Source organism: Petromyzon marinus, chromosome 2, assembly GCF_048934315.1.
Source record: "Petromyzon marinus isolate PM22_M1 ecotype Great Lakes invasive population chromosome 2, UKy_Petmar_22M1.pri1.0, whole genome shotgun sequence".
In the NCBI taxonomy this organism is placed as follows: domain Eukaryota; kingdom Metazoa; phylum Chordata; class Hyperoartia; order Petromyzontiformes; family Petromyzontidae; genus Petromyzon; species Petromyzon marinus.
In genome coordinates, this window is record NC_133668.1 from 3,775,169 (window position 1) to 3,918,163 (window position 142,995).

A 142,995-nucleotide genomic window follows, 5' to 3' on the forward strand; every position below is an offset into this window, starting at 1 on the left:
AAGATCACATTGATTATATTGGTAAAAGACAAAAATAAAATTTGGTTTTCTGTATCGACAAAAGCACTGCTTCCCCCCAATGTTCCGTTTGGAATTGATAAAAGCTACCATACTGCTTCTACTTGACTACTGTGACATCGTGTATAAATCAGCCCCAAGTACTGTACTGAAGAAGCTTGATTCCATCTATCACTCGGCCTTAAGATTTGCATTGAAGTGCCCATATAGGACTCACTACTGTGATCTCTACATTGGGTCAAACTTAACATCTCTTAATGTTCGACGGCTTGTGCACCAGATCTTATTTATTCACGATGTACTTACAAAAAAATCCGCAGACTACCTACTGGATCTCCTCTCTGTTTCAAAGAACAAATTTGACCTCAGGTCTTTGCTCATTTACCAGCTTCACATTCCCTATTGCCATACAAAAACCGGAGGAAGGGCCTTTGCTATTGATGCCCCCAAGGTCTGGAATGCTATTGTCAATAAACTGCAACTTGAATCACTACCTATGAGATCTTCACTCAAAACTGCTCTAGAGGAGTTGTACACCCCTAGCTGCCACTGCTATTCAGTGGCCTAAAATATGGCTCTAGGGTTTGGTATTAAATTTCGATTTAAAGCTTTCGTGACTGCAGGGATTCATCTTCTTGGTTCTTTCGGTAAAATCACGTAGTGGTTGTTGTTGTTATTTTACTTGCATCCCACTGGGATTTTTGCACACAGCGTTGGTGTACGGTGCTATTTCAGGAATATTTTGATGTTTTTTTTCCTGGATTTTCTGTTTGCATAGTCACATAGTCACTTTTAGATGCTTTCTTGTTCATGTTTTTGTTTTTTGTTTGTTGCGGTTGCACCCGATTCAAGAGCCGAATGGCTCACAGGGCTATACCAAATAAATGGAACTATGAACTATGAACTAATTGTGGAGCTTGGTGCAGGTGGAGCGAGGTGTTGGTAGCCACAAGGGACACATGCCAATGACTGTTGCACAGCTTTCTTCTTCTCTTTATCGAGTTGCTTTCAGCATTACACTGTGCTCCCTGCTTGCACCATCCTCACTAAAAATGTCCATGCTTTGTTGGAGATGCGGCAGCTTTGAAAGCTGCAATGACAGCTTGATTCACCGCCCGCGGTCAAACTTCGTGCCTTTGCGCCTGGATCACCAGAAAACTGAGAGGAACGTGGCGCTGATTTTGATCCTCAATCCACACTGATAACAGGCTCTCCCCATATCACCCACTACAAAGCTGCGTACCAATTCCAATTTGGTTTTTCATGTGATCACCTTCCAAACATCGTTGGCGCTCAAAGCACTAGGATCACTTCTTGGTATTTTAGCACTCGTGTTGAAAACAGGGTGGGTAAAGCTAGTGGCCAACACCAAAGACAAAAATTCGCCGATAGCCTTTAACATACTAAGGGGCAAGTGCTGTGAGTAGCACCTATGAAAGCCGGCAGGGCACAATGGCCAGCACCACATATGCCCGGACGCCTGTGTCCCAAGTGGCGACGTTTATACACACCGCACCAGGTATTCATTTGGGGCGGAGTCGACCTAGGGGAGGCCCACGACCTGATTTAGATCATCGCTGCCACTGGTGCTGGAAGTGGTGATTGTGAGCAGGAATCAAACTCGGCTCTTCGCTTGGTTCGTAGCACAGTGCCACCGCTCCCCACTCACTCTTAACTCACAACAATAGCAACCAATAAAGAATTAAAGCTTTCGTGACTGCATAAATTACTCATTGGTTTTTTCGGTAAAGTCACGTATGTAGAAATACCATAAAATTATATTAAAATAAATCAATCACGACGTTTCGACCGCAACACAAGCGATCTTCATCAGGCGATGAAGATCGCTTATTAACACACTTCTACGGGGAAGTTACCTTTACAATTCTGTCCTAAACGTATTGCACCCCTTGCTTGCTCCTACCCCTCCCCCCGCCTCTGCTGCCGTGCCCCCTTGCTCTCTTCGGCCCCCCCCCCCCCCACCTCTACTTCTTATTTAAGGCCTCTGTCTGTTCATCCCTCCGGCCCTTTTTCTTTTTCCTTGCTTCTCTGTCCGTCTTTCCCTCTCCTTGCCTCTTGGTGTCCCTGTATATGTATTTCTGCTGACTTGTACCTCGTATTTGTTCACTCTGTCTATGCTGGTATGTTCAATCCAGAGGATGAACACGAAATTTAGCACTCTTCTGAAATTCGTGGTCCGCCAGGCAAGTGTCTAACTGTGTGTTGTTGCCCTGACTGGTTTTGCATCACTTAATTTTTTTCTTAGGTTTGTTGAATTCTCGTCTCTCATCTTCTTGTTGTATTTACCTCCGTGCAAGTTTAACGCTCTCTATGTGTTGCGTTGGTGTCGCCCTATGTGCTCCCTCGCTATTTGTTTTTTTTACACCTGATGAAGATCGCTTGTGTTGCGGTCGAAACGTCGCGATTGATTTATTTCAATATAATTTTATGGTATTTTAACATACGTGACTTTACCGAAAAAAAAACAATGAGTAATAACAACAACCAATGTTTGCTATTACGTTGGCAGCGACTTCTCCACAATGACCTGAGATGAGAGCGGGTCGCCGCATACTCTATCACACCACTCACCTGGCACAGCCCAAGGAAGTTGACGATTTGCCGTACAACAGGATGGCCGCATAGAGATACACTGGGCCAGTAGGGGGCATTGCCTAGCAGCGAACGCGTGGGGCAGCCGCTGCACTATCCGCCGTGGAAAGTCGTTTCCCAGCCGCCAGCGACGTTCAAGCGGCGATACCACGTGACGTGGGATGCAGCGATGGGTAGTGATTCATCGGCGACGTTGCAGCGAAACGACGTTAACCAGACCGACGTTAAGCGAGTGACTTTGATTATGTTGGCCGATGGAAACCTATCCTTTTTAATGAATTACCTTAAGTAAAAACATAACCAAGCTATTAAATACGTACAAATTCACATAACTTTCTCTCCTCACTGTATCTTTCGTGACTTTCACTCTCGGCACTATATCACATCGCTTTCTTTCTCTCTGTCTCGATGCAGTCGTGTTAATAGTTCCAGATGCGATTCGCAGATAGTCAAAATCGCGGATAGGAAGTTCGTGAATAACGAAGGAATACTGCACTAGACCCCGTATCTAACATAAAGCGTCCTTGACTATAACATTTGGCAGGTCCACCAGTATTGGTTCAAGCCAGCCTGACTCAAACATAAAAGTGAATAATTCAAAGGCAGTAGCCAGTCAATAGCCCGAACCAATGATCCTTTTGAGAGCATGGACACACACCTAGGTATCTTACTTGTCACTATCACCTGAAGTGTCAAAACCTTTGTAAACGTCTACAAAACATTTGTGGTATTTGGATATGGGGCCGTCCATAAATGACGTCACGCGATTTTTGACGATTTTGCCCCCCCCCCCCGTCGTCACACGGCATCACAAAAAGTCAGACCCCCCCACTCAAATATGACGTCACAAAGCTCTGCCCCCCCCCCCAAAAAAAAACACAAGCTTCAAATCGCTTTCAACTATTGTCATTTTAGTGCGTATTTAATCTGGCGCTGCATTCTGATGTTGTAGGAGATAACATTTATTAAAAAGTATATTTAATTAAGTAGAACGTGTTGTCTATATTTATTTAAAGTTGCGTATTTTGATGTGACGTCACATTTCTCAAACCCCCCCCCCCTCGTCACACATCGTTACAAATGTCTGACCCCCCCCACTCCTAGGTGCGTGACGTCATTTATGGACGGCCCCTATGATACCATCAAAATGACTTGAATTTACTTTTGTTTGTCATTTAATAAAAATCACTCAAATCGTACCACTACAGGTGGTATAATTTATCCTATGTTCCTTGGAATACCGTGTGTAACTCCGCCTACTCAGATGTCACTCAATGCGCCAGTCTCCAGGGAATGCGTGTTGCACGACCCCGGTAATTGGTTGCTGCAAACTGAAGATACTAATCGTTATCAATCATTATTGCAGTCAGCACCACATTCACACCGCAACCATCAACACTCATATCATAATTACTATGAGGCCTTCCATTTTCATAACTATCAATATCATCAATTCCATCATGATAACTCATGTAATTGCCACCACTACCCGCAGCGTCATATTCACAACTATACTTTGGACCACCATCATCACCAATAGCATGTGGGTGGTGACATGGCGTTAGCAGTTGCGTGTTCGCCGCTTGTTGAAGAGGGTCAGTTCCAACTCAGCGGTTCCTCAGATTATATTATTACTGCGGGTGTTTTAACCCCAAAAATATACGTGCCGTCTGCTTCACAGTGGACGTCGTAGGCCTGTGGCGTTTTTCACAACAGTAGGCCATTGTATGGCAGTATCATAATCCAAATTAAAAAATACTTGCAATGGACTCAATTGGGATACACATTACAATCATTGCCCCGACTGCAAAATCGGCGAGGCTTGCCTAGTTAAACGAGCGTCAGTGTCCACAATCATCTCTACCATTATCACACCTGCCCGGCCATCGCTGCACGAGTTCTCCAAGGGCTTGCCTGAGCACGCCATTTGCCCTGGACAATTTAGAGACAGCCACGAGTCAATTGAGGGGGCATTTGTTAACGGTGTGTGCGAGGTGTTGTATATATATAGGCCTTTTTCCATTTTTTTTTATATTAAAAATGATTTTGCCAATATTTTTTTTTCACATAATCGCCCGCGGGGTCGCTGGGAGCACAAACAAACGGAACCCCCCCCCCCTTTTCGAGCAGCTGTCTTGTCACTCTCGCAAAGATAATGACACCCTCCCCTCCCACCAACGGAAAGGGTCAGTCATGAAGTCAAATGAAAAAAACACACACACGCCCCCCCCGAACGAAGGATAACAAACAGGCGTTTCGTTTTGATTAACTTTTTCATGCTTTTTCCTAACAAATGGTAAAAATTCCAAAACTTAGCGACCAAAGATGAAGCTGACATCATCGATCCTCACTCCAATTAAAAACCAGGCTGCAATCTACATCAGTGGATCATTACTCCTCATTTATTAATTCAATACTAATGTTATTTTCACCTTTAATAATTTTCTACATGCCCTGACCGAAGCATCAAGACGAATTCTGGCAGTCAGGGTTATTCCTAAGCCAAAACGAATTCTCTAACCTCGGGATATTAGATAATAACAATGACTCGAGAACAAACAGCACAAACCCAGGATACAGGCGGTGGAACGAATATTAATAAACCCTAAGAAATACTTGGTGATGATGTTAAATCACAAATCTGGGGAAACATAAACCAAATAATAATTATGCAGTATTAAACCGGGGGCCCAGCCAGAAGAGATGAGGCGAGGTGGGTCGATCACGTGACCAAGATAAATGTATCCCAGAGAGAAAGAGAGCCTCCCGGCCGCCTTTGTCTTCCAGCAGCACGTGATAAGAATTTGCATACGCAGGCAGAGGGCATCTCCTCTTAAAAATAAAAATCAAACACCACGATGGAAACACTACTACAACATACCTTGAGTCACGTACAGAATCATAACTACAAGTGGTACGGTATCAAACTATGAGGTAAAATAAATGTTTAACTTCAAAAGCCTCAACACACCCTTTGTGCGAGGCAAAAGAATGTCACACCGGGAGGGAAGAGCAGGGGGGAGAGGACTCGACTGGACAGGGGGCACCCCCCTCCTTCCAGATTAATTAGTGCAGAGGGTGAGAAAGAAGGACGCACTTGGGGGCAATCTGGAGCATCGGTTTCCTTTTGATGGCGGGATGGCTTGAGGAAGGCGACAGGGAACCATGCCTTGATGAAACTCATATTACCTCAATACATATGACACACACACACGGACACACGTACAACCCCCCCCCCCCCCACAACACAGAGCGAGATCAAAGGAAGTTCCGGTCGTTTGTGAGAAGGCGAGCCGAGGAAGAAATTTCGGCATGAAAAGAGAGAGAGAACCACCCAATCACAGCTACCAGCGGCAGAAGATGGCGACCATCAGCTCGACAAGAAGACACACAGCAGCTCGGAAGAGGACAGCAAGCCAGCTCCGGGGCATGGCCTCGAGCTCAACAATGTGTGTGGTGCATCGCAGAGAAGAGGGGCCAGGTGATGCTCTGTGCTGAGTTCGGCATGGACCGACAGAGTATCGCTGAAAGTTATTCTCAGCGTCAAAGCAATCAACCTCGAGAAAGGGCGGAGAGGGCCAAGCATCGACCAAGCCAGCATTGCAGAGAACCAGCTGCAACGCAATCGGCACCGCCAGAGAGAGACGGAGCAAGAGAGATCGCGCAGCAGCGTCACCAAGCAAGGGTGTCAGCTGCCAGCGGACAAACGTTGTGCCGACTCGGCTCATCCAGCAGGTGGAAAGAGCCTGACCAGCCGCCCTTGAGCAAGAGCGTCGGCGCCAGCGAGCGCGCCGTGGGTTCGACCCACACGCACGCCGACCGGCACCGGCTGGGAACCAAGACAAGATTGAGGAACTACAGCTAGCGGACGAGCTGCGGGCGCTATCTGACGACGGATCATCGCGCGCCGACGGCGAGCGTCGTTCCGACTCTTCCAGCCAGCTGTGGACAGAAACTGTGGCCGCCCGTGTGAAAGAGGGAGTGCCAAGCTGTCCGTATGATACACACACCCTCACAACCCTCACCGCTCCGCAGGGAACACATTTTTGATACAAGGGATGCCCAACCTCGGCGTCTGCTTTACGCAAAGAATTGAACAAGTGGCAAAGAAGACACACAACACGCATATCAGGACAAATAAGATTGTTCCAAAAAGTTATCTTTGTGTTTCAAGAAGGGTTGCCATTCCAAGGTGGTGCGTTAAATATCAACTGATCGTGAAGAACATTGCTGCCCGTCGAGTTACATGAATACGATTGTACAAGTATTTTAGTCATTCGTTTTTGTTAATTGCATAATCTTGGCAATTAATTAATTGCTAACTACTCTTGCCTTCGGGACATGTTTCTTTATTGCCCCTCATATGAATATCGTTGCATTAATTTTTAAGGACTTTTTGTTCCTATAGCTGTGTATGCTCGCGTACTCTGAGGAATAATCAATTGTTCTGTTACCCAGTTAACAAACGTGATCATTGAAGTTTAAATGTATGGATCAATGAGGGGAACATCTCCAGGAGTACTGTGTTGACAATTGCAAGCATAAGAATTCGCATATTAGAGTACTAAGGTTTTGTTTAGAAATTAAAATTGCTTAACACAGAAGTGTCTGAGTGGTTCCCTCCTAAGTTCATGGATAATAATCTTAATTATAAGAACTGTATCCTGCGGTGAGATTTGAATTTGGAGACCTGACATAAAAACACTAAGACATAATCAGTAAATGTTAAGCGAGAATAATTGTATTATACCAATTGATAATACGAACCTAGACAACAAAGCCGAGCTTAATCTAGCACACTTACAGCACACCTGCATAACTTCATACAATTAATTGTATTATCCCGATTGATAATACTACCCTCGTCAGCGAGGCAGGGCCTAATTATCATAGCTGCCCACATTAGCATAATCGCATGCAATTGCATAACTTAATACAATTACATCTCCCTAGTTAGCATAATTTAATTACGGACAATTACACATTTTTCCAAATTTCATTGAATTTTTATTTTCATTAAATTTTCAATACCTGGCATATACAACAGAGGGCACGTCAAGCTGCCACATTCTCTCCATACACCTCCAAAACATCCCCCAGTCAAGACCAACTGCAGGATGTGCTGCCATCACGAAACATCTCTCAGAATCATGAGTTTATTATCCGAGAAAATTGCCCATTGAGCTATACAGCTCTTTTAAGGGTGACTCGGTCCAGCAGATAGATACGGCTGCAGCAAGAGTTAATAAACAAGATATACAATATAAAAAAAATATTCAATAAATAAAAACGAATTATCTTACAAAATAATGAAGTACATTCGCATTTGTATTGTTTCAATCTCTATAATGTCTCCCTCGGCGAACGGCAATCGTTTTGCCATCACGTTTCTGCAACGATGCGTCATGTTCACTTGGTACTTAGTGTATCCAGGCGGGAGAGTGCCGGAATTCATTCTCTTTTGCAAGGCAAACCTGGGGCAATGCAGATATCTTCTGCAATCTTCATATTTGTTGAACTGTTACTTAAATGCGTTATATTTTATTGACCAATGTATTGTTTTTAACAATACATTCTGGTTAGTTTTCTATATATGTAGTGACTGTGAATGTCACTGTGTGGTGCTGGGCTTGCGAAGCACACGGCGGATAATGTGTTGCCATTGTGTGCCGCCCGGTTACTGGGCGTAATACCAGCCCTAGCGGGACTTGTGTGAGCACTGGTCGGCGCGGAGGCACCACGTACAGTGTGCGGTGCGGGCTCCTGGTGAGGGAGCGAGGGGGAGTGTCGGCCAGCCAGGGTTACGTTGGGGCATGATACGCTGGTTGACCTGCCGAAACGTGACCGGATGAGATTGGAGGGGGGCCACCGGTAAACGGGGCCGCTGGGTGGTCACGTGGTATAGAGGAGCTCTCGGGAGCCTTCAGGAAAGAGCTAGAGAGATCTAGAAGGTGAGCGGGGCGAGGGGCAGAGCCAGCCCCGGCCCAGGCCGATGTAATGGAGGCCCCGTGAGGGACTCGGGGTTCTTCGGGTTGCTGGTGAAGAAGATCCACGTCGGGTTAAAGAAGCCTCGAGCCACGTGGTCCGGGACCCAGCTTGTGGTCCGGGCCATGATAGCGAACTGTATCTAGTTCTGCCGTAGTGTGGCTAGATGGGCATTCAACACCCAAGTGTAGGTTGTGTTATGTTATGTTGAGTTGGTGAAATAGTGTTGCTCCCAAGACGATGTCTGCGACTCAGTTGGACTCACTACATATATAATAGGGTGGTTCTTAAAATGGGGCCAACATTTGAATGAGCAATTTAATTATTTTGGCACCTTGCTGTATTGTTCCCATCGCAAAGGAAATCATTTGGCTAACTTTGCATGAAAGGAGTTGCTACTGACACATGAATTGTTTTACTATCAAACATAGCAGTTGTTGTAACTGCTATGGTACTTAGTGTAACAATGTTTTTCTTTGTTTTGTTCCTGGGTAGTAAGTGTTATTTCCTAATTGCTTATGCCTCAAATGTAGAGAAAATGGCTATTATTCCCCAAAAACTTTGCTTTTGTGACGAGGACAGTGATATTTTGAAATGTAACTATTTTCCAGAACATTCCAGATAGATTCAGTGCTGAGTAAACTTGGAGTAACTTCTAGAACATTCTAGAACTTTCAAGTTATGTAAATAGTAGTATAAATACAGGGGCCTTAAGTCCACCAGTTGTTTAGTTCCAGCTGCCTAAGTGGATACATATCTGCATTTTTCTGAGATGGCATCAAGAGGCTGCAAACATCCGGCAGATGCATTTTGCTATGTCTGCGGCCAATTTATGAAGACAAGAGCGAAAAAGTACTCTGTGGAAGCATCTGCTAAGATGTGTGAGGCCTACAAGGCATACTTCGGCATGCCTGTCAGGGATCAAGACAAACCCTGGGCACCTCATTTCACCTGCGAACAATGCAAAAAACTCTGGAAGGTAAGATGGACAATTGTTGCTTATAATTTTATGTTATAAAACAAATTTTATCTTAAAATGTTTTACAATTTTCAATGTTATTGAAAAAATATATCATATATGAAAAATGTTGCGAGAATCTCTGACACATTAGTCATGGCTGAAATAAATGTATTTTTGTAGGATGGTACAGAGGGAAAAAGAGAGCCATGAAGTTCACTATCCCAATAATTTGGCAGGAACCCACGAACCACTCAAGCAACTGCTACTTCTGCATGGTGGACCCTTCCAAACGTCGGACTGGCAAGAATGCACCTGCTATCACGTATCCGGACCTTCCTTCATTCATCGCCCCGGTGCCACACTGCCATGAGCTCCCCGTACCCACTCCTCCGGAAAGAGAGCAGCCATCTTTAGAAGAGAGCAGCAAGTCAGAGAGCGAGGAAGACGTTGTAGATCCAGATGACAATTTCAGAGGTGGAGCTGAGGAGAGAAACCCATACTACACCAACCGAAAAGACCTCAACGACTTGATCAGAGATCTTGGTCTCAACAAGTCCAATGCAGAGCTTTTGACGTCGAGGCTCAAGCAGTGGAACTTGTTGGATGAAAGTGTGCAAGTCGCAGATCAGAGGAAGCGTCACCAACCTTTTTGCAGCTTCTTCACCCATCAAGATGGGCTCTGCTTCTGCCACAATGTGATTAGTCTGTTTGAGGCAATCAGAATCGCCTGTAACCAGAATGAGTGGCGCCTCTTTATTGACAGCTCATCCAGAAGCCTCAAAAGCCGTGCTGCTCCATAATGGTAACAAGTACCTGTCTCTTCCCCTGGCTCACTCGGTGCACCTCCAAGAGGGTTACAACAGCATCAAGACCTTGCTGGACGCCTTGAAATATGATGAGTATGGCTGGAAGGTCATCGGAGACTTCAAAATGGTGGCATTCCTGATGGGTCTTCAAGGCGGTTTTATCAAGTTTCCCTGCTATCTTTGCCTTTGGAACAGCAGGGACACCAAGGCGCACTACCACAGGCGGGAATGGCCACAGCGGGACCGAGTTCTCTGTGGGGAGGAACAACGTCAAGTGAGAGCCACTGATGGACCTCCAGATGGTGCTGATACCACCACTGCACATCAAATTGGGCCTTATGAAACAATTTGTCAGAGCTGTAGATAAGGAGGCGGCAGCCTTCAAGTACCTTCAAGACTTCTTCCCTAAGCTGTCTGAGGCAAAGTTCAAAGCCGGTGTCTTCGTCGGACCACAGATAAAGAAGATCCTGGAGTGCAATGAATTCCCCAAGAAGCTCACTAGTAAGGAGAAAGCGACTTGGGACAGCTTTGTCGCAGTGGTTCATGGCTTCCTGGGCAATCACAAGGTCGAAAACTTTGTGGAGCTGGTTAAGACTCTGGTGAAGAACTACGGCACAATGGGCTGTAGGATGTCCCTCAAAGTTCATATCCTTGATGCTCATCTTGATAAATTCAAGGAGAACATGGGAGCATACTCGGAGGAGCAAGGTGAGCGTTTCCACCAGGATATACTGGACTTTGAACGCCGCTACCAAGAACATGATTGGAGACTACATTTGGGGGCTAATTCGTGATAAATGATTTACAGTATAATCGTAAATCTCGAAAAACTACTCACTTCTAAATCTTTTGTAGTCATTTTTGTATTACTTTAGCATAAATACATGTGAATTTTGATTCATGTTATTTTTTTCTGACTTTATGTGAACGAAAAGACACAAATTCGCCCGTTTTCTCATTGAAAATAGGTAAATTTCAAAACATCACTGTCCTGGTCACAAAAGTAAAGTTTAAAGGGAATAGTAGCCAATTTATATACTTTTTAGGCATAAGCAATTACGAAATAACAATTACTACCCAGGAACAAAAATTGTGTTACATAGTGGAATCATAGAAAGGCCTCTCAAGCAGTCGGTGTGGATTTCCGAAAGTCTGGAAATCGTTTGCTATAGTCACTAATAACACGATGTAACACGATTTTTGTCCCTGGGTAGTAAGTGTTAATTTCATAATTGCTTATGCCTGAAAGTATAGAAAATGGCTATTATTCCCCACAAACTTTGCTTTTCTGACCAGGACTATATTTGAAGGAATGACACAAATGCACACCACATTTTCTCATTGAAAATAGGTACATTTAAAAACATCACTGTCCTGGTCAGAAAAGCAAAGTTTGTGGGGAATAATAGCCATTTTCTGTACTTCTGAGGCATAAGCAATTAGGAAATAACACTTACTACCCAGAAACAACATTTTTTTGTTACAGTGTAATATGCAGAACGTAAAGTTTATTTTTGATAATTAGACGTGTGCAAGGCACTCTACCCCCCCCCCCCCCCCAATCAGTGTGACTCCTCATTCTGCCGTGTCATTTATGACTTTACCAAGCAAGGTAGTCTACTTCAAGTAGCCATGTTTCATCTGTGTCCACAAAGTTGGAATCGTTGCTCATGACTTGGAAAAATACCTCAAAGTGTTTGCAGAGACGAATCACTACAAATTATTCCCCTTGATGGCATCTTGATTAGCAGTGGCTCGTTTTGGAATGTTCTACCCCACCTTCTTCTTGAAAGACTTCCAAGCATGTTGTGCTTCCTTTCGAGACCGAGTCTCCTGTCGAAGAAAGCAAGAACCACCAGCTCTTCTCCGAGGTTCCAGAGGTCCAGTAAATGTAATGTTGGCATTAACACTTGTGATCTGTCTTGTAATTCTTCTTTGGTTCTTTCGGCAAAGTCACGTAGGTGAAGAAGGCTACTTGTGTTGTGGCCGAAACGTCGTGAGAATTTTATTGTCTTATTTTATTATTTTATTCTCATTCTACATGACTTTGCCGAAAGAACCAAAGAAGATGAATCCTTGCAGTCACGAAAGCTTTAAATCGAAATGTCTTGTAATTGTCAAGCTTCTTCAAGAACTGCGAGTCATTTTCAGGTGCCGTTGTGGGACAGGAGCTTAAAGCCATGCCTTCAGGTAGTAACGTGCCACAAGCACACTATAGTTATCGTTGATTACTGAAGCAGGGCCTTTTACACCCGCGCCCAGCAACACGTTTTTAATAACATGTTCTGGACAACCCTAGAGGAAAGCTCTCGGAGGAATGTTCTGCGGTGAATTTCTCTAGTGTTCATAAACATTCAAGATTACATTCCAAATTATTCCACGGAATTCCCACCTATTCCAGAAACGTACAGGTTATATAAATTCAAGGTATATGCCAGAAGTTCCAGAACTTTGTAAAATTGTCAAGATTGCTTCAGAAATCCACAAAAAATTTACAATTTCAATTAAGCCAGAGTGAAACTTAATTACTTTGGAGCAACTCCTAAGCATCCTTCGATTAAGCAAAAAATTCACGCTTATGCATAATTTAATTAAATAAAAACGATCCACAGGGTGCCCCAATTATAAAATACTAGCAGGAAGTACCCAGCTTTGCCCGGGGCAAATATATATTTCAAAACTTGTCTTCTCTTAAAAACATAACATATACACACAAATACTAAGCTATTGTGAAAGGCCGGCATTCCGGTTGTCTGTCCATTTGTTCATCAAAAAAATTATAAGAGGCTTGCAGAAGTCATGAATCAAAAAGTTATAGCAAGGGGGAGTAAATAGTTGATCTAAAAGGTTTCCAAATATTGTCGACCCCCCCAGCCAATTTTTGTTTTGTAGGCATATATACCTACACACCCTACATACAATAGTCAGTAGTATCTAGTGACTCTATAGTAGTACCTACTGACTCTAAAGTAGCATCTAGTGATTCTTCAGTAGTATCAAGTGACTCTACAGTAGTATCTGGCTCTACAGTATCTACTGAATCTATAGTAGTATCCACTGACTCTACAGTAGTATCTACTTACAGAAGTAGTATCTACTGACTATAGTAGTATCTACTGACCGTAGTAGTATCTACTGACTCTACAGTAGAATCTGGCTCGATAGTATCTACTGACTCTAGTCATATCTACCGACTGTATAGTAGTATCTACTGACTTTAGTATTTGTTGACAGTAGTATCTACTGACTCTATAGTAGTGTAGTGACACAGCGCCGACTGTTGTACAACAGCAGCAACTGTAGTGGACACTTAGCGCACACGCCGTTGAGCAGAAACACGGGTGTGCCGGCAGGGCGGAGGAACTGGGGCAAGGGTCACGGTAGACCTTTTTGGGAGGCCCCTGGAACCCTCCGGTGGGTTCGAGAAGGGAGGCGCGGCTAGGGCGGAGCCAAGCCACGCCAAGGGGAATATAAGCAGTGGAGAGCGAGAGCTCCGGGGTGCCGGTTCTGGGAGTGGACTCGTCTCGTCGTCGCTGTCGTCGTCATCGCCGCCTTCGTCGCTGCCGCCGTCGCCCGATCATTGCGTGGCCGGACAGAAGTTGGCTGTCTCGGTTGACACCGTTGGTGCAACGGGGACAGGGTCGTGTCTGGGCCGGGCTGTACGGCAGCGTGGTCATGAGAGAGGAAGCTGGCTTTGGTGGAGTTGAACGAGATAATAGAGACGGTGCCTCCTGCAACTACCTCGTCTCCGACTGAGTGTGTGCGCACGCCTCGGACACTACAGTAGTATTTACTGACTGTAGTAGTATCTACTGACCGTAGTAGTAACTTCTGACTGTATAGTAGTATCTACTAACTGTACTATCTACTGACTGTAGTAGTATCTACAGCCTCAATAGTATTGACCGACTCTATAGTAGTATCAACCGACTCTCGAGTAGTAGTACACTTGCACTGTTTTTTTATTCTGGTGTTTTGTATACAACTGTTAAATACCTCGTTTGTTATTGTGCCATATTCTTTTAGGATCCTTTAACTCATTCTCTGCAATATTGACGTTTTTGTCTGTGTTTTTGTTAATGTGCTCATGCACCACAGATCTCCCTTGTAAAATAGCTGGGCAAGTGGCTTGGCTATGTACGGTGTAAAAGAAGTTCAACACATATACATATATTCTTTGGGTCTTTTGGTAAAGCCACGTAGATAGGTTTAACCTATCTGCAGTCACGGAAGCTTTAAGTTAAAATATACATATATAAATAAATGTAACACGCAATGTAAGCACCATTATTGATGCAAGTCAGTGCTGTAAAATTTTACGTTAAATAAAAAAAATGCTTTGGCCAGTCACACCATGGCTTTCCTGTGAACGGTGCCATGGAATATTGGTACATTTCCACACTTCTCTTGTGAGCCCACGAGTCCTCGAGCCAAGAATATTAATTTCGTATCGACACAGCCTCCGTGAGGCAGATTAAAACTAGGTGCTTGGGCCAATCCATGTCCACAGATTATACTTGCATCAACAAGTGGTCTTGTGAACATTCAGCCAAGCTCTTGCACGGTAATTAGAAAAGACGTCTACCCAAAATGTTTCTCATAACTTTTCTTGTTTACTATGACGCTTGTTTAAACCAGGACAGCCTGAGTTTCACGACTCTTTTTAGGAAGGTCCTGCCCGGTTGTTGCAGTAGGGGGGCAATGCTGCTACGTGTAATTGAGTAATTTGCAGGTCATTTCCAAATCTGGCAAATTTTGACCGTAAAGTCGGCACGCAATTGCCTCCTCTTATGACCAACACGATGGGATCTTTCACGTCGATTTTAAAGCAGGCGGTGCATATTTTTACGGTTAATACACATGTCGCAGTATTAATCAGAACGGCTGCTAAGACTCAAACAGTGAACCCTCTGCAATAAACGGCAAACATGTTACCGCTATGGCCATGTCATAACCAACTTCATCCCGTGGTAAAAATATACCAAGGAAATTTTAATAATTCAGAACCGGGTGATTTTAAGCAAACATGAGACCTGATGACTAATTCACTTGACATTTTATAACAAAAATATGAATCTGAAAATAAAACCACTTGGGTGGTGATTTCCCAGATGCAATCACAACTAAGCTTATGACAAAGAAGATAATTAGGTGTTATATTTGTTAACTTTATTTAGCAACTGTTCAATCAACATATTCACAAAAGTGGTATGCATAAACGAGAATAGCAAAGATTGAACTGTATTGAAAAATTAAAATAATGAACTGACATCCCTCAGGATAAAACACAAACACTGCTGTGCTTCCACAACTGGTAGTTAAGTGAGCAGTGTGTGCTAGGGCAGAATGTTCAGCTGGAAAGTAAGAGTGGGTGGGCACACTGGCAACAAGAAACAACCTTGGCAATCGAATAAGGTTGACCTTGGCTTGTTGCATTGTGCCTGCGGGTGGAGCGAGGGTTTACGCGATAAGACGTGGCCAGGTTACAGAACGGATGCTTCGTAAATGGGTGTAACAGCTTCACACGTCAACCGAGTGAGATGTGTCCAATGCTAACTCCGAATTGGGACTTCTCCACGTACCACACGAAGTTAATAGGTAAACTAAGATTTCTGCTTTAGAGAAAGAGAGCAGAGATCTAAGCCCTCTCCCCTCCCACGCTGAGATGTGCTGCTGTCGCCTCTCTTGTTCATGTTTCTTCCAAGCAACACATACAAAACTTCAGTGAGCACCAATGGGTTCTTGCCACTTCCCCTTGCCAGGAATGGCTAACACAGAGGCAGCTAGTGCTCCGCGCCGGCTGCTGTTACATTCAGGCTGAAACCCTCAACAAAGGCTTGTGTAGAAAGTGGCAAAGCTCACAGGCAAGCTTCATGGCCCTGTTAAACAACGGACACTACCTTATTCATTCTCACGTGACAAAAACAGGCTGCACCAAACTCTTTGGTTCTTTCGGTAAAATCACGTAGGTAGAAAAATAATAGATCGCGACGTTTCGATTGCAACACAAGCAATCGTCATTAGGTGGGACAACCACAGCAAGAACATCTGCTGAAGTAGGTGAGAGATCTGCCATGGCACGAGGTTATATAGGTTATATAGGTCTCGGCAGTAGGGGGTAGGAGGTGGGGGGAGAAAGGCGTTTCCTCCCCCCCCTTCTCTCTCCCCCCCTGCAGCCGATCTCTCAGATCTCTCCCCCGTTGACTCAAGTGCTGCCGCGGGGTCCACTTTCTGCCCCGCCCCATCTCTCCCCCCACCTTCTACCCCCTACTGCCGAGACCTATGTAACCTCGTGCCACGGCAGATCTCCCGGCTACTATAGCAGTTTTTCTTGCTGTGGTTGTCCCACCTGATGATGATTGCTTGTGTTGCAATCGAAACGTCGTGATAAATTATTTTTCAACCTACGTGACTTTACCGAAAGAACCAAAGAGTATGGATTCCTGCAGTCACGAAAGCTTCAAATCAAGGCTGCACCAAGTAAGACTCAGACACTTTGGCCAACCCAGGTCACGTTTGGGAAGTCATTGTGTGCCAGACGTGGCCACGTTGTAGTTGCATCGCATCAGCACAGCTGCAGAAGTTGAGGATCTTGCTTGATTCTCTCTCCATCGGGCATGGGGAGCGATGCCGTTTGTTTGTGGGTGGCCAAGGCCGGGTTGCAGGGAACAAGGGCGTTTCATAAAGATGGTGCTCATCGCCGCGCCATTGCCTGAGCGACGTGCACCAGTGCGGAGAGAAGTTCACCGTGCGCCTGCAGTAGCAGGGGCAGCGGTGTGACCCTCAGCTCTTCGCTAGGATTATGGTGCGTCAGCGCTGACACCGCCGTCAAGAACCCCGTGCCCCCTGCAGAGACAGGAGCACCTGGGGCTTCAGCTCTGCTAGCCTCCTCGCTCAGCCCATTCACCAGCGCCTTGCAGTCTACTATGTTGGAAGCAACATAGAAAAAGACACAACGCGAACATCCTCAGTCAAGAACTAGCTAAACATCTCAGGTGCAGGCTCCGAAAGTGGTTCACAAAAAACGTAACTTATTTGTCGAAAACAATATTTAACTCAGTGAGGATTATATATATTTAAAAAACACTGACATGGTGCTGGTGGCACGCATGATAATTATAAATACTTTTATGCTTTTGATTTGTGTCAGGGATAATATTTCTGCATTTTCAATCAGCTTAAACTCAGGTTTACTTTGCATCAGAGAAAATCTCAGCAAGTTCTCCTAGGTAGAGAATTCTAAGTGGAATTTGAACTGATTATTCTTATATATTAATAAGGATTCGGAGAATGGAAACAAGAAAACGTTGCATAAGACACGAGCTCTGTATATCACGAAATGATAGCAATGCTTTAACACGAAGGCTTTCGCGACCAATATCATCCATAAGAGTTTTTTTGGGTTAGATCGCGTAAATATATGAGTCATTAAAACCCGCCACCACCCGAGCCAACTCGTAAGGGTTGTCACGTAAACAGAACGTGACAATTCGTCACTAGTACAGCACACTGGTGTGTTGGAGAGCCAAGCCACAACATTTACAAACTGAGTACGATGTTTCGCCAGGAATTACAACTAGCTTCATCAGGCGACAGCCAGATTTGTCGCCGGATGAAGCTAGTTGTAATTACTGGCAAAAACATTTAAATGATTAAGACGATTTACATTAGGTGGCTGCTACCGTTTTTCTCATATGGCCTCAATACAAAAACTTTTTTGACTGTCCCCTCATCAGGGTTGAGAGAGGAGATAAACACTGGCTTCAGGGAGAGGTCACCTTGGTCGTCGGGAGGCAGCACCAGCGCCATCTCCTGCTCCGTGGCCCCTGGCCCCTTCTACAAACCACAATAACATCAACCACCACCATCATCCTGTTTAGAATGCAGATCTCTGGGGTAAGCACTGAAAGCGAGCTCAAGTTAAAGTCACATCATTTGGTGATACAGCCTGTTCTCCTATAATGGCGTTTTAATATTTTAATATATAATATAGGGATGAACAAAGACTAAGGCGTGTGGTGGGTAGCATCTAGAAGCATCCGGCAGCATCCCGCCTTGTGTGATGCTATATCGAGGCAGCCGTACAACCGCTTATTCCTACTCGCGCGACATATTTCCATTCACAGGATTGTGTTCCCGAATATATTCATCGCGTTCTATCCGATTAGTGTGATGAAAACACGTGTTATAGGACAGGGGTGGGAAACATTTTTTCTGCCAAGGGCCATTTGGATATTTATAACATCATTCGCAGGCCCATACAAAATTATCAACTTAAAAATTGGCCTGTTATATTTGGTCAAACATTTAATTAACTCGCCCCTAATGTGATGGCTGGAACTGCTTCTCTTTGGTAAGAGGCGTGTGATGATGTTAGCTGGTAGATGATGTTGCTACTCGCAACGGCTTTTCCAGGTTTGCTCCTAGATTATTGAATTTCGAGTCCCGCCTGCGGTTGCCTTGGCAGGGCCAGATCAAATGATTTCGCGGGCCTCACACGGTCCGCATGCCGGACGTTCCCCACCCGTTATAGGAGAACAGACTGTACTGCGTTTGCAGTGGTGCACGAGCATATATAACAAAACACAAAATATTTATTAGTAACTTTTAAAAGTCCCTTCGGTCCTTATATTTATTGAGAGCTTATCTAATTCGGTTGAAATTATCATTTGGCCCAGCAATACATCACGAAGCAGATGATGTTAATGATGGTTCTGTTGGCCTCACTATAACAGCATACCCAAAACGCAATGTGCCAGGAACACAAACATTTACTTTCAATCCAAATTAGCTTATTGAGTAACACATTTTTGATCATTGCAGAGTTTGTCTGTTCCTCAAAAGCTACTGATAAGTACCTATTCAAGTGCTAACTAAAAAAAGATACTGTTCAATAAGAAACACTATTCTAATTTTATTATCATCATGCCCCACGGTGTAAAGTGCAGTTTCCAACAGTTATCGACTATCTCCCTGGCCTCTCTATGTTCCATGAAGAAATTCCATAGTCTGAAACGTCGCCTGTAATATATTTATTCCTATTAAGGTCAGCACAGTGGGGTGGTGGTAGTGAAAGCAGAAACAACACCAGTCCAACTCCCCCATCCCCAAAGTACTTATTTTACATATAATTAACCTTGAGGAGCTTAAAGCCCGAATAAGACACTGATCATTGCTGCTAACCCTGTGTGTGGAAAATGAAGCCCGGCCACTGGAGTCATGGTAACGTTGTTGCTGACCCACCCACAGGTCTGCCCTTCACGCCCACACGTGCATAGTATTTAAACCATACAAACTATATTTTACCAGGTAAGGCCCACTTTAACTATAGAGATCTTTTTCAGAAGCGACCTGGCCACAAATAATAGCTCAACAAAGTGGCGTATCATGTGGAAATGTATACCAGCCAAATACTCTAAACGCATGTGACTAAATGTGGTAGGTAAAACTGGAGGACCTGGAGAAAAATACACACGACCATGGGGAGAACATGCAAACTCCAAATATACAGGCGTCAGGGTTGGGTTTGAAGCCACAACCTCCTGTATCCCAGGAGAGGTAGTTAACATCTCGCCACCATGGCATACACACACATCACTGTCTGCTTCACCCGTTTTGCTTAATTCCCTGAATCTATATTGCACAGGGGAATAAAGAGCCAATTAGCACTTATGTACACTTTAATTTATTCAAGCAATGAAAACAAAACAAAGGAAGCCAATTATAGCATTTCGAGTAATGTCCCCATTATCAACCCTCGAAGAGATTTTACAAACTAATGTATTGTATGATTGCCATGGCTGATGATGCTGCGAGGACTACTCCTGCAGTGATTGGGCATATCCAATTTAAAGCCAAGAGTGACAAATATGTCGAGAGACAAGGATACGTGAATTAGAAATATAACGTTATTTATATATCAGTACAATAGGCACTACATAGCTGTTTAATGTTGCTGTACCTTAATTGTAATTGTACTATGATTAGCTTAAACATAACCTGCCATAGTCAACTTATGCTTATGCCAATTTGTTATTTAACACCGATGCACATTTGTGCAATATTTCCAATTTCTCATGTGAAAAGGTTGTTTTTGCAGGGTTTTCTTCATTGATGTACTTTGTCTTGCTTTTGTCATTTTGGTGACACAGATCACTCTCGCAAACTGGACTATCCTGGTCTCTTGAGCTCTCAATTGCTTAAACAAACAAAATTAAATGTGTCTGGCGATGGGACACCGACTAGCTCCATGTAGTCTATACACCATCGTTGTAAAGCCGAATCATTATCCCATCACTAGTTAGCTTCTGCAGTGGTTAACATAATGCACTTTGAACCCGGTGACTGAAATGCAATTCCCGGTAAGTAATTTGGAGTGTATTTTTCAAATTTGGCAACGTTTTACCATGGTGCCAGCACTAAAATGGCCTACTTTTTATTCCAATGTCACAGGATCTTTAATATCCATTGTGGAGCAGACCGGGGGGGGGGGGGGGGCTATTATACGGTTAATTGGGCAGAAGGATGGCACAGTGGTAACACTTGTCTCAAAGGACGAATTTTCTACGTTCGATTCCGGACTTGGGGCCTGTGTGGAATTTGTATATTCTCCCTCTATTCTGGATCTTCTGATTTCCTCCAATAGAAAAAATAAGTAAGTGGTATTGGCCAAACAGCCCTCTGCTTAGACATTTCCTGACAATTAATCAATTGGCAACATTGCCTCCTCCTGAGAAAACTTGGTAGGTCTATGCTGAAAAGAGTGTTGATACTCGGTAAGGCTTTCCTGGGAAAGCTTACAGAATGCATCCACAAAATTTATCAGAGTTGCGGCTAGGTTCCAACCACAAACCTGTGCAAATCAGCGGATGTGCAACCGCTGGGCCATGTCACCAAAATACTGGCCATCCCGTCTCCCTCTAAATGCCCACGAGACGATGGGCTGCAGCAAGAGCAGTCTCATCAACATCACCACCACCTATAATAGGAAAAAAACAAGGTTGCACCTGCTCATGGAAAATCTTCAGGACCCTGTGCAGCGTGTGAAACTTGGGTGAGCGGATGGGTAGGGAGTGCAGGTCTGCGGAATTCAGTGCCGCCAGATCACCCACGGTGCTGATGGAGCGCGCTCGCACCAAGTGGCCAAGCCCACGGGCCCTGGACACAACACACACAGGCGCACGTGTCAAGACAAAAAAATATCCTGGGTGTAGCTGTTCACACCATTGGGGGAAACTATAACTATAAAGCCTCATTGAGTTTCACGACTATGTTTCAGGAAGGATCCTGCCATGTCGCAGTAGGGAGCGATGGTTGCCATGTATGAATAAAATTGATTTATTTAATGCAAAATAATATTGGTCTGCCTCAGTCCACTGAGCAGAAGGTTCAACACAGTCAGTTCTGAATCCCCGCTGGTCTGAGATCACATCTCGTGAAGTTTCAAACCAACGCCCACTTATTCATATTCTTGGTTTTTTCGGCTTAGCAATCATTGAAAGGATTTGATAAACCATTTCGGGTCTTAATTGATTGTTCACGCTTACGGTGGCTTTCAGACTGCATCCATTATTTTCGTCTCCCCCCTCCTCTTTTCCGAACATAGATGGACTCGTCCATCTGAATAACTGCCAAATTGCTCTCCGTGGTGCTACCGTTAAAAAAAAGGCAACTTTTTTCAAATTTTCTTGCTGTGGTTTTCACACCTGATGATGATTGCTTGTGTTGCAGTCGAAACGCCGTGAGAATTGTATTGTTTTATATTATTATTTTATTGTTTCCCTTCTACGTGACTTTACCGAAAGAACCAAAAATATGAATCCCTGCAGTCACGAAAGCTTTAAATCAAAATTCAACGCCCACTTGTTGAGAATGCAGAACTAACTGAAATGGAAACTAAACGATAAAATATTTTTCTTTTACCAGGTAAGGCCCACTGTGTTATATATCTCTTTTTCAGAAGTGACCTGGCCACAAATAATAGCTCAACAAAGTGGATTATCACATGGAAATTTATATCAGCCAAATACTCTAATAAAGGCATGTTTATAAATATGGAGGGGAAAACCAGAAAATCTGCAGAAATATCCACGCAACCACGGAGAGAGAAATGCAAATTCCAAACATACAGGCATCAAGGTAGGGATCGAAATCACAGCTTCCTGTATAGCAGGCGTAGTAGTTATCTTGCCACCGCGGCGCTCTGTGATACACATGGTTGTGGCACAGTGTGCGATTGTGTATGTTTAACAGGGCTGTGCTGTGCATGTGGCTGTGCCAATAGTTAACACTGGCCTCACCATATCGCCGGCGTGAGCTGGTGCAGCACGGCCTCCACTGGAGTTTTACAGCCGATGAGCGCGGGGAAAATGGGGCCCACGCTCTGCACGGGAACCACTTCCAGTGGCTGGGGCAACATGGTGCACAGCTGTTCCTGCTGAGGATGCACGGAGCAGTGAAAGCGTGGCAAGTCATACTGCGCAACGCACATAGCAGCAGCACAGCCAGCCTGGCTGTAACTCGAAACCCGACAAGACTTGGCACATCAGAATAAGGTAGGGGGGCAAGTAAGGGAGCAACAAAAATGCTTTCGACACAGCTTGGCACAAGGATGTGGCACTAATCTCTAAGGTCGTCTTCATGAACCATAAATCAAAGCCCCACATGCCTAGCGACTAGCAATGTTACTTGCTGTAATAATTGGACACTTGGTTATCAAGTCAAGTTTAGTCATTTTACTCGGTAAGAACTCAAGAGACCATGATAGTCTCAGTTGCAAGTCACGACAATGACAAAAGCAATGCAAATGAAGTACAGTAGCGAAATAAAAAATAAGTCAGGGGAAAAATAACGGCAACAGGGGAATCGAAAAATATTGCCAACATAAATCAATGTTAAATAAAATATTTCCTGTAATGTAAGTTGGTTCAGGCAGATAATTTTAATCATTATAAGAATTACAATTAAGTTACAGACACATACCTACTAATCACCCAGGAATGTCCTTAATGCATGTGACGTCACTCCAAATCGACCATCCCTCATTAATATTCATGAGCAGGTGACGTCCTCCAAATGGACTACCCCCCTCCATTAATAATAATTAGCGGCTGACGTCACTCCACATGGGGGGCCGAGGCGCCTCCTACCCCCTCCTCAGCGTCAACTTACAACCCTCACTACAAAGGCAGAACCCTCATGTCATGCGATCTCCGTAACGCTATTGAGACATCAAAGTAAAAATGACGTCATGATGAACAAAGGATTATAACCTTAAAATGAAACAGGTCTGTGTCACCGCGACCTTATAAATTGCACACGCATTAATGCAATTAATATCACGTCGCGGTCTGCTTTTCGCTTGCAAGTTTCAGATTTACTGCAATACACCCGTCCTTGGACAGGCAAAAGGCTAGTTAAACAGAAATAGCGTTACTATTGTACACATATGTAAACAATCCGCCACTCCTACTGGGCGACGATTTTTTCGTGTAATTTACAATGCCTCTAGTACTTCGTCGAAATGTGCTTTATAAATGTAATTCATATTTATTACACACGAGCTCTCTCGTCGATCGTTCACTCCGCTGTTAATTTGCGCACTCACTCGCCTGCTGTATTCCCTAACACTCCCTGCCACCACACTACCGCCCCTGGCACTCCCTTGCTCTCTCTATTGCCACTGCCACTCCTCCACTCACCAGCCGCTTCTTGGGTGGGGTGTTTCCGAGAGCACGACGAGAAAGGGGCCGCCGGCTCATCGGGGAGATCCGCGTCGGAGTCAAAAGGTGCTGTGCAACACACACACACAGACGCACAGCTGTCACCATGGATGGGGGCTCACAACCACCTGTGTGCTGGTGTGGAGACTGCCTGGTGTGTGCGCAGGGGTGCGTGTGTGTGTGTGTGTGCGTGTCAATGCGCATTGGTGTGCGTGCGTGAGTGTTTGACCGCACACGTGTAAGATATACAGAGCATGCACATTTAGCGCCCGATCACAAACCACTCTCTAATTCCATCAAAAAAGTAACTTGCAGTGCCACAACTATTAAAATGCATAAGGGAAAGAACAGGTTTGCTAAGCATTTCTGTGAGAACTTGGGGGAGGTGTAACCCCTCAGCTCAGATAACATCATGGGGAAAAGTGGGGTTTGGGGCTGTTGTGCCTTAAATATTTGGAGGAAGTAACATCTCCCTGTGAGTGAACAGGCTCATGTGCCATCTCTTAAGGAAGCATGAAAGGTGATCCAGAGCCTGAGATAAGGTAAAGTGTCAGGCAGAGATGACCTCTCAAGTGAACTGCTGAGAGAGAATGGCATTTGTATTACATCAGGATGGGTTCCACAAGATTGTAATAATTCCTTGGTGGTTCCCATTAACACGAAGAGTAACTACAATGATTCTAACAACTTTAAGGGCATCTCTCTCGTCAGTGTGCCAGGAACGATCCTGGCAAGGACATTTCAACATCGCCTTACCAGGCACACTGAGGAAGATGCTTGCGGAGCCGGAATATGGTTTCAGATCGGGTCTGTCCTGTATGGACGTTATATTCACTGTCCATCTGCTACAGGAGAGGTGTAGAGAATTTCAGCAGGACCTAGATCTCTGCTTTACTGACCTGGTCAAGGCCTATTATACCATCAACAGGCAAGCGCTCTGGGTTATTTTTCGTGCCCATTTTCTGTTTACCTTGGGGTGCAACAGGGATGTCCTCTGGCCCCTAAACTATGTAACATATATTTTTGACCATGTTTTCCATGGATGTACTGGAGGAATTTCCATATGGTTCAGAAACAATGGGAGGATGATCGATAACCAGGTGCGGTCAAGGAATGGCTCCCTATAGGTCAACCATGTTATGTATGTGGATGACCTCGTAAGTGCTGCTCACTCTTAGGAGTTGGAGATGCTGCGACTGAACCGGGAGCATACTACTAAGAAATGGAGCCTTACCATCAGCCCCAAAAAACACAAAGCACATGCCTGGGTACTTTGTCAATGAATGTTCCACTTCCTCTGCTCCCCATAAAGTGATGGAGGATTTGTGGAGAGAGTGGATACATTTCTGTACCTGGCTTATGGCCAACTCTGATTTAGCAGCAGAGGTCTCGCTCTGAATCAGTAGAACAGAAATATAGTTTTATCAGTTGCGTCACACTGTGTTGAAGATACCTTGCCTATAACTTCAAATTAAGCTCCGGGGCTTCTCGGTCACAGTTATACCCTTCCTTCTCAACGCTTGCGAAACGTCAGGCCCTTAAAAAGGAAAATCTACGCCGGTTTGGAACTTTCAGACTGGCCCACTAATGTTCCATCCTGGGTTTAACAAGAATGGATGTGTGCTCACAGAACCCTGAAAGATCTGGACAGTCCCATTAGTGAACTCCCCCAGAAGGTGAGACTGGGTCATGTAGCCCGCATTCCCAGCCAACCTAATGCCCAAGCAGCTTTTGTTTGGCTGGATAGAGGGGGTTAATGGACTAGAAAAGATATTGACTGATGCAGTAGGGAAAAATGAAGAGCGGAAAAGACTTGCAGGGGTGTGAAGATTGGCCTCTGTGGAGGAGACTCGTGAAGGAAGCTACTGGGCAGTTGGAAGAAGTTGCCCTCTAACAACAACGGAGAGCAGAAGAGTGCAGATCACAACAACGAGTGGAGTTGGAGCACTGGGCGGCAAAAATACAACAAAGTTGACACAGTAAGGGGCAAAGGTGGTGCATCTACCAGTCATCTCAGTCAACCCATGGCACCTGGGTCTGTCCCGTGACCTCCTGCCTGCGAGCCTTCCATTCTTCACGTGGTTTCAAAGTGTACCTCGTCTGGCACAAGCGTCATGGTGACATCACCACCACTGAGTGGCGAATAGCGGTTGTTATTATCCGTGTTCGTACGTACCTGTGTGATCGTGCGGGACTGGCTGCGGCTGGGACTGCGGCGGTCGATGTCATCTGCCAGCGTTTCGTGCCGGATGGGGTTAGCAAATGACACGCGTCGTGCCTGTACACATACACACAGAGACATGCTGCCATGTTTCAACTAAAGTAAACAAGTCAAAGTGTCTCCCTGTTGAAACAAGCGTCGTGCAAAGCACATCTCTGTTAGCGATCCTGAGATGCTGGAAATTCCACATAAATGGTGCACCAAATTCTCCTTATAACAACCACTGTTGGGCATTCCACATTTTAATGACCATGGAAAAGTAATGGACTGAGTCGATGCATAAGCAGGATCTGAATATTCAATTCTCTTAACTGCCAGTACTACCTGGCAGGATTTTTTTTGTGACGCAGGTCTCACCTTGTTTGGTGGAGAGTCTGACGGCAGCTGCTCAGCCTCCGACTTCCTGCCCGCTGCCTTCTTGAGGATGCTGGGAGATGGGGATGCAGCTGGAGACCACGTGCCTCTTGGTGCGACCGGTGGAGGGCTGCCTGCTCTCTGGGCGATGTCTCCGTTCAACCGCATAAGAGTGCTGCACCCTGGTGAGGCTGGAGCCTCTGTAGTCTGGGCTGCCATGTCCTTTTTTTTCTCCTCCTCCTCCTCCTGTTGCCCCTCCTCCATCTTGCTGTCACCCATGTTCCTCTTATTCTCCTCCCCTGGCACTTTCTGCTCTCCTCCTGCCACTGCCTCAGTCACAGTAACCATCACCTCCTCGCATACGGCACTGACCAAGGGCTCTGCTGGGGAGGCCCCGCTGGAGTTGATGATCTCCAGCTCGCTGCCGTCCTCTCCAGGACACACCTCCTGGCCCTTGGGATTGCTCTCTTCTGCTGGGTTCTCCTGAGCGGTCAAGATTGGCGATGCTATCTCCTTGCTCATCCCACTTGAAACGACACCAAATTCTTCCTCCTCAAATCCGCCTTTGGTTGGCACGGCATGAGATGCGGTGGTGATTGTATCAATTCTGCCGGGATCCGCTCCACATGAAAGAGAGGTGGAGGCAGCGCAGTCACTCCCTCTGGAGACCAGCAGCGAGGGAGAGGGGGGCAGCATCACATTACCCGGCTGTTCCCTATCTACAACATGAGACGTTTTTACATCGTTATCTCCTGCACTGACAAACTCTGTTTCGGGGTCGTGCTCCTTGGCTTTAAAATCAGTCGTGATGATATCGTTCAAATCTATAACCAATTGTTCCTGAGCAGCGCATTCTATGGTGTTTTTTGTTTCGTTGAGCCGTGGAGATTCTTCAGGCCCCACCGGATCACTCACATTATACTCCTCCTCCCCAACCTCCTCGGCAGTCCCTTCCTCCACCTCATCCTCAACATTCTTTAGCAACTTTCTACCCTTCCCTCTTCCTCTTCCTCCTTTAACTGTTCTTTGCGACAGTTTCTCTAACGGTGTCTTCAATGGCTGCAGTGGCGAATCTGACTCGGTGATGGCATCTCCACAAAGCCTGGGGCAAGGTTTGCCCTCCAATTCACAATCGTCTTTGTCGCTCACAGCGGCTCCGCCAGTTGCTGGGGCGGACGCCTCGGGCATCGAGCGTCTCCTCTTCATGTAGACATTCTCCCAACTGTACCTTCCGCAGCCCCAGCTCTTCCTCTTCCTCTTTGACCGCCTCAGCAAGTTACTCAAGCCGAGCTTGGGCTCCAAATGTGAGCTACCTGATAGGACGAGCTCCAAGCACAAAACACTTGTTTCTGCAGATGCCGATGTCTCCGTGGGTTGCGGGTTGGTGTCGAAAGCTGTGTTTTCTCTGTCCAAGATTCCGGCTGCGCCATTGTCCCTCGTCACACCTGCACTCTGCTCACTCCTCTCGAATGCAGGAAGCGCCAACGCTCTCTCCCCATTCGTTGGCGTGCGCACCACATCGCGTACAGAAATGCGGACACTCCCGTTTGCCCAGCCAGAGTTTGCCTGCCCACCTGGGATGCTCACCAAATTCACCCTCCTCTTCTTCGGCTCTCCACTTGCATGGATCCGACTGTCAGAACTAGTCGGTCTGCTGGGGCTGGCCTGTGGACTGAACACAGTACTCTCACCGCTGGTGCCATTAATCTCCTCTTCCGCTGCCACCGCTGCAGTGTCACGTGTTTCGGTTAAATCATCTCCAACATTTGAGCTGGAGGAGCCGTCCCTTGCTTGACTACTAGACTGTTCATCAGATTTGAAGGCCTTGAGCAGGGTCAGTGCAACTATTTGTGGTGGAGATGAGGACTCTTCAACCGCAGATGAGATCGTGGGGGATTCTGTCATCGTAGGAGTGGATGGCTTTGCCACTGCAGAGAAATATTTGGAGGTTTCTACCATTTTAGAAGAAATCATAGGGAATTGTTCAACTGGAGCAGCAACAGGTAACTGTGCCACGACAGGAGAGGTTGTGGCAGGTTGTGAAACCACGAGGGAAGACACAGGAGATTGTTCTGCTGTAGGGGAGGGTGTGCTGTTGTTGGTGCTTAGCAGGGAGATCTGAGACAGCTTTAGCTGTCGCCCCCGGATTGCTTTGCTGCGAGGAGTGTTGAGGTCGTTGCTGCATCCTGGGATTGCTGCATCTGCTACTGCAACACCAAAATTAGCATTCCCTTTCAGACTGCTGTCGGCCATTAAGCCTTTGTAAGAACCATGCTCTTGAAAAGAAGCGCTATCTGAGAGAGATCCAAGTCTGTGCTTATCAGAACTAGATTCTGCTTTCGTCACTTCCACCTCTGAATCTCCCATGTACATGCCGGGCTCGCAAGAAAGCAGCTTCCTGCGGGACTTGCTTGCGCTCAACATCTGCCCCTTTTGAGATGCTCTCCGTTGGTTAGCTGCCCTACCATCGGTTCCGGGTGTTGGCTGTGGAATGTCGCTCTCCATGACCAACTTACTCCTTGGGGTCACGACAGGAGCTGCATGATCACTGCTCTTTATGCGGCACTGCCTGCGGCCGCGTCGAGGCTGTAAAGCGCCCTCTGGTGGGAGTTCCTCCTGGCTGTCGACCATTACGTTCCGTTCTGCCGCCAACTTCCCATCCGACCCCGAGCTCAGGCCCTCACGCGCAGCGTTTTCCCGACTCTTACTGCGGCGGGTTCTCGGTTGTGCCACCGGCTTGACCGGCAGCTCCCTGGAGGCATCCTCCTGCTCCTGCTGCTGCTCCTCCATTTCAAGATCGACTGCCAACTCCTGAAACATCTTTTTCGATTGGCTGCCAAGAGTAGGGAGGGTTCGCTCTCCCGGAGTGTGCCTTGGCGGGGTACCAGCCACCATCTCTATCGACTCATTGCTGCTGTTGGCAGGGCCCACAGCCACATTCTCTTCACTGGCTCCCTCCGTGTCGCCTGCAAGCCCCATTGCCTTCCCATCCAAATCCAGGTTCGCTCCATCTCTATCTGTGCTGCCATTACAGCCCAGCAGCTCCGGTTCGGCCTCTCTGTTCTGAGCGTCGCATTCTGGAGCATCGTTTCCACTCTGAGGGGCCTGAGCTTTGTCGTCCACGCATGAGGAACTTACTTCAATCTCTTTGCTGCTGGCACTATTGATGATCTCGTCTTTACCACATGTTGTTGTCTGCACCACCTCCTTAGCGTTGTCGGCGCTTCCATTCAAGTGCCCGCTTGACACCAGTGCAGTGCGGTTATTTTCATCCAATGTTGTCCCCGTTGACTCAATTTTTGCAATGGCTTCCGTCTCCACCACCCTCTTCACAGCCATCTCATCCGCATTCATCTGACCGGCGAATATCGGAGTCTTGTGTGTGAGAGGGCTCAATGCGGAGGACCCACTGCTCCTGCAGAACCAGTCATGGAACACGCAAGTCAAGCGAATGTTTATCACACTCAACAACAGCCACCGGTTAAAACACACCTACTACCGTAAGGTCAAAACAACTACAGGCAGGGTATCAATAGCCATTTATCAATTCCAGTCCTCAAGCCCCAACCACAGCACAGGCTTCAGTGTTTATTAATCATCAGCTGGGTACCATGTTTAACTATTTATTTTGGTTCTGAACAATAAATTATTTATTTGGTGATGCTGCGTTTTAGGTGGTACACAAGCACAAAAACTCACATTCATCACTAACACCGTCTATTCTGGGCACTGACGGCGCACACCTGTAATCCAGCAAGATGGCAAATTATTACCTACATCGCCTGGTATGCAGGACATCGTAGTTTCAATCCCAACCCTGACGCCTGTATATGTGGAGTTTACATGTTCTCCCCATGGTCATGTAGATTTTTCTCCGGGTTCTCCGGTTTTTACCTCCACATTTAGAAACATGCGTTTAGAGTATTTGGCTGCGATACATTTCCACATTATGATAAGCCACTTCGTTGAGCTATCAATTGTGGCCAGGTTGCTTCTGAAAATAAGCTATATAGCTCAGTAGACCTTACCTGGTAAAAAATATTATTTTATAGTTTAAATAGTATGCATGGTAACATAAATATAGTTTTAGTTCAAGTGTTGGTGGATCTGATATATTGTGAAACTCCCTTCCAGTGGGCATCGAGGTGCCATACCATGGCTGTCAAGAAGGCAGTAGAGCAAGTGGAATAATCGCCCCCTCTTTCCATGTGTAATAGGATGGTGTTGCACCATCGCATGCGTGGGTTTTCTCCGGGTTGCTCCAGTTTCCTCTCGCATGTATAAACACTCACCATTAATTGGCTGTAAACATCTTAAAATAAAATATAAACCCAAAACAGGACCCTCCTAAAAAAAAAGTCCTATAATTCAGTGTGGCCTTCCTGAAAAAATAAGTAAAGTCAAAAAGGAAAAACATATAAAAGGTGACGTATTATGTTAATATATTTAAAAAAATTTATGCATATATTATCAGAGCATGTTTGTTTGCATGTTTTGCCACAAGTATATGTGGTTAATGCAGACTTGATGCCTTGCAAAGGGTATCTGACATTTGCTGCTATCACTTCTCCCAATGCTAAACGGATCTTGTTCAGGGCCGGCCTAGCCCTGATCTCAGAGAGAATATTATTGCTCTTTTTTGAACGAGACAATTTAGACAAGACTCTCTTGCAATTCCACACTTAACATTGACGGAAAAAATGTCTACACCTGATTGGGACCATGTAGATAACATGACAGCCTCTTCAGCTGCGTCAATGTCAGCTAAATGCAAAGATAACCTGATTTCCAAGTTCAACCTCTTTTCCAAGAAGAAGCCAGATCCACATATTAAAAAGTAAGATGGTGACAAGAATGTTATTAATCAGAGTAAAAGCCCAATTTCCGACAGCCTAAAATCGGTTCTAGCTAAAGGGTTGAATTTCACAGTCACCCCTAAACACAAACCCCTATTAGATGATATCATTGCCCAGGTCGACGTAGCCCTTAAGGGTTTGGGACACATTCCTGCAGACGTGGCAAGATCGGAAATCGCTGCAGTCCTCAAAAACGCTAAGACACCTATTAGCAACATCAGCAAAGATGAGCGCTTTGAGCTTTCTTAACTAAAAAAGAGAGATGACATAGTCATCCTCTCAGCCGATAAGGGCAATGCCACTGTCATCATGAACAAAACCTCATACAATAACAAAATTCAGGACCTACTAAATGATGGCAGCTATGCCAAAATCAAGAGATCCTACCAACCGCCTGGTTACGAAAACCAACAACATCAACAACTGATTCGACATCTTTAATCAAACCAACCAAGCGGCTTTCCTTAAAACCCTCTGCTGCTAGACCACCCAGATTTTATGGCCTACTAAAAATCCATAAAGAAGGTACACCACTCCGGCCTATCGTCTCCACCATTAACTCACCCACCTACAAACTGGCCCGATTTCTGTCTGAGACCTTACAACCATTCACTGGTAAGACCACCTCAGCTGTACTTAACTCAGCTCACTTGGTATCTCTCATTAAGGACATCTCACTGTCTCCAGGTGATATGCTTGTCAGTTTCGATGTAGTATCTTTGTTTACCAAAGTTCCTGTGCCTGACACCATTGCAATCATTTAAGATTTCGTCCAACAAGGACTGAATGCTGATGTACCGGCCCTGGTTAGACACTGCCTCACCAACACTTACTTCACCTGGAATGGAACATTCTACAAACAAGTTGAGGGTACCTCAATGGGTTCGACCTTGTCTCCAGGCATCCACCCTACGTCCTTCCTTGTGGAAAAGATACGTAGATGACACGTTCGTCATCTGGCCACATGGCCTACCAGCGCTGGGCCAATTCTTCAACCACATCAATTCCATACACCCAGCCATCAAATTCACCATGGAGGTGGAAAAGGATGGCAAGTTACCATTCTTGGATGTTTTAATCGAAAAGAAACCAGATGGCTCAATGCGACACTGCCGACAGGAAAGCCACCCATACAGATGCCTACCTAAAACCTGACTCCCACCACCATCGATCCCAGAAGAATTCCCTCATCAAAACTCTACACCATAGAGCTCATTGTATTTCCGACCATCACCACCTAGCCAGTGAACTGGAGAACGTACACCAAGCTCTCAAGATGAATGGATATTCAGACTACACAGTCCGTAAAGCCATCACCCCAACAGTTGGGAAAGAACCATCTGAGGACCCATACAATCCATCACCTTGCCATACATAGCAGGGGTTACCAAAAAATATTTCCAAAATCATGAGCAAACACAAGATCTAGGTTCGAATCAACAGAGTACATAAAATTAGTGATCTGATCCCATCTGTGAAGGATGTGATCCCTGACATGCAATACCCCGGTGTCTACAAGCTAAATTGTGTCTGTGACAGTAGTTACATTGGGGAAACTAAGTGACATGTCTTGGATCATGTTCGTGAACATAAGGCAGATCTGAAACACGGAAGGACCAATACCTTAGCCGTGGCTGATCATTGTTGTAACACTGTAGGCACGCACGAAATGGATTTTTCCAAGACAAAGGTACTCTGCAAACCCACTGGCTATCAACGAAGATTAGTTCATGAAGCCATCCAGATATATAAACACAGACACAATTTCAACCGAGAAGATGGGTACAAACTGAGCAATCATTGGAAGGACGTTATTAACCAATTTAAGTCATAAATGGCTGTGATGTTTCCATCCTACCTGCCGATGTTAGCAGTTATTTCCGACTCTCTGAGTTACATACACGCTAAATATCTCACTAACACAGCCACCGTTGCTTCTTACCCTCGAGTTGGCGGTGTCCCTCGTTTTTTAACGAGCTGGATGTCTCACTGGCACAGCCACCGTTGTGGTGGTCCGCTTACATTGACATGCTAATCTCTCACAATACAATATGCCACCTCCACAGCTACGTCGTCGTGGTGATATATCAGCGCTCCGATCTTACATTTACATGCAAATTCCATCTCTAGCCACGCCCACTTACCCTTGGGCTACACCCATCTCTAGCCCCGCCCACTTACCCTTGGGCTACACCCATCTCAAACCTATATAACATCCTGCTTCAGCAGCTCTGCCGCTTTATGTTTTTCACCTGATACAAAGAATAATCTATTTGGTGTTAACACCTCCTGTTTCATTGCCAGTAAGGGTAAAACCTATTCTTATTGTTAATCAATTTGGATACTCGCAAATAGGCTCCATAGATATTTAATATTTTTATATTCTTTGGTTCTATTCGGTAAAGTCACGTAGGTAAAAAATAAAACAACAAAAATCACGACGTTTCAGCCACAACACAAGCGGCCTTCATCAGGTGAAGGGACCAGGCTGTCTCGAGGACAGCGCTGGAGTGAAACACAGCCACGCTCAGACCACGACCTTTAAGCTGTGTGCGAGGAAACAATTTTGCTAATTCCTTTGTCAAGACACCTTGTTTCCTCGCACACAGCTTAAAGGTCGAAACGTCGTGATTTTTGTTGGATCCTTGCAGTCACGAAAGCTTCAAATCTAGAATTAATATTTTTATATCGCCCATTATAGATTTGTTCCATTTCAGGCAGTGTTTCAATTTCTAAATGCTAAAGATCAGTGAATTGTAAAAGCAGGCAGTGGGCAAGATAATGCTTACAATTTTAGGGTTAGGATTAAAAAAAAATACTACTATAATTGAGATTAACACCTTGTCATGGATATATCTAGTCTAATAGGCAGGGTAAGTAGTGTTTAAGATGTGTGGTGATGATCATAATAATGACTATGGGCTGTGCGGTGAGCGTGTGGACGTAGGGGTATAGTACTCACTCAGAGTCCTGCGTGCCAGACAGCTGAGAAAACACGGTGGAGTCCTGAGAGGCATCCAGTGTGTTGTACATGGTCGGTATGTCCACCCTGCTCGCCAATGGTGGGACATGGGCGGTGGGGGAGGGAACGTAGTCAGAGGCAAGGGTGAGAAGAGACAGGCAGAGGCAGAGAATGTTATGCCATGCATTGCGTAGCACGCGCTCTCACACCATACGCTTGGACTGGTGGCCTTGAAGTCAGTGCATTCCAGTTCACGTGTGGTCGGTTAGGCATCGTTCATGCAGATAGCCGGTTATGTCAGCGAGGAATTGGCAAAGCGCGCAATCATCTACAAGGTCGACTTGTATGAGCCAAAGCATTTCCCATTCCCAAGACTAGGCACCTGTGCCCATATCCCAAACGATATTTCAAATTGAATTGTTGTGATACGCAGAACTGATTGGTATAGTATGATGAACCTGTATCATGACACACGGTATGCTAAACTGTGTATTATCCACAATATAGGTTTTTGGGTTCGATCGCGAAATGTTAAACCCGCCACCACCCGACACACCCAATTAGTAAGGTTTGTCACGTAAAGAAAACATGCCAATTGGTTACTAGTTCAGCACACCGGTGTGTTGGAGAGTAATCCCACAACATTTACAAGTCGAGTATGACATTTCACCGGTAATTACAACCAGCCTCATCAGGCAACAGCTAGAATTGTAGATAAATCCTCCTGTTTTGGTCTTAAAAAGGGGGAAAAACCCTGCCAGAAAAAAGGAGAAAAACCCAATTATTATAGGTGTGATGTCGTCACTTGCAAGCGGGGACAAGGGGGGGGAGATTAATGTATTCATATAAATTACAATCGATATCTATTTTTTCGGTTGGGTTATTCACAGTTAATCAACAACAATGTATGTACATCATGTATGGCCATTATGCATATACACTATATGGGTCAGTCAGCACCTCTTGGTCCGCAGCACCTCCTTCTGGTGCTCTGTGAGCACACGGGATCGGCTGGCGGCTGTAGCAGGCGGGGGGATGAACACAAAGTCCTGGGAGCTCTCCTCCTCGAGCTGAACAAATTGGCGTGTGCGCACTGTCCTGGGCGACCGCAGGCTGCTTGCCTGTTGTGCAGCACAGCGCGCGTGGCACAGCAACGGTCCATTTTTACCAATTAAAACGTTTTCAAAGAGCCTAAAAAAAAATCACGGGCTCGAACGGAGTCCAACGCTGTTAAAAAAAAAACACTGACATTTTCAAAACAGCACGTGTAAATCATAACCGACAACTTGACAAGTTATATTTTGTAACATTTTTGTCTGCTGCACAGCAGTTCCTGCAGTGTGTGGAAGGGCTTGCATATACCACTATATGCATATACCCAGCAGTACATGTTTAACAAACCAAATTCTGCTTAAGAAGCTTAGAAAGTTTTAACAAAGTTAGAGTTTGCCCACGTAAACAAATGCTGCTGAAAAGACCTAAAGATGCAAATATTGTTGGTTTCTTGCAGTTAAAAGGATCATTGTCATTATCTTAACGTATTGGCTATTATCTATTTTCGTGGTACATTTGTAATGACAAAACCAGAACAGGACTGACACTAACAAGACAAAAATAACCTATTTTTGAACAGACTCGTGACCTCAAAATGCGGCAGTTCAAACTGTCGTGAAGGTTCATTGTTAAATGGCTTGTAAGAATTCCTCGTGGCAAACAAGTGGGCGTTTGCCAGGCTGCAACAACAAAAACTGGTATTCGCCTCCAAGTGACATCACCACAGCGCTTGTGCCAGGCTACGTGCACTTTTGAGGCTAAGTGAACTGTCAACGGCTCGCTAACAGGTCAGAGGACGGACGCAGGTACCATGGTTTGACTGAGATGACTGACAGATGCACCATCTGTGTGTCCCCACAGTGCAAACCTGCTGAGTTTTAGCTGCCCGACCATCTGCTCATTGTTGTGAGCGTCACCCCTCTGCCTTCCGCTGTTGATAAGAGGACAACTGCCTCTAACTGCCAAGTAGCGTCCTTCACAAGCCTTCTACACAGAGGCGGATCTTGACCCTGCTTATACCAGTTTTCAGCAAGTCCACTGAGCTCCAGATCCTTCTGTACAATATCGGCCCATCTCTTCTCTCGCCTGTGCCGTGCTGGTTTAGCGCCCTCTATCCATAAAAACAGAAGCTGCTTGGGCATGCCAAGCTGCACACAAATACACACGTACGCACGTGTGCGTGAACGAGCGTGTACCTTTGGCGTGGTTGCCTTTTCCACATGCTGGCATGGAGAGGCCCAGGTAGCTATGGCGGTCTTATTATGGGTTGGGGTAACAGGTGTGGGAATGGTTGGCTGTGACTCCTTGTGGATCGCTTGTGCCTTCTTTACGCTGGTCCCCGTGGGATGCCGACCATCCTGGACTGTGGCTTCCTGCTGTCAGAGTGTGCAAATGAGATGATGCAATGCCAATGTCTTGAAATCAGCTTCACAAGCAACCGACAGAACAATTCAAGCGACATTTTATGAAAGGTTCACAATGGGCAGATTTCCTTTGACTAACCATTGGTCATAATACACGGTTGTGTAATGTGGTGTGTCATGGGGTATGTGTGTAATGGCCTGGCACAAGCATCGTGGTGACGTCACCGCCACTTAGTGGCGAATGGCAGTTGTTGTTGTGTAATGTGGTGTGTGAGGAGCTATGGGCACAGTGATTAGCGCATTGCGCTACGAACCCAATGTACCGGGTTCGATTCCCGCTCACGGCCAATATAGGTGACGAATATCTGAACTGGTCCTGGGCCTCCCCTAGGTCGACTCAGCCTCAGATGAGTACCTGGTGGTGTGTGTAAACATTGCCACCTCTTGTGCTGTGTCAGCCATCATTGGTACTACTCGCTAACAGCACTTGCCCCAACAGTTTGTTAAGACTATACGGGGGATATTTGTCTTCGTCTTTATCAAGGGGTGTGTGTCGGAGTGGTGAAGCAGTGATTTGTGCATTGCACAATCCCCGTGACTGTGGAAAGATTCCCAACCATGCCCATCAGTGTCAAGTGGTATTTGGCTTTGTCTTGTGTACCGGTGTATTACACAAAGGGTAGTCAGGCATGGCACTGACAACACCATTCCCTCTTGTGTAGGGCTCGGCAGCATTTCTGCAAAAGATAATTTTCTCCAATAGGCTGGAAGGATAATTTTTTACTTGAAGATGTGTTTGTATTTATATACGTATGTTGAAATTATTTCACACCGTACATAGCTTACCGTGCTAATCGGAGGTGCATCCTTCACAGTACAGTTAAGAACACCCATGTCTCCCCATAGCGTGGGCCCATCCCACAGTAGATTGACAAAAAAGGGCTCTACATGGGCCAAAAATTTAATTCTGGCTGCTGCACCTTGACAGCGAAGCAATTGGAGTCCCCTTTGTCAGCAACAGCGTCGTTGTCGTCATCATTCGAGTCGTCAAGAAAAGGGGCGGTGCGTGCCTCCTCGTCTGTGAGCTCCACACCAGGCAACGCAAGCGGAGTTCGCTGGCGCTGCATCACCAACCTGCGCAGCAGCCACGTAAGCACACAGAATATTTATACCGGAGGACTCCGAGGAGCTATAAAGCTCTTTTTCAAAGAATGTCCAGTCGGGGCACGGAGTAAGAACGTCACAACAAACAATACAAAAACACAATAGTCATGCCAAGTACAGGAAAGTACAAGAAAGGCAAACAAATCACCAAAATACATACAAATAAAACTAAACCGTCCCCAGCCTACCATGCAAAGCCCAGAGGTATTAACTTACTTTTCAGAAGCGACCTGGCCACAAATGATCACTCAACAAATTGGCTCATCATGCGGAAATGGATAGGAGCAACATAATCTAAACAATCTCCATGCATGTTTCTAAATGTGCTATGCCCCTTGGGTCAGAGTAGGTGGTTGCACACTTCCTGTCCCTCTCCCCTCAGTTCAACGACTAACAAAGCCAACAAATAGAAACTAAACTATGTTTAATTTTACCAGGTAAGGCCCACTGACCTATTAGCAGTTTTCATGAGTGACCTGGCCGCAAATGATAGCTCAATGAAGTGACTTATCACGTGGAAATTTATAGCAGCCAAACACTCAAAACGCATATTTAGGAGGGAAAAACCAGAGGACCCAGATAAAAATCCACGCAACCAGAGGGCGAACATGCAAACTCCAAATATACAGCAAGCATGCACACATATCGTTAGCCTTATCAAGGCGTCAAGGATTTATCTATGAATGATGTCCTGCATTAACAAGTCTATGTAATTACGTGAATTATTAATGTGATAAATATATAATAAGAGACGGCACTGCAACAGGATTGCCGATAATATAATGTGCCAACAAAATGTTTTCATATTACTACAAATGAGTTTGTAGGAATACCTTTTTGATTATCGGAGGGATTTTCTGTTACACAATATCTCGTAATAGGTAACTACATACGTCATTTTAAAACTTAATCAGAAAATATTTGTAAAATGCAATTCTTATCAGGCCCCATTGTGTATCGTGTAGTCTCCAACTACTCTTCACCATGGCTCTTTGGCCTCTCTATATGTGGTACGAAGAAGGACCATTGCCCGAAACCTCGCCCAGTACATATTTTTCCTCTTAAGGACGCAGTCTTCTTGACAAAGAGGATGTCGTTTGAGACGAGGCTCAAAAGAAAGCTGTCTCTGGTGTGGACCAATCAGTTTCAACGACAATGCATATATTATCAGATTGTTTTTTTGCATTCTGACCACAAGCATTGTGGTTAATGCAGACATGATTCCTTGTAAAAGGTTTCAGTTTGGTGTTTTAACATCTTAACATCTGTTTTGTTGCCAGAAAAAAGGGGAAAACCTATTATTATATCCACATCTATCAGCCACACGGGGCTTCTTTGAGTGCAAAATTTGAGAAGCATTGATTCAACACGAGCAAACTCTGGACCAGTTTCAACACGCAGTCTCATCGGCAGTCAGGATTGCTTGAACCAATGCTGGTCAACTGCCAAATGTTAAAGGCAAGGACTCTCTTTTTAATATATGAGTCTTAGTTTTATGCAAAATCACATAAGCAACTCCAAATAATGTTTTGTGTAAAGCATAATTTATTTTTATAGATATGTGAAGGAGACACTGTCTGCTTATGTATTTTGTTATTTATATTCTCCACACTGGCTAATGATTATTTTTAATTAATAATCAAACTGAATGCTTAAAGAAACCCTGAGCAAGAAAATGGAGAAATATTTCACAGCAAGGCACATTCAAGTACAGACAAGATATGCACACACTCGCAGACACACAAATCGCAGCTGTTCACACAAGCAATGAACAACATACACAAAATATATAATGAGCGCAGATGTCACACATTTAAGCGGCAGCTGCTATTTCAGAACAGTGCACAGCAGGGTTCCCATAAACACGTTGCAAGCGCATGACAGCGGCACAAATGAACTTTAAAACAATGAACAGACAAGCTGCCGCATTCAGACAGCCTATACCCTCATAATAAGCTCGTGCATGTGCACTGAAGCAACGGAAATGTGGTGGCTCTGCTACGAACACTGGCGAGACAAATGTGAACAGGTATGCCAAAAACTTGCGTTTGGCCGACGCAACCAGTCCCCTAAAGCAGGGGTCCCCCAACCCCCGGGCCGCGGACCGGTACCGGTCCGTGGCCTGTTAGGAACCGGGCCGCACAGGAGCAGGAGGTGAGCGGTGAGTCCGCGCGTGGCCCGCCCATTATTTTATTGACCACTTCCGTCCGCGCCTCTTTCCTGCACTGCGCACTTGTCTCAGTCACAGCGTTTGGTAAGCCCACAAGCTCTAACCCCTTGTAGCCACAATGAGTAAAACACAAACGACGCTGGAGAGCTTCTTTGAAAAGGGGAAAAGACCCGATGATGAAACCCCCCTCCCCCCCCAGTCCGTGAAAAAATTGTCTTCCACGAAACCAGTCCCTGGTGCTAAAAAGGTTGGAGACCGCTGCCCTAAAGAAGTTAAATGGGCTCCATGGTGGCGAGATGATAACTACCTCACCTGGTACGCAAGAAGGCATGGGATCGATCCCAACCCTGATGCCTGTATATTTGGGGTTTGCATATCTCTCCCTGTGGCCACGTGGATTTTTGTCCAGGTCCTCGGGTTTTTCCCTCCACATCTAGAAACATGTGTTTAAGAGTATTTGGCTGCTATACATTTCCATATGACGGGCCACTTCATTGGGCAATCATTTGTGGCCAGGTCACTTCTGAAAAAGAGCTACATAGTTCAGTGGGTCTTACTTGGTAAAATAAAAAGTTAATCGTTTTTTTGTTTTTCATCTGGAAAGTATTTGTGAGAAGCCACACAGTACCGTGTCACACCATCTTCCCTTGTGTCACACGAACACATCCCCTGCGTCACACCACACGTGTCCCAGTTTCACAACACATGCACGAGAACGCACACGCTCCCAGCACCTGAGCTGCTCAGGGTAGTTCAAAGGCGCTTTCGTCCTCCCGAAGGTGGCGTCCCAAAATTGCGCAGCCCGCGATCGCACAGCAGGGGTCCGATGAGGCAGTGTGTGGCACAGCAGCGGTGACAGGAGCTGCAGCAGCGAGTCGTCGTGAGGTCCCGCCGACGGGCCCTCCAGGAGGCCTGCCACACCCTCCCACAGCTCAGGCAGCTATTCGACACACGTGGGGCCGAACGAGACGGCGCAATTAGCAACTCGGCGTTTCTTGTTCCTCGCCACAATTAAGCATGTATCACGTTCTCTGTATTGTTGGAAACGAAGAGGGACTTGCTCGAGAGCATCGCTTCAAATTAAAGTGGTTGGGTAGCTTTGGAGGGTGTTGGTACTGAAACAGCAAAACTGAGATGCGGATTTTTTTTTAACCAAATGTGGCTTATTTTGCAGCAATGAAATCTTCAATTTTCAGTTTGAATCAAATCGAATGAGGTCAACATATAGAAACTAAACTATTTTTTTATTTTATCAGGTAAGGCCCACTGACCTATTAGCAGTTTTCATGAGTGACCTGGCCACAAATCATAGCTCAATGAAGTGACTTATCACGTGGAAATTTATAGCAGCCAAACACTCAAAATGCATATTTAGGAGGGAAAAACCGGAGGACCCGTATAAAAATCCACGCAACCAGAGGGAGAATATGCAAACTCCAAATATACAGCAGGCGTCAGGGTCGGACGACAACACATCACTTTGAACTAAAGCAGGTTAAGCGGATGGGTGCCGAGCCGGGATGATACATGGTAAAACCAGGATTAAGGCAAGCCTTGACTCACATCCTAATTTATACCCTCAGTAGTTTCATCGCGGCTGCGAGTTGGTACGTAGTGAACTAGTGCCAGAGCTGTTCACCACTGGAGGTGGGTAAGTTTAAGACCACCCACCCTTACCAGAAATACATTACTGGGTTGACAGTGCAGCCCTATCAAAACGTCTGTCCTGAGGACTGCAATTCAAGGTGGTAATGCCGTGCAAATTTATGAAGTGCCCCACACCGCTGCTTGACAGACCTCATCCAGAAACACTCCGACCATGCTGGATCAGGATGCTGCTACAGCCTTGTTACGCAGGAAGGCGTGGGATCGATCCCAACCCTGACACCTGTATATTTGGAGTTTGCATATCTCTCTCCCCGTGGTCATTTGTGCCCAGGTCACTTCTGAAAAAGAGCTACATAGCTCAGTGGGCTTTACCTGGTAAAATACAAATATATATTTTTAAGGCAGTCAGGCATGGTGCTGTTCCACCCCCGTTTCCCCTGCTGGCCGTCATTTATGCTCGTGAACAGCACTTGCCTTCACAGTGCGCTAGAGGCTATATTATGACACTACGGTACTGATGATGCTGGTACTGCGGCTGATGATAGGCCGATTATGCACTCTGTTGATGCTGCTTCTGCTATGATCCTATTGATCAGCTTTCAAACAACAAGTTTTACTTTCGAGTAATAGCCGTCCCTTACACCTGTATAGCCCCTCTTTTGAAAGCCATACAACACGAACAGCCATTAGGATGCGCGCACCAAGGCCGGGTGTGCTTGAAATAAAACTGCACGCGCGGACCAGGTCCAGCGAGTGCAGTCTCGCCTCCTTTGCCGACCAACAAGGACATGGACAATCGGATGGCAACACCATCTTTTGGGCTGCATGAAAAGGGGATAACACCTGAGGGAGGAGCTTAGAAGTCCGTAGGGACTGCCTTTTGTTTTGTTACCACCATCAAGGGTGGGTGAGCATCAAGGGCGTGAACCTCACATACCCTACACGCCATTGTAATAGCCACCAGGAACACTGTCTTCCAGATAAGGAACTTTTCCACGGACAACGCTAGTGGCTCAAAGGAGGTTGGTTGCACAGCACATTCAGCGTGAGGTGCAGATTCCACGGGAAACTATTTTTCGGTGCGGCAGGCGCTCCAGGCGCATGGCCGGAGAAGTATGGATTTCACTTAGGATGCCACAACCGATTTCCCCTAATACTTATCGTGAAAATTTGTCATCGTAACAGCTCTCACTTTTGAGTGGGGGAATTCAGAGCCCTTTCTGTAACTGGTCTACCCTGCACTGGGCTACCCAGTCAAGGCCACATGTCACCGGGTGAACCCTGTGGGAGTTGCACCAAAAGTCAGAATTGTCGCCAATAGGAGTTATACCCTTGCCACATTGACTGATGTCGAGATTTCAAGAGTAAATCTTGCACTGACTTGCTTAGCCCTAGAGCCGAAAAGCATGCCCTCTCAACAGCCATACTGTCAAATTCAATTCCGGCAAATCCTGGCACCAAACGCCCTTCTAGAACAATAGGTTTGGGCAACTTTGTAGGCACCACGTTTGGCCCTACCTGCACAGCCAGAAGGTCCAAGAACCAAACATGAGTTTATAGAGTGTTTGGCTGCTATAGATTTCCAAATGATAAGCCACTTCATTGAGCTGTAATTTGTGGCCAGGTTGCTTCTAGAAAGAGCAATATAGCTCAGTGGGCCTTACCAGGAGAAAAAAATTGTTTATAGCTGCCGCCATGTGTCCCAGTACCACGGGGACCGCCCTGGAGGTGTACCCGCCATGTGAGAGCATAGTTTCCTTATCTCGTGCACCAGCTGTTCCCACTTTTCCTCTCGCACAAACAATGGCATTCCACTTCGTATCCCACACCAATCCGAGGTGTATGATGCGTTGGGAGGGCTGAATGTTGCACTTCGGTTCGTTAAGCATGAACCCAGAACGCTGGAGGCCATGCACCACCAGACATATCGAACCCTGCAGCGCCACTGCCGATGATGAAGACGCTCGGAAAAACCGAGAGGTCAAATAGCAGGAGGAGGCAATAAAGTCCAGTTTGGGTTTTCCAGTCTCAGTTGATAATATGGCTGTGCAGGTGAACTAATTGATCATTTAAACACAAAGGCTGCGTGTGGTAGTGGGGATTCCTGGGAACATGCGTGGGTTATGGATGCCTGCCTGTTGAAGAAAGCGGTGCTGATGAAGCCACTGCCAGACCATTTAAGTTTTTGCATGTGTCATCTTAGACTGGAAAACCCAAGAGTATAGACTTTGTTGGCTCCTCACCCTGAAGCCACAAACCGGCACTGACACATGCACGCACACGTGATCATAGTGTGACGTCTTACCTTGCCCATCAGCAGGGGGCTGTAACGATGGCCCTTTCTCCCACTCCTAGAAAAGGGACACAGTTGAGTGCATTAACACAAAACAGCAACTCGAAAACTCGCAGCATAAAAAAAAATCACCCCAAATACCCCGTAATTGCGATCATCCTCGAGATGCTCACTGTGCGTAAAGGCTGGCAATGGGAGGCACCATCATGGTCATAGCCGCCCGGATCTCAGACGACGCCTGCAATCGGCGAAGCAGCGTGGCCGCCGCATCCACCAACTTCGCGCCTGTCGCCCAAAGCTTGGTCTGCGCTGTCTCCACTGTCGCCGCCGTTGCTGCAGTGCCAAACGCCTCAATGGCCCTTGCGAGCAAAGAGGTCAGCGAGCTCAGGTTTCCCAGGGAGTCCTTCCTCACCCGGCGAGGACAAACGGGGCTCAGGCACCCTGGCGTTTGGGGGGGGAGTGGAACACGGTGGGCATGCCATGATTCCCTATTGCAACGATTAAATTCATTCCGATTATTGAGAGCTACAATTTTAATTTAATAAATTTATTTTGTTGTCCAGCGTATACTGTCGCGTTTAAATCGTCTGTTTCTTCTGTTCAGTGTCATTTTTCCTGTCTTGTTTTGTTTCATTATCAGAAAAAAGTTAAAGTTGCATATCTGGAATGCAGTTTTTTCAAATTCAGAGGCACAAAAACAATTTCCCAAGCTCTATGGGCCTAAATTTGGATGTCTGGCCAACTTCATGAATATGGGAGAAAACCGGAGCACTCTGAGAAAACACACACATATGAGAGGGCAACAAAACTCTATCCTTGCAGAGAGGCAATAGATGGAGATTGGTCCACATTTGCCAGACTGCTTTATGAGGCAAGACAGGGTATGGCACCTCAGCACTCATGGGAAGGGAGTTTCACAACATTTGCGCTATCTACAAACCCCTCGCCACCTAGCCAACAACACCTCCTGGCAGAAATCTAACATTTGCATAACTTTAACAATGCATTCTTATACCCACCATTGTAAACATTCAACCCAAGTGTAGCAATGAATTTGAATCCAAGAATTGATGAACAATTACATGCCGTGCGCCAATCTCCACGCGATTGAGGGGAAATCCGTGGGGGGGATGGGGCGCGCAACCCCTATGGGCAGGGTAGCAAGCTCACCTTTGGAACTGTCCGTGCCAGCCCGATTCTGCGCCAGAGCGGTGAAGTCGAAGTTGGCGAGCATCACGCTCACCAGGTGAGCCGTTGCACGCAGAGAGTGGCAGTGCTGTGGAGGGAGAGGTGAGGAGGGTGATGATACGGAGTCCACAATGGAGTGACCACACTGCTCAGGGGATGTGAGGTGATGAAATTATTATAAACTACACGAAAAAATACTTGTAAAGTGAAAATATTATCAATACGCCAAATGTAAAGGTGTATTTCCTTGGCAATTTTTTTTCAAAACATTGTGGTCACTCATCCAAAGACCCAACCAGGCATATATCCTTTTGAGTGTAGGATGGAACTCTGAAGCGGAGTTCCAAATTGAGTAATGAGATGCGGTGCATGGGCCATGTATACACAAACCATTAATGGGATTATAATGCAGTGCATCACAGCGGAGTGTAGAACAAGCGATATATGGCTTTTCTGATGACATGATGGGATCTACTTAAGGATTAGGCCTCGGCAAGGTAAGGTAAAAACAACGAGCCTACCTTTACCCTACCTTTTACCTTACCACAATACAATCACTCTACCCTACCTTTTACCCTTCAGCAGGTAAGGTAAAAGGTTAAAAGCAACGAACCTACCTTTACCCTACCTTTTACCCTTACCCCATACAAATTACCCAATTACAGGGTAATTACTGGGGTACTACACATGAAAAAGGTTTATAACAGGTAAATGCTAGGTAGAGCGCTTTATTCACATAGAATACTCTCGATGATTCCAATTTTACATGTTTTCTTTTAACTCACTGTCTGTTCTTGTTGTCGTTGTTGTATCCTCAAATCTTATAACTAAATTTGTACCCACTTCCCAATGTGGTATCGACTGCAAACTTGGTATACTGATGTCATACTCATGACAATACTATATTCTATCATTACAAATAAAAATATATATATATTTTTAAACATTCTTCTTTATATGTTATGTTTCGGCTTGGGTCTAATTGTCCACGGTAAACTGACGTTGGCTGTAATTGCTCACGGCCCCCTTACGTTGTGGCAAGCTTCGGGGCCACTTCCTGAAGTCGTGGAGTTCTGCCATTACTAGTACATTTCATAAAAACGTGTTTAAAAAAAGTTTTGTTTAAAATATTACTTATTAAATGGAGGCCACGGACTGCGCCACGGAGCTTTTGGCAGTAAACAAGGTACTGTAATTACCGGGTAATACTTCATGCTACTTTTACCCTACCGGGTAATTCTTCCAAGCTACCTTTACCTTACCCTTTACCTTACCCCTTGGCATGTCGACACCTTTACCCTTTTACCCGGTAAAAAGGGTAAATTACCTTACCTTGCCGAGGCCTATTATGGATCCAGATCAGGAAGCGCAATCAATTAAGATCTGAGCTCTTGCTAATTATGCTGTGCTTGTTTTTCAACATTGCAGTTTGCTGAAAAACTATTGTTGGCACATTTGCCCACGTGACAACTTTCTTTGGTTGGCTTTGTTGGTTGGCTCTAAGCGACATTACACCTACACAATTTATCCCAAAAGAAACCCATTGTGAATCAAACTTCACCACACTGGTCAGTGTGGGTTGGCGACAGTCAGGAGCCAAGACTGGTTCAGATATTACTCTCCACCAGTGTTAGCCGCAGCCTAGAATTTAACCCAAGGTTGCCGAGTTCAACGTGCATGTTATTGGGTTTACGACTGCGCTAACTCTCCACCTGAACAGCAGAGCATAGTGCAGTAGAGTGAGGCTCAGCAACACGGGGCTCAGCAACATTGGGCGTCGAACGGCGTGGTGAGCTGGGATGCTCACCGCGAGCTGGTCAACATGCAGGTGCGGCAGTGCAAGGGCGCACAGCTCCTCGCACCACACGTTTGCCTCGGCGGTGCACACGAGGGAGGCACAGCACGAGAAGGCCTGGTATAGCTGCTTCCAGCTGTGGAGCACCGCCGTCAAGCTGGCCTGTTGACGCACACGCAATGTAATCACCAACAAAATACCGGAAAAAACCATCGCTGGTCCAGCCTGGCTCTGAAGCACTTTCCTTCGTACACAGACATCGAGAAAAACAATGTGCTCCTCTGCACCAGTAAATAAAATTGTTGAGATGCTACATTAAAAGACACCTTTTCAGGATGTCAGGTGTAGACGCAAGCATTGAACCTATCAGTTAACCACTTCTGGAAACATATTTTGGGTGCCATGTATTTCATCTAGATTTTAATATAATTAAGGGGGAGACTGGCAGTAATATACTATGCAAGTGTGGGTGTGGTACCGGACGTAGGCTGGCCGCTGGGAAGATGAACTGGATGGGCAAAAGCAAGGCCTTGTAAAGTGCCGTGAAGTTGTGCTCCAGCGTATCTCCCTGGTTCACCTCCTTGGTCTGAGACGAAACCACACAAGTAAACACGCACTTCATACTCACCCCTTTCCCCTGCCACCCTTAGCACCATCCGAGTGTTCACACACAAGGCAAAGATCTCCAATGTTGCCGACACAGTCTGTTGGGGCAAATGCTGTTGGCGAGGGGGTGGTGTGGCCAGTACCACATCCTGCCACCTCTTGTTTCCCTAGCGCTGATGTTTTAAACAGCACACCAGGTATTCACATATGGGAAAGTTAACCTAGGGGAGACCCAGACCGAGTTAAGATATCACATACCTGTCAACCCATATGGTTTACCAGTATTCTTGTACTAAATTGAGTTTTCAGGTCCATATGGCGGACAGCCGTTTCAATACGGGCAAAAAAAGTCTATTTGTTTTTCTCCCTTATGATGAGACTTTGTAGGATGAACGTTCAGATTTATAAGGGCACGCGGTGACCAATAAGGTCTGAATTGGTCTGTAATCAGGTAGGCATTGCTGATAAGGGGTTCACAGGTATGATATCACTTGCTACTCACGTTAGCCATGGCTGGGAATCGAACCCAGGTTGCTGGGTACATACCGCAGCGTGCTAATACATACACATGCACGTCTGCACATGCCGAGATCACTTAACAGGAAGCCCACAACAAATTGGAAAACAATCAAACTTCAGTGGATGGGATTCTCGCGAAACAATGCATCTCTACAAGAGGTAGAATTACGTTTCAAGGATATTTTCAAACGCCAGAACAGCACAGTAGAGCAAGTCGGATTTTTTATCCATTGGTGCATTACCTGACAAGCTTAAATTAGTAGTTCTCCAATTACTCAATAGGAAATTGGTCAAACATTGCATGTGTAGCACATCGAACTGTAGAGCGTATGTCCAGTTCAGTGGCTGCACGTTCATTGTTTAAAAATAAAGAAAATTAGTCAATTCAGGTGTCAACGGGCACACAAAAATGGACGTAGAGACTTCTTGGAGGTTTTTTTTTTTATCTGGAACTTCAGCTCGAACCTCCTGTATGCAAAAAGTAACACTTTCACTTTAGCCCGTTTCTCCCTACCTCACTCACAGGTTGACAACATCACTGCTGTGAATCTGATATTACTTTTCTATCTACCCACTATTTCATATAAATAACAATATCATTACTGACATTCAACAGTATTAACACATTTAAAATATTAAACACTAAAACAATAACATAAAATCAAAACCACCAAGCAAATTAAATAAACTCTTTAACAATAACTACAGTACAGCATTCATTTACGCAGCAGCTGACAGCATACAGTGAGTAAATTACCACACACATGAATCGAGCAATTCTCTTAAGGCTCTTTTAACCTCTTTCATGGACTAATTAATCATATAAATGAATACACCAGTCGACTGTCATAAAATAAACATTTCACAAGTTAAATTTTGATTTGAAGCTTTCGTGACTGCAGGGATTCATATTCTTGGTTCTTTCGGTAAAGTCACGTAGAAGGGAAAAAATAAAATAATAAAAATATAAAACAATAAAATTCTCACGTTTCGACTGCAACACAACCAATCATCATCAGGTGTCAAAACCACAGCAAAAAAATGTGAAAAAGTGGCAGTTTTTTTTTACGTTAGCACCACGGAGAGCGATATGGCAGTTATTCAGATGGACGAGTCCATCTATGTTCGGAAAAGAGGGGGGAGACGAAAATAATGGATGCGGTCTGAAAGCCACCGTAAGCGTGAACAATCAATTAAGACCCGAAATGGTTGATCAAATCCTTCCAATGATTGCTAAGCCAGAATCCATCTTCTCGGTTGAAATAGTCTCTGTGTTTGTATATGTGGATAGCCTCATGAACGAATCTCTCATGGTAGCCAGATGGCTTGCAGAGAACCTCTGTCTTGGAGAAGTCAATGTCATGTGAGCCTACTGAATTATAACAGTGATCTGCCACGGCCGAGGTGTTGGTCCTACCGTGTTTTAGGTCTGCTTTGTGTTCACGAATGCGGTCCGAGACATGTCGTTTGGTTTCTCCAATGTAACTACTACCACAGAGGCAACTTAGTTTGTAGACGCCAGGGTACTGTATGTCCGGAATCATATCTTTTACAGACGGAACCAGATCACGGATTTTATGTAATGTGTTGAATCGGATCTGGAACTTGTGTTTATTCAAGATTTTGGAGATATTTTTTTGTGATCCCCGCAATGTAGGGTAAAGTGATGGTTTTGAAAGGCTCCTCAAGAGGGTCTTTCTTCATGGTTTGGTGTGATAGCTTTGCGGATTGTGTAGTCGGAGTAACCATTAGCCTTAAGAGCTTGGTGTACGTGCTTGAGTTCACTGGCTATGTGTTCCTGGTCGGATACGCATTGGGCTCTATGGTGCAGAGTCTTGATGAGGGAATTCTTCTGGGATGGATGGTGGGAATCCGGTTTCAGGTAAGCATCTGTATGGGTAGCTTTCCTGTGGCTCATTGAACCATCAGGTCTCTTTTTTATTAGGATATCCAAAAAAGGTAGCTTGCCATCTTTTTCGACTTCCATGGTAAATCTGATGGCTGGGTGTATGGAATTGATGTGGTCGAGGAATTGGTCTAGAGCAGGCCGGCCATGTGGCCAGATGACAAAAGTGTCACCCACGTACCTCTTCCATAAGGTTAGGCGTAGAGAGGCAGTCTGGATGGCGTCAGTCTCAAATTTCTCCATGAAAATGTTGGCTACAACCGGAGATTGGGGGAGCCCATTGGGGTGCCCTCAGTTGTTTGTAGAAAGTTCCATTCCAAGTGAAGTATGTGTTGGTTAAGCAGTGTCTCACCAGGGGGGTACCTCAGTGTTTAGTCCTTGATGAACCAAGTCTTCAATGATTGCGATAGTGTGGGGTACAGGAACTTTGGTGAATAAGGAAACTACATCAAAACTTTTGATTTAAAGCTTTCGTGACTGCAGGGATTCATATTCTTGGTTCTTTCAGTAAAGTCACGTAGAAGGGAAACAATAAAATAATAAGCAGCAGGAGCGTTATAAAAGAAAACTGTAATTTTTTTCCGAGAATACCATCATCTGGAATGGCCCTGGTCTCATCAAACCTCACAAGTTAAGCAGGGTTGGGTTAGCAGAGTCCTTAGATGGGTGACCACCATGCACAAACAGGTTGTCACTGGGCTGAGGGGCCATGTTGTGGGTAGCATAGGACAGTGCAGCAAGTACCACAAGACTACAATTCTGCGCTCTCCGCCGTGACCAACCACACTAATAAACGTGCTGAAGTATGGTCAAATAAATCTTCCATGACCTGCACGGTGTGAGCAGACCCTAATCCATCAGTGGATTAATTTATTTCATTTACTTGCAGCAGACACAACAAAGGTCTTTCAGTGTCGTAGAGTAATAATGTCTCCATAAAACAGACACATCTCCAGTTTACCTTGCATATACTAGGAAATAAGAACGTTTTCAGTGTCTTTCTAAATTGGAGAATCTCGGCAGTCAGGTGCAGTTCAACAGGCAAAAAAAATCCAAATCTGAGGGCCAAGGACTGAAAAAGGCGGAGCTCCAAAACATGAAAGCGTAGTTGACGAGGAGAGCATGGTGCGTGAGGACCTCAAACTCCTACAAGGGGTGTAAAGCTGCAGTTTATCGGTCAAATACTGAGGCTATTGCTGAAAGAGTGGATGGACAAAAGGGTTGCCCATGTACATTAATATTCAAAATATAGGTTTATTGGGTTAGATCACGTAAATATAAAGCATGTTAAAGAAGCGCTGCAAATTAATGGTTACAATCAAGCACAAATCCACACGGCAAATCAAATAACACGAGCATTGAAACTGCCCAAGTAATTCAAACGATCAAAATACCGTACATTGTGGAAGTAACTGATAAACTAGCCAGATGTTTGGAAAAACAAAACATCCGAGTCAGATTTGGCACGGTACATAAACAGAAATTTATATCTGGTACAAAAGATGTATGACCGAAGCTATCAACAGAAGGTGTGTCCAGGATTAACTGCACGTGTGGTAAATGTTGGGCAAACAGGACGAATGATCAGCACGAGACTAAAAGAACATCAGAGAAATATTAAATTCTCCCAAATACAACGGTCAACAGCAGCAGAACACACGTGCCAACAAGGACACTGAAAACTAGCGACGAGACAAGACTAATTAGACCATCACTTGTGAGACGATCTGGTACGAAGACCAGAGGGGGGGGCTGGTTAATGTATTCATCATGAGACCTCCACCAATGCCAGTACCAAAATATAAGAATAGGGTTTTCACCTAATGCATTTATATTAATGGATATCTATTCTTGGTTGGGTTATTCACAGTGAATCATTAACATTGTTACACTCTTGATTTAAAGCTTTCGTGACTGCAGTAATTCATATTCTTAGTTTTTTCGGTAAAGTCACGTTGAAGAGAAACAACAAAATAACAAAATATATATAAAACAATAAAAAAATTCTCACGACGTTTCGACCATAACTCAAACGGTCATCATCAGGTTTGTCGGATGACCGTTTGAGTTATGGTCGAAACGTCGTGAGAATTTTTTTATTGTTTTATATATATTTTGTTATTTTGTTGTTTCTCTTCAACGTGACTTTACCAAAAAAACTAAGAATATAATATATATTGTTACACTCGCCCGTTTTATTTTTGTGATTTTTTTGTTGTTTTATTTTTTACCTACGTGACTTTACCGAATAGAACCAAAGAGTATGGATCCTTGCAGTCACGAAAGCTTTAAATCTAGAAACAATAACCGCCATTCGCCAAAAAGTGGCCGTGACATCACCACGGCGCTTGTGCCAGGCTATGTGCACTTAAGGCCACGTGAAGTGTCGAACGCCCGCTGGCAGATCACGGGACAGACCCAGGTGCCATGGATTGACTGACTGAGATGACTGGCCAATGCATCACCCGTGCCCCCTACTAAGCCACTGTGCTGTGTTTAAGCCACCCGGCACTCCGCTCGTTGTAGTGAGCGTTGGTCTTCTGCCCTCCGGTGCTTGCTGGAGGGCGACTGCCTCCAATTGCCGAATAACGTCCTTCATGAGCCTCCTCCACAGAGACCAATTCTTGACACCACCGCTATCAGTCATTGGCAAGTCCACTCAGCTCCACATCCTCTTGTACCAAATAACTCAATCTCTTCTCTAGTTCGTACCGTGCCCGTTTAGCCCCCTCTATCTGGCCGTACAAAAGCTGTTTAGGCATGCAGTGACTGGGCATGTGGGCTAAATGACCCAGCCAACGGAGCCTTGCCTGCTAGAGAAGCTCACCGATGGGAATCCAGCCGAAATAATTCTAAGCAACAAAAATGTTCCATTATTAGGGGGGTCCACGTTTCGCAAGCATAAAGTATGGAGGGCATTACCGTGGCTGAGAAGACCCAAAGCTTCGTATGGCATGACAGACCAGGTAGCTTCCACGCGGCGTTATGCAGCCGATGAAAAGATAATGCCGCTCGACTGATTCGGGGCGAGATCTCTGCTGTCAAATCGGAGCTGGCCATAAGCACACTGCCCAGGCATGGAACTCTCCACTCTCTCCACAACTGGCCCATCACCAATGGGGAGTTGAGGGGTGTTTCATGGCACAAAATATCCCAAGCAGGCGCTTGTTTTGGTGGGGCTAATGGTAAGGCCTCACCTCTGAGTGGCATGCTCCAGGTCGATCAGCAGCGATTCCAACTCCTCCTCTGATTGAGCAGCAATCACCAAATCATCACCATACGTTAAATGATTGACTAATTGGGAGCCATCCCTTGACTGCACTCAGGAATCGATCAGCCTCCCATTGTATCTGTACCAGATTGAAATATTCCTCCAGTACAGCCATCAAAGGCTTCACGAACTACGTGGTCGAAATAAATGTTTAACAATGTGGGAGCCAGAGGACAACCCTGTCATACCTCAAGGTGAACAGGGAATGGCTCCAACCGTAGTTTTACTCAGGCTTGCCCACCATCATGTAGGTCCTTAATGCATGTGAGCAGAGTCAGGGATTTTGTAAGTATGAAGAACAAGCCAGAGCCCAGGTCTATTGATAGTATCATAGGCCTTGACCAGATAAATAAAGCAGATGTAAGTGCTGCTAGAATTCCCTACACCTCTGCTGTAGCAGACGGACATAAAATATGGCATCTGTGCAGGACCGACTTAGCCTGAGACCACAAACACACACGCACCTGCTGAATGCGGGCCGTCAGAGGGTGCACCACCAACTCCCAAATGGTGCACAGGCGCTGGCAGGGCAGGGTGGCGCCCACCGCGGCTTGCTCAAGCAGCCCCAGCACCACTGCGCTGAAGCCGAGGGGGGATGCCGGCCCGTCCAGTACGCAGCCAACAAGCGTGTGCAGGAGCGACTCCAGCCTGCGCCCGCAACCCACGTGTAGGCGCACTTGGCATGTAACGATTCACACACTCCTGCCACCAACCATCGATACGATAATGTGTCATGATTTCGGGATACAATTCAGTTGAAAAGAAAAATGTGTCTATTTTGACCAATATGATCCATAATAGAGGTTTTTTTTTGGTTAGATCGCGTAAATATAGAACATGTTAAAGAAGCGCTGCAAATTAATGGTTACAATCAAGCACAAATCCACAGGGCAAATCAAATAACACGAGCATTGAAACTGCCCAAGTAATTAAAACGATCAAAATACCGTACATTGTGGAAGTAACTGATAAACTAGCCAGATGTTTGGAAAAACAAAACATCCGAGTCAGATTTGGCACGGTACATAAAGAGAAATTTATATCTGGTACAAAAGATGTATGACCGAAGCTATCAACAGAAGGTGTGTCCAGGATTAACTGTACGTGTGGTAAATATTATGTTGGGCAAACAGGACGAATGATCAGCACGAGACTAAAAGAACATCAGAGAAATAATAAATTCTCCCAAATACAATGGTCAACAGTAGCAGAACACACGTGCCAACAAGGACACTGAAAACTAGCGACGAGACAAGACTAATAAGATAATCTATAGAAATTGAAAGAAATAAAAATAATTTTAACCGTTCAGATAGCTACCGCCTTAGTGCTGCGTGGAAGCGAATCATCAAATAATACATTATTTAAATGAATGCCTATAAAGGGCAGAATACTTCAATAGGGATTACCGTTGGTACGGATATTTTAATACACAATCGACAGGAAGGACGAGATCAAAGGACTCACATAATGCACGTTGACTCGGTAATCACCCCCCCCCCACTTGGCGCAAAGCGCAGAAGCATGGTCACCAACATCTACGCCTCTATATAAGGAACTAAACAGTTAGACTTCTCCACAAATCTGGCTGTCACCTGATGAAGCTAGTTGTAATTACTGGCGAAACGTCGTACTCAGATTGTAAATGTTGTGGCTTGGCTCTCCAACACACTGGTGTGCTGTACTAGTGACGAATTGGCACGTTCTGTTTACGTGACAACCCTTACAAGTTTGGCTGTGTCAGGTGCTGGCAGGTTCTAACGACACTTTTATATATTTACGCGATCTAACCAAAAAAAACCTCTTATGCATCTAATTTGTATTGCTTGGTCTATCTCGTTTCGACCCCTTTGTCTGTATCTTTAGCTGAAGTGTTACACGAAATAAAAAAATTGTATACCTTGCATCAATCATAAATAACCAATTCTTACAAGCACGAATCAATGCAGGTATCATATGTACGAATACATTTTAATCAATGCATTGTTACAATGAAAAGCAACATATATGAGCAGGCAAGTCTCCTTCATGTATGGGTCTCTCAACCTAAAAGCCCCATGGCTTTCTGAGTCTGCATAAATTCAGCAGTGTTGATTTAATACGAGTGTGACTTTTGTTCAGGAGGGTCCTGATAATTTTTTGCAGGAGGTTCTGCTGATTGCTATGTATAGTAAGTCCTCTATGTTTCTCCTATTTTAAAACTGAAATCAATCAAAAAAATGTTTTACCAGGTAAGGCTCACTAAGCCATATATCTCTTTGTCAGAAGCAACCTGGACACAAATGATAGCTCAATGAAGTGGCTCATCGTGTGGAAATTTATAGCAGCCAAATACTCTAAAATGCATGTTGATTGAAAACGTGGAGGGAAAAACCGCAGGACCCGGAGAAAAAATTCCACGCAATCACGGGGGGAACATGCAAACTAAAAATACAGGTTGAGATCAAACCCACGACCTACCGAACAGGCAAGGGAGTTAACATCTCGCCACCACGGTGCCTTGAGAGCATAAGTGCAGACAGCCTTGCCCCCCTTATACATGACCACTACTGGTTTTACCTTTATTCGAGATCATCCGTGAAGCAGAGACATATGATACATAGCCGTTGTGTACTGGATTCACTCGTTTCGTATTATCAAGGCAGTACGGTATTGTTTTGCCACTCTGCATATGACCTCTATACTGTATAATGGTTTTGCTATGAAGAGCCGGGTAGTGGTGGTGGCTGCTGCCCGTCGTGATCGTGCGCTGTGGAGGCGGCAGCGAAGGTTGGTGGATTATCGCACTGATGGTGTGAAACTCCCTTCTACTCCTGGGCGTCAAGGAGTTGCCGTACCGCGGGCTAGCCAGGAGGCGGTATAGCAAGTGGACTTATCGCCATCTGTGTCCATCTATACAGGGATAGAGTGCTGCCCCCTCGCACAAGACGTGAGTTTTCTCCGGGTGCTCTAGTTACCATCCACGTGTATCACAAACACTGTTCGTTAATTGGCTGAAAACATTTTAACATAAAACCCCAATGTAGGATCAGGACCCTCCTGAAAATAGTCCTACGACTTAGTGTGGTTTTCCTGGATAAATAAGTAAATTACAGTATTATTTAATTGCACTAAAAATTAGTAAGGAAAAATGGAGAGGCAGTGCCACCAGGTTAGTATATTTTGAATCGACAGCTCAGTGTGCTCGTAAAAGATGTGAGGCTCATGTGCTAAGCGTAAGCGAGTGCATGTGCGTTTGTGCATGTTCGCGTGTTTACCGTTGCTCTGCTGAGTCAAGTTGCAGTAGGCTGTCATGGAAAAGAATCTGAATGAGGAATAGTGCAGAGGTGCCCTGCACACACACACACAAACGAACAGCAAAAACTACTGCACCAGCTGCAAAGCAATCACAGTGAAAAAAAACTAATGTCACCTGATGACGATTGCTCGTGTTGCGATCGAAACGTCGTGATATATATTTTTTTCTATCTACGCGGCTTTACCGAAAGACCCAAAGAATATGAATTCCTGCAGTCACGAAAGCTTTAAGTCAAGATTTATCTTGGTTAAATCCGCTAAATACTTCATGGATATATTTTTCCCCAAAGGAAAATAAAGAAAGCAAAGTCAACGCTTAATACGAGTTAATAAAAGTTCAACAATCTCCACATCCACCCTCCTACACACACATCCACCAGTCTCCTGCCAGCCTAGCCCCTTCCCCTCTATGTCCACCGGTCTCCAATCCATCTCTACCCGTCATCTCCTTGCCCACAGCTGTCCACATCCCGGGGCAAAGCGCTCACCTGCATAACGTCCATGCTAGCCACATGGTACGCTGGAGAGCCCAGAACCTTCTTGGGTAGCCCGGCCACCGTGGCCTCCAGTAAGGACTGCAGAGAGGAGCAAGGCGAGTGCACGGGCACACATTTACGACATGTAAACTTAAGACACCACTTGACGAGACCAGGGTGGTGACATGGCCCAAGGTGACACATCTAGTGGCCACCCAGGTTTAACACCGTTTGAGATGAGGCTCAAAAGAAAGCTGTCTCTGGTGTGAACCAATTGGTTTCAAAGACAATGCATATATTATCAGTGTTTTTTTTGCATTCTGACCAAAAGCATTGTGGTTAATGTAGACATGATTCCTTGTAAAAGGTTTCAGTTTGGTGTTTTAACATTTTAACACCTGTTTTGTTGCCAGAAAAAATGGGAAAACCTATTCTCATATTTTGGTACTGGCAAAGGAGGTCCCATGTGTATCCATGCTTGGAATGATGGAAGACAGAAAGAGAAACACATGAATTGGGGAACATACACAGGTGACGTGGGTTATTTGTGCTCACCATGGAGAGGGAGGCAGGCAGGTTCTCCGATCGCACCAGATGCTGCAGGCTCATCAGCAGTAGCGCGAAATTGTCTGTTCCATGCCGCTCTTTGCGGTTACCAGCTAGCCATGCCGCATATGTACGCAAGCACAGGGATGCACACACGCACACAGGGAGAATTCACACACCAACAGCCACCTGAGTAAGCACAATTACACAATTGCATTTCGGGGAGAGGGCAGCTGACGCATACCCGACATCCTCTCGCTGCCAAACATAAGGGAACCTTCTCCTTAACCCCTTCCCCCCCCTTCATTCATGTGGTCCAGGAGCAGATGCTGGCACGGCAGCTGCAGTGCCACTGTGCCCACCGGTGTGTGGACATTCCTGAATCTCAGCAACGGCTCCCTCAACTCCGAGGTTAAAGGGGAAACTGAGTAGCCATCATAAGGGAATCCAACATCAGCATCCCCTAGCAATCTACCCTGGTCCTGTCGGCAAGAGAACAGTTGGAGGTTGAATGCTGAGAATTCCCCACGAGTCACACTACTAAGTGTACCTTCGCATCGCATCGTTCGTCACACGTGTTAACGAGGAAGGCGTAGCCTGGATTTCCAGCTCTGATAAGCATGCTAGAAGTGAACAAGACAAACCTCAACATGCGCAAACCAATGCGTGTTGGAAGACAGAACATCAGAACGTTTTTCCAACCAGGTGCAACGCACATCCTCTCAAAGTAACTCCAAACGGCAGGAATGAGCATCATGGGACTCCATAAGGTGTGATGGCTTGGTGTTGGTGAAACCACCAGAAGTAATGACACCATCCTGTGGTCAGGACCCCCTGGACGACTCTCCCTGGCTTGCGGAGGTGGCCATTGCTCTTGATCTGGCCGCCAAATCAGCCCTCATAAAATGGCACCCAGTGGACGACAGGCTACTGGTTGCCAGATTCCTGCACACCCACGTGGTGGGCCACTTTGTTGGGCTGTCATTTGTGGCTTCTGAGAAAACAGTTCATACCTCAGTGGGCTTCATGTGGTACGATAAAAAATAGTTTTGTTATATTCGTATCTTTCTTTAAGTTATTTGTTTGCCTTTCCTGTACTTTGCACTCATATTGTGTTTTTGCATTGTTTGTTATTGTGGTGTTCTGACTGGCCCATCCTGGACTTCTGTGAAAAATAACTTTATAGCTCATCGGATTTCTCCAGTATAAATATTCAGATTCTGACATATTTGTAGCTATGGCACACACGCCAACTAACGAAGCACCCGACATGAAAGGGTATTTCTACCAGTCACTGGAGCAGACACTGGAGCAGACACTGAACCTGAAAAAACCTCCGGACCTCATCATGTGCCTCTGGACCGTGATCGATCCGCACAGCAGCGGCATCCCCTAATGACAACTGAGAAAGACTCATACATTTCTATGCAGAAAATGGGCTCAGAATAAGTGGCACGTGATTCCAGTGCTGCAACATTCACAGGCATTAAACGATGGCCACATGCAGAAATTGACGATTTACTTTTCAACTCCAGATGGAAAGCTATAAAACATTTTAGAGTGTACCATAGCTTGGAGTACAACACAGACCAACTTCAGGCAGCTCTGGAGAACCTATTGCAACATTTCCAACCGAATAATGAATGCTAGTGACCACCTGGTCAGCAATGAGGCAGAACCGAAACATGCTGGATACAATTCTACTCCTAGCTGCTGATTCGCTCAACGTTATCCCCCTCTGAAGAGCTCGTTCAAGCCACAGCAACAGCAACCCAAGACCCAAACATCGCCTTCTCCGAGCCATCTGAGGATGAAGTGAGGGGGCTGCCCTTCGAAAAATGGTGGGGCACCCGGAATTTCTAACATCATGTAAAAAATGCTGAAGCCCGCAGGCCCAGCTGTCATATGGTAAACTAGGCTCCTTCAGCTCACGTAGAGGACAGGCTTAAATACTACAAGGGCAAGGCGAGCAGCGGCCATTCGCCACAAAGTGGCTGTGACATTACCAAGGCACTTGTGCCAGGCCAGGTGCACTTTGAGGCCATGTGAATTCTAGATTTAAAGCTTTCGTGACTGCAAGGATCCATACTCTTTCGTTCTATTCGGTAAAGTCACGTAAAAAAACAACAAAAAATTATTTTTTGTTGTTTCTTACGTCACTTTACCGAATAGAACCAAAGAGTATGGAGCCATGTGAATTGTCAAACGCTCGCTGGCAGGAGGTCACGGGACAGACCCAGGTGTCATAGGTTGACTGAGATGACTGGCAGAATGTACCACCTGTGCTCTCTACTGTGCCAACTTGCTGTACTTTAGCTGTCTGGTGCTCCTCTTGTTGCGAGCGTTGCATCTCTGACTATGCTGTTGTTGGAGGGCGACTATTGCTACTATCCAGACAAACAGAAGCTGCTCCGGCAGCACACACGTACAAACACACAAAGACACGCGCACACACAAAGGAATACACAGACACGCACAGCAACACGTACACACAGGCCCTCTTCTAGAAACTGCTGCAAGTACCCATCACACACGACGCCTCAACCTCACCCATCCCGCCACTGCACTCAACCCAGTAAGTAAGCACATGCATGTGCTTATGTGTGGGGCGGTGACGTGGCCGAGCGGTAGCACATTTGCCGCTTGTTGCAGGAGTTCACGGTTAGTATCCAGCGTCTACCACGGCTAATATTGGCGGGTACGTAAAAATACGCGGTCAGCTTCACAGTGGATGTTGAAGATCCGGTGACATCATTTGTAAGAGTAGGCCAATTACGTTGCAGTGTTTTGGGATCAAATAAGCCAGAAAAAAATTTTCACCAAAAATACCCCATTGGAATGTGTATCGGTTATCGCCACCCCCCTTCTGTGAAAACTTGGCAAGACCCTGCTGAAAAAGTCATGAAACTCAAGTGAGGCTTTCCTAGGTACACAAGCATAATAACAATCATGTCTGCCTTTACCTGACTCGATGCCTGCTGCCACGTGGCTCAGGAGCTTATGCCACACCGGCAACACCAGCGAACCTGGCAATGACAACAGCAAGGATTGCGGAAATGAGGTGTGGTAACGATGATGACGATACATTGTCGAGCGAAAGGTGTCTAAGTATGTGCAGACGGGCAGAAATAGTCACCCATAAATTCCACTACCCTGTTTGCAACGGTTCAGGAATTTAAAATAGATGAAAGACCCTTTGATCCTAACATATAGTGAATGCCTCTCCTATCACATTGAACTCATAATGATAATTGGGACAAAGAATGTATTATTAAGTGGATTGTGCCAATTCTGGTTTGTTAACCTCAATGTGCGAGCAACATTTTTTTATTTTACTTTTGATAAAAATGAGTTTATTTAGTAATATTTTTTTATTATTGAAGGGTTTGTCTGTTACTCAGTAGCTACTAGTATAATTTTTTTTGTATTCTTATCGGGCCCAAACGTGTATGGCATAGCCTCCAAATCTATCTATGGCCTCCATACGTACGTGTTATGAAGAAGGTCCATTGCCTGAAATGTCCCCTATAATACATTTCCTTTTAAGGCAGTGTTTTTGATGAATGTGTTGAATTTTTTTCACGAAGACAAGTCATCTACCTCCTTGCTATTCCATCACCTGCTAGTGGCCACAACATAGCCCTGTATGTTGGACACGTCAAACAGAATGAATTCTGCACGTGCTATTACAACTCCACCACTGACTTCATTACAGTCGTGCATTACCACAATTACGATTTAAAACATTTTTTATCACTGCGTATATGTGAGAGCATGTGTGTTGCGTATATGTTGTGTGTGCGCTGCGTGTGTTGCGTGTGTTATATTGTGCTGCATGTGTTGTGTTTTACGTGTTTGGGTGTGTTGTGTGTGCTGTATGTGCTGCGTGTGCATGTGTGTTGTGTTCGCTGCATGTGTTGCATGTGTGCAGGCGGTGCTCACTTTGCACGTCACTGCCGGCAATGCTGAGGGCGTTGTGTGTGGCCATAATCAGAGTGGGGGCCAGGCGTGTAAACGAGCTCCCCGCCGTGATCGGCACGCTAGCCAGCGGCGCTGCAAAGAGATCGACAAAAACATCACGCAACAAAAAAAGAAAAAGCAAAACTTTTGATAAACCTAAATCAAAAACCTGCGTACAAAAATTCACAATAACAAATCAGTAAACGTAATAGGCTGCTTCGAGGACACACTTTTGTCACAACATAGATACGTATCTACGAGTTAAGTTTATTTTCTTTAACCAGGTGAGAACTCAAGGGACCAGGATGGTCTCATTTGCAAGAGTGATACGGGTCACCAAAACGACAAAAGCCAAACAAAGAAAATAAATCGCAATAATGACGCAGCTAGGCAGGCCTGGGAACACTTGGGAATTCCCCAGGGAGAGCTTGAGTTTTGTTGCCAGGGAAAGGGAGGTCTGGACCGTCTTACTCAACATGCTACCGCCGCGACCCTCACCAGGCAAAGCTGATTGAGAAACGAACGAACAATTAAGCAAACAGAACTCAGAACTAAAACAAATATAACACATGAAAAATCTAAATTGATCAATAAATATAAATAGATGTCAAATAACAAATTCCCTGCAGCATAAATTGGCTCTGGCAGATTACTTTTCTATTCGTCATCATACAATAACAATTAAGTTACATAAACGATGCAAGAGATATAGGGTGACTGTTGCACTAATATGTAAACAGATACAAGTCAAATGCATTTGCAGGTTGAAGCTAAGGAATGATTGTTTTCTGCCGGTTAGATGTCTTCCATTTAAGGCGTACGTACCCAAGGTCAGCGGGAGGCCAAGCACTGCAATGTCAGGACCCAGGAGCAGATGTCCAATCAGCTCACAGCCTCGTAGCTGCATGGCACGGGAGGACACGCGCGCCGACCCCGAGCCCGTACCCAGTGACAGTCGGAAATTGGGCGTCAAGGTCACTGGCAAGCCTGGACAAATGCACAAAACATCATCTCATCAACCACATGGGTGAAAGGTCGTGACGTGGCCTAGAGGTATCGAGTTTTCCGATTGCTGCAGAGGTTCACGGTTCAAATCGAGTGGCTGCCCTAGTTAATACTGTGGGTGTCATAGCCATAAAACACTACCCACCTGCTGGACAATCGACATTAAAACTCTGTGACGTCATTCACAAGAGTTGGCAAATAAAAAAAGAATCCCCGCAAATTACTCGAGTAGATTCGACATCGCGATCATCGCCCACGACTGCAAAAACTTGGCAGGACCCTCCTGAAAAACACGATTCAATGAAATTTTCCTGGGTAAATAAGTGTAGTAGGAATAATAATTGAAATGAACCACATGACCACATTCTTAATTGAAGCTGAATTATTTAACCCGGTGAGAACTCGAGACCAGGATAGTGCTACCCCCTGGTGGTAATACAATTGCAAGGCAAGTATGATGCACATCGTTACCGGGCTTCAGTGACCCAGTTGGGGTGGAAGCAGCGGTCAGCGTTGTCTCGTTCAGTGGTGAGCCCAGGACAAACTGCAGCAGTGGAACACACACCTGGGCATCGTCCGGGGAGAGCAGACAAGGGGTGAGGTTGGCAGATGACGTTCTTAGGGTGGTGCCAAATTAATTTGTTTAACCAGATGAAAACTCAAAGAGACGCTGATAGTCTCCAAGACCACCAAAATAAATCAAAAATAAAGTACAGCAATGAAGCAAAGAGAAGTCGGCACAAAACAACTGTTGTCACAAGAGAAGTGTAAAATATTGCACAAATATGAAACAATTTGAAATTATACATTCCCTGGAGCGGATTATTCTTATACCGATTATAATGCAATCACAATTAAGTTACAAAAAGAATAAACAGACATAGGGTGACTTGTACTGATATGTAAACAAACAAGACTACATGTCAATTGCAGTGATCAAAGATCCTGGCACTGCTAATTCCACAGGTGAGATACAATCAAGGCAAAACCTCATGGGAAAAAATTAACATAAGAATATTCCACTCAAGTGAATGTTAGGATTAATTCTGCAGTTGCTGCAACACTTCACCATTGCTTCCTTCCGCTAGATCCCGTAGATGTTATCAAGTATATCCCCGATCTCAAAATAATCATCAGCGTAGTTGTGGAGAATATAACATAAATAACCAGACACTAAGTCCCCTTCGTATATCTGTCTTTCCATCTAAAAGAGAAAAGTATGTGTTACACATCCCATAATATGTTGCTGTTTATACTCTTCAAAACCGTGATGATCATTTTGAGTTGCGTATTATAGAATTTTACATGAAACTAGGACCCATGTCTTAAAGAAAGAGTCCTTGCCTGTAACCTATGGTCGTTCAACCCTAACGATCCCCTAGTGTCAATCCCCAGATAAGGCCATTGTGTGCTTGCAACAGGGTCCAAATTTGTCAAGTAAAAAAATTACCCAAAAATTATTCAATTGGTATTTTACATAGCAATCACTGCCCCCTTCTCAGACTTATGCCCCTTTGTGTGCTGTACTAGTAACGAATTGGCATGTTCTGATTACATGACAAACCTTCATAATTGGCTGTGTCGGGTGGTGGCGGGTTTAACGACACGTTTATATTTACGCGATCTAACCCAAGAAACCTGTATATCAGGCCAGGTGTTGAGTCAACCTGAATCAACAGAGACAGATGCCACTTGGGGTGACCTTTGAAATATTTGAGATGAGATGTAAGTACTCTGAGACGCTTATGGTGCTTTACCCAAAAGCAAATAATTATTCAATACTTTAAAGATGGTGATGACCGATAACGAAAATGGACCGAAGGCAACTGGAAGGTGAAACCTTGAGGTTAAGACTTACCTGCTCAAAGCTGCTCGCCACCTGCTCTTTGAGGCGGCCAACCAGGTGCCACCACGTACGAAGCATGGCCAGGGCCAGCACCTCGACCCGCACCGTCGTCACCAATAGTGGCTGCAGCAATAGACGCAGACGCTTCCCGTTGCTCAGGAGCTCTGCAGCCGGTCGCACACAGCGCGATGAGCAACAAGCACGCAAAGGCCGTCTCAAGAGGCGAGGCTAAGCCACGTGCCTTCACCGCGACTCGTCGTAATGACTTTAATCCACGCAGCTTAATGGTATGGCGTTTGCTGCTTGTGTGGTTCGTGGTATGGATCCAGCAGTCACCCTGGTGAATACTGCCATGTGTATCAATCCTAAAATAAAATGCAAGGTCTGCTTCACGATAGATGTTAAAGATCTCGTAACATAATTTGCAAGAATGGGCAATTGCGTGCCAGCAACCTAGTCCAAAATTGAAATTAAACACTGCAAAATACTCAAGTGGAAGGTACACAGCAATTCACCCCCTACTCCGTAAAACTGTCAGAAACCCCCTGAAAACGAGTCAAAAGACTCAGTGAGGCTTTCCTGGGTAAAAAAGCGTGATATAAAACGTTTAGTGGTCGGAATGAAACATTGCATCGATTCATACATGATCTCACAAATGATGCATGCTTTAAATTGTGCATGTTAGAATGTATTAATTAGGGTCTATGTAAATGATAAGCAAATTACGGGAATAGCTCTGTTATCCAGACACTTTGCCATCCAGGAATGCTCTATTAACCAACATCTGCCATAGACGGCAATTAAAATCTTCCTTCACGCATGTGGAAAAATTCCGATAGCCATCCGGCATCTTGCCGTGCGCTTCTCATAGATCCACTGCCTACGGAAGCTTCAAGACACTGCCAAGTGGTGTCACTATTGGAAGCCTCAATTGTAAACATCCGCCACTGCGATCGCTTTGTGCTTGTACTGTACCCTTAAGTTATGTTATAAGTGTAGGGTTATAAGTGTGACACTTTAGTGATCTGGGTAAACGCCATGAACTGCCTAACCTAATTTAGTTTCACTATACTGTACATACAGCACTGTACTACTGTATACTGTACTCTAAACTGCCCCACTGCTTCTTTAACATTGTCTTAGAATGCTCTACAATTGACTGGTGACTACCTCCGTAAAAGAACATATTATTTCTCATATCATCGTTAAAACGTAGACTTCATTTCTTTCTTGAAAAATTCTATGTCTAGCCAAATTTTGGTGAACCATAAGTATAACTCATATAACCGGCATATTCGATTAACCTCCATTCTCCATGGATACTGGATAACCGCGGCTTTTCCTATAAATGCTGGTTAGATTTGGGCGAGCAGAGTTCACAAAATTTACAATAAAGAGAAAATGACGAATAATGCACAAAATATATTCTCGAACCGGTTCTTGTAGGGGCAAACATTTTTCTGAAATCTGGCACTCCCAGAAGGCTGTGCGGCCGATGGGTTGTTAAAACAATTGTACTTTATGTGCATGATCACACGTGAAGAAGAAATCTAGTTTGCTTATCTATTTCAATATAAATATCGTTTGCTTATTATATTAATGACGGCACTGCATCGCACGCTTTCGGATGCGCTTCTGCGGCCGTCTGGAACGCTCTTCCCTCCGATATTAGAAAGCCACTGAAGCTATGCACTTTTAAATAATCTAGGTTTAAAACTAATTTCTTTAAAACTGATTTTTGTGTTTAGTTTGTTGTCCTTCCCCCGCACTTCTGATTTGCACGGTTGGCTACGTACGGTGCAAAAGAAGAGTCAACATTAGCATTATCCTCATTGCTGCTGCTCACCAGGCTCGGAGGTAAAGTTGTCGATGAGGCTCTTCCACGCGGAATAGGCCGCGCTCTTAACCTCCGAGGAGCTGCTACGGAAGCCCAGCTCTGCCAGGTGAAGCACAGCATTGGTGAGCTTCCCTCCTTTGCGCAGCACCTGTGCAGGGCAGCATGGAGTACAGACAACATAGTACGGTGCACACAAAACAAAGTGCATGGCACAAAAAGGAGAAGACACAGAATGTAGTGCAATCCTTGAGACTTGGCACACGAGGCTAAGCAAAGCAGTGCAGTTCAACGTAGAAAAGTGCAGTTTGATGTTCATTGGAGTGTTGGACAAGGAAGTGCTGCAGTGAATGCACAATGCATCAAATCGACCCTCCCGCACCTCCGATTAACACAGTTGGCTACGTACGGTGCATAAGACGTTACACATACATACCGAGTACAAGAGCGTGACGCACAGAGCCCACACGCGCATCACGTGCACCTCGTTCTTGGCAGCGAAAAGCTTCTCCATCTCCTTTAACAGCTTCTGCAAGGCAAAAACGTCACGTACAAGCAGTCACACATGAGCAGCACAATGTCACACGTGCACGCACTCTATAAACACCGCTCTTGCACCAGCGCTGCGTGCAACAAGCGACATGAGATATCCAGGGAGCTGGTGTGTACATACAGAAGTGGAATTATTGTCTCTACCAAACCTATTTACCCAGGAAAGCCTCACCGAGTCTCAAGACTGTTTTCAACAGCAACTTGCACATTATTCGCCTAAGCGTGTGATTGCCATGTATATTTGCAGTAAAATCTGGACCATGATGATGGCACACAATGGCTGTGCGTAGTATTTTCTTGGTATTCAATCCGTGAACCTTTGCAACGAGCGGCGAAAGCGTTTGTCCTGGGGCCATGTCACCGGGCCAACCCTGTCGTACGTTCGTGCGCATGCGTAATTTCTCTCACTCACGCCTTTGAGCTGAGCCTCAACGACGACGGAGATAGCAGCGGAGTCGGAGGCCGAGAGCTCCGCCGACGAGCCGGGGGTTAGCAGCGGCATCGCCGCCTCCAACACGGACAGGGCCCGCGCACGCACCTTGGCGTTGGAGTGGGCAAGCATAGGCAGCAGCAGCGGAAGCCACGAGGTGGACTTCTGTGTCATCGCACGCGGAACCTGCTGCAACAACCTGTGATCAGGAAGCACAAGCGCACTGTTCATGCCGCCATCCTTCCACGTCAACTCAGTTGTCATTATCATCACATCAATAATGTCACCGTCAATATTCAACAACAACGATCTATCCACTGGAAGATGAAGGTCTATCCAAGCCGGTCAGTATGTTTCTGATTCGCGTTCTCTGATAAATGTATTATTATTTTCCTTTTCTAAGTACAATTCCAAGCATGCACCTCTCCTTGCCTTCAGACATTTTCAGGTTGTTTGTCTTGTCATCGTCCATGTTTCCAATTCAGATAGATTTGAGGTAATACAGTGATTAATACATATTCTATAGGCATAAGGGCAAGTTCACATTCATGATATAATTAATCATTTCAAAAGCACTCCAACTTGCTCTCGCCAGCCTCTTGATTTGATCAATTTAACCATGGTCCATTTTCAATAAATGAATTATTTAACATTTTCAGTAATTCAAGAGATCTGTTGAGAGTGAAATTGTACATGTCCATGAATTAGCTTTTCTTTTCGGCTCGATTTAAAAGTGTAACGTTAAGCAAACTAGCCTCTGACCACTTCCCATGTCGAATTTGTTGAGGAAAGAGAAGCCTCTGACAAACCTTAAAATCAGAATTATCCCCTGCAATAACCAGCATGGCAAAGCATGGTCAAATAACACCCTACGAATGACATGGTGAGGCAAGGTCTTCATTCAGCAGTGGACTAAGAAAGGGTTGTAAATGACTAATACATTTATTTTGTCACAGTTAACCCAAGTGTCATAACTTCACAGTAGTTGCTTCACGGATGCCTTGTGATTTCAGTACAGGTTGCCTATGTTGTTAGCACAGACAAGTGATGGTGCCCAATGCGATGCTAACCTGCTCAACACTTTGAGAGCCTCATTCTCCACCACAAAGTGAGCCTCCCCTGGCGCCAATAGCTTCTCCAGGAGTGACAGCAGCGAAGACAGCTGTGCAGATGCCACGGCAATGCACGGGTTGATGTCAACCACAATCGCCTCAACCACAATACATCAAGCACACAAAACAGCTGAGAAGATGCCACGGCAATGCACGGGTTGATGTCAACCATAATCGCCTCAAAAACAATACATCAAGCACACACACCACAGGAAAATGTCAACCACAAACTCCACCGCCATAGGCAAAGGCCAACCAAACACACACCACACCATCATAGGCACACATCAGACCCATGCATCTCATTCATATTTATACAAATCAACCACACACACCATTGTCATGTCGACAACCCATAACACACTGTCACAAACAGCCAATGTAAGCAATACATCACATATTGCAAGCCTACCTCACTTGATCAATTAAAACCTTTCATCCTTACTGGATTGCTCCATTCAGGCATGACATCTCCTTTTTTATTTTAATGATTTTCTTAAGCATTAAGAACATTCTTTCCGGTATTCCAGATCGCACCTCAGGTTTGTTTAAAAGACAGGATTGTGTAGGTCACGATTGTCCTGCGAGCAGCACGCCTCATTCTGCAGTGAATCCCTCAGTATTTTAAATACAAACCGTGGAAGCTTAAATAACCTGGCTGTGAAATAAACGCTCCACTATGGCCACTTGTGAGTGCAGTTTGGCAATAGCCCAGTGGTGTAACGTGGTTGGCACGGGCGCAGGAGCAAGGAGTAAAAGGGGGCCCCCCATTCTGCACAGCGCATGCAGACTCAATAGCTACGCCATAGCAAAAGCCTCACTGCTTGTACATCACAACCATGAGATAATTCAATGCGACAAAACACATTAGAACAAAACACAATACAACACGATGCAACGTGGCACAATTCCACGGTTAGGCCGGCAGTGATGGGAGAAAGTTCCTGAACCACTACAAGGTTCCAGAGACAAACCTTTGCCTCCATGAAGGTGGGTGGCAGCAACTGCTGAGAGAGGACCCACAGCACCCTGGTGGAGGTGTTCAGATCACCTGAGCTGTGTGCCACATCCAGCAGCATGCACAGCAGGTGATCGGCAGTGTCATCTGCACACACAGACATGAAAACACAAGCTCGTTAGCAGAGGCACGTGGACGGATCACGAAGCATGTGCGGAGGACCAAGCGGACAGAAAAAAAAAGAGATTCCGCATATAGTTTTGTAGGCCATTGTACTCTTCTGCCAACAGGAGACAATCCTAGCAGACAAGCTCCACACAAATGGCTCCTAAAGAAGCCCCCAGGACACCTCATCCAGGTTGGATTCAAACCAAGGGATCTTCGACTTGCAAATCCAACCACCGGATCGTGCTGCCAACTGACACCACAGAGAAGAACGTCCATCACATGCCAAGAATTGCATCATTACCGGAGAGAGTAGCAACGAGCAAGGGTTGTGCCAGGCAGAAGCCCAGTGTACGCAGGGCAGCATGCTGAATCTCCGCTTGAGGCCCCTGCTGTTCGTCTGTCTGGGAGCTACCCACTCGTGACTGAGAAGATGGATGGAAGATGGAAACAAGAGACAAGGGGGCGTTCGGAGACATTGATTATGGGCATGTACAGTACTGCTGAAACCTCGCTAGATCTCACTGGAGAGATTTTTTCATTTGGACCAACTAGGTTTGGGTTCAGCATGAATATAGGTACAAGTGACATGCACACACCTGCAGTAGTGTGAAGAGGTGTTCCGATTTGGGAACCAGTTCCATAACCACCTCACCAACTGCTTCAGAGCTCAAGTTACTGCACACAGACAGACACGCTCACCGATTTAACTATTTTATATTTTACCAGGTAAACCTACTGAGCTATATAGCTATTTTTTTAAGAAACGATCTGGCCACAAATGATAGCGCAACCAAGTGGTTTATCGTCACGTATCAATTTATAGTAGCCAAATGCTCTAAACGCATGTCTCTAAATGTGGAGGGAAAAACCGGGGGACCTGGAGAAAAATACACACGATCACGGGGAGAACATGCAAACTCCAAATATACAGGCATTAGGGTCGGGATCGAACCCATGACCTCCTGTATACCAGATGAGGTAGTTAACATCTCGCCACACGAGCAGTGCTAGTTGACATTAATACACAAAACGAAATCAATGCTGCATTGCTACGATAATGCCCACCGTGCTTGTGTAATACTCATTTCATTATCACACAGTTACCATGTACTCGTAGGTCATATTTGTGGTGAATGTAGTTATACTACAACTGTCTTCACCATTGGTGCAATTAAACATCACCACAACTTACATTACCAGGTTTGGGCTGCAACAGTGCAGTGATCTTTCCGCATTATTACCACTGCAATTTATGCTACTTGTATAACGGACTGAAAGAGAAATTCAATTATTTTCTGTTGATTGGAAAGGACCGAGGTTACTGCATTACAGATTCAAGTTAGAGAAAACACAATTTATACACACCATCTTTAGCCCTGAACCCTAACCCATAACTCATAATCTCTGATCCCTAATCCTAAACCCCTAACCCTAAACAAAGCAGCATCCCTTCATCTCCTGGCCACCCCTGGCCAGGTGCAACTAGGAACGCAAACTCGGCAGCCCAACAGAAATAGCTAAAGTGCATCTTCACCTGGAGAGGGTGAGCAGCGCATCCACCTGGTCATCCGGGGGACCATCCTGAAGCGTGCGGAGGAGGCCCTCCACGGCCGGGAGCGGCATCGCCTATGCACACACCGACAACACACCACTCAGTGTCACTGCTCAAGACTCATGAGGCTGAGTCCATCTATTGCAGTGGTTCTCAACCGGGGGTACGCGGACCCCTGGGGGTACGTGGCAATGTCCCAGGGGCCCACGTGAGGTAATTAATGTGTGAAATTATATCATAAATGTAGTAATTGGTGAATACTCATGTATAAATCTGCTACTATAAATAACTACGATAACATTTAAATCCTGATAGTAACCTAGAACGATATAAAATACCTTTCTATGCTCATTAATAGTAAACAATATGGTTTCGAAGAGTGATCAGTTTTGTTCACATTATTCGCCTTAACGCAACTTTGGACATCACGTGAATTTATAATAATAAAAAACACAAATCTAGTCTCACAGTGCATTGTAAAACTAATAAGTTATTCAATACATAAATCTAAGTTTCCATTGATGCCTCCTGTGGTACTCGAGCTTGACAGCAAATAATCTGCACAATGCAGTACAATATTAAGTTTCAAACTATCTGCGCAAAGCTTTGAGTGTCACCCCGGTTTCCTTCCACATGCTAAACATTCCTGAACGGAATAAACAAGTTTGTTGGAGAGCTTACACGGGTGAGGTGGCTCTACATTAGCAAATTACACATTACACAGATAACTTCTGAATGGAATGGCAAAACATCCCAATACAAGACCCTCTTGTATATGACTAATAGGAGTATTAAGGCGAAACGAGACTTGCCTAAACAATTTTTATTTTACCAGGTAAGGCCCCACTGAGCTACAAAGCTCTTCACCAGAAGTGACCTGGCCACAAACGACCGTCCAGCGAATTGGCTTATCACGTGTAAATATATAGTAGCAGCCAAATCGGCATGATGTTGATTCTAAACGTGGAGGGAAAAACCGGAGGACCCGGAGAAAAATCCACACAACCACGGGGAGATAGACACGCAGACTTCAAATACACAGCAGGCGTCAGGGTCGGGAACGAACCCACGACCTCCTGTATACCTGGCGAGGTAGTTAACATCTCGCCAACCGTGGAGCCTGGACGAAGGATTGTATTTGTACGCCTGACTGCTAATTACCCGTCTCTACTCATTAAAGCTCCTGCAAGTGCAACACAAGAGGCAGAAAATCTCACCACCTAAGGTAGCAGCCAAACGTTAGTCGTGTACCGACATGTATGCAAGATTGAATTGCTTGACGACCCGATTATCTCGGCAGATTATTAAATGTTTCAGTGGACTTGGCCACATATGGAGAACACTGCACGCTCAAGTAACGTTCACTTCAGGTGGTGCCCACGAGTGAACACATTTGGTTTGGGGCTTATGGCATGAGACGTGTTGCAGAAAAGGGGGTCCCCGATAGACGAGCAGGGAGTTACGGACAGAATGAAGACGAAACGAGACGAGAGTAAACCACGCGGGAGCAAGATAGCGACGGGGAAAAGGGGGTGCCAGGAGGGAACCCAACGACGAGAGAGGGCAGAAGGTAGGGATGGGGCGTGCGTGCGACACGAGGGGGGGACAGTGGACGATGAGGATCTCACAGGAGGCGAGAGAGAGAGACAATAACAACAAGGGAAGCCGACGAAGATGAAATGTGAGAGATTTTAAATTGCTTGCTATACAGAACCGAGTTGTCCCTTTACTACAGTCGCGCTTGTTACCGCTGGATGTTGATGTCGCAGTCGTTGCGGGTTACGCGTTTGCTGCTGCTGCTATTGTCGTCGCTGCCACTGCTGTTGTTTTGAAGCGGCACGGCGATAAGCTCCTAGGGAGACGACGACGATAGAGGAGGAGGAGAACGACGAGAACGGTGGTGGGCGGGAATCTTCGGTCGCCACTTTCGCGGGAAACGCGAGGGCGCTCGCGAGCAGCTTCCGCTTCCAGGTCACAAGGCTCCGCCCCCAAATGGGTCACGAGAAACACTTTTTTTTTTTAAACCCGCGAGAAATTCCCACGACACAACTCTCATAATAGAGGAGGGGGTTCATATTCTTGGTTCTTTCGGTAAAGTCACCACGTAGAAGGGAAACAATAAAATAATAAAAATATAAAACAATACAATTCTCACGACGTTTCGACTGCAACATCAGGTGTGAAAACCACAGCAAGAAAATTTGAAAATTCAGCAAGAAAATTTGAAAATTTTAAAAATTTCTTGCTGTGGTTTTCACACCTGATGATGATTGCTTGTGTTGCAGTCGAAACGTCGTGAGAATTGTATTGGTTTACTGTATATTTTTATTATTTTATTGTTTCCCTTCTACGTGGTGACTTTACCGAAAGAACCAAGAATATGAATCCCTGCAGTCACGAAAGCTTTAAGTCAAGAGGAGAGGGTTATTGTTTTCACTTTGGGTTTTATCGCGTAAATATAAATGCGTCGTTAAAAACCCGCCACCGACCCGACACAGTCAATTAGTAAGGTTTGTCGCGTACAACAGAACGTGTCAATTCGTTACGAGTACAGCACACCGGTTGTACCCCCTACTGTGCCAGGCTAGGTGCAGGAGGTCTCGGGACAGACCCGGCAGGTGACATGGATTGGCTGACTGAGATGACCGGTAGATCCACCTCCATCCGTGCCCCCTATTGTGCCAACTTGCAATGCTTTAGCCGCCCCTCGTTGTTGTGAGCATCGCTCCTCGGCTAAAGGGCGACTGCCTCCGACTTTGCCGTTTTTTTCTTGGATATTTCTGTTGCGTGTCATCACTTTAAAATGTTTTCTTTGTTCATGTTTTTTGTTTGTTGCGGTTGCACCCGAGTCAAGAGCCGCATGGCTCACAGGGCAATACCTAATAAATGCAACTTATAAAACTGAAAATCTTGTGTGTCGGAGAGCAAATGCACAACATTCACAATCTTGAGTGGATAATGCTCTCCCAACACACGGGTGCGCTGGCACGAGTAACGAATTCTCACGTTCTGTTCATGTGCCAAACCCGTACTAATTGGCTGTGTCGGGTCGGTGGCGGGTTTCACGACGCTTTTATATTTACGCGACCAAATCCAAACAAAAATAAAACCTGTATTATGGATGATATTGGTCGCGAAAGCCCTACGTGTAAAACTGACTGCAGTGTTTTCATTTCTTAATTTAACGCGTTGTGTCCTCACGAAGTAACAACGTGCGCGGGAAGCAATCGTTTTAAATCGGACGTGCGAAGTGTTTGTTCGGAACGCTGCAGTGAGACACGGAATCACCGCCGCTCGCAGCAGCCGTGGAAGAGGACCCGGGAATAGTGGAGGAAGATCGCCTCTGGGGTGGTTGTTGATCTCCCACGAGAAGCTCATGGTGAAACCCTAAACCGCATCCACTGCACGGACCGTGGCAGTGGACGCGGTTTGTTATCTCGCTCGACCACCCGAATGTAACATAGAATTGTGTGGCTGTTGCTCTGCATCTAACATCGGCCGTACGGAAGAAGACGAAGAAGAACGGATCAAACGCACTGCTGGATGAAGAACTTGCCAATGCCGTGCGGCTCACGTGGGGTTATTTTGACCAACTTCTTACCATGCTGCTCAGTGTGCGAGATGGGGAAGGTGGAAGGCGGGGGGACGGTACAATACCGTACTAAATTGTCTCAACCGCGTGGCCCCCGCAGCCTGTAACATCCTGTTATCCGCGGTGGTGGTGCCCCGGTTCACGCACACGTGCAGATGTTGAACTTGCGAGAGCTGACGAGATCTGGCGAATTTCCCGGCGATTTGGGCATCGGCCTTGGTGAATTTTTTTGCTCCGCCACCGCAAAGACCAATCCGGACCAGTTTCAGAATTTCGCCCATATTCGGCATCACCATTACAACATTTTCACATTGTCCTGCCATTGTATACATATCCATTTTGTTCCTGGATATTACATTATTATTATTTTACCAGGTCAGGTCCACTGAGCTGTATTGCTCACAGATATCCACGAGGGGCGAGTAAGAACGTTACACCAACAAGCAATACAAAACACGATAGATATGCAAAGTACAGGAAAGACAAACAAATCACCCAAACACATACAAATGCAACTAAACCATCCCCATCCTACCAGGCAAAACCCTGCTGAGGCATTCACTTATTTTTCAGAAGCGACCTGGTCAAACATGGAAATTTATAGCAGCAGCCAAATAGTCTAAACGCGTGATGTTAATTCTAAACGTGGAGGGAAAAACCGGAGGCCCCGGAGAAAATTCCACGCAACCACGGGGCGGAACATGCAAACCCAAAATATACAGGTTGGGATTGAACTCACGACCTGCATACCAGGCGAGGGAGTTAACATCTCGCCATCACAGTGCCTTGAGAGTATGTATCAGTGCAGGGACAGCCCTGCCACCCCTATACATGACCACTACTGGTTTTACCTTCATTCGAGATCATCCGTGAAGCATAGACATATAATGCATCGCCATCGTGTACTGGATTCACTCGTTTCGGATTATCAAGGCAGTACGGTATTGTTTTGCCACTCTGTATATGACCTCTATACTGTATAATGGTTTTGCTATGAATAGCCGGGTCGTGGTGGTGGCTGCTGCCCGTCGTGATTGTGCGCTGTAGAGGCAGCAGCGAAGGTTGGTGGATTATCGCACTGATGGTGTGAAACTCCCTTCTACTACTGGGCGTCAAGGAGTTGCCGTACCCCGGGCTAGCCAGGAGGAGGCGGTATATCGAGTGGACTCATCGCCATCTGTGTCCATCTCTACAGGGATAAAGTGTTGCCCCCTCGCACAAGACGTGAGTTTTCTCCTGGTGCTCTAGTTACCATCCACGTGTATCTCAAATACTGTTTGTTAATTGGCTGAAAACAATTTAACATAAAACCCCAATGTAGAATCAGGACCCTCCTGAAAATAGTCCTATGACTCAGTGTGGCTTTCCTGGATAAATAAGTAAATTACAGTATTATAATTGCACTCAATCATAATTATGTATTATGCATTTTCAGTTCATCATGTGTCCCTGAACACGACTGCAGTACACTGGCTTCACTCTTATTGGGGATCAGCAGTGAATCATACCACTTCCACACTATACATGGTCATTGGGTACTGCACAAGTTTCAGCATTATTAGGACTCTTCAGTGTTGCGTGGCCATGTTCAACTCAACATGACCTGTGGTTCAAAATGTATTAGACATCATCAACATTATAGTCCTGCTACCTTGTGCATATGACAACTCTGTAGTGGTCCCATCGTTATTAGACGTAGTCAGTAGTTACCAGACATAACCAGTGTGAGATGGTTTCACTTTCACTATACATCATCCGTGGTGAACAGCACTGGTACTCACACTGCTGCTTTCGATGGTTGCTGAAAAACCTATATCAATGATATAATTTAAAACTAGGGCTGAACGATTTGGGGAAAATATCTAATTGCGATTTTTCTGACATTGCGATTTCATTTGCAATAAAAATTTGTTTAAGCCAAGCTTCAGTTCAATATTCACTGTGCAATAGATTTAAAACATGTGATGGAGCGTTACCATATGATACCATCAACATATGAACTGCTCTATATATTCTCATGCAAGGATAAAAACTTAAAATATATTCATTGGTTCCAACATGTATTTATTTTAAAAATGTAATTGAAATAGAACAATCAAACATAGAACAATTGTTAAGTTAAATAAAAAAAGATTAAAAAAAATAAAACAATTCCAATAAGAAAGTAATAGGACTTTTCAAATCTAAAAAAATCGCAGCCTTTGCGATTTGCTAATCGTATTGTCTCAAATTGTGATTTCGATTTCAAATCGATTAATCGTTCAGCCCTAATATAAACTACAGTATTGGTTTCCGGGTGTACCGAAAACCGTTAGAACAGGTTTACGGTTCAATGGGTTAAAATGTGTTTTAAAAGTTCGGATTCGGTGAAACGTTTGAAAAAACACAGTTGAACTTTTCATATTGGCTGAGTAAAAAAAAAACCTCACGTATACTGTAGCTTAAATTGAAGGCTACACCGGAGGTTTTTGTTAAAATGATCCCCAGTACAGCATTAACGAACGTGGAACGTTAATTGCACGCGGTATTTGCCTCCCCTGAGGGGCGGGGGGAGTGGGGGGGCCTCATTCGCACGTCCGTGATTGGCTCCCGGCGCGCCCCCCCCCCACCGCGCGAGTGACGTCAGGGAAAGCGCTCCGACCATAAAAGGGAATCCGCGCGCGAATTCTCGACAGTCGCCGCTCCACGCACGCAGCACGCACGCAGCAAGCACGCAGCAAGCACGCAGTACGCAGCACGCACGCACGCACGCTTTGTCTCGTAGAGCGAGACGTCAACATCGTATCTGGGAGCTCCAGAAAAAATACCTCGCGGCGGTCATGATCGGACGGGCGCAGTTATTGGCGGGAATCGGTCGCTGGGCGCGACCCCCCTCGTGGTCTCCGGGCGCCTCAGCGCGCTGGGCGAGCGCCGGGGAGGCGGCCGGAGGCGCTGCCGAGGGCACCGCCAAAGCTGCTGCCGCTGCCGCCGCCGGGGCAGATTCTCCCGGGGGGGAACAGGCGGCGCCCGTCGCCTTCAAGCCGTTTCGCCTGGAGGGTAAACCCGGCAAGAGGCACTTGTGGTGCGCTTGTGGCTTCAGTGGCAATCAGGTACGGCGGGGTTGTGTGTGTGTGTGGGGGAGGGCTGGGATCGCACGGGCGGGAACTTTTTGCAAGGGGTCAACCAACGTGGCCGGGCCCTAGGTGGTGTGGGACAATGGGCGACCCCCGCGTGAATGTTCGTGCCCTCCCTCCTTAGGACGCCAAATCCTCGTATCGTGTCAGGAACGGATACTGAAAGGTGTGTGCGTCAAAAAAATTTAGATAACTTGTTCGATCGTATGTTAACCTTTTACAAATGTTCGCGTCGATGAGCGTGTACGTAGGAATAGCCACCAAGTGTGTTTAACATGTTCCCCAACATCCCACTAACGTAACATTTTGCTTTATAACCAAAGAAAAAGGGGGGGGGGGATAATTATTTCGGGTACATTGAGACACCAAAAAAACCACAATTGTATAGCACTGAATTTTGATTTAAAACTTTCGTGACTGCAGGGATTCATATTCTTGGTTCATTCGGTGACTTTACCGAAAGAGTTTAACACGTAGGCTTTCGCGACCAATATTATTCATAATAAAGGTTTTTGGGTTAGATCGCGTTTATTTATAAATGTGTCGTAACCCTCCACCACCCGACACGGCCAATCAGCAAAAAAGTGTCACGTTGACAAAAGACAAATAATTCACTACTTCAGCCCACCGGTGTGTTGAAGAGTTAATCCATATTTACAGTTTGAGTACGACATTTCGCTGGTAAATACATCCAGCATCATCAAGCAATTCGCCAGAATTGAAAGAACCAAGAATATGTATAGCACTGCTTTGGAAAATTTCGCAATCGCCTAAACAGTGTGACCGGGGCGTCGTATGGGGGGGGGCAAGTTGAGAGTTCGAACTCGCCCACATTTCGCCCTCATTTCGCCCTCAAGTCCGAGCTTCCAGACTCTTCGCAACTAACAATACAACACACACACGTTTAGCTTTGTGTTCATAAAAAAAACATGGGCTTTTTTGGCCTGAAGAAGAAGAAGAACACAAGGTGTCCACTTAATTTTGTTTTAATGCACAGTCAGTCCTTGCGCGGCTGTTCCACGTTGTTCCATGCATACGTACGGCGACTTTTCAAGGTCACAGTGGCTTCTTGAAGAGTCGAGAGCGTGCAACACCGCAGTTGCTGTACTCGCCGCCCGCACCTCCCACGATCACGGAGGGTTAACGTAGGGTGCGATAAAAAGTCCAACGTAGGACAGCGCCTGCAGTGTTTCCACACTGCTCTTCGCCGACTGCAACTCCTCAAAAAACTGTGTAAGTTTGGGATTTTCAAATTAAAACCTCCACCGCAGTCGCGACACACCGACGCTTTCCGAGAGTTGAAGCGCTTCTTGTGTTTGCAGTGCAAAGTTCGACACGTGTTTATTTAGGTAATGATCCTTTTCCGTTTGTCCAAGGCGACCCAACGGAGCGCCTCGAAAGCGCCGTGCAGTAGTAACATGTATCACACACATTTATAAATAACGCGATCTAACCCAAAAACATTTATTATGAGGAATGTTGGTCGCGAAAGCCTACATGTTAAACATCAATTTACCTTGAACATCCTAGGAAAGAAGTTGGTCAGTTTAACAAGTAGGCTTTCGTGACCGATATAATTCATAAGACAGGTCTAACCCTTTATTATGAATTGGATCTAACCCAAAAATATATATTTACGCGATCTAACCCAAAAAAACCTGTTATGTAAATATTTCTTTAAATTTCTAAATGGGAGAAACTGTAGACAGTTTTTTTGGGTTAGATCGTGTAAATGTGTCGTTAAAACCCGCCACCACCTGACACAGCCAACTAGTAAGGATTGTCACGTAAACAGAACGTGGCCAATTCGTCACTAGTACAGCACACCGGTGTGTTGGAGAGCCAAGCCACAGCATTTACAAACCGAGTACGACGTTTCGCCAGTAATCACAACTAGCTTCATCAGGCGACAGCCAGATTTGTGAAGTCCACCTTGTTTCGTTCCTTATATATAGGCGTAGATGTGGTGATCACACTTCTGCGTTGCGCAAAGTGGGGGGGGGGGGAATATTTACGTGATCTAACGTAAAATAAAACCTCGTATGGATATTGGTCGCGAAAGCCTACGTGTTAAACTGAGGCAGTTCTACAGGTTAAGAGAATTCCAAATCTGAGGACCAAGGACCGAAAAAGGCCAAGCTCCGGAACGTTTTTTGCCGAAAGCATGGCTGACGAGAGGAGCATGGTGCGTGATGACCTCAAACTCCTTACAAGGGTTTTAAAGCTGCACAGTTTACCGGTCAAGTGTTGAGGCTATTGCTGAAAGATGGCTTTGTAAATTAGGAACGATAATTTGAATCGTGCACAGAGCTCAATTGGAAGCAAGTGTAGGTCCAGTAAAGTTTAGGAGGTTGGGTCCCAACAAGAAGGATGGGTCAAACGTTGCACAGAGGCGTTCAGAATGCCCTGGAGTCGTCTTATCTCGACACCGTTGAAGACTCACGTACAGGGCATTGCCAGTCAAGACGTTATAAAGGGAAGTCGGAACGATAGCACGATCTCAGTCCGAGAGGAATGGTTTGATATTTTTTTTTATTTTCTATAAGTGGAGCAGAAACAGCAGTAGATTGATTATTATCCAACACCAAGCCACTCGAGTCCTATATACGAGTTGGGGTGTCATTCAATTGACAGTTAAAGATGCCGTCATGAGGCACGTTAACAAGTTTAGACTCCTGTCCAACCAGCAAATATTGCTTTGTCCGGGTTTCAGCCACTTGTCAGACATCCAACTGTCGATATCCAACAGACAAGCGGGAAGGGTAGTAAAGTCCTGCTTGTACCAGATTTAAAGTGTCATAAGCACATTGGTGAACAGAAAGTCCATGTCCTTTGATCAGATCTTTCCGTGGCGTAATGTAAATGTTGAACAAACGTGATAATACCGATCCCTGTGGAACTTAACGTGACTGGCTGGGCTGAATAAAAATTAGAAACCCATGATGATTTTTGGGGAACGGTTGGTCGAGAATGACCTTAATCCTTTGACAGCAGTCCCACAGATTCCCACATTCCACTTACAAATCGCAGTTGCCTGCATGCATCATTGTGGTATGAGTATCACATGTTACCGGAAAGGCATTTGAAACCTTGCTCTTTATTCAAGGTAGTATCACGTGTATCCATTCCCATGAATCAGTGTTGGTGCTAGGCATATGCAAACGAAACAAAGGCATCGTGCACCTCACAGCGGCAGTTTATTAATCTTCTCCATTCACGTGTCAAATGATTAAGTTGATTTACCGCCTATGTCGGTGATTGTCAAAAGGTGAACATTTAGGCATAAACACCTGGGTCCTAGACTCGCGGCAAAACCCATTTCTTGTTGCATATGACTTTTGCTTTTTTCTCTTCATGTATCTGACTTATCAAGTTCTAACGTTTGCTGTAGTTACTTTCCAATGGACATGACAATGCCTTCTGGTCTGCGAATCTAAGACCGTTAATGTTTTCTAGGTGTCAACCACCAGTCGCAGCAAACCATGGACTTTTGCCATTACTCACATTAATTATATCTGTCAAACTGAATGCATATCTACGTGATGTATTTACATGTACAGCCCTTTTCTCAATCCACTGCTGGATGAGGCCCCCACCACTGGGCAGATCGTCAGCATTATTTGACCGTATTTCACGTGGGTTGGGGGAGGTGGAGTGGGACCAGTTCAGATATCACTCACCCCCGGTGATAGCCAAAGCTGGAAATTGAACTGGGTCGCTCGGCTCCGAGATAATCACTGCTGTACCCTTTCTGCATGGAGTAAAAGACTAACAAGCATGTAGGTGTGCAACCCACCTCAACGCAGCGAGGAATAGACGGAGTTTTATGAATCATAAAAATATATATATTTGTGAGGGACATTACATCAGTCGATCCCTTAGCCGATATGGTCAAGGGGTCACCACTGATGCCTTGGCTTCTGCACAACACTGGTGATTTAGTTTGTGCCAATTTGCATAATTTGTATCACTGGTTTTAAGATGCAAAGTCAAGCTTGTTTTCATGGAAGGGTTTTAATACATCACCGAATATTTTCTGGGTGATTGGGAGCAAAAAAAAATCTGGGAGGGATCACGTGACAAGTAGCCACAGCAAGACAGGTACTGCATGTGTGCCAAGCAGGGAAATATCTTGGTCGCTGACCCAGCCGAGTCTAACTTTCACGTTTTCTGACTCTCCCTTCTCCCCCATCCCAAAGCCGTTCTGCGATGGCTCTCACTTCAAGGCCCGATGGAAGGGGGAATCCAAGAAGTGGCCCGTGCTCTTCAAGGTTCCAGAGAGTGGCATCGCGTGGCTCTGTCTGTGCAAGCAGACAGGCAAGCCACCCTTCTGTGATGGTTCGCACAAAAAGATCGGCACGGCGCCATCCGAGAGTCCTCCCTTGCAATGAGACAGGCTTCTGGGTGGCGCATGCTGCTCCTGTCAGCTGCACAGGGGGCACAAGAGCCTCGCCGACAACAGGGCCCTCAAGTGCCACCTGGTGGTTATGCCATTGTCCATCACCTGCTGTGACACTGACACGGCCCAAACAACACCCAGTGGTGGATCCTCATTTAGAGCCAGTGGGGGCTGGGGCTCGCTACTGAAAAAGCAGCGTAATAATACCTCGATGATACTTTCCTGCTCAGATTATAAACTGCATACACCCCCCTTCCCCAGGCTTCCATGACTCAATGTCCACCAGCTGCCACTTCTGACACAAAATCGTTATGTTAATGCAAATGTAAAAAAAAAACTCACCAAACTCACCTCAAAATTAAAACCTCAGTCTAGTCAAATGTGCTCACTCTGGACCCATTTGTCCATTGTGATAGTATTATTTTATCCTGTCTTGGCACATTAAATAATCATTTACTTGATTTGTGTGAATGTTGTTTATAGAAGTCACAATAAAAATCTTCAATGGAAGTGTGGGTAGTGTCTGTGGGACAACAATGGGATGCATGGACGCAAGCTGTGCATTTTCACTGATTAAACGACTAATCAACACGGAGCCCATGTGACCTCTGTACCATATCGCCATGGAGACTGACAAAAACCAGTGGTCTGCAACAGCTGTATTACTCCAGACCATGAAACACTGGGAAATTAAGGCATGACCAAAGATAATATGGCACAGCAGTGGTGAAGTGGAGTTATAACTCACCAAGGTGTTAAACCTTGTACTAATTTTACTTGTGATCTAATTGGAAGTTTCCATGCAATTTGCCCTCTACGACAGGCGAACCTGCTACCCGTGGTCTCGACTTAATTTCATATGGCCCACAGCCACGTGAGCCCTACCACAATATCCACTGGAGGTATTTCTGCATCCCTAATTCAATACTAGATGAGCATACTGTTGGAAACGTTAACTTTAGTGCACTGAATCACTTGTGTCACTTGCAAGAGCCTCGTGTTCAGAGATGTGATCAAGGTGTGTATATGGTAATGTGGTGCGCCGACCCAAGATATTCCCCGAGTCCTGTTTGATCTGCAGTAAGGAATGCACCCCACCCTTGTTCTAGAGTGGAAGGGAAGTAATTGGCTTTTTCCAAATTTGGGAAGCAATATTTTGCACCATGAAATATCACATTGCCAGTGATATGACTACCCTAAAATTTACCCACACCTTGTCAAAACGCCACATGCCTAACTTTCACAAATTTAAGCACGATGCATAAAACTTGAAACGTATCAAGCAGGAATTCACAGGAGAATCTCGATTGTAAATGGACAACTGTGTGCACATGAACGCCTTCTCACATGTGAAATTGAACAAGCTTGTACATATGCAGGCTTGAAGGCAGAGCAGTGAATCGGCTTGGGGAAGTTGCATTGAGAGAATGGAATGCAGGGCTTGGTGTCACATTGCAGGGTTGATGATGTCCACGTCCTTGCTGGTGACACTGCGTTTAATCAATTCAAGTGAAGCTGCCCCCCCCCTCCATCAGCTGGGTTGTCAGGAGGGATTGTGCAAAGGCAGGTTTTGGGACTCTGCCCAGCAGCAACAACCAACCCTATCGTTTCAGACGGCGCAAAAACAGTATTTGTTGCTGCAAGACATCTTATGCAAACTGATCGGACACTATCTGGAGAACCACTTTCAAAGTTGGTTAAACTGCTAATTTTAGTGCAGTCACTTATTGCAAGTGACAGAGGTGTGTAATGTGTGCCTTTCCAGAGGTGGGGAAAGTTTCCCCAACTCTGCTGTAGGAAGTGTTGGACAAAGCATTCCCTTCCTAGACAGTCGTTATCGGTTTATAATTATTAATGTCTAATTGAGTTCTCAAATTCTAGTCACCACTTGATAGCATATCCACACTTCATATTTACACATCTTGTCATTGACAAATCGAGTTTTGCACACAATGCACTGGGGTGGAGCCTGGTTGCTGGAAACACTGGATGTAAGTGTTGGCCATGAACTCGCATTGTAAACAAAGAATGTGGTCCACCCAAATTAAGTGGTGTGGTGGTGCATTCCTTAAGGCAAGAACCATGTAGATTAGCGAAACTCCCAAAGCTCGGAGTGCAATTCAACCACATGATGGTACAGCAGGAAGGTTCATGAACCATTCTGTTGTCCTCATACAAGTGGGGTTTGTTTAAGCACTAGTTTACAATTTTAGGAACTTCCTCAAAAGTATTTATTGACAAGGCTTTCCTGGATAAATCCAATGATCCATCCACTAGAGGTTGAAGACCTCTCCAATCTATTTCCCGATTGTAAATAAATTGAGCAATTACAAGATACCTGTAAATCCTCAATACCAGCTGATACAGCCCCAGGTAAATAGCCAGTTACGGTTGGACAGAGCAAACCTAGATCCTACAGGCACAAGCACAAGCACAGACAGTTTAGTGCAGTGTCCAGGCGAGTTTAAAACCTCACGAGGTTCATTCAGACGGGCGCCATCCTCGCAAGCCGGAATTCATTGCTGATGTCATTTTTACAACTTTCATGTCATTTAATTCTTCAAAAAATTTGATTAGCACAAAAATATGTAAAAAAATATTAAACTGCAAAAGACATTTAATTACCCATTTACACTTTAGGAAGTATCAGGTACAAATTTGTACAAAAATTGTACACATTATTACGCAACTGGGAAGAAAAATCACCCACTGTACATCCTACAAACCAGACTGTTTCACAGGAAAACGTGTAGAAATAAATTAGAAATACAAACACATCTGCCGGGCCTCTTCAACGTACAAAATGAAATGAAAACGTGAGTTAATATGCAGAACCCCATTGCGTGTTGAGCAGGAGGCAGGCGTGCCACCATCGTGCCCCCCACTCCTTCCCCATCGCGACATGCACGGGCTAAGACCAGGGGCCGGGCCAGTGCTCAGCAAACCCCCTACAGGAATATTTTCAACTGCGTAGCGCTACAACACAACATGCCCATTACTCATGTTGGCGCGACATGACACGTGCACGACGTTGACGTTTCGCTCTTTCGCCACGGAGATGATCGACCTTTCGAACAGAGACGCTGCGTAAAGAAGAGCCTCGAAGAGAATGGAGGAGCTTCCAGAAGCGGTCGCACCAACGGCCTTTTGGAGGCCCCTCACCAAAGAGTGGCATGGAAGATGCATCGTGGAGGAATCTTCGTGAACAAAACCCTAATCAAAATAAAATGAAGAGGGCATCACGAAGTTTTCTGGAGGAGCCCGCACAAAAGTACTGAATGTAAGATCGATTGTGGAGACGTCTCAAGGAGCCCGCCACAATGCGACCCTTTCATTGCGCGCATTTCAAGTTCGATGGCCATGCTTGTCATTGCTAGTGCATACGTGTGTAGTGCTTCAGTGTTGGTAAGGCAACGGGCTAAACGGTGCCCCGATGGCACAGCGGCACGTATGGACACGGGCACGTCCACATGCGTTTCGCTCGCGTCCCTGAGCAGAACGTTTCAGAGGCTCGTAGGAACATGCCACCGAGCTGCCTCCCCGAAGAACTATTATTCCCACAGTACAGTTCTGATAAAAACCCATGCAAGTTTGTGCGCAGGGCGGCTAAAGGCCTGTGCTCTTTTTTGTATTATGGGGCGGAGGAAGCAGTTGAGAGCGTGGCCTTTGTTGGGCAGTTTGCAGAGCGCCCCAAGTGAGATGTGGCCAGTGCATTTAAATGTACAAAGATAACACAATAACAGATTTAAATAATTTCCTGACATGGGCAGTGAAAATCCTGGAGATAGTCGGAGAATGGGGTATGGGCTGGTTCATGATGTTCTCAGGCTAATTTCCCATCCGGATAATTTGTTTGAAAGTAGCTATGTTGTTGCTCATTTCTGAACCAAAATGTGTTGAATAACTGTATGGGTGTTTGTCGCTACACTGGCTGTTGTAAATTTCTTAAGTGGTTCATACAAGATCACGGATTGTTTTTTTTGCGTTACACCAGTTTGATGGCAAATGCAAATCAGTCTCCAACAAAATCAGTCCGAAACACACGAGTCATCACGAGGTACGGAGAACCATTTTCAGCATGTAACAAGAAAGCAAATTTTGCTCCAGCAATAACCCAGTTCCTCCAGGATATTAAGGAGCCAAGATATTCATTATGGTTGTCAGATCTTGAGGCAGAAATTTAAAGAACTTAATTTTCACCACCTCAGCACTAATTTTTCTCCCAATTGTGCACGTTTGTTCATTTCATAGGTAGAAATATTTGCTATTAATTTCATTCAAGTTGCACGAATTGTAAATAACCAATTCTCAAATGACAAATTGATGCATGCACCGCAAGCATAAGAATCAGTTCTATTCCATGAATGTTATGCACCGACTATCAAATATTGGCGATCACTAACTGTGAATGCATTTTCCACATACAGTTAAAATTAGAGATGGGGTTGAATTTACGTGTTAAAAGATCGATGTGCAATCCCCAGGACGACAGCTGGAACAATGGCCAATCATTTTAGCTCCGTCGCCAAAATCTGCAGATGGAGAAGCCAGGGTGCAAAACTGCCCACCGCCAGCTTCGACTGCACATCATGTCCATACTGTAAACAGGTGGTGGTAGTTACACGTGCAATCACGCGTAGTTTCGTGCATTAGAAAAAAGGTATACATACAATAACGTATACATTACTGGCACCACAAATTAATCACTCATGAAAAAGTTCTTTCAAGAATAGCAAAAGGTGGATATTAAAAAAAAAACAAGTATCCTAGGCATGGAGATCCCATGCTGGGCGAGCTCCTGCCATAATAACATCAATGGCAGACGGAGTTTATAGAGTTCAAGAGCCAACGTCTTGGGTTGAATGAGAGAGGCACCTGGGTCAGCTGACGAGGCCCTCACGATACGGGCAAGATCTAATGCCCCCCCCCCCCCGCCTTTACACTTTGAGGAAAACAAAAATAGTGTAAACATGGAAACATTTCATAAAAACAATACCTGAAGATGAACGCGTCTGTCTGTGGAGACCTCGGGGAGATCATTGCTGGGCAAAAATGGGTAAAAAGTGACACCATCAAACCTCAGCCGCAATGATCAACGTTGAGGCCCAAAGCACATGGGGAGGGGCCCTCGATCCCCAAACGGCCACTCGTGCCTTCACCGCACCGCACGCAATGCAGGGCCTCGAGGTCTAAGGCGCGTGTCGGCTAGCACCCCACCTTCTCTCTTTACACACCCCCATTGCGTTTGCAATAATCTCATTTTTTAATACGTATAATTTAGCTTTCTTTATAAAAGATCTAGTAGTGCTAAAAACCTGATTTTCTGCGAGGCACAACTATAAGGTATTTGCTACCATTGGTCTAAAACTGTCGCGCGCGAGGGCGGGGGGCGAGCGGCTTCGAAGACGAGCAGCGATGCAGGCGCAAAACGGGCACGGGTGGTGGCAGCAATGTCATTCGGGTCGGAGTTTTACAAAATGAAGAGGAGAGAAACAAGGCCAGGCATGTGGGTCCCTGCACTTTTAACTTTCCCCTCGCACCTTTTCGCTTGTGACGACTCCTGTGGCCACATCCAGTGTTTGTGCACAGTGCACAGACTTCAGTTAATGCTACACGGCATGCAAGCAGCCTCTCAGGGACAGAGAGAGGCCTGGGAACGTGCATGGGGGCTCGACTCGGGCTTGCTCATGAGCGACCGTCGTGCGTGTGGCAGCAAGAGTTCACTCACTGCGAATGCGCACGGCTTGGAAACTCGGTCGTGGTGTTCGCGACAGGCAAAAACCACTGCCCGAGAGAGCCGTATGCCAACAGCCTGGCCGCCAATTTCAGCGTGGTGCAGAATTGGCAATGCGGCCCAGGTTTGGGAACGGCGCAGTTCTGCTTCAACGAATACCGCGTCTCGTGGCTTGACCCACATGTCCAGATTGCGGCGACCACGCTCTCTGCTGCTGGGGACAGATGCTGCCCCCCAAGTCCAGCAACTGCTGGCAGCATGAACCCCAACGGCACAAACTCGCCGTGACCAGGACTCGCAAATTGTGGCATTGTGCCTGGCGTGAAGGGAACCTGTGCCTGCACACAAATTACCGTAGTAGCAGCTTCTCGGCCGATTTAATTGTCTGCTTCCAGGACCGAATACATCCCTGTACGGCTCGGTCAAGATGATGCGTGCAAGGGAGGTGTCGATGTGCATCAGGGGCCACAATACGCTGGCCTCTCATTGGTGAATTGTGCAGTGGATATAGGGAGGGGGGTGGGGGGGGCACTGGCAGGGATGATTCTCCTGGGTTTGAGTCCTTGTCCATAAATTTCTGTGACTTAAGATCTACAACACAGTAGCCCCCCCCCCCTCGTGACGGATAGACCATTTGCAAAATAAAATGCCAATGTGGGCCCCCAAAGCACACACGTGTCCATTTCAATACGAAAAACATAAATAAAATTATCAAGTTCATAAAAACAAATAAACTTTACTTTTTCTATAAACGTGGTCTCGTCAGCTCCGCCATATCCTGGGCCAAGACGGGCGAATGCTAGTCCTACTATCCACAATCCTTTTTTGCAAAAATCCAAGCAATTTTCCCACATTAAGTTAAACCTAGTGGGCACTCGCTAAATATTTATACATTCTGGGAATTGTAAAAAATATATATAATACCACTCAAAAGCTTGCCTCCCACTCATCCTCACGCACCATAAGAGCAGTGAAAAAGTGGAGTGGCAGGCGTGCAGAGCAGCCGTTGCCGAGACCGTGCCAGAGGAGGTAGGTACATTTTTGGTGTCTTGTCGATGCCGCTCGGTGTGCTCCCCCAATTGAGTTCAGTTTCTCCAGGCTCAGCTCAAGTAATCAGTGATCTCAACGGCCGTGCGACGAGGGCAAGCCGCCACCGCCGCCGTCTCCATGCCAGCATAGCACGACATCCCCCACCCCTGCCCCGTCTTCTTCCTCTTCTCAACCCCCTGCACTGCTCACGCTAGCTGCCCTGCGCAAACTCCGCACGTCCGGCCCTGCGTTGACGACCCTTCAGCTTCCATCGCCGCTGCCGGGGGTGCCTCTCTCGCTGCGCTTCTGTGGTGGACGAGAAAGTGCAGAGCGCAGAAGAGTCAGGGGGCGGTCATGGGCCAAATATGCACCGTCGGGCTTTTACAAACATTTAAAGAAAAAAAAATCTATATTTCAGCCAGGTGATATCGTACATGTGAAGGAGAAACTTCAAGAGTTTAAATATTTGCATTTTCAAACCAAACCCAGCCAATATTAGCTGTGTGCCACTGTCCACGTTGTTACTGTATACCATATCGAGACAAAGTCAAGCCACATCTGCCAGTGCATGAAACTAGCTTTACTACCCGGCTTCGCCCGAGACTTGGATTCTTGTCTTGGATTAATACACGGCCTACGCGGAGCAGGCACACTGCATGACGCTGCCGTATGTGGGTGACATCACAGATGTGACGTCACCACTCACTTGTCGTGCAAAATATATACATTATTGCGCCCCCCCCCTCCCAAAATACAAAAGTCTATTTTTATACTTTTGCAGTGTACAGTCTGGAAGCTACCCACATGCCAAATAGTTTGTTGCATGTCGGGAAGTATGCTAAACATTTCGAACAGACACACATTCACAAATTTCCCTTTTATATAGATATCAGCAAGATGTCAATGCATGTACACTGCCATCACTGGGCCACATCGAAGCCCAGGAGGTTTGGCATTTCAGAGTACAAGATTAAATCAGCTCGATCGACCAACCCCGCCACCAAAGTGGTTTGGTTTGCAGGCGTGCGCCGCCACCACCGCCACCACCACCACCACGCCGCCACCACCTAGTTTACAGCCCAAATCAAAGGAGAAGAGCAAAGCAGCAGCAGCAGCAGCTTGTGCAGACGGCTTCACCTTCAGAGCAGCCTGGTCAGAATGAAGACTCAGGAAGGGGTTTGCCTGGCCGGGAGCAGAGACGGGCACAGGGGTGCCGCCCAGGGGGGGCAGCGTGCACGATGGGCCCACTGCCAGGTGCTGCTCGTGAGAGGCGGCGTTGCTGGGGCCCTGCTGCTGGTGCTGTTGCTGTTGCTGCTGCTGCTGCATGAGGTGGTACATCAGTTGCTGAGGATCCTGTCCAGTGGCCATGCAGGATGGGAGACTCAAATCAGTAATTGTTACTTCTATGCTCCTGTTATCTATTCAAGCAACCTTCACCAATTGACACAGACCAGCGTAGTTAAGGATAGTCAAATAACCCCCATGTCCCGCGTGATGTAGGGAGGCCCTTATCTATCAACGGGTTGACAAACGGGCTTTACCTGGACAGATTCATTCCATCCTTGCGCATGGCAATATATTCAGGGCTTCAGGAGAGAGTTAGTGCAGTTTTGCTATCCTTCCTCCGTCGAAGGAGCACAGACTAGTGGTTTATTATATGGTCCGTAATTTGGGTTGCATGGGCTCAATTGCACTGTGGCTAGTATTTAATTTTCCAATTATGAAGGTGGTGTGTGCATTGACCTATTGTTCTGATGCAATTGACGGTACACATGTTAATTATTACACTCATGGTCCACTCTATATCGCATCCGCACAAACCATGGCAGATGCGTATACCTGATGCACAAATGGAACATTTTAAATTCTCCAGTAGTGTGCGATTGGTCATCCAGAATAGAGGCCGTACAACCATATAATGACGCAATTCCCCATCCACAAATACCAAGGAGACATTACAGCGATCGATACACTCCGCTGCTCCTGATGCGGTTATCTGGCTTGACCACCTGAATGTGAAATTGTAGTTGTTGCTCTGCATCTACGTCAGCCATACGAAAGAAGAAAATTACGCTGCAATACACACAGTCCATGGTGGAGGAGGGGGGCTTGAGGGGCCCTGTGTAAAATCATTACACGTAGAAAGATTAAACTTTTGTTTGACGACTGCTTCAGAAATGGCACGGGGTAAATATGCAAACAGAAAAAAAATACACTTGGGGACGAAAATTCCCTTAAATGTTAAGGCACAAGCGCCGTGGTGATGTCACGGCTACTTTTTGGCGAATGGCGGTTATTGTTGTTGTGGCCTCAAGGGCGAGTGTAACAATGTCAATGATTCACTGTGAATAACCCAACCAAGAGTAGATATCCATTGTAAGTAATATGAATACATTAGGTGAAAAACCTATTCTTATATTTTGGTACTGGCAAAGGAGGTCTAATGATGTAGATGCTCACCCCGAGCCCTCATTACTTTGATAGTGCATTGTCTTTGAGCTGTACGCATTTTGGCGTCCTCTGGTCGAGCACCAATTGGGTTGAGGCTCAAAAGAAAGCTGTACCTTGGTGTGGACCAATCAGTTTCAAGGACAATGCATATATTATCATAGTATGTTTTTTGTTTGCATTTTGACTGCAAGTATTGTGGTTAATGCAGACATGAATCCTTGCAATAAGCTTTCAGTTTTGTTGCCAGAAAAAAGGGGAAAAACCCTATTATTATATATTTGATCGACAAATCGTTGCATCCAAGCGAATCAGCAATAGGCGAACGCTACTGGTGCCTGCACCTCTGACAGCCCAAGAAGTCTGACCTGCGTGAAGAGCTGGTCTCCCAGGAGCTGGTGGAAGGATTGCTGTTGGTGCATCAAAATCTGGCGCTGCTGATCTTGCAGCAGGGCGAGCCCAGAGATGCTGCAAACATACGAGAGAGTCAAAGACGTGCGCCAGCGGAAATAAACACGCACACGGGACACAATTCTGCAGCAGGAAGCCACACGAGCATGTCGATATTTGGCAGAGGATGCAAACGAAAGTCGGCAGCCAACAACTCTGGAAGTGAAAGCACACATATTCTTAGCTCTTTTGGTAAAGTCACGTTGAAGGGAAACAATAAATAAAATATATATAAAACAATTGCTTTCAAATATATATAAAACAATTGTTTTATATATAAAACAATTGTTTTATATATATTGTATTATTTTATTGTTTCCCTTCAACGTGACTTTACTGAAAGAGCTAAGAATATGAATTACTGCAGTCACGAAAGCTTTAAATCAAAATTTGAAAGCACACAGTAAAGTGGCCCAATTAATGACGTGTTTTTTCCGAGGCCATTGTGGCCAGCTGTTTCATAAATGAATGTTTCTTTTCACCTAGGTTTCGTCCTTTAAAAATCTTGCTCCTCACTTGAAATCTCTCTATCTGGCTGCATTGCACAATGGACCAAGGGCCTGAGAGTCATATATCAGATGAATATAAAAAAGTGACGATTAGAATACAAATTTTTTAAATAAAAGATAGCTTGGATCACAAAATAAGACCGGATGTCATTAGATGTGGCCGGGAGGAAGGGGGGTCGGTAAGCGCCCTCATTCGGCACTGCTGAGATTCTGGGTTTGAATCCATGCAGCCACCTGTGATTACATCAGGTTCTCAAGTGTAACTAGTTGATGGTCTCAGCCTGCTTAACAATGACTGTAAAAAAGGAAAAACATTAAAGTGGGTTTGGGATTTAATTTGATGAAAACTTTTCTTCTTAGAAATTCTAAATTTCAACATTATATTCTCAGAAGCAGAAATTGGTGGGAATGTGCTGCCCCCCCTACTCGGTGGACGGAGAGGTCACTTGATGGGCTTTCAGAGGTAGCTCTGTGAATTTACCTTGAGCGCAGCGCGCATTTTTTAACTCAGTGTTTGAAGCAACTGCTCTGTGAGAAACCCCAAAAGGTTCTGATATCGTGATGATGCAGAGAGCAAAATTAGGTTAAAATTGTAGACAAAAGCCAGACAAGTGAAAATAAACAATAAGTGAGCGGGCGCATGTGGACGTTGGCAGCGGGCGGGTTCATCTCCACACCTGTTGCCGAGACTGCTGGGCATCGAGAGGCCCAGCGTGGGGTGGTTGGGGCTCGAGTTTTGCCCCATTGGCGCTGCCGCTGGCGTCTGCACGACGCTGTTGAGTGCCCCCACGAGTCCGTTGATTGAGATCTGGCTGCCGGGGAGGCCGCTTAACATCCTGCCGGCGCCGCCTTGCATCGCGCCGACACCAGCTGCCACCTGCTGCTGCACACCCGTCAGTCCGGCACCCTGATGCTGCTGCTGCTGCTGGTGCTGCACGCTCATCGACGGCATCGACGGCAGCCCAACGGTGCTGTGCTGCAAGCCGAGCGGCTGCTGCATCCCCAGGCCCTGTTGCTGCTGCTGTGGCAACTGCTGCACCACCAGACTTGGTATGGAATTGCTGTTGCCAGGGGCCTGAGGGTGCACGAGCATTCCCGTGGGCACGCACGCCACCCCTTGAGCTGGCGTCAGGGTGGGCATGGCTGCTCCTTTCTGCTGCTGCATACCGAGCATGCCGGAGGCGCCAGGCAGCGAGTGCTGCTGCGAGTGCAGGACGCCAGCCACTCCGGCCGGGGTGAGGGATGCGCCCGGGAGGAGAGGGGAGCTGCTTGGCACGGACAGCGGGGTGCCCGAGCCTGACTCCTGTTGACCGCGGGCATAAGCAAACGAATCTGAGCGGCTCATCTCACTGCCACATTCACAACATGGCGATTAGTCTGCGGATGGATTTGAACTTTAAAACGAGACTTAAGAAGTTGTAAAACCGTCCTAACTACCAGCAAACAGCAAAGCCAACACGTGGCTGCAGCGATCCATTTTAGAGCGAGGCCTTCACCACTGTACCTTAGTTTGCTTAAGAAAAACATACCCTCAGACATAACTACAGTAACTGTACCATACAATTACCTTTGATAAGCATGGTTGGCTACATACTATGCGAAAGAAGTTCAGATACATACCACAAAGTACTTTTTATTTTTTGATATGTACACTAATACACACATACCCAACACACTGTTTGTACTACATATACTGGATAGCTTATTTGTGTGTGTAATACACATACACATGTGCATTGTTTTTTTAAATATATATTTTTATTGAAATCACGGCTAACCCCCGAATTTTCAGCTGGCCGGACCAGGGTTCCCCCACCGAATCGGTTGAGCAGTGAGGAATAATAATACAGAAGGAGGGGGGGAGACGACTCACAGCGGCAGACATGGTGAGCGCCCCGTCCATGTGAAACCCGGCACCACCCGGCGGAGTCTTCCTGCTGCACTGCTGATCTGTGGCAATAAACCCAAGGCGCCGAGCGGTTTGACAAGAGGAACGCGCTCCGGTGGAGCATTCAAATCCCAAAGTGAAACAAAAAACAAAAAAAACTGAGTCGTTAGGAAATCCACCACGGGACATTGTTTTGTGTGCTTGTAAAAGTTGAGGGCTGTTTTTCCCAGAGTGGCCAACCCTGGGCGGCAACACCCCGCGGTTCAATGTGACCATCTCGTAAGAACTTTTTATTGATTCTCTCTTTGGTTCGTTTTCATTGCTTTATCATTTAAATGTAACATTGCCACATCACTTGCAAATAATGAATGATTCGTGAGTGCAAGAATTTGTTTAAATTAGGCATCGTTTCACATCAGATCGGTGGTGAAAGTAAGAGGGGAGTGTGCGATGTTGGTGAAGGAGCAATGGCTGTGCTGTAATTACAAAAGTGTAACTATGCGTGAGATGTATGGATAAACACGTAATGCGAGAGACACACTGTTGATCTAAATAGAATAATATAATACTGCACGAATGCCAGCTCTCATGCTGTACTGTCAATTAGGACTGTAATGATTCAGTCCCCCATGACTGATTTAATTGTCAAGATTTGAGCTCATGATCCCATTGGGGGATTGATAATTATTTGTCTAGTTCGCATGTGTTCTATCGTGGTCAGTATCACTTCTTCCATTACTTGGACGACCTCCTCTTCCTCCACCACCAACTCAGTTATGACTTCTGACTTGCACTTCTGTATGGAACTCAGAGGCTAAGTCTGCTCAGGGGCCATAACTGGTAAAGATCAGTAGTCTTGTGGTATTTCTTTGTATTTTGGTAGATTCATCTTATTTACATGATACACAATTAATACCGTCCAAACGCATCCCTTGTGTGTGCTTGCTCAATTGATAGACGATATGATACCAATATTTGCTGATGCCTGCAGATAAACTATCTCTACTTACAACCAGGTAACCAGGTAAGAACGCGCCCGACAGCACAGGTTTGTTTTTCACGGGTAATTTCATTTGTTAAGTAATTGCCATGCCCACCTAATATATTCAACACTGCACCCACATGGGGCCTCCAGTTTAACTCGAGTTCCGTCCTCCAGTTGTGACGATCAATGAAGCGGTGCTACATCCTGCATGGTGTGCCACACTGCCTCGCTTTCGCCACACCGATTAGCGCCCACCGGTACCCGCCAGTGCCAGCCTGTGTCTGTTAATGCCTTTTAATTCCTGCTTATGTCCGCCCATGCCCCTTAGTGCTTACCAGTGTCTGCCAGCATCCGCTAGTGCCTGCCAGTACTTGCCCGCTACCACCAATGCCCGCCCGCGACCACCAATGCCCGCCCATAATTACAAATGCCCGCCAGCGCCCACCCATGTCGAGCAGCACCGTACCAGCGTGCCCCAGGGGCAGAGCGAGCTGGCTGCTGAGCAGCATGAGGCGTTCGCGTCGCGCCGTCAGCATGCGGATCTGCTCCTCGAGACGACGGTTCTCCGTCTGCAGCCGGTGCAGGCCCCGCAAGTAGCCTATGACTGCACACGCAGTCGGACAGGATGGGCGGGGGGTTTGGTACAGAATGTGGGTCGCCGTGCGTGTCACCGTGTGTTGTGTGGGTCAGAGTGACTGGAATATGTGGGACACGTAGCGGTGGTGAGATGTTAACTACCTCGTCTGGTATACAGGTCGTGGGTTCGATCCTGACCTTGACACCTATATATTTGGAGTTTTACTGGTAGGAACGAAATTGTAAACTGAGTGTACCAGCCTGCAATAGATTAATGTGTCCGTCCGTCCCCTTTCAATACTTTAACGAAGTGAAATCTCGTGCTGTTGGGTGTAAAATCAGCAATAGACAGCGCAGAGACTTGTCCTACCAGCCCACCCTGCAGGGACCTGTTTATGTTCTCCCCTTGGTCGTGTGGATTTTTGTCCGGGTCCTCCGGTTTTCCCCTCCGCATTTAGAAACATGCATTTAGAGTATTTGGCTGATATAAATTTCCACGTGATAAGCCATTTCATTGGGCTATCATTTATGGCCAGGTCGCTTCTGAAAAATAGCTATATAACACAGTGGGCCTTACTTGGTAAAATAAAAAATAGTTTAGTTTTAAATAGTTTTAGTTTAGTGAATGACAGCAAGCTGGAACGCACCATCAGGCGGGGCGGCTTGCTCAATCAGGAAGTGCTGCCCCTCGTTCAGCTGCCGCTCCAAGAGCTGCTCGATGCTGGTGGGTGTTGATTGCTGGGCAGCCTCCAGCCCAGCAGGGCCAGGGCCCATGCCCGTGCCTGCCTGGCCCAGGTCAAAGCGGCTCGGCGTGTTTCCCAGGGCCTGGTCGAAGCGGCCCGTCCCGGGCCCCAGGTGGCCCGGCTCGTAGCGCACGGACAGGCCTGGCTGCGGGACATCGTAGCGCCCGGAGGGAGCGCTCGGAGCGGCGTCGAAGCGCACTTGCATGTCGGACGTCTGCAGACTGCACGCACCGGGCATGGTCTCGCACGTTCAGGCAATAACGTGTGGGCGCACACCAAACTAGACAAATGTTTTTAATTTGACCAAGGCCCACTGATCTGTGTAGCTCTTTTTCACACTGCAGTCGGTGCAATTCATCAAGAGTCAAGGGAGCTCTGGGGGCAGCCCTCGTTCCCATTGATAACTCACACCATCCATGGCTGGGCCAGCTTCTGCATGGGATGATCACAACGTTGACGTTCCACAAAGATGTGCTTTACTCCTCTACCATGAGCAACTTTGGCAACTTCTATAAAGTGACAGTTGTTTTCTGGCCAATGAAGACGGAGTTTTTTTTTTTAAACTGTATTTGATGAACGCTAATAGGTTGACAGAGCACAACAACCTTGGATTGTCATGTGATCTCTGTTCTGATTGAAAGTTGTCATCCCAGTTGTCAACGACGGGGATGATCCAATATTTGGAGATGGAGGAAACTCGTTTTTTTACCACAAAGAATGGTGGTGGCAACCAGCAGCAGAGAGAATTTCTGGCACCAACTTGTTTTAAAATTGCCCCGACTTGATAATCGCCTTAACTCACGATTGTGCATGGCAGACACACGCCAGCCGGAAGGTGTTCTCGTGTGGATACTCACAAAGACGGGGCACTGTTGTGCGACGCGACGCTCTTTTTATGTAGCCTCGAGTCAGAGCTGTCCACTGCCTTGTCTACAAATGCACGTGCACCATCACACATAAACCTCAGCGAGATTCAACTGCTAGTGCAAAAATTTGACAAAATGTCGGTGTTTGCAGCGTGTACACGCATCGTTAATCGTAAACTTGGCATGTGCAAGAGCAATCGATGTAAAAAAATTGAATGATGTAAAATGAATACTGCACATATAGAATGATTGTATACATCTTCAAATGTTCTGAAAATGACGACAGTAGTGATAAAAGTTATTGCGATGAAGACGACGACGACGATGATGGTAACGATATGAAGACGGCAGTGGTGACGGCGCAAGTAGTTTTGCCGATGGCTGCGCTGGCGACACCGACTGCGTTCGAGGAGCTGACTCGCACCGTCCAGGGCGCTTGTTTCGGCGGCGGGCGTAATGGCGGGCAGGGCGGCTATGTTGTTGGCCGTATTGAGGGGACTCCCGTACAGATGAGCCGGTGCCAGACCATGGGGAGACCGCAGACATCCTCCACTCTGCGCACACGTGCACACACAAACACGCAAGTAACCTTGTGTAACCTACATAGGCTGTTAGTGAACACCTATGAAGACTGGCATGGCGCACAAGGGTGCGGCGTGGTTAGTACTACGCCTGGCCGCCTCTCTCTCTCTCTTCAGCGCTGACCTATACACACCGTGCCATGTACTAATTCAAAGCCGAGTCGACCGAGGGGAGACCAAGGGCCGGTTGAGATATCGCTTGCCACCGGTGTGAGCATCAGTGGCAAGTGACAAAATTAATCAGCCTCTCTCGTGTTCGAACAGAACACGATCGTGACGGATAACAGTGCCAAGTTCGACACCGCGTGTGCAAGTTGCCCGCTGCTCACTTGAGCAGCTCAGTCGCCTGGGTTGTACCATTCTGGGGTCAAGGAACGGCATCGTCTTCAATAAGAGGAGGCGGTGAGGGGGTGGGGCACAAAAGATGCAGGCGCAGACATACGGGGGAGGGAGGTAGGAACGTAGGGAGGGAGGTAGGGAGGTCAACCGCACCTGTGTGGAGAGCGTTGGCGGGAAAGCGGGTGAGGAAAACTGCAATGGGGGCAGCGTGGGCAGGTGCGGCTGGGCCAGCGCCGACGGAAACAGAGGAGAGGGCCCCCCTGAGCTCTGCAGGGACGGTGGTGCGTCCCCACTCAGGAAACCACCTGAACGCGCCCATAAGTGCACAGCCCGCACACATCGCACGCTCTGCTTGGGAATATGCACCACATGCATCACCAGCACCATACGGACCACAATGACCGTACACACCGCACGCAGAGAATTCACCACACACAAGCATCGCTTTCGAAGACAAAGACCCCCCGTATAGCCTTTACAGACTGTTGGGGCAAGTGCTGTTAGCAAGCACCTATGAAGGCCGGCACACGGCACAAGAGGGGGTGGGGGATGGCCAACACCACGCCCGGCCTCCGTCTCACTAGTAGTGATGCTTACACACCGCACCGGGTACAAATTTGAGGCCAAGTCGACCTAGGGGAGGCCCAGAACCCGTTCAGATAAACGTCACTCGTGTTGGCCGTGAGTGGGAATCGAACTTTGGTTGCCGGGTTCGTAGCGCATCATGCTAACCGCTACTCCCGCTCCACGTGCACAACACACACTGCCATATAAACCAACATACACCATCGTGCATCTCTTGAATGATAGCGATGACAACGACAAGGAAGATAACGTTGATGATGATGGCGACGATGGTGACACGCGTACCCGAGGCGGGCAGGCCAGGCGGAGGCGGGCTGTGAGAACACGAGCCGGGAGGGGAGGCGCTCGCTGCCCTCATGCTGTGGAAGCTGCCGTTGCGCTGCGACGACGGCGACTTGGCGCTCGAACCGCACGCGCTGCTCGTCGACGACGCCACCGAAGACGCCGATGACGAGTTGGAGGAGCTCGATAGGCGCGAGGACGTGGGCAAGGCGTCGGGCCGCCCTGCGCCACCAGCCCTTCCTCCCCCACCACCGCCGCCACCTCCACCACCTGTTGCCAGCCCGTCCAGCGCAGGGGGCCCCGCCGCGCCTCCTGCAACGGCGCCGCCTCCGGGGCACGTCGCGGCACTAGCGATTGACGAGGCGGCGGCAGCGGCGGCGGCGGGTGGTGGCGCCCCCCCGGGCCCACCGACCGACGCAGCTGCGGCCCTGGCGAGGCCCACCGAAGGCTTGGCCTTCTTGCTTGCCTTGCGCTTGTTCTCCCAGCCGGGGCCCGACTCGTCTTTTCCGGACGAGCAGGGGTGCGAACGCTTTCCACCCACGGTGCTGAAGCCACTCATCACGTACTCCTCATAGGCCTTCTCGTATAGTTTGGGGGGCGACGAGTGCTCGTAGGCCTTCTCGTAGAGCCTCGGTGGTGATGCGGTGGGGGCCGGCGCGCACAACGACGGGGGCGGCGGAGGCAGCGGCGGCGGCGGAGGCGGAGCGGCCGAGCCGCCGACCGCGGCCTTGCTCGGGACCGCCGTGGGGTCCTGGCAGGCCCCATCCATGGCCTTGGGGCCGTCGCGAGTGGCGCCGGAGCCCTGGCCGGATCCTTTGAGGCCGCCCGCCGGCGCGTAACCGTCCTTGTGCGTGTTGAGGTCCACGTAGCCCAGCAGCTCCTGGGCTGACTGCACGAGGCTTACTGACTTGACAGCGCCACTGCCGCCTGTGGCATGCACGTACGATTGTGAGATGTTGCGTCTTAGTCAAGTGGGAAGGGAAGGGGCCATGTGTGGAAACTAAAGTATCAACGGCCGCATGCAGTGACTCAACTACCAAGGTCACCAATATATATACCGAAGTTTTAACTAATTTAAGTCAAACACGTTATTCAATACTAGTACAGCAAATGTAAGAATGGATTTTAACGTATTTAATGTATCAAACGGTGAATCTTTACATGCCCTATTACTATTGTTACCACAACAAATCTTCAAATCAGCATTTCGTCCAAATGAACACACCGCACGCGTTTTGGCGTGTGGCCCTGGACGATAATGAAATCACAACTTTGAGAAAAAAAACTCCCCACACCCACCTTTCTTTCCCTTCTGCCCCGAGCCATGGGGCAGTTTCTTCTTCTTGCCATCCTGACCTTTGCCCTCGGAGCCCTCACTGCCAGTGCCAGAGTGCACCGGCACCTCCTTGAAGTTGGCATGGGTGAATCGAGCAGTCGGGTCGTCTAGGCGCTTGAGCGACGCGTTCAGGAAGGCGCCACTCGGGCTGGTGTACGTCTGTACCACGCGGCATCCGACGGACATCGCTGCTGTTAATTTATGTAAAGGCTAGCTTTACTCGCATCACTACACATGCCTAAGGCCGACTATCACCACTTGCCAGTCTTGATAAGCACCGGACATTCACTACTCGCCACTCACCAGACACGCGCCAAGCTTGGTGATAACGGACCGACACTGAGGAGCATCAAATAAACTAATTTACATTTTCCACTTCACGTAGGCAGTATTTTAACCTATAGATATTTGTTATATCACTCCAGAGAACGTAAGTACAACCAGAGCGCCAAATGCAGCACAAGGATGAGAAATAATAGGTTTTACCCTTTCTGGCAATAAAATAGGTGTGTTAAGATGTTCAAACACCAAATAGATAGATACCACCTATTGCAAGGAATCAAGTCTGCATTAATCACACATGCTTGTGGTAAGCATGCAAACAACATGCTTTGATGTTTGCCACAAGCACGTTTTGCCACAAGTATGTATGGTTAATGCAGACTTGATTCCTTGAAAAAGTTATCTATGTTTTATTGCCAAAAATGTTAAAAACCTATTGTTATTTTTCATACTTTGATACTGGTAAAAGAATGTCCCATAGGATGAGAAATATACCAATTATCCAGAGGAAGATCCCCACCCCCCTGCCAAAGAACCAAGTTTGATTTTTAAGAGGGCCACACCCTGCCCTGGAGTGCCAGGAGAAAAAAATGTTTGACGAAGAGAACAGTTCCGGAGAGAACTACCTGCTCGGCATGTACCGCCTCTTCCATATGCGAGTTGGCAAAGTAATGGATAACGAGCGAATATCAGAGAAGTACGTATTTGGTCACTCCAATTAATCCCCCATCTTTTACGACGATCACAACACCCGTGGTGAGACACCACCATTAGGCACTACGGAAGCAAGTCATTTTACGCGAGAACACTTACCTCACCCTTTAACGTTCTAATTTTTTTCCCGACCAAAAAAAAAACACGGAAGCCCTCTCCCGAAGTAAATTACCCAAAAGCATATGTAAATTATATATATATGATGCAGCTTACCAAATGGTTAGTTACTTCTTGGAAAGTAAACGAAAATAAACGGACTACACCTCGTCAAGCGTGCACGGGAACAAAACGTCTCGGGTGTTTAATGCGACGCAAACCCTCCCCGAAGATGGCACAACAAAGGGACCTCTGGGAAAAATAAGACAATTACGGACATCGATGGCATGACCTCTGACCTTCTCAGTGGTGACGGTGAGGGAAGGCAGTAGGGGGCTCGGCTCCCCCACTCGTTTATGCCTCTTTTGCTTTTCCTTTTCTCGATTCTTCTGCAAACACGGAACGGGTAATGAGCCGGGCTGGGATCCGGATTGACCCAACGTGCCTCCCTGTGTTTTTGCACAGTGCGCACATCGCAACTCGTCAGTCGTGTCACATCAAGCGCTTTACCACAACTTGCAAATTTTTCCCCGAACAATTCGCACGAAGACTCAATGCCACGCCCACAAACGGAATTCCATAAAACCCGTTTGGGCACGTCAGGACAACCGGGACAAATCTAACACAAAAATGTGAAGTTCTCTGCAGGCGTCCGACACAAGCCACTGGAACTCGAAGCCATTGGGAGACCGTACTACGTACGGTGCGAAAGAAGTTCAACATTCACACACACACAACCGAGCTTTGGAGCCAGTTTGCCATGGTATTTTTGGAATTATAGGAAGGGAAAGAACCTCAAACACCCAGAGCCCACCTCCCACCCTCCCCTCTCCATTGGTCGTGGCAAAGTAGACAGCCATCAGTCCCTACCCCCCGCCTTCATAACTCCCTCGGTCATGCATACGCAGTTGGGCAAACCGATACGAAGGCATACACAGACACTAAGACACATGCAGAGACACACAGAGACCAAGCAGACTGTTGTATTGAAGGATACAAGTATTCACAGGAACCCATCAGTACAGACTGGTACAGTACAGATTGCATCCCTGTAGTACTGACAATGATCTAGCAGTATTTACTGGGATGTATTAATACTGATGGAGGTTTATTATCCTAAATCAAGGTTCTTCAACTTTCAGAGGGGGTTCACTGTCGCCGATAAGACATTGTCAGTATGAGAGCAACCACACATTTGAAACCATTTGGTTTGACAGCACGATGATGGGGGGTGTTTTCACATTTATATATTGTCGGGGGCTGCACGTCAAAGGCCGCACTAAAGGCCACCAGTGGCCCGCGGGCCTTGCAATGAAGAACACTGGCCTCAATAGACTCCAACTTTACTAACCCAATACCCATCAGTCCTGACGGATACTCAGTAGCACCGAGACTCATGAGTAATGATCAAAAACCAGTTGCGACTGAGACTCATTGGTACCCAATGAATCCCAGGAGCACTGAGACTCATTTGTACTGACTGGGAGCCCAGCAGCACTGACCCGAGCCCCATCAGGACTGAGCGCATCCCGTTTGCACGGACATGGACGCAGCGTGGCCAGCGGTACAAACGAACCTTCTTGTCGCGCTCGTGTTTGTCCTGAGAGTGCGACGGAGCCTCGCCTAGCCCGGCGTCAAACGCACTCCGTCCGGCCGGGCGCCCCTTCTGTTGGACAACACCGTGAGCGTTACAGTGGTGGCAGCAGCGGCAATCACATCACCGCTAATATCAACCCTGCACTAGCAGTGCCAACTACCTACGTAAGCAGCAATGTCCTGATACTATAAAATTAAACTATTTTTTTTATTTTACCAGGTAAGGTCCACTGAGCTATATAGCTCTCTTTCAGAAACGACCTGGCCACAAATGATAAATAAACGCGGTGACTTATCACGTGGAAATTTATAGCAGCCAAATACAGTCGAACTCTCGATTATCCGCATGCGGTTTATCCGATTTGTTTTAGCAAGCAACTGCAATGAAGAGTGAGATAGGAACGTCACAAACTCCATGACACGTGCTATTTACCATCTTGCTGTAGTGGTACTTGCAGTAGCCACAGTACTTGACATTGTCGGCCCCCACTCCCTCCTCCTCGCACAGCAGGCCGGCCATCTGCGCGCTGTGAAGGCACACACTGGCATCACACCGTGCAGCAGGCATCGCACTGAACTATAATAACTTTTTTTTTAATTTACCAGGGTAATGCCCACTGAGCTATATAGCTCTTTTTCAGAAGCGGCCTGGCCACACAAATGATAGATCGATGAAGTGGCCTATCACCACGTGGAAATGTATAGCAGTAGCCAAATACTCTAAAACGCGTGATGTTCATTCTAAGTGTGGAGGAGAAAAACCGGAGGACCAAGAGAAAAAAAAAAACACAACCACGGGGACAGACAGGCAAACTCCAAATATACAGCAGGCGTCAGAGCCAAGATCGAACTCACAACCTCCTGCATACCAGGCGAGGTAGTTAACATCTCGCCACCATGCCGCACCACACGTGTAGGTGCGCGGCCACACTGAAGCAAGCACATACGTACTCCCCCCCTTAGGATACCAACACCAGGGCATGTTACGGCCATTGCTGCTGGCAACTGACCCTGGTAATAGTTGCTCCAGTTTTCCAACGTAAAGGAAATGCAGTTTCCCAAATCTGAATGTCATCGGTGCTTCCCCCTGATGGGCTATTGGAAAGGCAATTTCCAACCAGATCACAGAAGTCACATGACAACCCCCAGAGTTGTGTGTATGCTCTCAACCAATAATTGTTATTAAAATACACCTAAATAAACTGTCCTCGTTGGCCAGAAAAACTCCGTCACTCTATGCCATCATACAATTAAAACAGGTCCGTTAGCGTACACATGTGGGAGAGTACCATCGTATAAACTCTGTATGGGAAATTCTTCCTTACCGAGGGTCGTATAAGACTTTCAAATACCTTTGTGGGCCACACATAAACACACACTTGAGAAACACTTCTGTTAATGCAAGATGCCCTTGTCGCGAACAAAATGACCGAATGCATTAACATTAAAAGTACAACACTGTCCTTTCATGCCAAATCAGTGAGGCCAAATCCTTTGCAACGACGGATTTCGTTTTTGTGCCATTTTCAAGTGGAGTATCTTAAATGATGCCTCGGGCCATAGGATCTTCACCCCTGCTGATACAAACCAACACAATTATAAACTACTGACGTCCCTCGGTTAACAGTGACATCGTTGAACGTTTTTTTGCTTAACATTTCGCCTCCCATAGGACCGCATCGTTTCGACTAATGTTAAAATGTTGATTAACGGTGTTTAAAAAATACTTTCTAAAGAAAATGTTGATTAACGATATGTTTGCGTTATGCATGCAATGGCGCCAATTTCGGCCAATCCGAGTGCTCGTAAGAGGGCAGAGCGTGCACTCAGCCAATCAGCGATGCTCATTTGAGCGTTTAGCCCACGATTGGCTTTGTTTCTATTTTGGGAGTGGAAACAGCTCTCTTGCAAACTCAGTGATTTTTTAAGACTTATTTTTTTTTATTATAAGTTAATTCAATCAACAGTTATTTTGGTTAACAGTAGTTTTCGCGGAACGGATAAAACAAAGTTTAACCGAGGGACTAAATGTGTATTGTTTTGTGTGTGTATGCATCTGTGCATGCACGGGCGCTCATTGTACCATGTGACATGAAAAGCCTGCCGGCACCCATGCTTGTTGCAGGTCATGCAGGCGCCTGTGGCCGCCTTGCTCTCGCGCCCTTGCTCTTCGCACAGGTAGCACGTCTGCGTGCGGCAACGCGGCGACAACGATGCGGCACTCCTCAGCTCAGCCGAAACGGAAAAGTGCTACGCGACATGGCTCGGCAAAGAATGGCGCCTCTTTGGCAGAGGCGGCGATGGCTCCGACGGAAAGTGGAGCGGGGAGGCGGGCGGCACTCACCTTATTGTAGCGATCGTGAGGCACGTACTGGAGTACTATGGGCTCCATGGTGGACACATTGGCAAACTGAACCTCGGGAATATATAGCGCGCACACCACGTGTGCCCAGCCTGCATGCCCAAGGTGAGAAAACAATTGCCGTCAGCGTGCACCTATGAAGAGACTAGCTCGATGCACACGCTAACGACTACGTCGCCACCCTCCACATGCGTATATACAAAGATGCCTCATAACCTTACGGACAATTGGTACAAATGTTTGTAGCGAGAACTGAATTAGGCTGACCTGGCATACAAAGGGGGGGTCAAGTGACCAGTACTGTTTTGCAGTTTTTAATCGACGACTTTTGGATTCAATGTACCACGCATTAAACGCGCGCAGACATTCAAAGATGTGGCAATGCAAACCAGTGGCAGATTACAGAACTGATGGGAACGAGGAAGGCCAAGTTACCCACTTCCTTTCTGGACGTTTCATCTCATCAGGCTCATTGGGCCATGAGATCCGCTTTCACGAGTGGGCATGTGAGAAGGATAGCCTGGGCTCGTCTCTGGTGGAAGCCCACCGATCCGAACAGCATGCCACACAAGCTCGCCCTTCCCGTCTGTGGATGTAACCATTTTCCCTGATGGCCAGTCAGTTACCTCCGTTATCCGTCCTCTTCAATGCTCCATCCTTATGTGGACAAAGCTCACATCTCTGTGGGAACATCAATCAGCGTTGCGTGCGTTAACATCGAGCAGCAGGTGACGATGGATCAGAGGGTTTCAATGCACTGTAGGGATCTACATCCAAAGTGCGCCGTCTGCCGCGACACATTCGTTTAAAAAACTCACGAAGGCGCATTCTGAAAGCAGGCCCATTTGCCACACACTTGAACAAGTCGGCATCTTTCCCATTGAAGCCATGCGATCAATCAAACCAACGTGTGCATGTAAATAGTTCACAAATTACTATTGACAATGGTGACCCTTGCAGGAAGGTAATGAGTAAAAAAGGACACACCCTGGGTTTTTTTTAAGAGCAATCTGACAAGCCGCTGCCCGTTGACCCAACACCCAGCATGTGCCAATTGTGTTTGCGCCCCTAACGTGCAACAAAAAAGCATTTTGAGCCTCTATTAAAATTATAAAACCAAAAGATGTGGTTTATCTAGGACAACGCCCGCCACAGACAACCAAACTGGAATTAAGATAACGAACAAATATTAATGTAAAACATCGCTTTGCTGCGTTAACATTTCGAACCGAGGTCTGTTCAACAAAAACATTAAACTAATGTACATATACAGCCCTTTTGAAGGCCTCCGAAGCCATATGGGTCACCATGCTGGTCAACAATGCGGGTTTGCGAATGTGAGCGTGATATGGGAGCACATAAGCAGAATACAAGAGTGGATATTTCTGCACTGCCAAATGCTGGCCCTGACTTAGCTCTACAATAACAATACTCTTAATGTACAAAGTATAAATGGGGAATTTTAACAGATAGGCTTTCACAACCAATATTATTCATGATGAAGTTTTTTTCGGTTAGAGCGCGTAAATGTACATTTGTCATACACCTAACTTCACCAGCCACAGCAAATTAGTAAGGTTGTCACATGAACAGAACCAGCAAAATGTCACTCAATTGGTAATGTTGTAGGTGTGTTCCACCACACCGGTGTGGTGGAGCAATACATGCCAGGTCAACCTTACTAATGGTCTGTGTTGGGTGGAGGTGGGCATACGACACAATTACGCAAACTAACCCAACAAACTTTATCATGAATCAAAGGGGCATCTCAAAGACTGTACCAAAAAAAAACCTTGAATAAGTTGCATGGAGGGACGTGGAATGCAGCAGTGCATGGGAGCGTTAACATCCATCGTGGCGAGCGGGGAAGAATCTGACTCGCGCACCCATTCTAAGCAGGAGGGGCTCTTGTCGGAGGCTGTCATCGCCTGCTGTCACCCATTGAAAACGCCTCCACGCGGCCGGTCACACAGACACAATGGTGTCTTCAGTGGCTATTTATGCACGCAGAATGCAGAGCGCACTACACAGCAAGTCAAAGATTAAAGTGTGGTGTCGCAAGTTGCTATTGTGACCTGAAGAAAAACCAACGGTTCGAATTCCATTTTGGCAAAAAAGAAAAATCTTTCCTGAAATCTCTAAAGTTTTTTAAGCACAAAGTACACCTTCCTTCAGAAGGATGGTATTAATTTCCCTTTCTAAGACTGGGCAAAGATAACAAGTGGCTATTAAATTGTTTTCCTCTTCAAAAGTATTGCAGCTCAGTTACTTAACCAAGCAAATAACCTATCTACCTGTTAATTTGTTAAAATGTATTTCTCACACTCGTGATAGACACCAAAATGTTCATGCAATAATCAGTCATTGATCTCTATGCAAATAAGATGCACATATGCTGTTGTATTTATGCTAATGTTTTAAAGTTGTACAAATGACACAGAATACCTAAGAAAACAAACAATACAGTAGAAAAAAATGGGACAATAAGAATTGATTTAATGGGGGGGGGGGGGTTGATTTTGAATCGTTACATGCCAATAGCCTCACTTATAGCAATGCTAAAGTATCGCAAAAGATTAATAAGCATTCTGAGGTCCTAGGCCACTACTAATGTATGTAGGTGGACAGGCGTGAATGCATACGGAGCAATCATGCACATGTGCAGGGTGAGCATGCATGCATGTGTGAAAGTGTCCAGGACCATTTGCACCACTCACCACTCGCGCTGCTCGCTCCTGCGACTCACACTTTCGGCAGAACCACGGCCCCGTGGGGACATGCACTATCCCGTAACAAGCTGCGAACGACAGAAGCACGCGCATAATGCAACAGGGAGGGCCATTCGCGCGCACACATGCGCACACCAGCCAGATAATACGACACTGCCTGGTTATACAACTACGGTGCACAGAGTCCATTAAAACATCGATGAAGTTTTACTGATTTAATTACACGTTTTAATCTCAGTTTAAACGTGTAGTGAATTAACTATTAATTGCGATTATATCATTGGGCAATCGTTCAATTTGAGCAGTTGGACAAGAATGTGTTAACAAGCATGGGATCTAACAACCAAGTCACAGTCAATAATCAAGTGAATTTCCACATCTGTCCAATACACTTTGTGTTAAGTCTTCTGAAGGTGTATTTTACTTTATACTTATTAACAAATTCCAACAACACTTGTGATAAAAGCTGTGAAAGTGATATTGAAAGAGAAATTATTTCAGGAAGAAATCACATGAACTTGTGAAAAATATATATTGATAGGTAGCCTTCATGTCACCAGTTAAATTAACAAAGAAAAGTATGTAGACTGATGTTTTTTTATGCAAATGTTTTAAGTGGAAGGATGAACCACAGCCTGTTTTAAAAAATATATATATAAAACTCTTCATCAAGTCTTGGTCCTCAGTTTGTAAATGTTGTGGCTTCCAACACACCCGTGTGCTGTACGAGTGACAAACTGGCATGTTCTGTTTACATGACAACCCTTACTAGTTGGCTGTGTCGGGTGGTGGCGGGTCTTAACAACACATTTATATATTTACGCGATCTAACCCAAAAAGCTCTATTATGCTTGGTACTGTTAACTTCTAAACAATCCAGAAATCATCTATAAACACAGAAAACTCTAAGGCAAGAGGCCTCCTGGGTTATGTTTGCAAGTAAACAGTGGTGTTAGGACTAAGGCTGGTGTCAAGGATTATGGGTGATCTCTGATTATCTCTTGAGCAGCTTGAAAGAGCAATTGAGTTGCACGTCTTGTTGTTCTATTTTGATTTAAAGCTTTCGTGACTGCAGTAATTCATATTCTTAGCTCTTTCGGTAAAGTCACGTTGAAGGGAAACAATAAAATAATAAAATATATATAAAACAATAAAAATATCAACCACGGCCTCGTAAGATGCATCATCCTCAGTGCTGGAACTGTAAATACGAAGTTCCATGTACACGGAGGCTGACAATGGAGATGTCAGGCAAGTCTAGATTTGAAGCTTTCGTGACTGCAAGGATCCATACTCTTTGGTTCTATTCGGTAAAGTCACATAGGTAAAAAAACGTCGTGATTTTTGTTGTTTTATTTTTTTACCTACGTGACTTTACCGAATAGAACCAAAGAGTATATCAGGCAAGATTGAGCCAGTGAATCGTATTGCAAATGTACACACATGAGCGTTATTTAATACTAGGTGAGAATCCATTGATACAAAACTATATTACGCAAATTATACATGTACAATTTCACTACTACATTAATGACAGCATGCCACAGTAATGAATAAGTTTATGTGCGAAAGGTCCACTACCCACAGAAATTCCATACTTAAGAATGGAACATTCAAGTCCACAAAGAGGGTTCTTGAGCCAAATTTACATCCTGTCATTTCCTGGTCATCTTGCAGCCCAGAGGGTTTGGGAGTTTAATAAACATATCAACGAGCCAAAGACCCTTGCCTCTAAATTTCTGGACCATAGTGGTGTGCGCCAGTATGTCGTGCCCATCAGTCGCTAATTTGTCGAACGGTAGTAGTCTATATCGAATGAAGATAGTGTTACACAAACTGCATTTGACTGTATGTCTGCACAGTAATTTTATATCACAAAGATTGTTGTAGCACACTACTGGTACAAAACCGTGGTATTTGGTGATTAGTCCTGACCACAGTGTTGTATAGTTTACACAGTGTCAGTTCTACACTCAACACTGAATGCACTTCTCACATTCACTACAACTCGGCAGGCACAGGCCCGGTGTCCTTTGACAAACATGATTTAGTCTACGGCAGAAGCTACTGTTAATAATCCAGTGTTTGTGTCCACAATTTGGCAGAGGCAGGGCCCTACTGATCCGAGTGTCTAGTGGGCAGTTGCCCCCCCCCCTCTACCGCCTCTCATTTCCATGGGAGTGTGAGTTAGCTGGCAATTCTGGCACTGTCCCCCATGTCTCTCCTCTGGGGCTGCCCTGAATTCTATTCTGGCCAAAATGGAGTACATTACCAAATGTGAATAAAAATGTTGTAGGCAGAATGAAAATTTAATTTTACATACTACGCAAGTGACCTGACTAACTCTTGTGACAACTTGAGTAACTTGAGAAAAATCAGTGAAACTCCATGTTATCAACACAACTTGAGTTGTCATTCAAGTACCGGGGGAAATCAGGCCAACTTGAGTACACTCAACTTCACTTGAGTTGGTGGCCAATGACAACAAGGTGAAAGTGGAATTTTCCACAGATTCTCACGTCACTCAATGTACAAAAGTTACTGGCCAATGATTGTTAGCCGTAAATATAGCAGACAAGCCTCTCGGCAGGGTCTCTACACTACCTGTATAGAGGTGAGGTCTATCATGTCACCTGACATCGTGCAAGAAATACCTGCGTTAAAGGATTATGGTTTTTAACTCGTCTGATACGAGCCGTAAGAGTCGAGGACGACACCACCCACAGGGATAATCATATAAAAGTCGCGCCAAATACAGAATATAAATCGATGCCGTCCATTGGTCTATGGGCATTTCATACAAATGTTTTTCAGCAGCATAAAACTGGGCCAGTTGTATCTTCTCGGTCTCATCAACAAACACAAATGAATTACATAATCCACTTTTGTCTGGTGGTTGTAATGACGCCTGTACATTTGGAGTTTTCCTATTCTCCCCGTGGTCGCGTGGATTTTTCTCCGGGTCCTCGGGTTTTTCCCTCCACATTTAGAAACATGCATTTATATTATTTGGCCGCGATAAATTTCCACATGATAAGCCACTCGATTAGAAATCATTTGTGCCCAGGTCACTTCTGAAAAAGAGCTACATAGTTCCGTGGGCCTTACCTTTAAAAATAAAAAAAATAGTTTAACACGTAGGCTTTCACGACCAATATCATCCATAATACAGGTTTTTTTTGGGTTAGATCTCGTAAATATAAATGTGTCGTTATACCCACCACAAATCTGGCTGCCGCCTGATGCCGGTTGTAATTACTGGCGAAACGTCGTACTCAGATTGTAAATGTTATAGATTTGCTCTCCAACACATCGGTGGGCTGTACTAGTAACGAATTGGCCACGTTCTGTTTACGTGACAAACCTTGTCGGGTGGTGGCGGGTTTAACGACACATTCATATTTACGCGATAAAACCCCAAAAAGCTTTATGATGGAAAATATTTAAGTTTTGAATAGACAGCATGGACTATTCTCACGAATGAACCTTTAACTCACACCGTAACCACAAGCCAACATCACAGCAATGAAGACATCTGGTGGCAGTGAAAGCATGCACACCCCACACGTGGCCCGGTTCGAAAATCCTCCGCTGCAGAGAACGAGAGGACCTCATTACGGGGATGAGGGCAGGCGAAGCGCGGCACCGACGCGGCCATCCTCACCTTGATGCACGGCCACGCTGCAGCCGTGTCCATCGCAATACACGAGCGGGTTCTCTGCCCAACCTCGCTCGTCAGAGCACACACAGCACCCGCCGACCATCTCCTTCATCGCGCTCGGGCCCAATCAGCCAAGCGCGGGCCCCGTCCAGACGCCACCGCCACCACCAGCGCCGCCTGCGCCGCCAGCGCAACTGTCGTGTCCGCCCTCCTCCTCCGCCTCCTCCTCCTCCCGCCGCCGCCGCCGCGTCCGTGCCGGCGCGGTCCAACCGCTAAGAGGCACGAGAAGAGACGCACGGAGCACAACAACAACAATAACAGTGTCAACGCTGCAGACGCAGGCAGTCACACACGCACGCGCGCGCAGATTAAAAAAAAATAAAACAAGACTGGACATTGACAACGTCACACGCACATGGCAATGCGGAGGAGAGGCATACACGGCGGAACGCAGAAAAACAGTTACACACGGTCGCACGCAGTGAAGGCACACACACACACACGCGCGCAGGGAGGGAGCACACTCACGTAGCCACACAGACGCGTGTTGAAAGAAACGCACGGAAACACGGAAGCAGAAAAATAAGACGCAGAAAAAAGTCGAGAGGAGCGCATCGAGACGGCGCCGGGTAAAACGAACGCAGCAACACGCGGGGAAGTCTCACTCGGGAGCCACCAACACATCGACCGCATCGACCTACACAGACGTAGAGACACCCAGAGACAGAGAGGTGCGGGTGGAGTTTAAACCCTCGCTGCCGCCGCCGCCGCCGCCACGCAGGGCGAGAGGCCGCGCCGGCATTGCCCCGACAATGGTGACGGTGGCCTCTTGGGCCAGGCGGGCACGTGGGGGGCGGGCGGGCGGGGGAGGTGGGAGCTCAACTCGCCCTCGCCTTTACCGCACTCCCATCGCCCTGCCTTGTTGTTGTTATCGCTCGACGGGTCGCGATCGCTACGGCGCTCGTCGCGGTGGTTACGGTGGTCGTGGTTGGCGGCGGGAGTTGTGCTCGGATGGGTGGGTAGGGGAGGGGGGCTAGTGAGGCCTAGTGATCAGGCCACCCCGGGTGACCCTTCCGGCGGCAGGAGAACTAGGAAACGCGGGGCTCCCTCCGCGACCCCGAGCGCGCGCGCGCGCGCGGCCTCTTACCGACGGCGAAGGGCGCGCGGGTCACGTGGCCCAAGCCTCGTGACGTCACCCGGCTTAAGGGGGGGGGGGTATCAGGAGGGGAGATGGGGTAACAGTCACGTGGTACGAAGTCTGCGCGCGCGCGGCCCTCGTGACATCACGCGGAGTTGGGAGGGGCTATCGTGGGTGGGGGTGGTCTCGGTCGTCACGTGACGCAGCCGCTTCAAATAGTGTGACGTCACGGTGGCCTGCAAGATGTTGACTGTCGCCTGGCGCGCAGTTTCACATTTGAGTTTCATTTATTTGGTATAGCCCTGTACGGGTGCAACCGCAACAAACAAAAAACTAAAACATGAACAAGAAAACATCTTAAAGTGACTATGTGACTGTGCAAACAGAAAACCCAGAAAAAACATCTAAATATTCCTGAAAAAAGCGTCGTACACCAACGCTGTGTGCAAAAATCCCAGTGGGATGCAAGTCAAATAACAACAACAACAACAACAAGACAACTAAGGTTAAGGCCGTCAGTCTAACTCCGTACTACAATAAACAAAAACATGGCCAAAACCAAAAAAAACTTTTCGAAATCACCAAAATAAAAGCCATAAATGCAATGTAACAGTGATCATAGGGACTGTGACCGAATTTTTTTTACAATAAACTACATAAATAAATTATAACACCAAAATCTAGAGCCATATTTTAGGCCACTGAATAGCAGTGGCAGCTAGGGGTGTACAACTCCTCTAGAGCAGTTTTGAGTGAAGATCTCATAGGTAGTGATTCAAGTTGCAGTTTATTGGCAATAGCATTCCAGACCCTGGGGGCATCAATAGCAAAGGCCCTTCCGGTTTTTGTACGGCAATAGGGAATGTGAAGCTGGTAAATGAGCGAAGACCTGAGGTCAAATTTGTTCTTTGAAACAGAGAGGAGATCCAGTAGGTAGTCTGCGGATTTTTTTGTAAGTACATCGTGAATAAATAAGATCTGGTGCACAAGCCGTCGAACATTAAGAGATGTTAAGTTTGACCCAATGTAGAGATCACAGTAGTGAGTCCTATATGGGCAGTTCAATGCAAATCTTAAGGCCGAGTGATAGATGGAATCAAGCTTCTTCAGTACAGTACTTGGAGCTGATTTATACACGATGTCACAGTAGTCAAGTAGAGGCAGTATGGTAGCTTTTATCAATTCCAAACGGAACATTGGGGGGAAGCAGTGCTTGTGTCGATACAGAAAACCAATTTTTATTTTTGTCTTTTTACCAACATAATCAATGTGATCTTCAAAATTAAGTTTTGAATCCAGGATGACCCCAAGATACTTATAGATCTTGACTTGCTCTATTTGATAATTATTCAAACAATAACAACAACCACAAGACAACTTAGATTAAGGCCATCAGTCTAACTCCGTACTACAACAAACAAACATGGTCAAACCAAAAAACGCAGGAGGTCTCTCTTTCATCTCATCGTCATCACGGTGGCTAGGAGATGTTAACTCCCGCGCCTGGTATGCAGGAGGTCGTGGGTTCGATCCCGACGCTGATGCCTACTGCTGTATATTTGGAGTTTGCGTGTCTCTCTCTGTCATCATCACGGTGGCTAGGAGATGTTAACTCCCTCGCCCGGTATGCAGGAGATCGTGGGTTCGATCCCGACGCTGATACCTACTGCTGTATATTTGGAGTTTGCGTGTCTCTCTCCCCGTGGTCCCGTGGATTTTTGTCCTGGTCCTCCGGTTTTCCCCTCCACATTTAGAATCAACATCAACTTCGTCGAGCTATGGGGCCGTCCATAAATGACGTCACGCGATTTTTGACAATTTTTGACCCCCCCCCCCTCGTCACACGGCGTCACAAAAAGTCAGACCCCCCTCAAATATGACGTCACAAAGCTCTGCCCCCCCAAAAAAAATCAAACATGCTTCAAATCGCTTTAAACTTGTCATTGTAGTGCGTATTTAATGTGGCGCTGCACTCTGATGTTGTAGGAGAAAACATTTATTTTAAAAGTCTATTTAATTAAGTAGAACGTGTTGTCTATATTTATTTAAAGTTGCGCATTTTGATGTGACGTCACATGTCTCACCCCCCCCCCCTCTTCACACATCGTCACAAATGTCTGACCCCCCCCCATCCCAGGTGCGTGACGTAATTTATGGACGGCCCCTATCATTTGTGATAGGTCGCTTCTGAAACAAATTGCTATAAAGCTCAGTGGGCCTTACCTGGTAACATAAAAAAAAATAGTTCATGGTTTTGTTATACAGTACTTCAAAAGTAAAATTTTGATTTAAGCAGTAATTCATATTCTTGTTTTATATATATTTTATTATTTTATTGTTTCCCTTCAACGTGACTTTACCGAAAGAGCTAAGAATATACTTTAAAAGTAATTAACTTCATTTCAAATGTGGGAACGACGTCATAAATCAGCTCCGAACGGGACTTCAAGTGGCGATGGTTGCGTGCAGATCCCCCAACAGGGCCCGCCGGGTGGCGCTGTGAGCCCGTGCAGAACCACCCAGACCCCAATAATTAGAATCAGAATATTGTATTTCTTCTGCAGGAGGAATCCGATGAGCTATAAAGCTTTCTTTTTTCACACATGTCCAGTAGGGGCATGTCAGAATGTTACAACAACAACAAAAACACGTGATAGGAGTTCAAAGTATAGGAAAGGTAAATCACTTATAAAATATATACACACAAATAAAACTAAACAATATTTTTCTTATCTCATCATGGAAAACCCACTGAGCTATAACTTATATTTTAGCCAGCGGGTACCTAAGAAGGCCGGAGGGGATGACACAACCACTCCCGGCCGCCTTTGTCTCTCCAGTGATGTTTATACACCATCAGGTACTTATTTTATGGTAGGACGCAGGACCGGTTCACATATTCGCCACTTATGTTAGCCGTGGCCGGGAATCGAACCCAGGTAGCGCAATGTGCTCACCAATATTCCCACCAATATTCCCACCAATATTCCCACCAATATTCCCACCTTGTGTCACGTACAACCGAAGACAAAGATCCCCCGTATATCCTAAACAGACTTGGGGCAAGTGCTGTTCGCGAGCACCTATGCAGGCCGGCACGGCACACAAGGGGGTGGGTGGCCAACACCACGCCCGACCGCCTTTGTCTCCCCATTGGCTATATTTACACACCGCACCAGGTACTCATTTGAGGCTGAGTCAACCTAGGGGAGTCCCAGGACCGGTTCAGATAATAATCGTCACTGGTGTTGGCCGTGAGCGGGAATCGAACCCGGTTGTTCAGGTTCGTAGCGCAGCACGCTACCCACTGCACATACACATGCCGAGGTGCACATTGGAGGAATTACACGTGTTCCGTGTTCAACATGTGTTGTCACTGGACACGTGTAGTCGTTGCTTGTTGTCAATGTGACAACTATTCAAGCTTAAATTTTGATTTAAAGCTTTCGTGACTGCAGTAATTCATATTCTTAGCTCTTTCGGTAAAGTCACGTTGAAGGGAAACAATAAAATAATAACATTTATATTACCGACACTTCTTTCAAATGTTTCTTGCCGTTGCTTTTCACACCTGATGACGACCGTTTGTGTTATGGTCGAAACGTCGTGAGAATTTTTATTGTTTTATATATTTTATTATTTTATTGTTTCCCTTCAACGTGACTTTACCGAAAGAGCTAAGAATATAACTATTCAAGCTGTGAGTCCGTGTGCACTTCCCATTAGCACGGTTGGCTATGTACGGTGCGAAAGAAGTTCAAGGTGCTGGCCACCCAACCCCTCCTGTGCCGTGCCCACCACCTTCGTAGGTGCTGATCGCCTACAGCACTTGCCCCAACAGTCTGTGGAGGCTATACGGGGGATCTTTGTGCGTAGTGGTCACCCGCCCATGAATGAACGCATTCACTATAAGGAAGTATTATAGAACGCAAACGGAACGATAACACTGTGTAACACAATTTTTGTTCCTGGGTAGTAAGTGTTATTTCCTAATTGCTTATGCCTAAAAGTATAGAAAATGGCTATTATTCCTCACAAACGTTGCTTTTGTAACCAGGGCAGTGATATTTTGAAATATACATATTTTCAATGAGAAAACGGGCGAATTTGTGTCTTTTCGTTCACAAAGTCAGAAAAAAACATATGAATCAACATTAACATGTATTTATACTAAAGTAATGCAAAATTTACTACAAAAGATTTAGAAGTGAATAGTTTTTCGAGATTTACGATTATACTGTAAATCACTTTCACGAATCAGCCCCAAAATGTAGTCTCCCATCATGTTCTCGTTATACTGTCCTTGGTAGCAGCGTTCAAAGTCCAGTATATCCTGGTGGAAGCGCTCGCCTTGCTCCTCCGAGTATGCTCCCATGTTCCCCTTGAATTTATCAAGATGAGCATCAACATATGGACTTTGAGGGACATCCTGCAACCCATTGTGCCGTAGTTCTTCACCAGAGTTTCAACCAGCTCCACATAGTTTTCGACCTTGTGATTGCCCAGGAAGCCACGAACTACTGTGACAAAGCTGCTCCAAGCCACTTTCTCCTGGCTAGTGAGTTTCTTGGGGAATTAATTGCACTCCAGGATCTTCTTTATCTGTGGTCCAACGAAGACACCGGCTTTGACCTTTGACTCAGCTTAAGAAAGAAGTCTTGAAGGTACTTGAAGGTTGCCGACTCCTTTTCTACAGCTCTTGACAAATTGTTTTATAAGGCCCAATTTGATGTGCAGTGGTGCCATCAGCACCTTCCGGTGGTCGACCAGTGGCTCCCACTTGACGTTGTTGTTCCCCACAGAGAACTCGGTCCGCTGTGGCCAGTCCTGCCTGTGGTAGTGCGCCTTGGTGTCCCTGCTGTCCCAAAGGCTAAGATAGCAGGGAAAGTTGGTAAAACCGCCTTGGAGACCCATCAAGAATGCCACCATTTTGAAGTCTCTGATAACCTCCCAGCTGTACTCATCATACTTGAAGGCATCCAGCAAGGTCTTGATGCTGTTGTAATCCTCTTTGAGGTGCACCGAGTGTGCCAGGGGAAGAGACAGGTACTTGTTACCATTATGGAGCAGCACGGCTTTGAGGCTCCTGGATGAGCTGTCAATGAAGAGGCGCCACTCATTCTGGTTATAGGCGATTACGATTGCCTCGAACAGACTGGTCACATTGTGGCAGAAGCAGAGCCCATCTTGATGGGTGAAGAAGCTGCAAAAAGGTTGGTGACGCTTCCTCTGATCTGCGACTTTCACACTTACATCCAACAAGTTCCACTGCTTGAATCTCGACGTCAAAAGCTCAGCATTGGACTTGGTGAGACCAAGATCTCTGATCAAGTCGTTTAGGTCTTTTTGGTTGGGGTAGTATGGGTTTCTCTCCTCAGCTCCACCTCTGAAAGTGTAATTTGGATCTACAACGTCTTCCTCGCTCTCTGACTTGCTGCTCCCTTCTAAAGACCGCTGCTCTCTCTCCGGAGGAGTGGGTACGGGGAGCTCATGGCAGTATGGCACCGGGGCGATGGATGAAGGAAGGTCCGGATACGGGATAGCAGGTGCATTCTTGCCAGTCCGACGTTTGGAAGGGTCCACCATGCAGAAGTAGCAGTTGCTTGAGTGGTCAGTGAGTTCCCACCAAATTCTTGGGATAGCGAAATTCATGGCTCATTTTTCCCCTCTGTACCATCCTACAAAAATACAATTATTTCACCCACGACTAATATGTAAGAGATTTAATCTTGACTTGAAGCTTTCGTGACTGCAGGAATTCATCTTCTTTGGGTCTTTCGGTAAAGTCACGTAGATAGATTTTGATTTAAAGCTTTCGTGACTACAGGGATTCATATTGTTGGTTCTTTCGGTAAAGTCACGTAGAAGGGAAAAAATTAAATAAGACAAGAGGTTCTTTGCAAGCCATCTGGCTACCATGAGAGATTCGTTCATGAGGCTATCCACATATACAAACACAGAGACAATTTCAACCGAGAATATGGATTCTGGCTTAGCAATCATTGGAAGGATTTGATAAACCATTTTAGGTCTTAATTGATTGTTCACGCTTACGGTGGCTTTCAGACCACATCCATTATTTTCGTCTCCCCCCTCCTCTTTTCCGAACATAGATGGACTCGTCCATCTGAACAAACTGTCAAATTGCTCTCCGTGGTTCTAACGTTAAAAAAACCGCCACTTTTTTCAAATTTTCTTGCTGTGGTTTTCACACCTTATGATGATTGCTTGTGTTGCAGTCGAAACGTCGTGAGAATTGTATTGTTTTATATTTTATTGTTTCCCTTCTACGTGACTTTACCGAAAGAACCAAGAATCACGTAGATAGGTTAAAAAAATAATAAGCAAAAAACTACGACGTTTCAATCGCAACACAAGCGACCGTCATCAGGTGAAAAAGGGGGGGGGGGGAAGCCACTAAAGGCAAGCTGTTTTAAAGGTTTAAAATGGGCGAAGCCCAAGCGTCCTGGTATCAGAACAAAGTGGGCGAGGTGCAAGTGTCCTGGGGCCAGCGCAGGCGGTGATGGTTATGTTAATTAACAACTTGTTGTAGCTCAAGTGTCCTGGTATCAGAACGAAGTGGGCGGGGCACAAGTGCCCTGGGGCCAGCGCAAGCGGTGAGGGTTATGTTAATTAACAACTTGTTGTAGCTCAAGTGTCCTGGTATCAGAACGAAGTAGGCTGGGTACAAGTGTCCTGGGGCCAGCGCAGGCGGTGATGGTTATGTTAATTAACAACTTGTTGTAGCTCAAGCGTCCTGGTATCAGAACGAAGTAGGCTGGGCACAAGTGCCCTAGGGCCAGCGCAAGCGGTGATGGTTATGTTAATTGACAACTTGTTGTAGCTCAAGTGTCCTGGTATCAGAACGAAGTAGGCTGGGCACAAGTGCCCTGGGGCCAGTACAAGCGGAGACGGTGATGTTAATGTGAGATCGGGGAGCAAGAAAAGGGTAGACGCATGAGCCGTGGAGAAATTAACAACTTGTGGTAGTACGCCCAGCGCAGGGGGCGACGCCGCAGGGACTGGAATTGCTTGTCCCATCTTTAGTAAAATAAAACTAACATCGGAAGGTGACAAGATAGAAACATCACAGCCAGTTATGACTTAAACTGGTTGATGACGTCCTTCCAATGATTGCTGAGTTTGTACCCATCCTCTCGGTTGAAATTGTGTCTGCGTCTGTACATGTGGATGGCTTCATGAACAAATCATTGTTGATAGCCAGTGGGCTTGCAAAGTACCTTCGTCTTAGAGAAATCAATTTCGTGTGAGCCAACTGCATTAAGACAATGATCAGCCACGGCTGAAGTGTTGGTCCTCCCGTGTTTAAAATCTGCCTTATGCTCATGAACACGGTAATAATTGGAAGGACGTCATCAACCAGTTTAAGTCATGACTGGTTGTGATTTTTCCATCTACTCACTTATACATCTTTTGTAGTAATTTTGTATTACTTTAGTATAAATAGATGTTAATTTTGATTAATATATTGTTTTTTTCTGACTTAATGTGAACGAAAAGAGACAAATTCGCCTGTTTTCTCATTCAAAATAGATACATTTCTAAATATCACTATCCCGGTCACAAAGCAAAGTTTGTGGGGAATAATAGCCATTTTCTGTACTTTTGAGGCATAAGCAATTAGGAAATAACACTTACTACCCAGGAACAAAAACAAAATTGTTACACAGTGTAATTAATCGTAAAGCGAACGTGTCTCGCATAACACAAGGCAAGTGATGCTCACTTGTCAATCCAGAATCCAACGTGCTGCTTGTTGTACCCGCAGTCAGAGGTCACAGTGCGCTCCTGTGATGCCACAACCGCCTGGGGACTAGTGCACTAAGTTGTGCCCAATCCTGGCCAGCTGGCGGCCGTGGCGAGATGTTAGCTGCCTCGCCTCGTTTACAGAAGGTCGTGGGTTTGATCCCGACTCTGACACTTGTATATTTGGAGTTTGCATGTTTCTCTCCCTGTGGTCACGCGGATTTTTCTCCGTGTCCTGCAGTTTTTAGCTCCACGTTTAGAATCAATGGGCGTTTAGAGTTTATGGCTGCTATACATTTCCGCACGACAAGCCACTTCGTTGGGCTATCATTTGTGGCCGGGTCACTTCTGAAAACGAGTATAGCTCAGTGGGCCTTACCTGGTAAAATCGTTTTTATAGCTGGCTCAAAAATGCAATCAGCAAATAAACAAGATGCACTTACGTCCCCAACACCTCGTACATCCTTAGACCACTACACCCACGCGGGGAGAGAGGAGCCTAAAATGCAGCCCTGGCGTCAGACCTCCCCACCTGATGACTTTCTCCTGAGGCAACCTGGACAGTGAATTGGCCCAAGGTTTCTTTAGTGGGACGACGTGAAGGGTGGAGGGAAAGTGGCCAGCCTAGGGCTGTGGTTCTCAACCGAGGGTACATGGACGCCTAGGGGGTTACATGGCAATGTCCCAGGGGCCACGTGAGCTGATTTATAAACGTGTGAAATTATATCATACATGGCAGTCATTGGTGAATAATCACGCATGAATCTGCTAATATACAATAACTACGATATATTGTAAATCCATATTGTAGACGACAAAAATAAAATTAAACTTTCTAAACTCATTGATAGTAAACAAAGTACCCATCGAGTGTGAATAACTTACCTCACGCATGCAGAGCGTCCATAGAAAATTAGTTTTTATCCGCTTGCGGTTACTAGGAAAATGGACAATTGGTAAAAGAAATATTGATGTTCATTATTCATACAATTATTTATCAGAACCAAAGGGGGTTACTCGGTTGAAACAAAATTCAAGAAGCAAAATACAGTCGTGGCCAAAAAAGTTCGAGAACCGTTGGCCCAGGGGATTGTGTAATGCAGTGGAGAAGTCTCGTCGGGACAAGCGACCACTAAGGGGGACAGTCTCAGGACCTGGCAGCCCAGCAGTGGATTAAAGGAGGCGGCGACAATCCCGGGACAGCGGGAAGCCACGAATTCAAAGAGGTTTGGGAATTCTGAGCGACATCGAGAGCTTCAGTTCGCGAGGGAGACGGCTGTCACCTTTTGGACTCGTCGCCCATCTCGATGCACAGAGTCTAGCATCGCACCACGGTGGCGAGATGTCAATTACCTCGCCTGGTATACAGGAGGTCGTGGGTTCGATCCCGACACTGTCGCCTGCTGCTGTATATCTGGAGTTTGCATGTTCTCCCCGTGGTCGTGTGGATTTTTCTCATTGTCCTCCGGTTTTTCTCTCCACATTTAGAGTGAACATCACGCGTTTAGAGTCTTTAGCTACGGCTATACATCTCCACGTGGAGGTAGGCCACTTCGTTGAGCTATCATTTGTGTGGCCAGGTCGCTTCTGAAAAAGAGCTATATAGCTCAGTGGGTATTACCTAGTAAAATAAAGATAAAATTGTAGTTTAAATGTCGCACTTCAGTTTGCGGTTGATGTTCCAAGTGGACTGCGACCCTCGAAAGAACGGCACCACCCCGTGGTTGCCCCCCCTCCCCCCCCACGTGATCCGTGGATCAAACAAATCACTCGAGACGCCGGGTGCATGGCAGCAGGAGTGTATGCGAATGTCGTCTTGGTCCTTTGTTGGCTATGCGTGATTAATGAACGTTACCAGACAGGTGTGGGGCCGATAGCACGGAAGGCTGCGAATTGTAAGGAATCGGCTCCCCCAATTCAAGTGCAATGGACAGGTTGGACGGAGATAAAGACAGACTTAAGAGCACCCCCCTCTTGCCAGCCCGAACGCCGACCTTATCTGTGCCGTGTCTCTCTAATCCCACGCTGACCCGTCCGAGTGTCCATCTCTTCTCGGCGAACAATAGAGGCAGGGGCACGGTGGAAGCCGACCGAGTGAGCAAACGCCGAAGCAAAGTCCCCAAGAGAGAGAGAGAGGGAGAGAGACAGCTGGGTACGAGGGAGGTCGCGTGTCGACGAGGTCATTTTCAAGGTCGCGGTGGTCGGCGTGACCAGGGCACTCCATAGAGGGGTGCGGGGCACGGGGCAGATCACACTAAACTGAACTATTTTTTAAAACCTAAACCGTTTTTATTTTACCAGGTAAGGCCTACTAAACGATATAGCTCTTTTTCAGAAGCGAACTGGCCACAAATTGTAGCCCAATTAAGCGGTTTATTAGCCAAATACTCTGAACGCATGCTTCTAAATGTGGGAGGGAAAACCGGAGAACAATGAAAAAAATTCACGCGATCACAAGGAGAGAGAGACACGCAAACTTCTAATATACAACAGGCGTCTGGATCGAACCCGCGGCCACCTGCATGCCAGGCGATTGAGATAACATCTCGCCACATTGTGTGGGGCCCCCGACGCCTTTAAAACTATACCGTAAGTACATACATCTGAAACCGTGACGGTGAATCACAGCTACCCCCCCCCGCCCCCCCCAAAGCGCGGGGCCCGGGCGGTCGCCCTCATTCGTCGTGTACCCTCGGGACGGGCTCTGGGCGTAACCCTTTGGGCGAGCGGGGTGTGGGCGGCGTGAACTCAGTGGGGGCTCGGAGCTCCCCCTGTGCGGCCGTGGCCCGGCGCCACCTCGCGGGGTCGCGCCCAAAGTAGCCCGGTTCGTGCAGAAGCCGCGTTGGCCACGGTACAGCCGCGGGGCTATCGACGCCGTGGGTTCCCTTTTGGGTAGAGCAGCATCGCCACCTCGTGGGCCTCTTGACGCAGTGCGATATGTGGGCGCCACGGTGGCGAGCTGGTTAACTACCTCTCCTGGTGTACAGGAGGTAAGTGGGTTCGATATCGACCCTGACCGCCTTTTGCTGTATATTTTGAGTTTTACGTGTCTCTCTCCGGGTCCTCCGGCTTTTCCTTCCACATTTAGAATCATGCGCTTATATTATTTGGCTGATAGGCATTTCCACACGATGAGGCACTTCGTTGAGCTATCATTTGTGGCCATGTCGATTCTGAAAAAGAGCTACTTAACTCAGTGGGCCTCACTTGTTAAAATAAAAATATATTTTTTTTAATCGTTTCATTTGTTGCATTCCTCCTCGGTCTGTCACCTTTCTCTCTCCTTTTCTTTGGTTCTATCTCATCACCCACGTTGCTTGGGTTTCGGTCAAAGCATCTTCACTGACGAGCCTCAGCCATTCGTGGAAATCCCATATTCCCATGGCGGAGACTAGTGTATCCATAGGACAACCATTGTTAACTTTTTCACAGCGCGGAAAATGTTGTATCGACCCCTGGCAGATGATGAACTGAATCGACCCGAGATTGGGATATGAACTTCGAACATTCATATCGATCGGTAGACGCAGTCTATAATTCGACGGTACAGGGTGTGTGTGTGTGTGTATACAACAAGCTGAGCCAGGCCACTAAACGCAGCCTCCGATACGTAAGGAGATCTGCGGCTGCGCAAAGAAATTTGCGCACAAATAATACACGCAGATGTATACAGACTCGCACAAGACACCCGTTCATTGACTTACATGGAGACCCACAGACTTACATGGAGACCCATTAACTCGCACTGAGGCGCAGGTCGCGCGTGATGCTGGGCTAAGTCTGGATACGCCCACCTCTTCCACGGTGGCGAGACTTTTAACTACCTCGCCTGGTATACAGGAGGCATGGGTTCGATCCCGACCCTGACGCCTACTGTGTATTCAGTTTGCTTGTCTTTTTACCCGTGGTCCCGTGGATTTTTCTCCGAATCCTCCGGGGTTTTTCCATCCACATTGAGAATCAACATCAAGCGTTGAGAATATTTGCTGCTATAGATTTCCACGTGATGAGCTACTTCGTTGATCTACCATTCGTGGCCAAGTCGCTTCTGAAAAAGAGCTATATGGCTCATTGGGCCTTAACTGGTAAAACGGATAATAGTTTATTTCAAGACGTTTGGTCAGCATCGAAGAGTAGGCCAAAATAGCCGCATGGGTTCCCTTTCGTGGTGCACCTTCGCCAGCAGTTTCCTGATGAGGCAAGAGTCGTGTCGCACCTTTAACCTTTTGAGAAATGCGCGCGATCGTCCCACGAATGTCCAACATTCCACTGGAAACGGTTATCGGTTACTGGAACCGGTAATTGAATGAGGAAACGGTTACCCGTTTATATGCTACGTTTTAAAACCCATATATACAGACTCACAGGGTTATACTGACATACACTGTAGACGCATACACACGAAGAGACCCATAGAGTTACATAGAGTACGTGTTCTGAAGATCTTGTGCCACCAACAGACACACGCGCGCTATGGTGGTTGGTGGCTTCTTACCGCGAACGCTTAATTCATCATGAAGCCTCATGCGCGCTGACGATGTTGGGATCACATTCGCAATGTTGAGCCTTAAGACTAATCTTTTTTCAAGAGCATTTCCCTCTTCCACTTCCGGTCCGCATCCTTAAAACCTTCACCATCCTCCCCCATCCCCTTCCTAACATCACCATATCACCACCCTTCCTTGCCACCCCTTCCCCTCATCAACACTCAAACCCCATCACTTTTCCCCATCGGCCAATAACTAATGAAACATTAATATTTGTTTTCTTTGGTTCTTTCGGTAAAGTCACGTAGAATGATAATAAAATAATAAATTGATAAAATAAAATAACACAATAATATTCTCACGACGTTTCGGCCACAACACAAGCGGCCTTCACCTGATGAACACAAGCGGCCTTCACCTGATGAAGGCCGCTTGTGTTGTGGCCGAAACGTCGTGAGAATATTATTGTGTTATTTTATTTTATCAATTTATTATTTATTATCATTCTACGTGACTTTACCGAAAGAACCAAAGAAGATGAATCATTGCAGTCACGAAAGCTTTAAATCGAAAATTAATATTTGTTGTAAAGCGCTTTGAAGAAAGCGCTATAGGTCCTTGATAAGATAAGTGTCGTTTAAAATCACCCTCGATTTAAATAGAGGCGGCTTAATGCACCATCGCAATCCATTTGTGGAGATTAATTCTGGACTTGAACACGGACAGGGAGCCAACAGCACGCGAGACTGCGAGCAGAGAGTGAATGGCTATGGCAGGCAGCAGAGGAGATTGGACTATTTTTTTTTACTTTTTGTTGTTATTTTACCAGGTAGGGCCCCACTGAGCTGTATAGTTATTTTCAGAAGCGACCTGGCCACAAATGATAGCCCAACGAAGTGGCTCGTCGTGTGGAAATTGCTTTCAGCCGAATAATCTAAGCGCATGTAAAATTATCTAGGTGTGGCGAGAAAAATCCACACAACGACGGGGAGCACGTGAAAACTCCAAATATACAGCAGCAGGCGTCAGTCTGGATCGAACCCACGACCTCCTGTATACGAGGACGAGTTAGTTAACATCTCGCCACTGTGGCGCCCATTTGAACATCATCATCATCATCACCAAAATCATCACAAACGATGAATGCGATTTCATCTTCTTGGTTTTTTATTTGCCATTCTACGCGACTTTACTCTACGTGACTTTACCGAAAGAACCAAGAAGATGAATCCCTGCAGTCACGAAAGCTTTAAATCGAAATTTAATGCGATTTCAATCAAACGGTTTTATCGGACCCGGATTGGACGACTTGCGAGTTCTTGTTCGAGCAGTCCCCGTCGATTTCCGCCGACGCAAACATCGCGCCAAATCGGCGGAATATTGCGGCGGAGACGACAGGTGGTGAGACACGGGGGGACGGGTGTGGGATTGAGGATAAGGAGGGCAAGGAGTCGGGGAGGGGGTGGAAAGAGGTGGGACGTGGATATAGGGGAGGGGAGAGAAGGAGCTGCGGTGGGAGGGTGGTGAGGGTGGGGGGGTCGGAGAGGTGGGAGGGGGACAGAGGGGAGGGGGCAGGGAGGGGAAGCAGGTGGGGAAGAGGTGGGAGAAGGAACCCCCACTGCGCTCGCGCGCTCTGATTGGCTCGCGACTCGTGAATCGCACGTGCGCGCGACCCGGGACCGATAAAGAGGCCGCGCGCAGAGCCCGGGGTTTCACACCGCACCTGCACCGGTACTGCACCGGGGGACCACGTCCCATCTGGATCCGAACCGTTCTCTACTACCGAGACCCGCATCGCCGTGCCCTAAGAAACGGGCTACCCTCCAACAGAACCACTCCGCACGGAGCACCCCACCGACACCCCGCACCGGACTGAATCGATACACACCTCTTACACCCGGTCAACATCTGTACATGCATCCACCCCATTATTCTTACACCTGGTGCCCTACACTTGTAGGCGACATCTAGAACCGTGCGTTACACATCGAGACGCGAGCGCTAAGTTCAGCCGTTCGCTTTGCTCGAACGGACGCTCACAGACCTGACGCAGTCGCAACAGCAGCGACCCACTCCACCTGCACGCCACACACCCTGACGGAAACATACTCCACCTGCACGCCGTACCAAAGCACGCGCATATTTATAAAACACGTGCATACCCACGCAGCGGTACATACACAGGTGCACATATACTGTGTGTGTGTGTGTACACTGGTATACACACGTGCATATAACGCAAGCGCACATAGACGAGTACGTACACGTACGAGTACAACACGGGTACGGCAAGATACGCGTGTACACAGACACACGCGGCGAACACAACGCGTAGACACGCACGACCGCTCGTGTGCACGTGTGCAGACACACGAGCACGCTCACACGTGTGCTCACACCCACGCGTGTACACACACGTGTACACACACCCACGCACGTGTACGCTCACCCACACGTGTACATCCACACACGTGTGCTCACCCACACGTGTACACCCACACACGTGTGCTCACCCACACGTGCGCTCACCCACACGTGCACTCGCCCACACGCGCACGTGTGCCCACACACTCGTGTACTGACCCACGCGTGCACACGGGGAGACGCATGCGCGCACGCAGCATGGACGCCGTACTGGAGCAATTTGTGGACATGGAGCGCTTCTCCTCCTCCTACCTCATCGACGACGACGACGACTTCTTCAGCGACGAGGGCGGCGGCTCCTCGTCGCCGCGCGACCAAGTGGACCTCATCATGTGCGACAGCGTGGACTACCTCGCGCACTCCCTCAGCGACTACTACCCCGAGGACGACGACGACGAGGAGGAGGAGGAGCAGCAGGATCGCCAGCGGCAGCAGCACCACCACTCACATGGACAGCAGCCGCGTGGAGATCCCGGGTCCCTTCTGCTCGCGGTGGGAGGCTGCGCCTCGCGGTTGGAAGAGGGCGGCTTCCAAGGTGGCGTGGGGACACCGTCTGACCCTGCTGCTCCTGGTGGCGGTGATGGGTCCGCGCCTCCGACGCATCGGAGGTCATCGGGCAGGAGGCGAAGGTCGCGCGTCCACGGCGACATGTCCCACCTGCGGCAGGCGGCCAACCAGCGGGAGAGGAGGCGCATGCAGTCAATCAACGCGGCCTTCGAGGGCCTCCGCGCGCACATCCCCACGCTGCCGTACGAGAAGCGGTTGTCCAAGGTGGACACTCTGCGCCTCGCCATCGGCTACATCTCCTTCCTGGGCGAGCTGGTCCACTCGGAGAGGCCCCTCCGCGCACAGGCGGGGCAACCGCTGCTGTCCCAGCAAAAGAAGATCATCATCTGCCATCGCGCGTCCAGTGAGTGAACTTGACTCCTCCTCGTCTGTTTTCCTCATCTTCTTCCTCCTCCTCCTCGCGGCACGCGTGTTTCGGCTCGTGTCATCTCTCGTGTGGCTCGCTGTGTCCTCGATTGAGTATCTTCCGTGTCGCTGTTAGACCAGATTCGGTACGTGCCGAGTAGCCCAGAGCGTAGCGAATATATCTACTCTACTGTATGTGGTGTCCATAATACATTTTTTTTGTTGAGATCGCGTAAATATAAATGTGTCGTTAAACCCGCCACCACCCGACGCAGCCAATTAGTAAGGTTTGTAACGTCAAAAAATATGAAAAATCGTTTAGTACAGCACACCAGTGTGTTGGAGAGCGAACCCGCAACATTTACAATCTGAGTGCGACGTTTTGCCAGTAATTACAACTAGCTTCATCAGGCGACAGCCAGATTTAGTTGTAATCGGATTGTAAATGTGGATTTGATCTCCAACACACCGGTTTGCTGTACTAGTAACGAACTGGAATGTTCTGTTTACGTGACAAACCTTACTAATTGGCTGTGTCGGGTGGTTGCGGATTTAACGACGTATTTATATTTACGTGATCTAACCCATAAAAAAACTGTATTATGGATAGTATTGGTCGCGAAGGCCCACGTGTTAAACTGTATGTGGTGTGCCGGGTACGGAAATATTGTCCGACTCGTTGATCCGGACAGACTCGGATGAAAGCAAGCCATGGTCCTGTTACATGGCCATGTTTGGTCAATCCATTATCGTTTGGGTGGAAACTGGAGTACCTGGAGAAAACCCATCACGCATGTGAGGAGATATCACCCAAAAGGTCCGCACAGATGGATTCAATGGCATATCGGTGTACTCTTACCTACTGGCCACCTGCCGCAGCCCAATCCTACAGTACCTGTTATTCCCAGACAGTCTGGCATCCAGGTACCAACCAAGCTCAGACCTGCTTAGTTTCGCAGTGATTTGGTCGTAGGCTGCGTGAATGCATCTGTCTCTCTGTGAGTCTGCGAGGATCGGGTGACCCAGCGTTAGACTCCTGGCCGAGGCTATCAGCGGCGAGTCATCTGAACCAGCACTGGGCCGCCATCCCCCGTCAATTTTGCCGTAAATGAGTTCCTGGTGCGTTGTATAGCTATCAACACGGGACACATTAGCGGGCAGGGCGTTGTTTTGACCGCACCGACTCCCCATGCTTCGTGTTGGCCGTAACAGGTGCTTGCCCGAACAGTCTGTATGGCTTCGTGGGGAACCTTTGTCTGTTCTGCCACTCTGCCTCTTTATAAGTTGTGAGTTTGAAGTTTGTTCTGAATATTAAACTACTCTGTGATATTTATTTAGATAGTGTTTGCTATCTATATTTATGTTGCGCATTTGTTGATATATTATGGGGGATAAACGATCGTATGGCTAAAAAAATAAACGTAACTTGATTAAGAAGTAATACCTTCAATACCTGGACAAATACACGTCCGTATGCCTTTGTTTCGCATCATCACTCTGTCCCCCTTCATCTCTACACAGCATCAGAATATGTATTCATACCGGAGGAATCCGATGACCTATAAACTCTTTTCCACAGATGTTCAGTACTCTGTCGCTCCTTCCATCCCTCCTCTTTCTCCTTGTCTCTGCCTCCCGCTCAACCCCCGCTCTCTGTCTCTTGACTGTCTCTCCCTCGCGTCTCTCCGTTTCCACGTGGCGCACGCACGCAGGGTCACCGTCCGCGGCTCTCTCCCCAGGTTTGTCGTCGGGTCTCATCCCGCTTGCCGGACATTCGCTCTCATGGACGGACGAGAGGCAGCGCCGAGAGCGACACGTGGTCCGCACGGCCCGGGTCTGGACCCCCGAGGATCCCCGCTCCCCGGAGGGTGCTGACGCGCTGGGAGAGGGCCCTCTATGACCGCCCCACCCCGTACGAATCCCCAGGCATCCTTGCCCGCACGCGCGGCGTTCATCCCTCCAACCTCGTACACGGGGATCTGACCCACGGCGGCCAAGCGGGTGACCCTGTGGAATGGACTGGCACCATGGATAGGCTGGTTCCCGCGCTGCTGAAAATGTGGAATTTTCACCACTGGCCCAGGGCCGCTGCGGGCAACAAATTAAGCAACTAAAAGTTAGGTACGGTAGAAACCGGTCATTATGGTAAGCGATTTGGTCGTTAAGCAAGTATAGGAAATACACGGTTAAAGGGTTAATTCGTTCCGATAGCATCGAAAGTTACGCTTTTCACCCCAAAAACGTGCTTTTTAATATGTAAGCAATGGATATTAATACACGAAGGTACTATCAACATTATGAACACATGTTAAAAGAAACATGGTTAATACGTGCATTCATTAATATTTACTGTACCTACAACAGCGATTAGTCGTTAACAGCAGGGGTGGTCGTTAAGAATGGTTCTAATGTTTAAGGACTTTGGTTTAATCGCTTTGATGAAAAAAATTGCAACTAAGCCATTAGACAAAAAATGCTTTCAGATAAAATTCACCCCAAGTGGGATGCATCTTCCATTAAAATGGTAGTGTGGTGCAACGTGGATCTCGCGAGTTCAAATCCAGGTCGCGAGTCGAATTATCATCATTCCCACGGGGTGGATAAATGAGACCAACTTAGTGGGACATCGGGAATGGTTATCTTTTGGATGAACCAGCCCCTGGCAAAGAAATGGGGAGTGTCCAACAATGTCTCAGGGACCGTCAGTGACAGGGAGACGCTCAGTCTTGGCTGTATTCTATAAGTTACGTAATAACGTTACGTAGTAACTTATAGAATAGTTACGTAGTAACTTATACAAAAATTGCTATAATGCAATTGTGCTATACAAGAACTGTATAAATGACTTTGTAAAATGTGATGAAATGTACCGTATTGTCTCGCGTTATTAAAACCGACTCGACTCCGTCACGCACATGTGCAGCATTGTTCTCAATTCATCACTGGATGATGGCCTACTTGACCATACTTACTTTGTCGAGATGTTACCTACCTTGCCTGGTATACAGGAGGTTGCAGGTTCGATCCCAACCCTGACGCCTGCTGTATATCTGTAGTTTGCGTGTCTCTCTCTCTCCCCGCGGTCGCGTGGATTTTTCTTCGGGTTCTCCGGGTTTTCCCTCCACATTTAGAATCAACATCACGTCTTCAGAGTATTTGGCTGTTATACATTTCCACGTGGTAAGCCACTTCGTTGGGCTATCATTTGTGGCCAAATAGATTCTGAAAAAAGAGCTACTGTATATGGCTCAGTGGGCCTTCCCTGGTAAAACCAAAAAAAATAGTTTACTTCACCACGCCGGTCAATGCGGGTTGGTTATAACGTTGAGCATAAACGTGGTAACACACGAACACAGTACAACAACAGATGCTGCTGCTGCTCTCCCCTCTAGCTGATCACCCAACAAGCACAGCCACGCGGTCGACCCGTTCACCACTACACCGCAGGCTCAAACATTTCTGAGCCTCCCAGCAAACGAATAAGCTCGTGGCGCGTTCGGTGATAAGCGAGCAGCACCACGAAAGTAAGAATCGTAGTTCATTAAGTTGCACGTGGATTGCGGGGAGAGCATTACCAATACCATGAATACGCTCCCCCCCCCCCCCCCGAGTTACATCACCCCTCGCCCCCCAACAACAAGGCAAACTGGTGGGAGGTATGAAGCGATTCACACCCCCCCCCTCCCCACACGATTACATTATTCGTCACGATTCATGGTCACGTTTCGAGACATTAATCGGTGTTTTTTTGTGTCTAGATTATTTCGATTATTTTGCTGCTGTGTATTTCCACGTGATGGTGAGCCACTTCGTTGAGCTATCATTTGTGTCCAGGTCGCTTCTGGAAAAAAGAAGCAAATGGGCCAGTGGGCATTACCTGATATTGATCAAAGAAATAGTTTATTTTTATTTGTATATATTTTGAATGTGATGTGTTTACCTTGTCTATAATTTGCACTCCTATCGTGTTTTTTTTTGCAATTGTGTGTTGTTGTACCGTTCTCACCTCCCGACCGGTAATCTGTGAAAAAGAGCTTTATAGCTCATCGGATTCCTCCAGTATAAATACATATCCTGATTCTGTTGTCTCGTTTGTGTTGGCTGCCTCGTGTTCTTGGTGTCGCTCGTTCAGTCCCGTGAGTTCATTGAGGCTAAATGCAACATTTGCATAAAATTTGCATACGCTTTACATATCATCTGCACATAACAGTATATGTATAGCCACGCCAGGCCGTTATGAAAGGCGGACGGGGGTGATCATGATAATGATAATTATAGAAGGCGGTGGACGAAAGCGGCTTGCGTTGGGAAATTGTTAGTTGATAATGAGCAGTGGCTCACGCTCGTGATGGAAGAAGAAGGCCCTCAGTCGATGCGTGGCGTACGGATCCTCTTCAGCCAGTAGTGGATTGGCCAAGGAAGGGCAAATTATCAACACGAGACAGCACCAAAACAAACACAACAACAACAACCGCCATTCGCCACTAAGTGGCGGTGACGTCACCACGACGCTTGTGCCAGGCCATGTGCACCTTGAGGCCACGTGAAGTGTCGAACGCCCGCTGGCAGGAGGTCACGGGGCAGACCCAGATGCCACGGGTCGACTGACTGAGATGACCGAGATGACACAAATACACACACATAGAAACACACGCAGACACACACAAATACACACACACACAGTCACACACAGACACAAACACAGTAACACACAAACACACAGACGCACGTACTGATACACACAGACACACACAAATACACACAGACACACACACAAACACAGTCACACACAGACACACAAACACACAGACGCACGTACTGACACACACAGGCACACACAAACACACAGACACACACACATGCATACATACGCAACACACACGGCGCTCTTGTGGCGGAGCGAAACACGAAGGCGTCTTCCCCCCCTCCCCCACCAAGTTTGAAGTCTTGCGAGTCAAATGAAGACTTCAAATTCACATTCATTGCACGCCGCGGTGACGTCAGGGCGGTGACAATTTAGTCCGGTGACGTCACTGGAGCCCACCTGACGGATTTAAAACGAACATTTTTGGTCGCTCTAGCTAAGCTTTTAAAATCGCGTGGGACAGGTCACAGGCAAGACAATACGTCCATATTTTAACGTAAAAATTGCATTTTATATCCGTCCATCGAAATAATAACCCCCCCCCCTCCCCCCCGCTGCCGAACCAATGTATCTAAAAATTGTTGTTGTTTTAAGCAGAGGCTTTCAATTTGTTTCGGGTCTCGTCAGCAAGGGCGAGGCTGTTAAAACCCAGAAAAATAAAAACTACTTCTGGCTTTTTAGCCATGCGCCGGAAAAGAAAACGTCGCTTCTCAGGCCGATCTGAGGCTCCCCACCCAAAAACGCGTGAAATCAGACACGGTTTAGGCGGCGGGAAAATATTCTATTCAAAGGCTTGAGATGGCATTTTTTTTTGTCAGCAAAGAGGTCTTGGTACTTTGTTTTTAAACCGTAACGTCTAAGATGCGAGAGGTCCCTGCCCCCGGCTCGCGAAATCACGCGGGAGATGAGCTTCCCTCGGCCTTGTGAAACATCCCTTGCTGCACAGGAGTAGCTAGTTGGCCAGGCCACCATGCAACAGTGGATATGATCCCGGGGTACGAGTATTATTGTTGTGCATCACAACTGTCACACCACAGTCAATTAATGCACCATGCAGGGTGCTGTGCAACCGACGGGGGTTGGAAGATTCCTCAGAATAGGAAAGCGTCAGAAAGCTGGGGGAAGGGGGGTGGCGAGGGTTAACGATGTATCGATTATTTGGGACTCTTGACATCCATGTCATCGTGGGGTGCATAATAATCGATATGTTTCGCTTCGTACGCATTGCCATAACAGCAGAGAGGTACACGTGGCCCTTTCAGCCCCTTACAGGCCGCGATTTTCACCACACCGGCGATGTTTGTTGTATATATTTATTTATTTACGGTGCTGTGCGTTATTGCATCGAATAGCGCGAACTTAGTTCGCGACAATTGACCGAATTGCAGGGGAGAGGGGGGGGGGGAATGGGGGGAGGGGCTGGGGGAGAGGCGCGGGAATCAATAAACCCTCGCGAACACACAAACGATCGATACCGTAATTGATGTATTGATCCCGCCACCTTCAGTTAAGATAGCGGACAAGGTCAACACACAACATAACACACACACACATCCACGGTGATTGGCCACCGAGCAAAGCGACACGTGGCTCTGTACGACCTCTTGAGGCCATGCCCGTACCGAGACGCTATACAAATGAAAATAATCGTTAAAGACTCTTTGTAAATGAAGACCGAAAACACCAGGAGGATTTCTCCACAACTCTTATGAGGCTGCTTGTAATCCAATTGTAAATGCTGTGGGTTTAGTCTCCAACACACCGGTGTACCGAACTAGTAACTAATTGGCATGTTTTGTTTACGTGACAAACCTTACTAATTGGCTGTGTCGGGTGGTGGCGGGATTAACGACACATTCATATTTACGGAATCTAACCCCCCCAAAAAACCCTCGATTATGTATAATATTGGTCGCGAACGCCTACGTGTTAAACTGGCTAATTGTACGTATGTATGTTGAACTTTTTTCGCACCGAAATGTAGCCAGCCGTGCTCATCGGAGGTGCTGGGGAAAGATAAATAAACCAAACACACAAAAGCAGTTCACAGTAATTAACAGGTCGTCGTGAAAATCCACTGCTGGCTGAAGGCCTACCCGTGCGATGGAGGTTGTTTTGACCATACTTCACCACGTTGATTGTTAGAGGGGAGGCAAAGGTTGAATTGACACGAGAGCAGTTTTCCGTCTCGCAGTGCAACATTGCTTAGCAAACAAACGTCTGCAACAGTAAAACACTCATGAACTTATTAAGATTTAAACTCCTAATGCGACTGAAGTACTGCATTATTGGAGCTGATGCGTACCAGCACGGGTCACAGTGCTGTAGCAAACGAGTCACAGATTTGCGTGGGTGAGCGAGTTCATAGCCGCGCGCATTATAGGTACTGCTCGCTAACAGCACTTGCCCCAACAGTCTGTTCAGGCTACACGGTGGTCGTAGTCTTTACAGCTGCACATGATGGGGAGCACCTGGCTAGGCGTTAACGAACCTGTTCTGCAGTTGCTCTCTGCTCCGAAGACGGGCTATTGCCCAAAACGTCAGCCTATTATATATTCTTGGTTCTTTCGGTAAAGTCACGTGGAAGGGAAACAATAAAATAAAACAAATATAAAACAATAAATTATATTTTTATTTTTATTATTTTATTGTTTCCCTTCTACGTGACTTTTACCGAAAGAACCAAGAATATTAATCCCTGCAGTCACGAACGCTTTAAATCAACATTTATTTAATATATATGTTATATTGCAGTTAATGACAAATGTGAGTAGTTATTTGGAATTGTATAAATACAAAAACACCATGACACGTGCTCATCTGCACCCGCCCATACACTTTGACTTGATTTAAAGTCGAACCGTGATACGATTGCTGCAGTCGTGGCTGCAGATTCTGGGGGTGGGGGCGAGATGGGCAGGAGCGTTGGGGGGGGGGGTTGACCCTAAATGTATGCACACGAGACCGCGCCTTGCTCAGGCACCTCCAACACTCGGCAACTCACGTGTCCCCTTTCCACGTGTCCACCAAAACACCACGGAGGTCGTTTCCTTTGTCACGCGTTTATTTTCCACCAAATTTCCAGCTAAGGCTTTCGTTTCCAGCATCGCTGCGGTGACGCGATGTTAACTCCCTCGCCTGGTATACAGGAGGTCGTGGGTTCGATCCCGACCCTGACGCCTGCTGTTGTATATTTGGAGTTTGCGTGTCTTTCTCCCCGTGGGCGCGTGGATTTTTTTCCTGGCATTTGCGTTTAGAGCGGCGGTTCTTAACCTTATTTATATTACGATTGACAACCACGGGGTGCAAGGCTGCAATAAAGGTTAAGAACCACCGGATTAGAGTATTTGGCTACTGTACATTAATTGGGCTATCGTTTGTGGCCATGTCGCTTCTGACAAAGAACTTTACAGCTCAGTGGGCCTTACGTGGTAGAATAAAAAAAAATAGTTTAGTTCAGTTTGAATTTCTCTATCACGTTCCACACGCCCGTCTACACTTACAAAGCTCTCAAGATTCCCGTCTCCGCCAATGTTCGAGGCGTCAGTTTCGACCAACACATCGGTGTGTGTTAGTCCTCTTCAAATCCCATGGACCCATGGCCCACAAAAAATATATCTCGGGTGCTCATCTCCATCCTATTGCAAACGTTTCACTCGGTTGATGTTGTGAATGGAGGAGACGCGCGTGACAGGAACGTAAACACCTCGTTAGGCGCTGACGTGCCGCATTACGTGACATAAATGCACTACACATACCTCCGCGAGGCTCTCAGATATTCAATTGACAGCCTGCGACAAAAACAACACTCGACCGAGAGGGCCATCTATCGCATACATGGTAACAGCACTATATTTCGTTTTGGTACACCAACATCACCAACGTTCAGTGTTTCAGTCGTATTACTCTTATTGTTTGTTATAATTAGAAGAAAAAAAACACGTTTGTGAGAATTGCTCACATACGCAAATTGGTGCTCCATTAATGTGTGGCTTTTGTGGATTGTTTTGCTCGTGATACGCTCAACTTATTAAAAGTTAAAAGTCTAGTGGGTCTTTGAATAAGTGACCTCCACCGAATTGTTCCTTCGTGATCCCGTGTTCCACTCTCAGTGCCGCCTTCCTCACTGTCGGGGGACGGCATCTTAAACACACCCTCCTGCTCACGGCAAGCCGTGCAAGCCACAGGTAACAAAACAAGACACGAATCATTCCAAACCTTGGGGACCAATTTGAATAAACGCTGGGTTTATTTTTTTTGCCGTCATCTAGAAATCGCTCTGCCCCAGTTGGCTCAGTGGCGGTGGGTAAAATCGTGGGTAAGCGCCCATCGCCTGTCAGCTCTTTTATCCGACGCGTCTGGCCAGCTTGACAGAGTTGGCTGGGTGCCCTCTCGTGCCGCTTGCGAGTGGGCGGTGCGCGGGGACAGGGGCTTCACCCGTCCACACAACGTTAATGCGATGCCCTTTATTCGGGCGCCACGTGAGAGTCCCTGGCTTTTCTGTCACTGTCGACGTTGGTTGTTGAATCTGGATTGCAGGTGAACGTTTATTAATGTCACATTTTAAAATGTGAGACAATCATCCCCCCCCCCCTCCGCCGCCGCACCCCCTCCGAGCACGCATAGGAAAGACTAAGGCAATTTTTGCGTTGCTATCATTTATTTAACCAATTGAGATTTATCATTTCAGTTTAAGAAGCGGGCTGGGATACAGTTGTAGCTTCACATACGTGATTATATATTATTTTTAAAAAAATGTCGTAAAGTTTCAGGAGTTAATATTGAATTTTCGCAACATCACACAACGGCCCACGCTTACAAGAAGGTGCCCTCACAAGGGCATCCAATGTCTACTTTCCAGCAATAATAACATTCTGTACAATTCACCAAGCCAGGGATCAAATTTAGAATTCCGTGGCTCATTGGCAAGAGCGGGGACCGATTCTAAGCCACTTTGAACGCTCTGACATGGTGAGTGAGGAGCCGCTCAGTATAATCTGACTCGCAACTCCACCTCGCCGTTCCTATGGCCGATGCCCCGAGCCGTCGCCAAACCCCATGCCTAGCAAGGTCCGCCATCTGTAGACCCATGCACACGCCCCCACACGCCTCAGTTTCTCCCTCTCTGTCTCTCTCCGATATCCCTCCCCCACTGTCTCCCACCCCTCCACTCGATCTGGTTCTCCTTCAGTCTCTCGCGGACTCCCGCAGGTGACCCGTGTGGCAGAGCGAGAGGGAAACGCACCCGACGCCGCGCGTCTCGCCGGGATACACGACCCCGGGGGTCCAGGCCAACGCCGCGTGGGAGCCAAAAACTCTCCAGGGTCTCATGGAGCTTTGGGAGCCACGATGCCGCTTGGCTCCCACCACCAAAGCCCCCCCCCCCCCCCACCACACCATCTCCCCATCCACCCCCACCTTCCCATCACCTTCACGTACAACCCCTCTGTGCACCAGCGCCACCCCGCGCCGTGCCTCCTGCGACGCCGACCAACAGGTGTGGAGTCGGGGACAGCTAACAGCTCACCCCGCGCCCGAGCCCCGAGGGGACGAGGCGGACACACGGGGGACCTCTGAGCTCGTGGAAGTGGGGGGTTGGGGTCGGGTGTCTCGGGGGGACCCAAACCCCACGAGCCGCAAAGGCCAAATTCACCCGCGCGAGGGGGTCCCCTGAAACCCGGAGCGCGGCTACGAATCCGAGATCCCTCCCAAAATCAATTGCCTCTCGTGCCCGGGGGTTTGCGCCCCGTGATTCACAAACGCAAGCCGATTGGAACATCTCTAAAATGTGACAAACACGAGCAGAGGACTCTCCTGTCCGGCTCATCCCAGCGCGCCCATTCACACCCCCCACCGCCCCTTACTATCGCCCCCCCCGCCCGCCCCCGCCCCCCAGCTTGCGCTGCGTGGCACGGCGATTATTTATTTATTTGCACATTAAATTAATTTACTGTAGGGGTCTGGCCGATCATAAATACAGCGACATGCACACGCTCGCACTCACGGGGGCAGAGCGGCGCGCACAATTAAAGCCAGACCTTCTGCTTTGTAATCAGCCAATTAAATTTTATGTCTCTCGATTTTTCACATCCAGAAAGTCTTTCTGGTTGACCCAAACACATTGATTTTCCGAACATCACCTGGCGCCGCGAAGCCGCGCTCCATCTATCACGGGGGGTGGGGGGGGACCCGCCAAGCGTTATATAAAGTGACTCCAGTCACCATAAGGGCCTCACCATAATGTGCCATTGTCTGGCCCTGTTAATAACTCATTACCAGGATTTAACAAATCAAGCATTACATATGTTTTGTCCCTCCATATTTTGATGCCTGCGATCAAGCAGATGTTGCAATTGAAGTGGGAGCGCGCGGGGCGAGTCCCCTCTTAAAAGGGAACCGGCTTGTCGAGGGCTCAAACAATGAGCGGCGCCCGCCGATTGAGATAGACACAACGAGAAACCAGGCACATCATGTCGAGCCTCGGCTACCGTGGACTCTGAATAATTTGGGCAAAAAGAAATCAAAATAAAAGGTGTTTTGTGTCCCTTGAATGCACCGAGCACAGGTGCGGACGGGTGACACGGATGAAATATACAGTCTCTTTTTTTTCCCCGCACACAAAAGAGAAACTTGCCAACTTCGCGTGATCTATTACACACAGAGGTAGACGCTGTCCTTTGCCAACCCGGGGGTCTCTGAGCGGCGGAACAAAGCGGCCCACGGGAGGCAGCGAAGCCGCGGGCGCCGGAGCTGGGCACCGTGGCGCGTCCCCCGCGCGTAACGCTCCTCTCTCGCCTCCTCCCTTCTCAACAGATTCTGAGTTTTGTGCTTTGTTTGTCCTCGCTAAAGGAGCCCCCCCCCCCACCCCCCCACGTCGCCGCACGCCCGCCCGGCCGCCGCGAACCCTCGGGCCGTCGCGCGCAGTTTTGACGCCCAGAAGCCGCCGCTGGGCGCGACGCCGGGAACCCTGGGCGTTCTCCGCGCCGCGGTGGCCGCGGCTGCCGGCACCGCGGCCACGGCGCAGCGCGCAGCGCGTCACGCGGGGGCTCTCTTTGCGCAGTGGAGCGTGACGAGGGGGCGACCCGACCCGACTCGACCCGACGCCCCGCGGAGCCCGCCCGACCCGGGCCCCACGCCCTGCCCCGTTGGGCCGCGACCGCGGGCGCCGCGAGCCCGCGGGGACGGCACGAGCGAGGGGACTGCGTGCGGGGGACGCACGCATCTCTCTCGACGCGCCGCGAATGCGTAAAGACGCGCGGGGACCCGCGGGGCGCGCGAGGGCGCCGCGGGGCACGTTCCCGTGCGGCGGGCGCGCGCCCGCGGAGAGAGAGAGAGAGGGAGCGAGGGTGGATTCGTGGAACTTGGCAAGGTCCCCGATTTGGAGAGGGGGAGAATCTCTTCGCCGTTGTTCCGCTTTGCGGGGAGAGATGGAGACGCGTCTGCGAATCGGACGGGCGGTACCTGCCGTGCGTAAACGTTGCGCAACTCGGTAGCATTGGCGGGAGGGGCGGCCTGAACCCTGTTGAGGCCCGAACGTGGCTCGCGCCGGCTTCGGTTCTGCCCACGACTCTCACCCCGATGTTGTTGTCGGATTTGAATCGTAAAGGGGCACGCGCAGCCGGCTCGGTTCCCAGCGGCTTCCCCCGCCCCGTGCGCGCTCCTCTCGCGGGGTCCGACCCCGAGGAGGAGAGGGGTCTGGGAGCGCGGCGTTAGGGGATCGAACCCGGGTACGGGGGGGGGGGGGTCTCAGGTCACCCCCTCGCCACTGTCCGTACCTGAGCTCGCGTCCATGGCTCCAGGTCGGGGGGGGGGGTGGGGGCTGGGGGTAGGGGATGGGGTGAGGAGACGCGGGGGGCAACAGGGGGTGTACGAAAAGGGGTGGGGGCTAGGGGGGGTTGGTAATGGAGGGGCGAGGGTGGGGGCTGATCCATGGTGGTGTTTCAGCGCTTGCCCCCCTCTCTCCCCGACGCTCTTGACCCCATAGCCCCCCCTCCCTCCCGAACTCTTATTTATGATCCGTCGCGCACCTGTGCTGGGCACACGATGCGAGTTATTTACAGCCAGAGATGTCACGCACGCACGGTACACACACACGGCGCACACGTACACACACACGGCGCACACGCATGGTACACACGCACACACACACACGGCGCACACGCACGGTACACACGTACACACACACACGGCGCACACCCAAGGTACACACGCACACACGGCGCACACGCACGGTACACACGTACACACACACGGCGCACACGCACGGTACACACGCACACACACGGCGCACACGCACGGTACACACGCACGGTACACACGCACACACACACGGTACACACGGTACACACGGCGCACACACACGGTACGCACGCACGGTACACACGGTACACACGCACACACGGCGCACACACACGGTACACGGCGCACACACACGGCGCACACACACGGCGCACACACACGGCGCACACGCACACACGGCGCACACACACAAACGGCGCACACACACACGTACACACGCACACACACACACGGTACACACGCACACACGGCGCACACACACACGGCGCACACACACACACGGTACATACACGAGATCATAGATACAAAGCAAGTGCTATTTGCGTGTTCATCCAACTCAGAGGCCACCAAAGAAACTCAACGCGTGTTCGTTTACCACCCATGCGTGCCATCTTGCTTATGGGCATGTCGAAAGCGTTAGTGATGTAATTTAAAGTAGAACTTTTTTGTTTTAAATCGTTACCTGGTCATATAAAGCCCCAAAAGGAATCATGTCAACACGTGTGTGTGTAGTTGGAGGCAGTCGCCCTCCAAGAACAACGGAGGGCAGAGGAGCGACGATCGCAACAACGAGCGAAGCGCCGGGCGGCTGAAATGCAGCAAGTTGGCACAGAAGGGGGCACAGCTGGTGCGTCTGCCAGTCATCTCGGTCAGCCAACCCATGGCACCTGGGTGTCCCGTGACCTCCTGCCAGCGAGCCTTCGACACCTCACATGGCCTCAAAGTGCACCTGGCCTGGCACAGGTCCAGTGGCGACGTCAACGTCACTTTGTGGCATTGGTATTGGTGTGTATGCGCCATGCGTACCGTAGTTGTGAATTTAAAACTACAATGGTTCCACGTGATGTCCACCACGTCGGCGGAAAGCTGCGTGTGTCGGACGATGTCTTCACAATCGTTGGGGATTTTCCACGTGGACCATGCATCGACCGCGTTGGAGATGCGCTGTGTGCCACACTTTTACCTGTTGCATCCGTACACGGTGATGCGGGGACACACCATTCGTACGCTGCTGCAATGATTTGTGATCAATTATCGAGGAAGTAGCCACCGCCGCTGTGGGGGCGCCCGTGCGGGTGCAGGGGACAAAGTCGTGACTGCTGCTGTGCACGTCGCTCGTGCCAGTGGTCGGCGTATCCCCTTGACGACACCACCACCACCAGGTGGACCAAGCACTCGCCACCAAGCGTTCCCAACACCCCCCCCCCACCCCCCGTCCTCGTGCACCACGAGTGTCCGCCTTTCCTACGGTAGCGAGA

General features: G+C 47.0%; 4 protein-coding genes across 9 annotated transcripts; 2 read left to right on the top strand and 2 right to left on the bottom strand.

Moving 5' to 3' along the window:
- Positions 1 to 15,530: 15,530 nt before the first annotated feature.
- Positions 15,531 to 73,153, bottom strand: RIF1 (replication timing regulatory factor 1). 3 transcript variants are annotated; one of them, XM_032966581.2, is made up of 35 exons: positions 72,919 to 73,153; positions 71,153 to 71,244; positions 70,215 to 70,293; positions 69,920 to 70,040; positions 69,467 to 69,597; positions 68,451 to 68,542; positions 67,363 to 67,579; positions 66,835 to 66,927; positions 66,411 to 66,549; positions 64,577 to 64,728; positions 63,190 to 63,283; positions 62,539 to 62,700; positions 61,696 to 61,806; positions 60,717 to 60,779; positions 57,763 to 57,866; positions 57,220 to 57,306; positions 56,692 to 56,765; positions 53,899 to 54,082; positions 47,611 to 47,718; positions 47,145 to 47,294; positions 45,320 to 45,425; positions 44,323 to 44,590; positions 44,162 to 44,207; positions 40,983 to 41,188; positions 37,895 to 38,048; positions 36,747 to 36,923; positions 35,458 to 35,618; positions 34,498 to 34,584; positions 26,683 to 30,094; positions 26,281 to 26,382; positions 24,084 to 24,173; positions 22,683 to 22,819; positions 21,390 to 21,540; positions 18,162 to 18,219; positions 15,531 to 17,307 (listed from the first exon to the last, which is right to left on the bottom strand). In XM_032966581.2, exons 2-35 carry the CDS (start codon positions 71,239 to 71,241, stop codon positions 17,078 to 17,080), a joined length of 7,635 nt encoding a protein of 2,544 aa, XP_032822472.2. In that variant the 5' UTR covers positions 71,242 to 71,244; positions 72,919 to 73,153; the 3' UTR covers positions 15,531 to 17,077. The 3 variants fall into 3 exon arrangements, with proteins under 3 accessions (XP_032822472.2, XP_032822463.2, XP_032822453.2); XM_032966572.2 differs by having other exon boundaries at positions 15,531 to 17,304; positions 36,747 to 36,926; XM_032966562.2 differs by having other exon boundaries at positions 36,747 to 36,926.
- A 4,267-nt stretch (positions 73,154 to 77,420) lies between these two features.
- CISD3 (CDGSH iron sulfur domain 3) lies at positions 77,421 to 82,784 on the top strand. The gene is made up of 2 exons (XM_032966548.2): positions 77,421 to 77,851; positions 82,075 to 82,784. The coding sequence occupies exons 1-2, from the start codon at positions 77,582 to 77,584 to the stop codon at positions 82,264 to 82,266; spliced, it is 462 nt and encodes a 153-aa protein (XP_032822439.1). The 5' UTR covers positions 77,421 to 77,581; the 3' UTR covers positions 82,267 to 82,784.
- Positions 79,201 to 113,307, bottom strand: MLLT6 (MLLT6, PHD finger containing). Of its 4 annotated transcripts, none has more exons than XM_032966517.2 (21): positions 113,213 to 113,307; positions 112,069 to 112,337; positions 108,393 to 108,472; positions 106,302 to 106,356; positions 105,658 to 105,767; positions 105,397 to 105,500; positions 103,747 to 103,840; positions 103,294 to 103,383; positions 102,017 to 102,166; positions 100,589 to 100,784; positions 99,293 to 100,216; positions 98,576 to 98,727; positions 97,927 to 98,056; positions 97,494 to 97,566; positions 96,541 to 96,857; positions 95,784 to 95,921; positions 94,318 to 94,394; positions 93,122 to 93,747; positions 91,854 to 91,953; positions 90,175 to 90,390; positions 79,201 to 89,343 (listed from the first exon to the last, which is right to left on the bottom strand). In XM_032966517.2, the coding sequence occupies exons 2-21, from the start codon at positions 112,175 to 112,177 to the stop codon at positions 89,299 to 89,301; spliced, it is 3,786 nt and encodes a 1,261-aa protein (XP_032822408.2). In that variant the 5' UTR covers positions 112,178 to 112,337; positions 113,213 to 113,307; the 3' UTR covers positions 79,201 to 89,298. The 4 variants fall into 4 exon arrangements, with proteins under 4 accessions (XP_032822408.2, XP_032822399.2, XP_032822417.2 ...); XM_032966508.2 differs by having other exon boundaries at positions 112,767 to 113,236; XM_032966526.2 differs by having other exon boundaries at positions 102,017 to 102,106; positions 112,069 to 113,236.
- Positions 113,308 to 127,045: 13,738 nt separating this feature from the next.
- On the top strand, positions 127,046 to 132,867 carry LOC116950794 (pancreas transcription factor 1 subunit alpha-like). The gene is made up of 2 exons (XM_076069202.1): positions 127,046 to 128,791; positions 130,533 to 132,867. Exons 1-2 carry the CDS (start codon positions 128,065 to 128,067, stop codon positions 130,691 to 130,693), a joined length of 888 nt encoding a protein of 295 aa, XP_075925317.1. The 5' UTR covers positions 127,046 to 128,064; the 3' UTR covers positions 130,694 to 132,867.
- The last annotated feature ends 10,128 nt before the right edge of the window (positions 132,868 to 142,995 follow it).

What these genes read in the sequence shown, in the direction of transcription:
- RIF1 (XM_032966562.2), bottom strand. Translation starts at nt 71,241, where the DNA reads ATGCCGCTCCCGGCCGTGGAGGGCCTCCTCCGCACGCTTCAGGATGGT. An exon ending in TGGCGAGCAGCTTTGAGCAG is followed by an intron (nt 63,284 to 64,576) that starts GTAAGTCTTAAC and finishes GACGATGCCCAG; the next exon opens with GTGTGTGTTCCACTGCTGCA. An exon ending in ATTGCCAGCCTTTACGCACA is followed by an intron (nt 44,208 to 44,322) that starts GTGAGCATCTCG and finishes TCCCTTTTCTAG; the next exon opens with GAGTGGGAGAAAGGGCCATC.
- CISD3 (XM_032966548.2), top strand. Translation starts at nt 77,582, where the DNA reads ATGATCGGACGGGCGCAGTTATTGGCGGGAATCGGTCGCTGGGCGCGA. An exon ending in GTGGCTTCAGTGGCAATCAG is followed by an intron (nt 77,852 to 82,074) that starts GTACGGCGGGGT and finishes CCCATCCCAAAG; the next exon opens with CCGTTCTGCGATGGCTCTCA.
- MLLT6 (XM_032966517.2), bottom strand. Translation starts at nt 112,177, where the DNA reads ATGAAGGAGATGGTCGGCGGGTGCTGTGTGTGCTCTGACGAGCGAGGT. An exon ending in CGAAACAAGCGCCCTGGACG is followed by an intron (nt 97,567 to 97,926) that starts GTGCGAGTCAGC and finishes GTGCATTTGTAG; the next exon opens with ACAAGGCAGTGGACAGCTCT. An exon ending in CGCTCACCATGTCTGCCGCT is followed by an intron (nt 93,748 to 94,317) that starts GTGAGTCGTCTC and finishes CGCGGTCAACAG; the next exon opens with GAGTCAGGCTCGGGCACCCC.
- LOC116950794 (XM_076069202.1), top strand. Translation starts at nt 128,065, where the DNA reads ATGCGCGCACGCAGCATGGACGCCGTACTGGAGCAATTTGTGGACATG. An exon ending in CATCTGCCATCGCGCGTCCA is followed by an intron (nt 128,792 to 130,532) that starts GTGAGTGAACTT and finishes CTCTCTCCCCAG; the next exon opens with GTTTGTCGTCGGGTCTCATC.